The sequence below is a fragment of the Arvicola amphibius genome, chromosome 7, assembly GCF_903992535.2.
Source record: "Arvicola amphibius chromosome 7, mArvAmp1.2, whole genome shotgun sequence".
Classification (NCBI taxonomy): Eukaryota; Metazoa; Chordata; class Mammalia; order Rodentia; family Cricetidae; genus Arvicola; species Arvicola amphibius.
Window position 1 is genome coordinate 21379868 of NC_052053.1, and position 139060 is coordinate 21518927.

The window sequence follows — 139060 nt, forward strand, 5'->3', positions numbered from 1 at the left end:
AGCTGCTGCTCACATTGAGAAATTTCTTGGAGAGCATGATAGACGGAGAGAGGCAGTGCTCCAGCTGCATAGCTCTGGAACCTGAACGCTCGCCCTCCCGGCCCTGGGTTTTAAAGTCCTGTTTATCATAAACTAGGAATCCACAGACCCCTCACTAGACAGAAAGCACTTCAACCAGCAAATGCTTCTCAAAGGTTTGATTTACTTTTTTTTTTCCCTGGGAGAAGAGATTGGCCAATTGACACTATGCAGCAATCAGAAAAGGCTCACTTTTGATCTTGCTGCTTATGCAGCCGATGAAACGGCTCCTGCCATTGGTTAGCTGCTGACAGTAATTTAATTAGATAGACATTAATTAGGATAATCACCTGGCTCCTGGTCGCGACGATCATGGCAAATTGAAGGGGATGATTTTATTGTTGGCTTGGGGGGAGGGTGGGGAAAGTGTGTTGGTTTACGTGAGCTCTGTTATGTCACCTTTAAGCTTTGTGACCACTGCTTTAGGAAGATTCAAAGATGTGCAATTTACTAAACATTTCCTAACCCCCCCCCCCTTCTCTCTTTAGAGAGGAGGGGCGGAGGAGGGAATTCGATGATGCTAGGAGACTTTTCGGATCTGAATGAGCCAAATATTCAGTTGAACGTAACGATTTCAAGTGCAAAGTATACAAAGCGCGAGCCGGTGGCCTCTTCTCGCCCTGCAAAACTTCCAGAGTCTGTCTTTTCCAGTTAATACACAGACGCACACACACCTGAGTCTGCGCTTTGTGTGTAGGTGCTGCGTGTCCTTGAAGCCCCCTCCCCCCACCTTTAAACTGCACGACTAAATAAATAAATAAACAAACCTCCGGGCGCTGAAAGCTTCAGCCTTAAGCTGGAGAGAGGAGAAGTGGAGGCGAAGCAGCTCACCCACCCATCAACCCACCTCGGGAAGGTTCGGTTTCCGGCTGGGGTACAGAAACAGACAATCTATGATCTCCTTTTTTAAGTTTTGAAATAATCATAAGCCGTCGCACCGAAGTGCTTTAATGTATTTGCAGTCATGTTTACTGGGTCGTTACTAAATATTTTATCAGCCAACTTGGTTGCAGATCATCTGAAGAGCAGCTAGCTGGGGGCGGGCGCCATGTATCCTTTGAGTCCCACCGCACTTCCTCCTTTCGAAGGAGGCCCTGGCTTGGTGACAGGTTCATAAGCCTCGCCAGGAAAAAGAGAGGGTTGAATCCCCAGTGCAAATGGGTTCGCTAGAAGCGTTGATCTGGGGAGACAGAGTGGAAGTGGTGTCAACGCAGTGATCTTACTGAACTCGTGTGTGTGTGTGTGTGTGTGTGTGTGTGTGTGTGTGTGTAATGTTTACATAATCCAGAGGGAGAGAAAAAGAATCCATGCCAGTAATTTTGGATTAGAGAAAAGAACGGGTTTAAAGAGATTTTGCACAATAACACCACGAGGCCCCAAGCAACTCCGAGGTGTAGGGGAAAAAAGATCTCCCAGTACCTACTCCACAGGAGGCCAGCCTCAAGCCTAGAGCACCTGAGATCAACGACCCCAGACCTGCTGCGTGGGGCCAGGCAGGAATGCCGAGTCAACCCCGGGCTTAGAGCTCAGCTCGGGCCAGCAAGGTGGTCAAGAGGCGACGGGCTCCCGGAGACTTTGGGAGCGCCAGGCGACCATGTCAGGCTCGGACCACAGAGACTAAAACTCCACCCATAAGGCACACAGGTGGAGCATCTGTCTTCAATCCAACTGCCCGAGTATTCCCGGCCAGAACAGCTTTCAAGGCTAGAAACGTGGGGTGGGACTCGGGTATGGTCAGAAAAGAGTTAACAGATTCGGGATGTGGTGGAGTTTAGTAAACAGCGGCCAGTCGGCCAGTGCTGAGCCTGTGCTGAGCCTGTGCTGCGCTGCCACTGGCTGCAAGAAGGTACCAGTTTGGGCCTCCTAAGGGTACAGGAGCAAAGCCCAACACTGGTGGCCATAGGCCGGACAAGTTGATGATCAGATGTCTCAGAATCAAGAAGCAATTTTCTGGGAGAAAAATAACGCCAGACCCGTTTTCCCTTTGAAAGCAAACCTCAGCTCCTGGCCAGAAAGCTTCATAAACAGGCAGGATTTTAGCTGCTCAGGCATTGGAGCAAGGGGTTGGTGGCGGTGATGAAGAGCTGGGACGGTATTTGATGTTTTCTTCCCCCAATCTTTGCTGCCACTTTCGCCCCATTTAAGCTGCTTGTGTGTTCTCTCTGAATCCCTAGTTTCTGTCCCCAAGTGCCTCTCTCCCTCCTGATTCTTACATCATCTTCCCCCTGAGCATGACAGAGCCTTAAGTTCACATTAATGGGAGATATCACCTAAGCTTTGTGCCATCTTGGACACCTTAAAAAATACTGGTTCTTAAAAACATAAGGAATGCCAAAGTGACCAACAAAGTGTGAAGACTGAAAAGGTATGTGCCTTCCCTAGGAAATGAATTTGGAGGTGAACAGGAACTGTGACCCACTTTCAATAATCAGCCCAAAATTCAGTGGTTCCTCGCATATACGTTTTGCCTTGAACTTTGTGTATATTCACAAGGAAAATGGGGACTCTTGACGGAAGACCGGGTGGGACTTGGACTGTATATATGAGCTTCCTTAGCACTGGTCCAGGCAAATCAGTTTCAATAGTGTGCAGTTATATCTCTGCACTAATAACACGGGGGTTTGTTACTAGACCATCTTTAGCTCCTCATCACCTCTGTTGGGGGTAGGTATCTAGCTCATGTTTAACAAGTTGGTTCAATGCCTAATGTGCCTAGGGTATCAGGCTGCTGTTGAAATGGTTATATATTGCTAGACAAAGGTATTTGCTAAGTGTCTATTAGGACGACCTGATTTTGATCAACTTATTTTAAAAAGACATGATTACCAAATTAAAAGACTGTGCCAAGGTGCTGAAACTGAGTGTTTCCAACATAAAGCAGGCCGGAGGAAGTGGTCTGTGGCTCTCTGAAACCAAGGAAGTCCACAAGGTCAGATAAGAGCAAGGCAGGGAGGGCAATGCGAGCCTTCCTAGTCACAGCAGTTAGTAATGCAGGGTGTTCTCAGGAAACTCAACCTGAACGCTGAGTCCAGCCCTAGAAATACTGAAGCTCCCCCCCGCCCCCCGGGCGCGCGCGCGCGCGCGCGCACACACACACACACACACACATCCCTAGTTCTCCAGGATCTGTGAAAATTGTCATTGAACCTAATTATAGTGAAAACCCTGTATCTAAAAAAAAATCATGCCCTTAAGTGTGAATTAGTCAAGAGAAAATCCTACCCATTTATTTTAATTTTAAATAATTAGATGCAATCCCAATAACTTAATGTTGCAGTTAACAAAATAATGTATCTAAAAGAAACTATAAGACAAGAAATAACCAGAACATATCATTCTACACGAGAGACAGACAGATTCTTGAAAACTTATGACAATACTACTTTCGGTTTCTGATAGTCATCAGATGGTAAGCACATAAACACAACTGCTGAACTATCTGGTATTTGGGCACACTGCGCATGGCATGCATGATACCCCTAGCAGGTGAAGTCTAAAGTTAACCAGGAAGTACAACCCTCCTTTCACAAGTTAGAAAAATTTCACAAGGGTACACCTAGATCTAAATCTGTCTCCATACTGTTAGCTGCTACTTGGGGTATTCAGTAAATTGCTTTTCAGTATTTATTATATAAGGGGGTATGACTATGTGTTTTATGTGAGAATCTACGAGAACTGCCAATAATGCATACTATTATACCAAACACTGAGTACTTCGACGTTAATTCAGGAAACAACTATTGTTTATAAACTCATGACATTCAATTCACACCAGAATTTATTTATTTATTTATTTATTTATTTATTTATTTATTTATTTTTACTTTCTATGCCTAGGCTACATGAAAATCTAGTGGTGTTCCCAGCAGTCAACTTCTAGACAGTTTCAAAATTGTAGAATATACTCTTCAAATTGTGATAGTTTAAAATTGCCCACCTTTTAAATGAACTTTTCTGAAATCCTGAAAGTGTAATATGTTAAGATATGAATATATAATGCTGGCTTGAGAGAAAGGCTTTTTTTTTAAAAAAAAAAAACCAATATTTATCTGGGTTACTCACTAATGAGGAAGCCACTCACTAATGGCGATCACTAATTTGTGAAGTTTTGTTATCACAGTGATGCTTCATGTGTTATAAGATTTCAAAATGCGATGAGAAACATAGCTTTCTGTGAGATTTCCAAAGTACTGTCAAATGTTATTCTGTCACTTCCACCCAGTGCCAAAAAGACCTCGGGAGACATGGATTGTAAATGTATTTTATTTTGTAAGCAACAATCAAAATATATTTGTGCTACTGATTTTTTCAAATAGTAAATGGGGTCTTAACAAAATTTGTCCACTTTGATGTATTCCTGAACAACTTTGGAATCTGCAAAACCCTGACTAAATAACCAGAAGCAACTGCACAACTGAGACGGAAGTGGCACAGGTGACTTCCACGCCACCACATCACCTGCAGAGCTCCCTACACTGTGAGCATTAGGACAATGAAGGAAAATACACTGAGAGTGTCACTGACAGCTCTCTATGTTGCTTTATTTAAATACAACAGTATCCAACATTGCTGCCAAACACTGGACAATATTTGAAGTCATAAGCACATCCACATGTTCTTCCAAATGACGTTTGGGATCCTAAAAGAAAAAAGTAAAAGAAGAAAAAGATAGCTGTGTTACTGGTAAACTACTTTTTTTCCCAAGAGAAGATTAAATTAGTAATGAAGCCTAAATTTACACATATTTTACCATTCAGCTTTTCTAACACATTGTTACATTCTTGATTGAGGCTTCTAAATTTGTTAAACAGAAACTAAAAAAATTACCCAATGAAAGACAAATTTGTGTGATCAATGTTAGTTATAGATAAGTTCCACAGATTTTCATAAAGGGTAACAGGTAAAACTCACAATCACCTGATTTTTAAAAGGTACCTTTATGCATTTGTATATGCATGAGTACATTCTGTCATTAACATATTTTAATGTCTGATGAAGGTTTATTTAAGGTATAGGTAAGTAGGTAATATGAATAATATAAATTGTAAAAAATTGTAAATTCTGTAAATCTTAATATTTCAAGAGAATTATTCAGAAATATTCTTGGATCAAAAGCCACTGTAATTGAAAAATTTAAATATAATTTGGATTTATTCTAAAATATTAAGAATGCTTCATCCAGCTATTCTGGAAAATTGTATCACTGGAATTTAAACAGGCATGACTGAAACCTGATCAGATCCATTTTAAAACAATGTTAAAAATGAAACTTAAAATTGCACTATAATAAAACAAAAGAATTAAATGTTTACTATGTTTAAGGACAAATAAGTTATTTCAGCTAAATTTGAAAGCTTAAAATAGATATTACTAGCAATAAGAAATAATCTTAAAGAATTATTTTCTTTTATGTGTTTTAAAATACCTAAGATTTGTAACTTTATATAAGTCTTCTTCCCTGGCTTGTATAACTCTTAGCTCTGCTTCTTCATAATTTCAACACACCAATTTCTTACAACTGAAAGAACAAACGCTACAAGGGATTCAGTGATTAGACTACGGTACTATTAGGGCTGGCCCTGAACACACTCCAGAAGAAGGCACTGCAAAGGCCAGCAGGAGGACAGCAGGCAGTGACCTAGTTACCACTGTAAAACATGGGCACCTTGCTCAGGCCTTAATCCCACACTTGGGGAAGTAGAGGCGGGAGTATTTCTGAGACTCTTGATGCCAGCCTGATCTACATAGCAAATTCCAGGAAAGCCAGGGCTACACAGTGAGACCCTGCCTTAAAAAAACAAAACAAGCCACCAAAAACAAAACACCATGATTCTGATGATTTCTTTTGCTCTTGTTTTTTCTTTTTTGGTTGTTGTTTTTGTTTTTGAGACAGGGTTTCTCTGCTTAGCCCTGGATGTCTTGGAACTCTCTCTAAAGACCACGCTAGCCACAAACTCAGAGATCTGCCTGCCTCTGCCTCCAGGCGGGCACCACCAACACCTAGTGACCCTGATGATTTCTAAACCTCATCAATTATACATTTTCTAGTTTCAATTTTAATTTAGTCCTTTCATTTTCCTGTGGGCCATTAAAGAAAATACACAAGAAACCACAGCCTCAGAAAGTAATTTATTTAGTGAGTTCTAGAGAGGGTAATGTTCCAAACTGGCAATCTAACATATATTAGATGAAAATAAGCAGAAGAAAAGGAAAACAAGGCTGATACCCACAGACTGGAAAATAAGATGAACTTCATTTTATACTGATTTGAAAGTACTCATTTTTAAACAGTAATAATTAGGATGTACTCGTATTTGAGTACATATCACAAATCTATAATTTATAATAAAGTCAGACCTTTGCCCCTACTACTCTGCTGGACTAATTGGTTTTACAGTGAATCAGTAACTCATTTATCAGTTATCTACATTACTTGTGGCAGCTGGGTGATTCTTAGAGATTTTCCATCCAAGAATGGTCCTGGCCCAAACCTACATAGCTTGTGAGATGTGATGGGATCAGAGCATATGGTAGGATGGCTGAAAGCAAAGACAGCTTAGTGTCTTGCATCTGAAATATCAAGATTCTGCCAACATCAGCAATATGATAACCATGTTCCATGAAATGGGGAAAAATGTAATCAACATTCTTTAGAAAAACAGTCTAATTAATCTGTAGATTCTTTTAATTGCTGGGTATGTTCCCCCATCCTCTGATAACCAGGTTTAAATATATATTTCATCTTAGCAAGGGCAAAGGAATCACTATTTAAACCCTTTCTCACCAAGTAGTCAATAGAATTCTAAACTTTCTCAGGGTGTCAGCTATACAGTAAAATGTATCTTTAAAAATAGTTACATATGAAGTAAAATTATAGGAAAACTACCTACCTACTGATAAATATATCATTAATAAAATCATTATTAGTTAAATAAACCTACCATCCTTTTCATTTACCTCATTTACAGTAAAATTAACTCAGGACTCAAGTGTCTTTTAATTTATTTTTAGTATACCATTTTCACTAAGGATAGTGTGTCACAGGTAGAGATTTATGATTTATTCTCTACAGATAACAAAGAGAATCTGATATCTAATAAATATAGTAGCCTTTAAAATTTTACTATGTTTAAATGACAGAAGAAAGATGTAGTATAAATAGACAAGAAAAAATGATAGTCCCTAAAATAGTCTTAACGCTACAAGAGCATGTTAGCACATGACTGTATAACCTATTACAGTCTCCTCACCTGCTTGCCAACATTCTTTATTGCCAGCTGTTCAGGTGTCATCTTATCTTCTTCTTCTACAGCCTGTGAGTGAACACAAAGGAGAGATCTGAATTCTGTATTTACTTTTCCCACTGAAGAATAGCCACCAAAGCAAAGGTGATCATAATTTCCATTCAAAGCATCTTTTATTAAAACAATTTGTTGAATAAAGTAATTTTGTTAATCCAAAACAATCTTCAGGGTAATGAAAACTATTAATTCCAACATTTAGAAACACTTAAATATATAAACAATACCAGGAAATATCACACTGGAGCACTGAATGGTACCGGAGAGATGGGGAGCTGGGAGTATGGGGTAGCCTCTTTGCTACTAAATTCCTCTTTTTCTGCCCTCCTCCCCTATTTCCCCCTTCAAATTCCCATTTCTCCTTCATTTATTTTGCCAGTCTAGCCTGTGTGTATATATTTGGTTAACAGTAAGGATCAAAAGATCTGCTGAGTTTTGATCTAACATATGTCATCGTAAGTTAATCACTACACATCTTTAAATTTCTACAATACACATTAAGAAAAAAACTCACAATTCCACATGAAGTAACCATAAAGAAATAATTTCAAGTTTTTAGCATTAAATTAATTCCAGAAATTAAAAATCAGATTAACAGCACATGAAAACCATCTACTACTTCAGAGTTAACTACAAATTCTTTGTGAGTTACAATAAGCTTTCTAGTAAAAATCCCTCAAACTAATGAGAACATCTAGACCAGAACTGTAGCCTTGCCCTCTCGAAACCATCCCACAAGCCTCTCACAGAGAGTTTCAACCTGACCGAGTCTGCATTTGGATAGTGGGTATATTAGGCCTAAAGATAGAGCCTGTATCTGGTGAACTCATGGTCTATAATATATTCATGGCATTCGATAAAGAGAAGATGAAGAGACTTAAAGATCACCAACCTCCATAATGCTACCACAGCATTTACCACAAACGGTAGAAAAGGGGTAAAATAGTGGTGTCAGAAAGCAGGAAACCCAAATCCCAGTGAGGGTTAGATTTGGACACTCTAAACTTAATAATCTCACAGCTGCCAAATTTCTTCATGTGTGAACAATGAACATGTAGGAAATGCAATCATCAGACATTTCCCATAAACTGGGAAGTTTGGCTGTATTTCACACCTTCTTAATAGTTTTGTAAACAGAGAACTTGAAAATGAGCAAAGATGGCAAGTGTCTAATTTTATAAATGGACAAACTATCTAGAGAATTTTCACCAGTAGAACCTGCCTAAAGAGAAAAGATGGTGACTATCTCTTGTGTCTGCCGGTGACTAGAGGGTGCTTATTTATAACGTATTAGGAATTACATTCAAACCTGAAAGCAGGAAAAAAAATTCAAGGCACAAACACTCCAACTATAATTCCCCAGACAGAGAATATGTTCATTTTCCAAGTCAGATGTCACTCTGTTAGTCCCTGCTAGTTATGAAAGTATTTCTAACTAGGAATTGCTTTCCCTACTTTTCAATGTCTTATAAAAATTGACTGAAAGGCAATATAGTTTATCTTTCTAAATTACTTTCAAAATTGTGACAATGTACTTTGCTGCCTTGAAAACGTGTTAGATGAATGGATGATTCTCCTGAGTGTGTACTCCATACCCATTCAGCGTTAGCTGTTCCACACACATGGCAACAACAGTACTCACTGCAGTACTGGAAGGAGGCAAGAGTTTTGGAATTTGGCTCAAAATACCAATTCACATATAATCAATAGAGAATATTTTGGATTAATATAAGTATCAAAGATGGCAAATATACAAAGATAAAAGTCAAAAGCACTTAAGCCTTTTAATATTATTTGAAAGGAAAAATATGATAAAAAAAAAGCACCGATAAAATTTTAAAATCTTGTACAACATTTAACCACTTTAGCAATTAGTTTTTCCACCCCCAATAATTAAAGAGAGTTCACAAACTCTTTGAGAAGTGCAGATGGTAAAAAGTACTCCCAGCCATGGGTGCCATCTGGGAGAGGAGGAGCAGCTGCAGATTCAGGCATACACTAAGGTTGCAAACCCCCACGACAGGAGATGTACGCACATCCCTTCCAGTAGAAGAGAGACCTGGTCACGCCATCCAAGTCCTCAGCATTGTCTCCCTTACCTAAGTTACCTAGATCTATCTACCATCTGGGCAAACCCAGTCTGTCTTCACTCACAGTTCTAATCTGGCTAGTCCCCAGGAAAAATTAAGAAATGGTAGCAGCAGAAACAAATGAAATTCAGGCACAGGCAGTGTCCTCACTAGGGAACTTCTGTGTTTATGGCAACTTCTGTGATTTGGCTTCAAAATTTGCTTTTGCATTCGTGCTCTTCGGTTTACTCAACCAACAAAAAAGCACTGAAAATGTTTGTGGCTATTCACACTAGAAACGTTTTTAACAGTTTATCAACAAAGACCCCCAGATGGCTATCCCATCATGCACGGTCTGCACAGTTTTAAGAAATTCTTGGAATTTGGTCTGCTATGTGATCGTAATCCCCTCAAATGTACCCTCTATCTTAAAGAGACTTTTACTAAAACCATTAACACCATTCTCTTTTTTCCTACTAATGATCAAAATTTTCAAATGAACAATATCTCAAATTTCATCATTATTTATCTTTTAATATAGACTGGATCCTTGGCATGTCACTAGCATTCTTGACAGATAGCCACAGAGCAACTCTACTTTTCTGAACACCTGTACAATTAATTACTCCAACACCTGCTTTCTCTCCTGTCCCTTAACCACTGCTTTTTAGCATGTCTTTTCCACACATACCTCTGAAAAGCCCTTTTTTCTTTACTGACATTCTTTCTTCATTCTACAACATGTTAAAATTTCATTTAAGTACACGCTTTCAAACAGCATCAATAGAGCAATTTATTTTTCATGTAACAAAGGACAAAAAAGCTAGAATGGCATATATTTGTTTTTACCAGTAAACAATCTCTGTGTAACTGCTAAGTGTTTATTTCTTTTGTAATTTTAAATTTTATATCTCATAGTGAATATAACTAAAACTAATAATGATTAGAGAGGCAGAAAGTCTAAATAAAAGGCTTTTACAAGATATATTTGGAAAGCAAAAGTGAACAAACATGAAGCAATATGTAAACTTTCTAGGACAGAAGAAACATGACCAAAAAGGACAACAAAACTTTTGACAACTACCACCACTACATTGCAGCATATGTACGCATGCATAAGTGTGTCTATGTATATACGTATGTATGTTCTTGAGAAAGGGTGTCCTGAAACTCACTATGACCAGGCTGGCCTCAAATTCACAGATCCACCTGTCTCTGCCTCTGAGCGCTGGGATTAAAGGTGTGCGCCACCACTGCCCAGACTCACAGTAACATTTTTAAGGAGGAAACCTCATTTCTTTAGATGGTGCATCATGAATAGTAATAAAGTTAAATACATGATTTACCAGACAACCTCACACAGAACCTTTGCAAAAATCTTAACAGGGAATCCAATTTTAAAGCATAATAAAATCAAATAGGGGATATAAAATAAAGATCCCATGAGTATGTAAACATTTGCATATATAACAGCAATTTGTAACCCAGTCTTTTGAAAAACAAAAGGGGTTTTGGTAAGCTAGCATAGTGGCACACACCTCTGATCTCAGTACTCAGAAGGGAGAGGCAGGAGGATCTGAGAGTGAGGCCAGCTTGGTATAAATATTAAGTCCCAGCCAGGGTTCTGTGAGAGATTCTGTCAAAAGAGAAGAAAGGGAGGAAGAGAAGTCTGGTAGTATCTGCTAGCTGCCAACATCCATCTTCCTTTCTTTTTATTTTGTCTGATTTTCCTACAGGAATCAATGTTCTCAGCTATAAGACTACATTATATAGACTTTCTTGCTGCCAGGGGTGCTCACTGGGCCATGTTCTGCCAATAAGAGATAATCAGGCTTCTGGCTGGACTATACAAAGGCTCCTAAAAAGGATTCATCCCTTTGGTTTTCCTTTTCTCCAGTTGTAAACTTAGGCTTAGCAGCAGCACTGTACCTTATGATGATTAAGAGACGGATGTCAATACAGTGAAAGTAGAACAGAAAGACAGAAGGAATCAGAATCTGACTCTCAAGTTTCAAACTGGCCTTAAAGTGTAAGAGAGAACTTTAATTATATTTAAGCAATTGCTATTTTGAGTTAACATGACATTAGAAATTTAAAAAGCAGAAAGTCAGGACTTACATAAGTATAGAATTTTCTATCTCCTATCTTAAAGATGACAATGTTACTAAAACAATGTTGACTTATGACATATATTTAAAATAAATATCACTTTCAAGGGACTGGAAAGATGGCTCAGCTGTTAAATGCCCCTAGTATTCTTCCAGAGAATTCATTCAGTTCCTAGCACCCATATGGCAGTTCACAACCTTCTGTAACTCTAGTTCCAGAAGATCAAATGTCCTCTTCTGGCCTCTCTGGGTAACAGGCATGCATGTGGTAAACATATATACACACATACATACATACATACATCATGCATATTCACACACATAAAGTACAACCTGTAAAATATTACAGAATACTCCTACTGGCAGCACGTTTCATAAGCTTTTAATATTCAAAGTTTTGTCTACTTGTTTGTTTTTTTCTTTAATAAGGTAGAAACTTTTTCATGCTAAATACCATTTTTTCTAATTCTTTTGACCATTTGTTTTAAGAAGCATTCTAACCACCTATAACATTCCTGACATAACAGTTCTGAAAGGGGCTGGAGAAATGGCTCAGAGGTTAAGAGCATTGCCTGCTCTTCCAAAGGTCCTGAGTTCATTCAATTCCCAGCAACCACATGGTGGCTCACAACCAGCTGTAATGAGGTCTGGTGCCCTCTTCTGGCCTGCAGACACACACAGAGACAGAATATAGCATACATAATAAATAAATAAATAAATAAACAAACAAACGAATGAATGAATAAAAAGTTCTGAAAGTTATCTCCTTATTCACTTGGATTTGTTTCATTGCAAATAATCTATCACATTACATGCAAATAATAATTTGACCCATTTTCCTCAATATTTACATCATGTTTTTCTTATCTAAGTACATGAGCACAAAATTTTCTACCTAATAAATATACTTAGTTTATATGAATTAATATAAAATTATCTCATTTATCTAAAAAGTAAACTATCAGGCAAGATTTTTGTTTCTGTGGGGGTTTGTTTTGTTTTCCTTGAGACAGGGTTTCTTTGTATAACAGCTCTGGCTGTCCTGGAACTCTCTCAGTAGACCAGGTTGGCCTTGAACTCAGATAGCCACCTACCTCTTCTTTCTGTGATTAAAGGTGTATATCACCATGCCTGGCTTCTATGGTATTCTTGAAATGATCTTTTGTAATCCATCTTTTCCACTATACATTCATTTACAAATATGTAATGAAACATTAGCAGTTTTAAAATCTAGCAGCAGCATTTTAGTCTCCATGGATGAGGGTTTGGAACACAGTGCTGTGGGTGTTATAGCCCAGTCATTAGAAAAACCATGTGAGGTATTACAATAATAATCAAGCAGAACTCCTGTATGGAATTCAGACCAGAAGAATTTAATTATCTCCAAACTCATTTTACTTTAGGACCTGACTGGCATCTAACAATAATTACCTTAGTTTTTAAAACCCAGGCAATTAAAAAGAATGCCATGAAAAACTGGTAGTATGGGCCTTCCTTGTGTATTTTAAGTGTTACTATAAAAACTTCACCGTTTTCTTTCAATCACAGAGGGAATTACATCCCCAAATTTGGACTCTTCATATCACAGCTTACACACTGTTTTCATTTTTTAACTAAACCTTACAAGATTTTTAGTGCTACAGAGATTTTTAAAACTGTAATATAGGAAAAAAAACTTCTATGGATGGGCAGCAGTAACCATAAATAGGTTATTTCCTGGCAGAAGGAAATATGAATTTACTTAAATGTAATGTTACAGAGAAATAAAAATCATTCCTACAGTCTGCTGAATAACACTTGTTCTTTCTTTTTACAATAAAAGGTTAACTACTTTAAATGATAAACTACTACTTTCTCTCTTCATCATCCCCACAGCATGAAAGCTCCACTAGAAAAAGAACTCGCTTACCAGGGGGTTCCAGCTGAAATTATGCTCTAGGATACACTTGTCCAAACCTAACCTAACTGCATGTAGTTTTTTTTGGAGACCCCAATGGCTTTATGGCAAACCTTAGTTCTTCCAATGACCTGCTATTACATTTGGTGAATCTTATATACTGTTTCTTGTACAGTAATTTTTTTTTATATACTGTAGTATTTAAAAACAAAGTTTTACTTTCTGGTATAACAATAACCAGTCTTTTGTTTTGTTCTGGCTTTTTGAGACAGGGTTTCTCTGTGTAGCCTTAGCTGTCCTGGAACTCAGAGAGAGAGATCCCCTGCCTCTGTGCTTCCCAAGTGCTGAGATAAAAGGTGTACACCACCACTGACCAGGTTACAATAATCAGTCTTAACTACGACCCCTAAATCTTGAATTTCAGCCTTTACTATTTATTAATTTCTTTTCCTTTTTTTGTTTTTGTTTTTTGAGACAGTGTTTCTCTGTGCGGCCCTGGCTGTCCTGCCTGGAATTCATTATGTAGACCAGCCTGGCCTCAAACTCTGCCTCTGCCTCCTAAGTGCTAGGATTGAAGGCATGTACCACCACCACCCAGCATTATTAATTTTCAATTCCACATTTCGAACTGTTGAAGAAATGTAACTTTGGATATTTATATGTGTATCTTGGTAAAGGTCACAGAACTAGAAAGGGAGCAGTGAGAGGGGAAACAACAGGAAGTGGGGCAGGGAGGACAACAGAACACGTGACATCTAAGTGGAGAGGAAATAGGGAAGGAAGAATGGGGAGAATCAACCAAAACAGAGCATGTAAAAATACCACAAGGAGACCTGTTATTTTGAATGTCCAGTTTTTGAAAAATACCTTTCTTCATTCCTTTCTATCTACACTGAAAAGGTTACCGCTACCAACATCCTACTAGTCATGTAGGCAGGAAATGTTAAATTCGTCTTCGGTTTTCCTCTTTTCACAGAATTCAACCAGTGAGGCCTCCATCCCCACTGCCACTACACAACACAGCCAGTTAGTGTAACTCCTAAAGTCAGGCTCTGGGTGTGCTGTGCCTCCTATTCCACCTCACACACACTCCAGGCACACGCACCGTTTTCTCAGTATATCCCACACCTTTTCTTTTTCCCAACCTCTCCTATCACCAGCTTCAAAACTCTGAAAGCTATGATTTCATCCTGCCTACTCCTGAGTTTGGGCTTTTTAGGCTCCACATACTTGTTAGGAATTGTCTTTATGTGTCTAGTTTGTTCCACTTTGCCATGTCTTCCAGGTTTATCGTGTTGCAATGACAGGACTTCTTTCTTTTTAAAGACTTAACAGTATTATATTGTGAACACACACAAGGGGAGAGAGAGAGAGAGAACTCACATTCATTTGTTGCTGGACACTAGGAGACTCTGTGCCTTGGCAATTCTGAATACTGGTCAGCAAACCTGTCTTTACCTACACAACACTGTCCTCTGTGCAGCAACCTACGCTGCACTGTCCCCACACCAAGCTTCTCTGCATGGGCTGGGAATGCAACTCAGGCCTTTACAGACTGCACCATCTTCCCAACCCAAAACCTACACGTAAATATTTTCAGGGAGTGTGCATAATGATCTTTTCACGTGATTTTTAATGGCTCACATAAAGTCAGTCTTCCCTAGTCACTGCTCTTTTTCCACAGCACTAACTATGATATACTACGCTGTCCTCGTTTATGTTCTCTTATAGGAAGTAAGCTCTCTGGGCAACAGGGATTTTAATGTCTTACCTTTTTTTTTTTTTAAGCATGCCCCAGTGCCTGGCATATAGTAAGTTGCATATAGTAAGTTTTCAGTAAATACTGATTAAGTGAAAAATGTAAAAGGTCACAAAATAAATTAGATGTAGCAAAGAAAATTATTATTTAAATTTTTGGAGACAGGGTTTCTCTGTGTAGCCCTGGCTGTCATGGAACTCACCTGGTAGATGAGGCAGGCTGGCCGCAAATTCAGAGATCTGCCAACCTGTGCTTCCAGAATGCTGGGATTAAAATTAAAGGTGTACGCCACCATGCCTGGCTTATATTTTATTTATATGTACGTGTATTTACATGTGTATGCCATGTGCCAAATCCTCTGGAGCTGGAGTTAGAGGCAGTAGTCAGCTGCCTAACATGGGTGCTGGGAACCACCCACGTTCTGAGCTGAGTGCAGCAAGATGCTCTTGACTACTAAGACGTCTCTCTAGCCCCCCAGCTGCCCATCTGAAAAAACCCAGGTGCCTTTGTTCACATACTTTCTATAGCTACATTTGCAAAACGGTACAAGGTTTGGGGAAGAGTCTAGATTGCCTATACATCAAGTATTTATTTTCTAACCTACAAAATAGGTCTATTTTTCATTATTTATCTTATAAAACCACTCGGTACCTAATTATACACATTTTAACAGTTATGAAGAAAACAAATGATTTTTACCTTATTATAATTCTTGGCTAATTCCAACATCTCTTTTACCACTGATTCATTGTGTTTACAATGTTCACTGTAGTCCTCAAGTGTCAATCCTTCCATCCAACTCTTCTTATGCAAATTTAACAGCATCTAAACAAAAGAAAATTATTTTGTTGCCTTAAAAACATTTCCTTCCTTTCTCTGTCTTGAGAACAAAAAGATTTCACAAAAACTAATGAATTTAAACTTAATTTTATCCGATCAAATAAGCACCAATTGGAAATATCCTAAATTTATACCACTATACCCAGGTGCTCCAAATCTACGCCCATTGCCTCTGTACGGTTACTCCATCTCAAAGGATTTACATTCACTTGTCCTTTGCATAGCAGAGACAGATGCCTTTCCTAACTACACTAAGTGAAAAACACCGTCTCACATTATGTGAACAAAGGTATTTCTTCCCTTGTCTTACTATGTTAATTTTATAGTGTCTATGAACATTTTCTTCATTATTCAGTTAACATTTAATATCCTCAGGATCTAGCTAGACTCTTAAATCACACACAGGTTTGTTATAAAAACTTATTTACTTGTTGACAGGACTGAAAAATAAAACCAGGAAAACCATCACAGATATGTTTACTTTTCAAACACATCAATAAACTGGGATTAGGCTACCAGTTGAGAATCTAAACAACTTAGATCCTCAAAGTGGACTCAAGTTCAAAGACTTCATCAAGAATGCATTTGTGTGCACGTGCAGACTCTGGGGCAAGGGACGGGCAGACCACGCACTCTGGAGCCCAGAGTGGCTTCAGACTCACAAGCTCCCCAAAGGCTACAACCCCTCACCTGCCTTACAAATTGATGGTTTTCTTTTACTACGATTATTTTTGGGGGTGAGCACATGTGCCACACCATACATGTGAAAACCACATGGGTGCCAGGTACTACTCTGGTCATCATCATGTTTGGAACAAAGCACCTATGTCTGCTAGGCCATCTCACCTGCCTAAGTTCATGCTATTCTTTGTGTGTGTGCATGTTTCCCTGATTATCTTCCTAGAATGTTTCATAAGACTTACTACTTAAAAGAAAAAAATCTACATATATGTAAGTATGTGCATGTGCCCGGAGAGGCCAGAAGAGGGCACTGGATCCCCTGGAGCAACTTGATATGGCTGCTGGGAACCAAACTCCGGTCCTTTAAGAGCAGGACCACTGAGCATCTCTCTAGGCACATTTTTACAGTTTTAAGATTTTTCTTTAAAGTCATACTCTAGAATTTGCCTTCAATCAAGCATTACCACTGGATTTCAGGTTTTTCTTTTGCTAACTGACTGCATGATGAAATGTGAAGCAAGCATCACAACAACAGACTGCTTGATGCTGCTGTGCCCCTCCCACCACAGCAGCTCAGTTAGACTTCAGTGCGGAGGACTTGCCTAGTGTGCACAGACCCTGCCTTTAGTCCCTGACAGCAGACTGACAGACACCCCCAACAAACAAAGAAGAAATACCAGTGTACTTTAAATTGCTCAATCACAAAATTCTCAATATATAACTTCTGGAAATACTCGGGTTTGCTCTTTTGTTTGTTTTTTCATTATACTGCTTAGAGGTTTGCAGCTACTTATGATAGGTATTCCAGGAAAGTATTTACTGCTGGAAACAAGTCACATGTCAAAACCACTATGAGGCTTCTTCCTTTGGTCTCAGGGGCAAGAACAACATATGTTAAACAGAAAAAGAAAAAAAAAAAAAGAACAAAACAAACAAAAGAAAACAAAACCAACCAGGGAATATTATGCCCAAGTAATTCCTATTTCTTTGCTTACTTTCCATCTTCTCTATGTCCCAGCTTTGTACCAATGGCTGCAATCACCCATGCTCTACACTGGCCCATAACTGAATGCTGAGAATGGGATTTTACCAACATAGTCACTACAAGTGTCAAGACATCCCTACCATGCCTGGACAAGGATTCCACTGGAATGCTCAGAAAAGACTTGAGGTTGATTATCCAGGTTAGCTGGATAAGGGCTTTTGTTCTGACAGAGCAGATGAACTAAAGAATTAATAATATTAAGGGTTTGGAGAGATGGTTCTACAGCTAAGAGTATATGTTATTCTTGCAGAGGACTCAAGTTCAATTCCCAGCACACACATCTGGAGGCTCACAACCACAGGAGACTCCAGTTCCAGGGGATCCGACAACCTCTTCTGACCTCTGAGGGCACCAGGCATGCAAGTGGCACACAGATATACATGCAAGCAAATCTCATGAACATAATTATAAAAACTAATTTTCTTTAAAAAGATTTTTCACTGACTTACCTTCTGTTCCAGTTCATTTTTTCGATAATTAATAGTGATGGAGTAATAATGTCTGTTTAATCCATGAATTAATGCCTATAAAAACAATTTTAAATGATAAATTAATCTTTCACCTAATCTAATACAAATGTGTGAAACTGTTGACATATCTTAAGCATGACACACCCACCTCATCTTTATTTATTTTTAAGACAATGTACCTCTGTGTGGCCTGAAACTCACTATGTACACCAGGTTGACTTTGAACTCATAGAGATCTAACTGATTCTGCCTCAGAAATCTGGGATAAGGGTCTGAGTGTCCACCATGGTAAAAGCCCTTGCTACCAAGCCTGTCAAAGTTCCATCTCTGGAACCCACAGGGTAGGAGAGAACCAACACCTACAAGTCCCCTCCCCATAACACAAAATATGTAAAATGTAATACATTTTTAAATAAAATTAAAAGGGATCTTATTATAAATACAAAGTAAATTATTTTTCTCAGCTACAAGTTTAGAGGATTGGGAATTTAATTAATTAATTCTTCAAAGCAGTTTAGGTACTTCACAAATTCAAACTTTCCACAGCCTTGCACAGAGGCCAGAGCAAAAAAAAGTCTCAATTCATAAGCAGTTACAAACCAACTATCCATATTTTGTTGTCTGATTTTTATGGTGTTAGGAGGGAGTTTACTATTTCAGATGGAACGCGTCTCTCCATCCACATTAGTCTAGGGTTTCTCTTTTGGTTCACTCAATGTTCACTAATTCAAAGATTTATGTCCAGGCAAGTCTTCAAACCATCAATGAGGAAGCTAGGTAGGTGTGTGTACTAATTCAAATGTGTGCTCACATGTAGAGACCTACGGTCAATTCAGGAGTATTCTTTGATTGCTCTCCACCTCAATTTCTAAGACAAGGTCTATTCACTGAATTTGGAGCTTACAGATTATGCTCTGTTGGCTGGTGAATGGGCTTCTGGGATCTGCCCACCCTAGCTCAGTGCTGGGGTGGCCTTGACATGTCTGTCAAGGGTCAGCAACACCCACCCACCAGCTGAGCCAGCTGTTGCGACCCAGAAGCTTGTTCTTTACCATGTCCACCTCACTCGTGCTCTTAATTCAATGACAAGAAATCAAAACCTCAATAATCAGAATTTATTTTCATTGTAATCAATCTCTAAGATAAACAGGCCAATCACAACAAAAACTTAAGCTATTTTTTAAAAAAGTAACTATAGGGAGGAACCAAATACTATTGTTCTGAATGCACAACAAAATCATTCCTAAGAACGCTCTACTATATCCAAAGTTCAGTGCCTGAACTATCATCAAAAAAGGAACTAATGCCCACAACTGCACAAACGGACAAGGAGCAGAGAGTGACAACTTTGCAACACTCAGTCCTAAATGTCTCCTTGGTACTCTAGAAGCAATGTGTGTGGGAAGGCAAGAGGTTTGTAAAAGCTAGAGGGATGGGTGACACCAAGGAAGTAATGTCTTCCAGACACAACAGGACTGTGGGGCACACACAAGACAGACAGGGTCCCAGCACTGAGAGAAGCAAGTGTCACAGGCTCCCATTCTAACCCAGAAGCTATCTCCAGCTGACAACCACTTGCGAATGAAAATTAGTTTTCTCCAATGAAGGCTCACGGGGCATACGAATCACACATAAACAACGGCAGGCTCCATGCCCAGCAGTAGATAACAAACACAAATGAACTTGATGGCATTTTGTAGATTCTTTTGGTCTCAAATTGCTTGGTTTGGAAAATTTTTCTTTAAAATCTTATGTCTTTTGCTTGTACATCATGGTTTCCAATGTGTTCTGTTTGTGTGGATGTGTGGTTCTTATGCATTTTCTTTTCTAATTTTTTTTGTTGTTGTTATTTTACTTATTTTCTGTCTATTTTCTAGAGAGGACTTGGAGTTGGGAGAGGAAGTAGGGAGATCTGGAAGCAGATGGAAGAAGAGAAACAGTAATTAGAATATCCTCTAGGAGAAAGAAATGATTTTCAATTGAAAAAACTGAAAACTAACTATGTTCTATACTGCCTAACTAGCTCTCTAACAACATTACGTTCAACTGTGGTTCCTAACAGTATTCGAGAAACCAAAAACAACAACAAAGCCACCATTAGCCTCCAAAGACAAAAGAATTAGAATTTATAATTTTTCAACAATTGTAAAAACTAAAAACGACTTGGGAATATGGACAGAGCTAACCAATAACCACCACTTTCTAACTGGGGTTTCTGCAGTCTAAGTCTTAAGCGTTCTAAGACGGAGGAGAAGAGTGGGGAAGTGAGTATCTAATGACTGCCTAGCATGTGCTGTGCATCCCACACATTCTAACGCAAGAATCTAGTAGGTTCATCCTGTGGACATGACACTAACTCTTTTTTTTTTTTTTTTTTTTGGTTTTTTGAGACAGGGTTTCTCTGCAGCTTTGGAGCCTGTCCTGGAACTAGCTCTTGTAGACCAGGCTGGCCTCGAACTCACAGAGATCCGCCTGCCTCTGCCTCCCGGGTGCTGGGATTAAAGGCGTGCGCCACCACCGCCCAGCGACACTAACTCTTAATTTATCCTAATTACTAGCTAATAAAAGGTAGCACTGAGGATTCGAAGCCAGATCAATGACTATAAACAATCCATGTCCGTTCTGACGTACTGTGCTACAATGCAATCCCTGGTAAGATTAAGTCTACATATTTTTAAGAACAGTCTTAATTTGAAGATTTACTGACCAAAAAAAAAGGGGGGGGGGGAGACCACTGATGTCAGCCAATGACCTTTATGAGGTTGGACCAGGTTAGGGAATGACCGTTTTCGTACCTAGAGAAAACTGCCAGCCCACATAGGGGCTCACTCTCTCTTTCTGGTATTTGGTGGCACTGTCTGGCTTTCAATTTTATTACTCAGACAGACGCAGTAAAACACAAACACCGTGACACACGATCAAAGCCAGACAGCGGCAGTCTCCCAGCTTCGCCTGCTCACCCGCCACGCGCACATCCCCGGGGTATTCATCCCAACGATAACCTCATGCAGTAGGAGGACTAGATAGACCGGTGCTTCTCAACCTTCCGAATGCTGGGCCTTTAATCCTGTCCCTCATGTTGCAGTGACCCCTCCTACCATAAAATTATTTTCTGTGTTACTTCCTAACTGTAATTTTGCTACTATTATGAATCGTAATGTTAATATATGTGTTTTCGGATGGTCTTAGGTGACAGCTGTGAAGGGGCTGTTTGATGCTCAAAAAGTGGCGACCCACTATTTGAGAACCAGTAGATCCGTGTACTTATGGTAAACACAGCAGGTGTTTTATAAATCAGCTTGCTGGACATTACAGCACATACTTGTAATCCCAGCTCCCAGGTGATTAAAGCAGAATTCTGGATTTGAGGCTACCCTGGGCTACACGGAGCCAGGTCAGCCTGGACACACAGTAAGACTGTCTCAAAACAAACCAAAGCATCACACAGGCAACATATAAAATACGCCAAAAATTTATTTAATTAAATTCTCAACTATAATATAAAAGAATGAGACGATCTAGCAGTTCTTGCGAATTAACAGTAACTCAAGCAGCTCCATTTTCTGGGCCTCAGCTGCCTCATTTAGAAAATGTTTCAGGGCCATTATAATAGTTTCACTGCTGTTTTTTACAACTGTGTTTTATTATTTTCAATAATTATAAGTACTGAAATTATAAGTATTGAAAATACTTTCACTCTATTGCACAATGTAGGCGCACTCAGGGCTACACTTAGAGATTCAAAGCCCAGTGCATGCATTGGGGAACCAATGTTTACTAATGTCCAAAAGGATGACAACTCCAAAATTTAGTGTGATATTTAAGGATCTAAAATACCAAAAAGCCCAAGTTTTTAATGAAATCCTTAAAAAAAAATCATTAAAATAAATACTGCCACTTCTAAACATTGACAATAATAATCAAATGTTCCAGGTACAAAATAATATAGTTTTCTGTATTAATATAGAAGCCAATAGCACAGTTTTAGATATTACACTTTGTACTCCCTTAGAACAAAGGCTTCTCTGAAAGTGAAAATAAAGTTTACTTCAATATTGCCAATAGCACTTACAAACAGTATTTTCTTAAGGCTAAAGAGATGGCTCCAAGGTTAAGAGTATTTGTTGCTTTTGCAGAGGACAGGGTTCAATTCCCAGCATTCATATGGTGGTCTGCAACCATACAGAACTCTAGTTCCAAGGGATCTGATGCCCTCTTCCAATTTCCATGGGCACCATGTGGTGACAAACATACATGCAGGCAAAATACTCACATATAAAATTCGTAAAATATTATTTTGTAAAGATATTGTTTTACTGTAGAAAGTTTTAAAAATATGGATAAAGAAAATAAGGGGGAATCCCATTATTCTACTACCTAGAGATAATTAAATCCAACATCTTGGTATAAATACACAGGTTCTAAAACATGTACTTGCTAAATGGAGAACTTGTATATTCCGTTTAAACTTTCCTGTAACTGTTAACCAGTTTACAATGTGATCACAATATTCTCCCACATCTTTCAGTACAGTAGAGACACCAGTGCTAGAGAACACACTAGTGACTGCTGCCAGGCTTCTACCACTTACTTCTAAGTTGTCTGGGGAACAAGTTCCCTCTTAACACAGCTAACTTTCCCTTAAGATAAAGGGTGTGGTACTTCTGAAAGGTTTCTATCAGCAACCTAAAAATTTGACATACAGACATTTAAATTCTATTATAGACTTTCTATCTAGCTTGTCCTACAAAAGCAAATTATTTTAAAGGTGCGCCCCTCTTTGGCTTGATCCCAATGGAGTGTTTTAGTGTTGAAATTGTCTAAACTGTAAAGCATCCAAATAGATGCCATTCTGATGGGCACTACATAAACTGTGAAATAAACATATTTACAGATTCTAATTGGGAGACAAGACAAATTTAAAATGATAGGAAAATAATGCCACTTTTTAATAGGCTTGAAAACTGTTTCAAAAGGTCCATTTTTAATTCCAGGAAGAAGGCAGGGCTACACACTACCAAGTGGATTAGTACAGAAAAAACAGATTTTAGTATCAATTCTGCCTGTGAAGTTAAAAGGCAGCATTTTAATTTTAAAAAGGCAATATGCAACAGGTAACTCGTGACTTGCAGAAATCCACCACGTAGCGAACACAGGACTCTAGGTTGTGAGATGCTATTGAACCTTCTGTAGAAATAATGAAGCAGGATGATGCTAAGGGGGTGTGTGAGAAAGGTCATTATCATGGGCTAAACAGACCCAATAATATATTCTCTTGGAGCATGCAAGTATGGGCTTGTCTGTGCCCAATCAAAATCACTGGTAGCTTATTTCATACTCGTTATTCTCTGTAGTTTCCCCTAACTTATTAAAAAAAATTTTCAAAAGCAACATACCTCAGTTCTTAAAGACAAAACATTTCACTATAATGAACAACTAAAATAAATGACAACAGCGAAAATGCTTAAAACACAAAGTGGCCAAGGCTAAGCAAGGCTGGACCATGGTGAACTGTTAATACCACAACTCCCCAAAGACAACCTTAAGGCAAAACACGGTTTCGAGGGGGAATAGCAGTAGCAACTATAAACTCTGTCCTGAGTGTGCTATGTAATCAAACATGGTATTTTTGTCCTATTAATTAATCTTTAGAGAAATAATTACCTACAAAGACACAGACTGTGCATTTAAAAACACATTTACCATAATTTCTTACAGCACTAAAGACTTGTGTTTAAACAATGAGGCGTGTAAATGAAACAGAAGAGCACTATTCACTCAAAGGGTATTAAATGCTTGCACACCCACGAACTACTGCAACAGTGGTGGATATCACAATATGACAAAACATAAACTTACCAAAAGTAAATTTTATATGTGTTTTTATAAAATTTTAATCAAGGGTGGGGATAAAACAAAAAAAGGTAGAAAGATTTAAGTACTACCTAAGAACTGTTTCTTGAGACCTCCTAAAATACATTGCCTGATTTCCTCTTACTTTTTGGGTTTTGTTTGTTTTGCTTTGAAGACTGTTCAGAAACCAATATAGGTTCACTAACTGCTCCCACCTGAAACTTTTATTAGTCCTACTCTTAGATACTAACTAGATAGAAATGTAGAGGCTGACCTTGAACTCAGAGATCTGCCGGCCTCTGCCTCCTGCGTGCTAGAATTAAAGGTATACGCCACCATCACCTGGTTCATCTTACACACACACACACACACACACACACACACACACACACACACACACACGTTTTGTTCTGTTGCACAGACTGAGTTAAAACCTGTAGCCTCAAAAGAAGCTGGGAATCTCTTTTTAAACAACAATAATAAGACTGCTTATAAGAAAATTAAAATGATTAAAAATTGGATCTTATAATGATGACAGCATATTTAAACATTATAAAACAGAGTTTTAACACATTATCAAATACAGTCATTACCTGGATAGATGGCTTGTTTAAATGACCCAGATTTGAAGTTGTTTGTCTTGGTTCATGTCCTAAGACCATCATATTAGCATTGATCAATCTGAAGGCATCAATAACAACCTGTAAAACAAGGCGTCAAATCAATTCTTTTTAAAAACAAGTGACGGTGCCAAGCAACAGTGGACAAGGCAAGATCAACTTGCATCTGTTTCTGGCCTATTTCCAGAAAATCACTTAATTATAATATTAATAAAACAAACCTCCTGCTGATAGTGCCATCAGTGTACCACCCTCTATCTTGTAATGTAAGGTGACACCAATTATTGCAATTTCCATGAAGCAGCAAAATATGAACTTAGCGTTTTTATTATTAAAAATATGTCATTACTAAGAATACATCAAATAACCTTCATTGTTGTGCTTATTTGTTACCTAAAATTTTTTGCAGTCAAAACGAATGATGGGGAAAGTAAAACTGAAAGTGAGCACAAGCTAAGGGACTACATCTAAGACCCAGCCCTGTCACATCAATTATGCCACCACAGTACTTGACATGACAACAAAATTGCAGCCAGCACGTCACTTGCCCATGTGTTCTCTACTAGTCAGATACTCTTTACTTCTTCTGACTCTGAAAGACTTTATACCTTGTCTGATGGCTTTCAACATCTAAGCCACCAAGACTAGGAGACACAACAGAGAAAACCAAGGTCACCATGCTTTCAGATAGAAACAATATAACATGGTTACAAGGTCATAGAAAGAATATAAGATATATATACATACATACATATATATATATATCTTTTGTATATTGTAGATTTAATTCCTTCATAACCCAGCATCATGCTAATTGGCCCTTACATATCAAGAGATTAACAAGAATCCCCTATTGTCCACTATCATAATTGCTGACATGCTTATAGTCATTTGAATTTGAAAGAACATAAAGCTTTTAAAAACGTGTCACTTTAGGCAATACTAAGACAAACTGCCTCTTTCCAAGACAATCTTGAAACAAGACTTGAAAATTTCTTCATTATTCATTATTAACAAAGGAGATTATCAGGGTTTTAGAAGTCACTGCTATCTGCATTTGTTTTAGTTATACAACTTGTGTAAGTACACTGAAATATTAAAAATTATAATTTTCAAATTAGGCCAACTGTAATATAATTAGGTCTAAAAATATATCTTGAGGACTTCTTAGCCAAGCCTGATAGTGCACACCTTTAATCCCAACATTCTGAGGAGGCAGAGACAGGCAGATCTCTGTAAGGTTGAGGCCAGCCTGAGTTACATGGTGAGACCCTGTCTCACACAAATAAGTGTTTCTATACACTGAGGAGTCTAAAGGCTATAATTACAGCAAACATAAAATTACACCAAAACATTACAATACAGTCTGAGGTCTCTGTATACTTCAGTTGTCCTAATATTGATGATAATAATGTTTTCAATGTTGCTTTTAATTTTTGTGGTCTCAATTTTACCCCAAATTCCTCTTGCTTCAAAGCCAAGTATTTAATCGTAACCCTACACAATTGTTTTTAATTATTAATGGTAAATTAAGACAGCAAACGATTGGTTTTGTTTCAACTTCTTTATGATTCCATTCTTAGAGTTCAGTAAAAATCATTTCTACTACGGAAATTTCATATTACATCCCAATGAAGTGCTTACATACTTTTTTAATACCAACTGCTTTCAAACTAAAACATTAGACAGCGATTTTCATGCAAAACTGTTTCACTTCTATGATATTATAAGTGGGTGTCAAACATCGTAAAGAAAATGAAAATGTGGGTTAGGTCATAGTTAGGTGGATACCATGATCTATTTTAAACCCTGAAATTAATATAAAAAAGGTACTTTATCCAACAATGCTGTAAGATTTTAATATGTTGTTCAACTAGTAAACTATGACCTATATGAAAAGATATGTTCAGATCGATACTTCCTGAGCAATAATAGAAATGATTACACTAAGATTAAAGGAATTTTCTGGAATCGCTATAGCAACTGTCTTAAGGAAACTGACATGTTCAAAAACCTGCAGACCAAAATTAGATTTAGCATGCAATAAAAAAATGGCAATATATTCTACATTTTAATCTCTATACAATTTTATAATTGCCTTTTCTGCTGTGAGAATAAATGGATTTTTCCTTTAGAACAACCTATCAAAATAGACTCATTAATGTCCAGTACACTAATGAGCAATGGGTGAAGAAGGTGTTAATTATGCCACAGTAAGACTCAAGAAAAAGCCCCAGTGAGAACTTGGAGGCGTGTGTGAGCTCAGGGCGTTTCTTCATGTTTGTGTATTTACAGAATGATGCAACAGAAAGACAGCAAAGTGGTCACTCCCTAGTCAGGAAAACAAACCAGGATGCAACATACTAAACAAAGAACCTTCAAGAATTTAGGCACTGAAGGGACGAGGAGAAGAAAGAATAATCCATTCGTAAGCCATTCTGCTTTTTTTATGGCTCACTTTGAAATATGTATACATGAAACTAGTTTGTCTTGTGAACCTCAAAATTAAAAAAAAAAAAGAAACAAAGAGAGACAGCATCAAAATCACCTCCTCACAGTGACAATAACCTTCACACAGGAGCATGAAAAATAAAAAATCCTGTCCACGTTGAAGCCCTGTGAAGCCAATGAATCTCTATTTCCCAGCCTGACCAGTTAATTTCTTCTGGTACAAGTGCCTTGAGACTTTTCAGAGGTCACCGCAACAGTAGACAGCTTATAACAAAACCATTAGCAGTTTGGCTAGCTTAGGGAAACCTCTTACTTTCCTTTTTTTTTTTTGTTTATTATCACTGCATGAATCTGCAGCATATGATAGTTTATAATTTCTCAGGCTTGTTAAATTCATGTTAAAGGTCTGTTTTCTTGTTGAATAAATTTTGTTCATATAATGCTGCCTATTTCATACACTCAGTCTTTAATAGCACCTTTGGTCTATGCGCAACTCACAGATCAAAACAGAGGACTAAAATAGGGGTTGATGATGCTATTTACATGTGTGATTCCTGCTGTCTTCTTGTTAGTAGCTTTAATATAATAGAAGACCTTGTCTGTTTTGTAATTAACACATCTTTACTGGAGAGATATTTGGAAGTGATTGCTGTGAATATACTGGTTAGTAAAATAAACACAATCACACACCACTTTCTGTTATCAGACAAATTTGTGAATTGTACACATTATACTCCAGATCAACAAACTGTGATATAACAGCCAAGTAGAAGACACATATTTATATAACCCTTTATTTTTCTGAAAATATGTATTCACTCTGACCTTGCAAATATAATTAGCTGTGGGATGTGCAGACTTCAGTACCATGGTTGCTTTACTAATTGCAACTCTTGGAAATAGATACTAAATATTTGGAAGCTGCCAATACAAAATAAAAACTGCATCTTTCTTGTACATCTGTCTTAGCTTACAAAAGCAAAATAGTTTTGAAAACAATACTGAGCTCCATGTTTATTCTAAGCACATCCAAGGGTCAAGGACCTATCATTTCATTTTAATGATGAATCTGGCTTAGTATTTAAGCTCTAATTATTTTTCAAATTCATTTTAATCATATTTTTACTTCTTCCATGAGTATACTACAGTTCATCCAATATGCTATTTTTCAACCAATGTTTTCCTAGGTCACTAAAAGAGCAGACTAAATTTCTAAAGCATCAAACTGCAATCCCAATTTTTACATTCAAAGGAAGCTATTATGTTCACCGTAATTTATGAAAATAAAAAGCATTTTATTGCCTGTGTACTTCCAGCAGTGGTTCCTGCTCATGCCTCTCCTCACCCTCTCAGTGTAGCTTCCAGGGGCATTTCCAACTAACTCTGTTCTCACTGAAGTCAATGACCAAGGCAAGTGTTCCAAAACCACACAACAAAAGAACGAACTGATGCTAAAACTTATAATGGATTCACTTTCTTGAGCTAAAAGGGAGGATCAAGAATATTCCATACCTATATGGTAGGCCTAAGACCTATAGGTAGAAATTAATTAATTAATAGATAAATAAAAATTAAGACCCAAATCAAAGCTAAATACTTATAAAATAAAAAGGAGCTAGACAACACAGTGCCATATTTAAAAGCATATAAACCTAGTGACGTACAGGCCCCATCTCTAAATCACTATGAAAATGAGAGCATGAGAAGGCAGCACCACACCAAACACTGCAGCCTGGAAATGGCCTATTATCAACTTCTTAGTTTGCTTCTAGATTCTTTAAAAATTAAGAATGAGTGTGACCTGGGAAATACTGAAATACTGTGGAGGTTTGTGACCATTTCGTTACTTCTGCTGCTATGCACTGCCACACGTCTATAAGATAAAAACATTTTCTGTCTCTTGTAAGCCCAGAGCATAAAAAATTCAGAGATATCTTACTTTTTATGCCATTTCCAATGAAAAGCACTAAAAACTAAAACTGACTCATGCCAAATGCATATCACTGGATTGCTGTGATTTCTTGGTCTCAAGTTTGCAACGCGGAAATTATTTATAAAAAGTCAATTTTAGCTCTGGAAAAGAAATTCCTATGTGAATGTACAGTTTCTTTCTCCATCCTCAGAGAATTGCTTACTGTAGCTACAGATCTGTACTACGATTTCAATATACTGGGGAGAATAGGGATGGGGCAGAATAGCATAATGTACTTTTCTGACAAGTGAAGACATGCATCAAAATTCAAAGAGTTAAACCTACAAGTTTTGAGCATATAACCCTTAAGGAAAGAAAATCAATTTATAGAAACTAGTATGGTAAAGGTAATTAGACATTTCTAGATCCATGAAACTGTGAGAAAAAAAATATACTTAAGTCATAAAAAAAAAAAGTCTGGCAGAACTTTTTAGTGTACGCATTTAGTCAGGAGTCTGAGTGCCTACATGTGAATCAGAAGGTAAAATTCTACATCTATCACCTGCTAGTCAAGTGGCCTACGACAAGTTAATGTCTCAATCTCCTTGTTTACTCAAAAATGATACTTCACAGAGTTGGTGGTAAGATTAAATAATACATGTGTGCTTGTCATTACATCTCTTGTTAACTATGGTCCTCATAAAGCTGTTCCCTTCAGATCTGTCTCTTTTTACTAGAACCTGCTGTGGACAGCACAGCTGACTTCTAAACGCCAGCTGATGCACCTTTTAATCCATTGGGCAATCACACCAGGCAATGCATCCCCTGGGCTGCTCCCAGCCAAGGACTAAACATAACCACTGTACAAGAATCTAGCCATCACTGCCAAAATAAAGACACCTTTGAAAAGTAACTGTGACTCTTCAACTCTCATCAGCCTATGGTGAGGCTTTTCCCACCTCAGGCCAGCTTCCTCTTGTCCCATCCCATGGTCAAATTTAACATCTGTCTGGAAGTTCAAGCCTTTATCCATTATGAGTGTTTTCTCCAAATAAATCTGTCACATGTCTAATTTCAGTTTGGCATAAGATCCCCTGCAGCATCTAACCCGACACAGTTAATAAAATAGTACTGCGAGAGCAAGCAAGGTGAAAAATTGCTCTAAAATTCAAATAATCGATTTGTTGTCCTAAGACACTTGGTATATGAAAAAAAATGAGGAAATTAAGGAGATAAATTTTAAGGTTTTTTTCTTTAGAAAAAGTCTTGGTTAAAAATAGAAAATGTGGTTAAACAACGCTATGCTTTAAAAATGTTTTTATGATTATAATATAATTACATTGTCTGTTTTCCCTTTCCTCCCACCAAACCCTCCCATTAACACCCTAGGTCTTTTGCTCCCTTTCAAATGCATGGTCTTTTTCTTTAATTGTTGCTACACACACACACACACACACACACACACACACACACACACACAAACGTATGTAGGTGTATATATAACGAAAAATGTCTAGAATCTTTACCCATGCATGATAGATACTTTTCTACTCACGGGTGACAAACAGCACACTTAATACTGAGCTCCTTAGGGGACTTCTAATGAGCTTCAAGAGCCTATCACTTACAGGTTGCTGGTCTGAAATTAACTCAGAGTGCCAGGTGTCTCTGGTACCTACAGCCAGCCTACACAAAACAAACACATGATTTCAAATCCTGTTCTAGTGTACACGCTGTGGTAGTAACACTGAGTTCACATAAAGGATGCAAAGTCCCTACAAGTGTTAGCATGGCAGTGGGCAAGGGAGGACATACTTTGATTTTCTTTAAAGAGGATGGTGGTAGTGCAAGAAATATGTAGATACCTTCCTTGCCCACTGCCGAGCTAGCATTTCTCAAAAGATAAATGTATTTAGCATGAAAATATCAATTAAATTCCTATATATAACTTAACTTTTAAATTTTGCTTATTAATAGGTAGAAACAGTCTTTCCAAACCATCTCAATAATCAAGAAGTAAACTGTACTGGATAACAACCAAAATAAATCAGTTTATAAATAAGAAAACTAAGGTTTATACACAAATGAGACGTTATATGTGTAAGAGACAGAACTAGGATTTGTACTACATGGGCACTAAGACTAAGAGGCAGACCAAACTGGAGTCTCACAGAACACTGCTCCGTTCAAAAGGAAATCTGTACAATAAGTCTATGTAGGGTGTAAAACATGGCAATAAGCACCCAGTACTCTAATAACTAGTAGCCTAACTGAGGAACTCCGCCACCATGTCTTTGAAGAAAATTTAGCACTATTATAAATTCTTCTTAGGAAATTATGGTTAACACATTAAAACTCAAAACTAAGGCCTGGGTTTAGAAAAGTCCCCCTAAAACTGACGAAAGAGTTAATGTCAAATCACCTATAATATCACCTTAAAAACTAACATGTGATATTGCAGGAAAAGATTTCAGAGCCACTGTTCCCCACACAAAACTTTTACTAAGGGTCAGAGACAACTTTTCCTCTTTTCTGTGTCTCTAGTACATACCCAGTACACAGTGCGAATAGCTGGAGATAACTGGATGGCTAGGGAAGTAAAGCATTCAATAAACCAAAGCCAGTAATATTCTTACAGGCAACGGGACATTCATGGTTTTAAACTCTATTTTTTCTAAACTAATACAGCTGCATCAAATTAATTTTAAATATAATCATACCACTGGAAATGAATAGTAAGTACTAAAGCAAAATCAATTAGCTCAGTGATTGTATTATTAACACAGGAGCTTTAGCTTAAAATAAATGCTACCTCTACACATACATTTATTCCCTTACATGCCATTAAAATCTTGTTAAAAACTTTATTATCTGTATAAATGCTATGAATTTTATCTCTTTACATACTTGTTTTTTAAATGAGAAAAAGTAGAACTATTATTTGAGTAATTCAAAACTACCTTAAAATATGAAATGTGAACACAACATTTTCCCCAATCCCTAAACATGTGTTGGGGGCAGTAAGCCCTTAGAATATTCATTCTCTAATTCATTTTTCCTGTGCTTGTATTTATTTTCCATCGCTCCACGTTTAGTAGAAGATCCCTGTTTTAAACTCTAGTATCTGCAAAAGAATGAAGAGCATTCCTTCTTCAGTCTTCCCACACGGCAGAAGATCTTCTTTTAGTGATGTCTTCATCATCCGCCCTTCAATGCTTAGCCACAGTTGAACCTGCTTGCTCAGGGCATACTGTTTTCTGATTTACTCTGAACTTACCAAGTATGCTATCAAAGAATACTTTTATATAGTGGCAAATATGGGATTCCGATCTGCAGTCAGATAAATATCCCATTTTCAAAAGTTTATAGAATATTTCTCATTAGGTTAAATAAACATGATTGAAGACAGCCAGTCACTACTTAGGCTTAAATGGCCATTAGTTTCCCTTTAGTTGTCAGCAGAAAACAGGCACTACAATTACAGCATCTAGATACCCACTAACAGCAACCTAGTCATGCAAAGTCAAGCCTCTAAATCAATATGTTTTAAAGAAATAACACATAGGTAAATATGTGAGTTGCATAGTAGCTTTCAGATGCTGCTCAAAGCAGTAAGCCCGCAGTGAGCACATGGAAGACGTGTGGGATGTGACAGGCTGAGTCCACTCCTGAAGCTACTGTGCTGGATCAAGTCCCACTGCAGGCTGACTGCAAAGCAAACTAGGCCAGAGATGACCACTGTGCCGCTAGAAGCTCTGGGTATGTATGTATACTTTACAAATAAACCAAAAACAGAATCTTGGAACTACTTCACTAAATAGTTGGGTTCAAGAGCTCACTGGTAATCTCTATGCATTTACTCTCCATTTACATTATGAATTCATAGCAAAGATTTTCTCTCATATCATTTAAAACCATTTCACTGAGAGACATGAATTCATCTTATAGTGACTTTATTATTTGTGGTGGTCTTACTGCTTGGTCCCAGGGAATAAACCCATCTAATACAAATTAACAGAATATCCATCAAATGGGGAAAAAAATCAATTCATACATAGTACCTACTAAAAATGTTAGGAACTACTATTTAGAATTCAGAGGAATACTGAAGTTCTCTACCACGACTTAAACTACAGGAAGCTGAAGGAAGTGACAACCTTGTCACACTAACTTAAAAGGCTGTGCAATGACCTCTGGTGCTCACTTTCCACTCTGGTTATAAATAACACATAAAATTTAATATTAAAGAGCAAATAAAAAGCTTAAGGGCTATATAATTTTATAGAGTTGGATTTCTTTGTTTATTTTTACCAGCAATAATAATAACAACAGTAACAGAAGCAGAGCCTATCTCTAGGATTAAGTCCAAATGGTTATTACTCTAATATAGGTATTATTCAATAAAATACTTAAGTCACCCTAAATGAAAATTGAGCTTACTGGGAATGAATTAAGATGACAAGGAAACAAACCATAATCATCTAAATTGCTAAAAACATAGGTAATATTGGAATTCATAAAAATGAAAATATACAGAAAAAGGTTTTAAAAGTATGAACAGAGTTCCACTTTTATCTACAAACCGTCATCTTAACTCTTGATTTAATCACTGCTTTGCTAAATATTTTGACAGTTTTGATAAATCACACACCAAGTGAAGGGAAAGTACAATGCTATTCTTCATCTTTATAAATGAATATTCTTAAATTTTATGATTTAACTAAAATATTACGTCATAGATTTACTAGCATTTAGTTTGATTTATACTGTCAAAAGCTCTTGACTATTAAGAGCCTTAAGTTACAACCAAGCTAAGGTGTCAAAAAGGTGCACTATATTCTGACAAAACTTGATCATTTCAGCTAACATAAAGTAATTTTTCATATTTTATAAAATTAGACAGCACTGTCAAAACCTATGCTTTAGGTATAGTTTTAGCTGTAACTTTTATTGTAATATGAATTGCAACTGACCAGAACTAATGAGTATTCAGTATTACACAACACTTGAATTAAGTTTTGAATTTAAAACTGCTATTTAGAACTATACTTGATAAGCCCTAATTATTGTTTGTAAATTATTGTGGTGGGAGCTTCACAAGTTTTAACTCTGTATTTCTAGAATAAAAATTATTATTAAATTAAGTTGCTGAAGACACCTTAAACATCAGAAAATTATACTGTACTTTAAATCATAAAGTTAGTAAGTAATAAGGATTTTCAATTCCTTCGTCAGTATTAAGTTACACATTCTTAGTAAAAGAGAAGGCAAATAAATTGAAATACAGGGATACAGCAAACACTAGAAGTTAACTTAAATTGCTAGTCTATCAGTTGGTATTATTGTTTGGGGGACAGTTCTGTCGTTGAAATGCTACATTACATCTCATAGGATCATGTTTTAAAGAAGACCTCAATTTTTATGCATCCTAACAATGTGGTATCAAAAACCATTCAATTTCAAATTTGCAACACAAAGAATCTATGTTTTAACAATCACATTTAGTTTGTTTCAGCTGCTGAATAGATGTAAATGTAACCCATACCACTATCAAACTCTAGGTCTAATAGATATCAAGCTAATATTTATTTCTAAGTGCTTTAAAAATTATTCATAAAACCTGCATAAAAAGGATTCTATGAATGTATTGTGATTTTACTTTAACAATTATTCTGCACTACAATGGAAGTACATGCTCAAACAAGACACCTCAGCAGTATTTTAAAGCAGTAACCACCTAGCCAATTTCTGTATGTTCTGTAGTTTTTCTAATCCACTCTCCCTGTGGTTGAGCAAAATCGAATTGCCTCTCACATTTGCAGACAGCTCTGTGAAGGTGATAATAGAAGCTGCACCCTGCTGTCATGAGGCAGGAAATAGGAAAATGGCATATGGGGCTAGAAAGAAAGAAATAAGAGGAAAGAACGAAAGAACGAACAAAAAAAGAGAGAGAACTAAACAAGAACAAAAGAGATTTCAACAAAGAACAATATAACCCAATGTGTTCTGCAAGTTAACCTCTTTTCAGAATCAGTCAGCATATTTAATCATTCATCTGTGTCCTCACAGCAAATACATGAATGGCTGATTACCAAGTCTTTGGGCAAGTTTTCATTGTCTAAAGTATTTGGAAAATACAACTCCAGAATACATTTTGCATAATGTCTGAAAAAACAGAGCCCTTTAAATGAACATTTTTACAATGTTCTGATATTTATTAATACATTAACAGAATATATAAAGCAGCAAATATACATATTATATGTAAGCAATCTCATAATGTATAATGTATACATATATATAGGATGTATAAAATAAGAAAATGAGGTATAAAGCTTTCAGTATGGTTTAACATTCAAATTCATGAATTTTTTTTAAATTTAAGAATAAACATTCATTCATGACAATAGCAAACTTAAAATCCCTATATAATGTGTTAAATTGCTAATATCATGCCATATTTATGGACTTGCATACTTTTAAAAGACTCTACCTTTCCTTTCACACTCTGAATGGGATCCACAACCACTGCCACAGCTCTCTCCGACAAGGCTTCAAAGCTCTGCTGAGTGTTGATATCCACACCAGAAAGCCAACAGCCAAAGCCAGGGTGACTGTGATACCAACCAACAACCATCTCAGGCCTGAAACAAAGAGGGCATTCAGACACTTAGAACACAACAAGTAATACACTGATGATATGAAAAGAAATAACACACTAACAGGGTATAAATTAAGAAAAGATGAAAACACACAGGTGTGAAAAAGCACCATTAGAAACTCTGAAATCGGGCACCATATTACCCAGAAAACATGGCAGTGAGTAAGTGTGACAAAGGAGTTGCTATCATTAAGAGATGCACATTAGCAGTGGTAGATAAGGCTTTCAGCTTTTCACCTTGTTACCACACTTTCTCAGAGCCAGTTTTTAGCCTTTCAGCATTCAAGTAAATATCTACTCTTTAACTCCTTAGCTCTGGGAGCTGGGTTTTTCAAGCACAGAGTATATTTTTTAACAATGGACACCAGGATCCACTGTTGTGAAAGGATTAAATATCAATTAAACCAGCAGTAGAACTAGGAACTCAGTCAAAAACCAATTTGCACTGCTCTGCTCAGCTGCTGAGCCTTTTGCTAACATTAATTTTGAAGTTTTTTTCCACAGTAGAAGAATCTGAGCAAGAGAATGACAACCATTGGGAGACTTAGTCTGAGGGGGGAAATACTTGGATTATACTGTCGTATCAACAAACATCTCTTCAGAACTGCATTCGACAGCAATTCTCAAATATACAGACAGAACCTACCAGGTCTTTTGGTTACAAGTCAATACAAAGTAACTCTAGATGCTAAACAGAGGGACATTATAGCCCAAGCCTACCACATGACAGCTGAGACTCTTAATACAAGGCAGTTTTCTGGTCGGGAGATTTTCATTCAGGGTGTCAAGAGGCACCATACAGGCGGTCAACCACACTGATTACTCCCCTTGGAATGATGCTCATAAACACCCATTAACTTTAAGGTACATTTCCAAAAGTATTTTAATTTACAAAAAAATGCTAGTGTATAACACTTACCTTCCTGTTTGTTTCAGCATATCCAACATTTTGGCTTGGAACACTGGATCAACTGCTTCTACACTGACACCCTAAATTATGGGGGGGGAAAAGACAAAAAATTTTATAGGTTTTGATACATGTATTTGAAAGCTAATCAAATCATTGAACCCTAAGATTTAGACCAACAAAATTTCTAAATCTGTCAAGTATTGAATTGCTATTAGCTAATGATTAGACAACATTCAGGGTGTTAAAAGTTTATAGCTATTGCCATATATATTTCTGATTATATATGTATCATCAGAAGTACCAAATAGCTGACAAAGTATGAATTTTTTTTAGATATAACTACCTATGGCAAGCATACCTCCTAATACCATCCCAGTATCAGAATTTAAGTCTAATCTAGCTAAACAAGCCAATTTATCATAAGCACTTCCTCCAACCAAAGCAAAAAGCACACTGAATTCCAATAGAGAAGGCATACTGGAAAACAAAAATACGCACTCTGATGCTGGGCTAAGATTATCTTTCTGGGGTTTTGTTTTCATTATTATAAAGGGAAGAAGATGAAGAGAAGTAAAAGAAGGCAAGGATGGGGGATGAGAGAGGGAGATGAAATGACACAAGCCTCTACAGAAGAGTCTACTGACTCCTGAACCAATGAAATACTTTCTGACTCTTAACAGGGTGAATATAAGCATCAAAATCGCCTATCTTATACTGTCAGACAAACATTACATGGAAATGTGATAATAATACATTGAAATCATTTATTATCCTGATTATCTGCACAGGGACTATCTAAAACACTTCACTGTTATGTCTTTTAATATATCTTCATAGAAAAAGAAGACATAATAGTAGACTAAGATTTCAATGTAAATATAAATTGTGAGTAATAAGTGCTTCTGTATCCAAAAGAACAAAAAGTATAATTATTATCCAGAAAGATAAAAGAATTCTAAATAAAGTTACCAAAACAAGAAAAATTCCAACAACAAAAAACAAGATATAGTACAGATTTTCCTATTGTTTTGTATTATTTTCAAATCTTTTGCATACTATAACAACTAGTCTACAGAAATACTTGTTTCATGTGTGTATGTATGCATGGCATCATTTAAATGTATACAATTTGTTTCAAGTATATAAAGATCCTCAAACAGAGCAAGCATCTTCACCTAATAAGCCTTGCCAGCGTTAAGTAGAACACTGCCACAGCAGAGGGAAGCCTCCATCCAATACACAGAGAAAACACACAACTGAGACTGCTAAATGTCATGGTTTGAGAGTAGGCAGAACTAATACTGACAATTTTTGTCTCAGACAGTGTAATATAGGATGGAATGGCTTCAAAGTGAATATTCAAGACAAGAGTGATCCTGAATTCCTCATCTCCTTCTTTCACCTCTCCAGTGCTGGGATTCAGGGCATTAAGTCATTACATTGCCTTTTATTACTGGGTGTTATTTTTTTCATATTTTCTTTAAATCCAACAGGGCACAGAGGCACACACCTTTAATCTCAGCACTGCAATGCAGAGGCAGGAAGATCTCTGTCAGTTCAAGGATGGCCTACACTACATAAAGAATTCCAGGCTAGCAAGGACTATACGTTAAGACCCCTATTTCAAAACAAACAAAAACAGCCTAAATGCACCACTTTCTATAAAAATCGCCTTCAGTAAATAATAGGCAGAGCAAAATTACCTCTATAAAGAAAACATTTTAAATCGTGTAGATTGCTTTTAAAAAAAATCTATATTTTACTATTTAACATGTAAAAATCATTCACTTTCATATATAGCACACTAAAAAATAATCACAGACTTCAAAGCATTGGAAACCTCACAGGAGGATTAATTTACACACATTCAAGTTTTATACAATATTTTCTAAAAATTTTTGAGCAGATATTCAGAGTAATTAATAGAACACCCTACTCTTATAACAACTGACTTTAACCCCAGCTTGTCTGGCTCACTGGAGGAGAGAATAAGAAAGTTAGTACCAGCGTCTGAGCTTTTCAGAGCCCACGGTGCAGTGAAAAGACTGACTTAATTTCAACACAAGATAAAATTCATACTATTAAGTCTTATGATTGCTGTTTTCTACTGCAAAGAAAAAACATAGAGAAATGAAAGTCATTTTGAACTTAAAAAAAGAAAAGAAAAATGAAACAAGCAGCAGCCAACATAAAGAACTACTCACAGTTCCTGACTGCGGCATAGCAAACACATCAATCACTCGGACGGTGTAGTCATCAACAAATTCGCCAAGCATGAGACCCATAACTTCCATAGGAACTCCAGCACGGCCATGCTTTAGCATCTGTAAAGAGGAAGAGGTACAGACACAAAGCACATTTATTTGAGATCTTGACTCACAGACACTCATGTTGCCAAATAACCTAGTTTGCTTCTGTGAAAATAAAAGCCAATTTTATAGATGTGCCGTAAATAATACTGATACCTGGGGGAATTAAGGTGATAAATATGCCGAAGTAAAAAAGAGACTTCAAAAGAGGTTCTAAAGCAAGTAACTCTATTCCTTCCTTACCTTTAGCAATGCCAAGGAAGAGATATAGACTTGTTCTGCAGTGTCCACGGCAGGAGCATCTGTAGGTGGACCCTAGGAACAAGTTCATCAGTTACTATAACACACAGAATAGTGAAGTAAGAATTAAAGTTACATGTAAAATAAACTTGATTATTTTAATAAACATTCTAGAAAAAAATCAAGTATCTTTTTATTCAATTACAATACAAATAATCATGAAGACATTTACAATTATTAAGCATAAAGGTAACAGTCAAAACTCAGTACCCTGACTTTCCAATAGGCATAAAGTTTATTTCCACAATGCTCATCTACCTTGGCTATAAAATAATTATTGTCAATTACTGCAACATTTGTTACCACTATGTTACAATATAATATTAATATGAACAACACACTCTGCACGGGCCTATTGACGTTGTTCCTTTCCCCACACAAATTTAAAACAGCCACCTCAGGTGCGAACAAACCAGGTAAAGTCAGGTGGGTAGCAAGAAAATACCCCCAGTAACTAACCACTGCCTTTCATACTATAACAGGCTAATGAACCAAGTAAGCTTCTCACAAAAAGAAACAAATCTCTATAGGTTGTCACAATGAGACTCAAAGAGCAACTTGGGGTTTTTGCACTTAAGGTACCTTCACCCCAGCAGCCAGTAAATACAATTCTATGCCAAGCAGTACACATCATTTAAAAAAAAAAAAAAAAGTCTGCCTTTCTTTCTTTAATATTGGGATGTGTAGAAGACCTTCACCCGTCTACCATGTCAAAGTGCTAACTGCTCATCCTCTTTGTGTTTATGCTTTTACTTGCTGAAACTGAACAACTGCTTTACTCATACTCCACTAACAGTCTACGTGTTTCTATCGATTTCTATCGGGGGGCATTTAAAAATCTCACAATATCTGCTGGAACCACTAACTAGAACTATAGATGGTTCCCAAGTCAAACTCCATTTATCGTCACTGAATGCAGCTTTGCTGATTCTTTCAACTAGATTTTCAAAATGAAAACTAGCTGGTAAGCCAAAGCACTTTCTGCTGGAGTTATAAAAGTTTTAATAATTTAATTCCATTCACTTAGATAAGAAACTTAAGAAAGACTAAGAACTAGGGCTGGAGAGATGGCTCAGTGTTAAAAACACTACCTGCTCTTTCAGAGGACCCAGGCTTGAATTCCAGCAAGCCCCTGATAGCTCACTAATGAGAACATCATGTCTCCTCTGGCCTCCACAGGCCCTGTGTATGTGTGGTGCACATACATATATATATAGGCAAAACATCTCTATACATAAAATATAAATAAATAAAAAATTTAAAGGCATGAAGAAAAAGTGGAAGACTGTACATTTGTGGAAGTTAGCCTTAATATGATAAATACCATATTCAAGTTATTTCTTGGACATAGAACAACTTTAAAAATTGTATGTGTCCTTCTTTTAACCCAATTTGGTAATGTCAACAAACGTGGGGCGCTTTTTTTTTTAAAGTTTTCTTAGTTTTTATTTCATGTGCGTTGGTGTTTTGACATGGGTGTCAGGTCCCCCGGAGCTGGAGTTACAGACAGTTGTGAACTGCGATGTGGGTGCTGAGAATTGAACCCCGGTCCTCTGGAAGAGCCATCATTTCCCTGACTAACCCCTGAGCCATCTCTCCAGTTAAAATGGCCTTTTTCAACTTGCCAGAAAATAATTATTAAAAAGAAAAAAGTGACCACATTTTCACCTAAATATATTGCTGACAGAATCCAGAAACTATTTCGGTCATCAATGTAAGAAAGCTACCTTTGTTGTATGTTTTTGTTTGTATGTAGCAAAGTATCTGGCACACAGCAAGAATTCAGTAATACTTCCTGAAGAAATGAATCAATGAAAATGGTATAGAAAATCGATAGAACTGAAGACTTTACAGCAGTTATCTGAGAGGAAGCAAGCATATGCAAATGGAGAGTTTATTTTCTCTTACAACCTATTTTCTTAGGGTTCAGAATCACACTAACAGAAGTCCTGTGTTAGGAAAAACCACGGCCCTTTTGGTATGAGTGCTGTCTGTAGGACTGTCAGAGGTATCTACTGTTTGCTCTCTCATCTCCCTACCTCTCCAGAGCTCCTCCCTATCCCAACAGAATCTCTACCTGCCCCCCTTTCCCTCTTGCTTCCCTTCCTCCAAAGTCTTTCTAATTGATCCAGGTTGGTTTCAAAGGCTTCAGCCTCCTGACCTCTCTCTCAGGTGCGGGCCACCTATTTTATCTCTTAGTCATGTTAGCCAGAGAATAAAATTACTTGGCGTGGGTATGGGGTACTGGCAAGAAGTAGAGAGAGGTTGGTAGCAGTTAAACGTACAGTCAGACAGGAAAAGGAGAGGGAAGAGAAACGGGTAAATATGAGAGCAGTGAGCGTCTCACCTAGGCTGCAGCACACCTGTGCGTACGTCTACACTCACTTGTGCGGAATAAAACGCAGTGAGGCAGTGAGGGCGCAACCCCACTAACGACCCTGGGCAGAGTTCAGAGAGGGATGTAAAACCTTCAACAGCTAAACAACAAAGACTTAGCCTCAAGAGGGAAAAAAAAATGTGGAATTTTAGAAATCTACACATAGTGGTTTTTTGGTAAACAGTTCTGTAGACCAGCATACTGATAATTCCAAAAAAAAAAAAATTATCCAAAAATTGGAATAACAAACATTTTAAAAACCTCTGCCAGTAAATATGATTTTCTTTGTAATATAGTTTTGAAGAAAAGATTTAAGAAGTTACACAAGTGATCTACAAGAGCTAGTTCCAGGACAGGCTCTAGAAACTACAGGGAAACCCTGTCTCGAAAAACCAAAAAAAAAAAGAAAAAAAGAAAAAGAAGAAAAAGAAGTTACACAAGAAGGAATAGGGACAAAATAACATTATTGTGGGTTCCATACAGTGAATACAATATTATCTCTTATAAATGGAAAGGGATAGAGTTCAGTGGTGACTATTCTAGAAATTAACTGCTTAAAAGAGTAGAGTTTATGAGCATCTTACCAAGTCAGGAGGGTAAAGGGAGTGAACACACACTGGCTGTACAGGAATGGAAGAGCCAGGTGCTGGGGGCGTTCCAGCTTTGTGGACACTATCATGGGACGCCGTGGAGAGACTTGCTTTTTCTATTTTTACAAACAGGTTTGTTTAGAGCTACAAGAGTCAGTGTACTGGACAGGAAAAAGTTTTACCTGCAGCCACTCAATTTCAAGTCTTTTAACACACAGACAATCAAAAACCAAGAAAAATTTAAAAATACCAAATGATATAAGATGAAATAAACTGTTTATGAAGAAATACAAAGATGAACAATGTCTTGTGTTTAAAAAAAAACTGACTTAACTGAACAATTTAGGAGCAGACATGTTCAGATTTCAGAACATCTGCAGTCTAAACCAATTAAGCACCCAGGATTTAAAAGTCCAAATTGCTACAAATCTTTTCCTCCCTCCCTCCCTCCCTCCCTCTCTCTCTGGAATGCACTTTACTGTGAAAGCCACAGTGGCTACTATGGTTTGTGCTTCTTCACTGAAACAGAATAACACTGCGTAACAGTAAATCATCTTTGCACTTCTAAAATCAATTAAGTAGTTTGTATTTACATTTTGTTTTTCAGATTAAAAGTGATATTGGCCCATTCATCTTCATTAAGATTATTAGATTTTGATATCATTATAGGGAATTTATAAAATAATCTGGAAACTTTTATAAGTTTTCTAGTTACAAAGCTTTTTATATATCTGTTCTGTACGTACATTAAATTATCGAGCATTTAAAATTCAGTGAGTTCACTATTGAAACATTTGGCTCTGTAGCAACTTTTAGAGCTAGCTGCTGTAACTCTTTCAATCAATGTATTGATAAATCAGGTTATCTCCATCTTGAACCTAAATAGACTTCTATGCCATTTTGAACATTTCACTTCATTAGTTTTCCAAGTTGCCACCATAGAACTGAACATATTTTATTTTTCTTTTTATATTGCTTAATAGAAGCATTGGAAACTAAATTTGCTTCTCTATATCATGCTACAGTATTAACCAAGAGTATTAAAGAAAAGAGTATTAAAGAGTATTCTTAGAAAAGAAAAGGCATGGCAAAAGCTTTTTAAAACTTTTTTTTTATTTTATGTGCAACAGTGTTTGTTGTGCCTGCATGTATGTCTATGTAAGGGTGTCAGATCTTGCAGTCACAGACAGCTGTGAGCTGCCATGTGGGTGCTAGGGACTGAACACTGGTCCTCTGAAAGAGCAGTCAGTGCTCTTAACCACTGATCCATCTCTCCAACCCCTGCAAAAAAATTTTCTAATAATGTCTATATGAGCAGTAACATATCTGACAGGTAAAAAGCAATCGATGAAGGAATACATAATTTAAAATATAACCTAAGGCTACAGAGAAACCCTGTCTTGAAAAACCAAAAAAAAAAAAAAATCTAAAATTTCTGAATACTAAAAAGTTAAAAAGGAAAACAGTCTGAAGATTAGTTGCCTCCTTCTAGTTATGTCAAAAAAAGTCATTACAGAAACAAATTTTTAAAATTACTAAGCCCTCAGCAGAAACAGTCAAAGAATATAAAAGCTAATTATATAAGAAATACCAAAATGATATAAACATGAAAAGTGTTCAACCTCCTACCTGACCTTCTTTAATTAAAGCAATACCAATTAACACATTAAGACTTTTTTCCCAACAAGACAAGTTTTACAGTGTCCACTTTTGGAAAGGGTAATGAAGGAAACACTGAGCTGCACTGGTGTTGATATGAACTGGTGGAATCCATCAAAAGCAGCTGAACAATGTATAGCAACAGCATTAGGGTTGTACAAACTTTGTGACCTATTTCTTCACTCCTAGAAATTATTTGAGTAAATAAACAAAGATGTTTGCAGGAACTAGAATGTTCATAGCTGTCTTTAAATAATGCAAATAAACTTAAGAACTTAACCTACAATTAAATAACATAGTTGAAAGCCGTATCCTCTGATGACTATAGTCATCTTAAACAGCAATAAGCACGTACTTAAAGCAAGTATCTTAATCTGTGCTATAGGAACAGGGTTTCTCTATGTAGCTCTATCTGTCTTGGCACTCACTACATAGACCAGGCTAGCCTCACACTCACAGAGATCCCCCTGCCTCTGCCCCCGAGTGCTGTGGCTTAAAGGAATGTGACATCAAGTCCAACTATCGGAGATATTTTAATTAAGAATCCTGAAAGAAGCCTCCCTTAAAGTGGAAGGAAGAGAGGGAGGGAGAGAGGCAGGCAATAGGAGAAAAGGGTAATGCGTATGAAACTACCATGATTATGAGAATCACTCCACAAAATATAAGCATATCAAATCATAACACATAACTTAAAGCCATACAATTTTGTCAACTATAGCTCAATAAATATGAGGTAACAAAAAGGAAAGCCACAAGGAGTGTAGCCACCAAACACACTGGCATGAAGGCCGATTCTCCAGGGCTTTGATGGAAGGGAAAGCTAACTAGCCATCAATCCAGTCCACAAAGCGAACAGGTAGGCTTAAGTGTTTACTAGTGCAAAGTATTTTTAAGCACTAAAGGATGGAGATTTTTGGCCAGTTCTTGACTTTTAAGTAAGAGATTCCACAATTAAAAAATAATTTACTCTCAAAATTTACAGCATCACAGGACAGGAGCATGAGAAAAGTCATGACAAACTATGAAAACCGTGAGGACATTTGGTAAAAACAAAACACTCTTTGAATACCTGAAAAAAGTCCTGACAGAATACAACTGTTAGACTAATAGTTCTGAACACACAAACTCTGAACTGGTCCTGCCTGTATCACTTGGAAACTTGTCAACAACACACATTTCTTACACGGCCCAGAAATGAGGGTTCTAAGGAAGTTAAGTCCTGACGAAGCTTGAGGACCACTGACTTTAGACTACATGTGTACAGACCTGGAAGTCAATGGGAAAAATTATCCAAGCTAGTAGACTGGAGTTCACTATGAGAAAAATCTTGTGATAAAGCAAGATACATAGAAAATGGATTTTTTCTGTAACTAGAGTTAATCAAGTATGACTGTTCAGATTAAACATTTGATGGCTGAATAGATCAAACAATACAGTAAATTCTCTATTATTAGGGTAAATGCACACTAAACAACATACAATAATGAAAGGATCTTCTTTCTGGTGCTTCATCAACACAACTACAAAATTATCAGCTTCTACATTGTGCCAACTCTTCACGAGCACTCTAGGACAACTACTTTATCAGCCCATTCAGAATGCTAAGCACATTTTAGAAGTTAAACATCAACGTCAAGGTTCTTTAACAACTTCTGCAAAAACTGAAAGCAAAAGAATTTAGTAAAGTGATAATCTAAGCAAGCAAAAAGCTAAAAAATAAAAAAAAAAAAATCCAGCGCTAACAAAGACCAGCCTGTATTTCACACAATTCCACTCAAAATAAACACACACATATCTAGCAGGTCCGTAAAGTAAGAACATCTGAATGTTTTCTAAGGATAAATGTTAAAACTTAAAGGGATGCTCCTATCTAACACCAGAACCTGCCAAGCATGGCAGCACACACCTAGGGTCCCAGAGCTCAGGAAGCTGAGGCAGGAGGACTGATGCACATCTGAGGCCAACCTGGCTACACGGGAGGTACCATGGGATACATAGCAAGACCACGTCTTAAAACAAGACAAACAAATAAATTAGAATATGACTTACAGTTATATAATTCTGGAACTCCATGAATTAGATGTGTCTATACCTCACAAAGATCAGAAACTGAGAAGCTTTTGTTATTAAATCTGCAGTACTTAATTCCTCAAGGGCACTTTGAAATTACTTAAATCTGAGTGTTTAAAGTTTGTTTTAAAAGTGGGGATAAGAGATATACATCTTAAGCTGAAGAAATATATGCGTCAACAACCTAAACTGTAGAATAAATAACTGATCCACAGGCAACGGAGCTAGCCTCATTCAGACATCAGCAACTACCCACCAATGATGTAAAACAATGTACTCTACAACAGCACAAAGCTCACCTTTGTACAAGTAAAACAGAAACAGTCACACATGTCTACAAATATTAAATATATCTAAATTAAATGAAACATGGGTTTTCTGTTTTGTCTGGTGTTCTCCTCATTTAGAAGATTAAAAATCTGATCCAGCATAAAAAAAAAAAAAAGGGCTGTGACTTTTACTTGGGTAGCCCTTGTTGACTAAGTGCTAAAAAAATTTTTAAAAAGGCATTTGCCGTTATAACAGCATAAAAACCATAGCCTCAAAGTGTTACCTACTCAGGCCTTTTAACAAATTTGTTAACACTATTAGTTATATTACTCCACCTTTCTCTTAGTGTGAACTGGTATCAATTATTTAGCCAATTTTATTAAGTTATTAAAATACCTGCTGATTAATCATGAACCAAAGTGTCACATAAAAGAAATGTAAAATAAATAGTATCAGTGAATTGAAACATGCCCCAAATATCTAAGAATATAAATTTACTTTGGGAAATGACATAAAACATTTTTAGTATTAAAATGTTACAGACTTATGTTTTATTATAACTGTTTAAGGTGTATACTTGGTCTTGAATTTTAGAATTATCTTTAAATCTGTTAAAATGTATGTTTTTAAAAAAAGAGAGAAAGAAGACTTTATTAACAAATAAAGGTGATTGTATTTCAATACAAAAGAAATGTACAATATGCTAAGCAGTTGACAGAAAATATCCTTAAAATTTATAGGCTTCAATTTTATTATGAAATTCATAAATTTAGTAAAACTACCGCCATCGGTTTTGTCAATTAAACTGTCTTAAAAACAAAATTATAAATGGATGAATCAAAACCTATACAATTAACTACCACTGTATTGTTTATCTCTTCTTATCCAGCAAGGTAAGAGAGAACCTTTTACTACTTTAATCTTGCGTATTAAACAACGAGTGTGAAAACAAGCTGCATGGAAGCTACCTCTGCGGCCCAGCTCCACTGACTAGTGGAGCACCCTGATCTGGGAGGTGTTAATTGGCAATAGGAGAGCAAGTCAGAAGCCTGTTCCCCACCGTCCTAACCCAGCAAGGCTAGGTCATTAAAGTGGAAATGAATTCTTTCATGTGGACTTAACCCTTTCACTACATGGTTTCAGCTGCTTTCTCTCAATTAATTTTTAAAAAACTTGTTACTTTTTAGAGTTAAAATTGTTCCAAAAGAGGGGGGAGGAGTCCTTTGGCTGACAGGTCCAGTGACTGCATTATTCAGAAAAGAACACAGCAAGTTAATTGCAATGTAATACTGCAACTCTCTCCAGATAAACATACAAACTAATTGTATTTGCTTATTTTAACACCAGAACAAAAATCTAGCATACAGTGTTTAGAAATAGCTCAGAACCATTTTAGTCACAAGAAATTTCATTTAACATTTCAGGCTTAAGAATCCAACAACTATACAATTTATCACCTTAACATTAAGATAAACTGACAGCATTTTTTTTTTATTTTTAAAGTGCATACAAAATTCTCAATATAAAAATGCTTTGAAGCATAGGAGTTAATACACCTTTCTAATTATGTTTCATTATTCTGATAAGGTGCAGTCACAGCATATCCTGATGACTGGTTGCCAAAAAAAGCCAAAATTCCTTTTATGGCATGATCTCAGGTTTCCAGATGGCACATTAATTCTTTTTTTTTTTTAAAGAGAGAAACAAAAAAGGGAAGAAAATAAGAATGGAAATGTCAAAATAATGATGCATTGCTTTTCAAATGCCACATTTATAAATACTAATATTCCCTATATTTTACTTCAGGAATAAAGACTATATAGACAAGATACTAAATACTATAAAGATTAATGTACCTATGCTATATCTTGAATCTGAATAATCTTGAAAGCACTGATTTTAATGAAAACATTGTAAGTCTGAGAAGTAAACATTTGAAAACTTATACCTTATATCTGACACTAAATATTTGTGATAAATCGATAAATAATTACCAATATGATGATGGAGATATAATTTTACTCACTGTTGAAATACCTCTGGACTCCTGAGAAACTATACTAAAAATGTGCTTATTCATTAGAAGCTAAAAATGATAGAAAACGCAATGGCTCAAGGATGCACAAACTGGGGAATCCAGCATATTCCTATACAATATTCTTTTCTTCCTTTGCACCTCCTCTCAAGCCCTCTAATTATCTTACAAACTCAGTTCCACTTAGAAAACTTTCCCATCCTAAGCCTTTCCCATCTCCAACACAACAAACTAAGTGGCACCTTAAGAGCCAATAATTTAAAAATATAAAAATTTCAGTGGGAACAGGCACTGAGGTGAAAGTAATATGTTGGCAGGAGAGACACGGAGAAGACACCATTCCCCAGTAATAGAGATCTGATCAAAGTAGCCTAAGAACTGGTGGCCCGGAGTCTGGTGCACAGCTCTGACTTTTCTTTCCCTCTAAGACTACCCTTTGACAGTCACTTTAAAACAGTTTTCACCTACTTAAAAACATGTGTGTATGTGTGTAAAATGTCATGAATATCAGTCAGAATAGACATCTATAAACTCTATCCTACCAGAACAGACTGAATGCCCTTCATTCTGTGTAACTACTACTATCAGCCACATGACAGGAAAGAACCAGTACAATGACTGACTACTTTTAAAAGTTCAAACTTTTGAACCTAAAAATAACTGTAAGCATCTGGGAACAGCAAATTACACTGTCTTTTACAACTCAAATAGGGGATCAGGAAAGGCAGAATCTGGAATTCCCTACAACACAAATACTGAAAACATCAAACTGTTCCATAACAGACACTGCAACCAGTTAACAGGTCTCCACATTCACATTTAAATTTTTCTTTTCATTTGTGTGTGTGTGTGTGTGTGTGTGTGTGTGTGTGTGTGTGTGTGAATGAGCAAGCCTGCACATACAGAACGCAGAGGACAACTTTCAGTAATAAGTTCTCTTCTGCCACCATGGGCTTCAAGGATCAAATTCATAGTCAAGCTATGAGCTGAGCCATTTTGCTGGTTGGGCTCCATTTAAAAAATACTATTCAACTAGTACTGCTTATTTTAAGTGTTTCAATTACAAAATATAAACAAAATTAGTTGCAAATGATCATTTTGTGAAGCATTTAAAACTCATTATTTCAACTCCTAGTTACTCTTAGCGATCTGATCCCTTATGCACACATCTATATATGGACATACAGACTGCATGCTCTTATTATTCATTCAATAATCACAAGCTTAGGAAGCCTTCTGTCATGTGTGAGTATGAAAAGGTAGGCAATTCTACGCCTTTAAAAAGATTACAAAGTAGAAGGTACCCAAGAAAAATAAAATTAAAACTGCAGCACAGTAGAACAAGAACAAAAATAAAAGAGAGTACCTAAATCATAATAAGCAATTTGATACACCTTCCCCTGTACTAAGAACTGAATATGCAAGCTTTTCCCAAGTGGGGAAGGAACAGAAGGGAACAAAGCAAAAGCAAGCAATACACTAACAGGCACAGACACGTAAGAGCGACTATCCTATGCATTAGAGTTCAGAGAGTTCCAAACAACAGCATGAGCTGACTAAACTGCAGAAACTTAGATGTCAAACATAATTCTGCTTCAATCTGAATGGATATTTTTCTAAAGGACGTTTAAAAAGGGGAGACCCTTTGGGACTGGCAGTATGGCTCCGTCAACACAAATGTGCTCTGTGAACACAGGGCACAGAACTCTGTGATCCCCAACACCCATGTAAAAAGCTAGGCATGGTAGGGTATGGTGGAGAGTGTAATCCCAGCACCCAGGAAGCAGAGATAGAGGATCCTAGTGCTCACTGACCAGTCAGTAGAGCCAAATTGGTGAGCTCCAGACCAAGATGCAACACTATTTCAAAAAAGTGGTTGTCAATTCTGAGAACAACCAAGGTTACCCCCCCTGCCTTCACTCACACATGCACACACAGATAGACCTTTTGGGCTGGAGAGATGGCTGCGTAAGTACCTGAGCTTAGTCTCTGGAACATATATGGAGAAAAAAGAACCAACTCCTGCAAACCGTCCTTTGATCTCCATAAATGTGCCATGGTTCATGCATGCATGTGCATACACATACACACACATAAATAAAAAAGATAGAAATTAAGGTAAATGTACTTGTACATTGCATTTATGGGAAAAGTTAAAGTTATTAAGTTATTTATTAAGTTATTTCTTAATATAGATCAAATAATGTAAAATTGGTTGACACCCATGAAAGAAATAGTTTCTTACTCAAAGGATATGTTTTCCCATACAAAAACTATGTCTTAGAACATATTGTGAAATTAATGTGTATGGAATGTGTATAAAGATTACATCTGTTTTGTCTCAAGTCTGGGTTTTCCTTTAACATGCTATCCTCAGAAGTAATATTCTTACTACTATTCTTACATACTGTAAGAAGCTGATTATCAAACATCCAAGCAATGGGCACCAATGGAAGGGGAGGCAGAGTTCAAGACTGGATTAGTTGCATCACTGATCAAAGGAGCTGAAGGTTAAGAGGATGCTACTGTGATCAGCTGTTAGAAACAGCAGCCAGAAGAGCCAGGCCCTGAAGGTTTTTAAACAAATACTGAACCTTGACTGTCTGTGTGCAGTTTTTGCTTTCTATTTTAAAAAATGTTAACCTCATGTTTCTTTCTTTACAAATGTTATTTATCTCATCTAATGAAAGAAAAAGACAAAAGAACATGTAAGAAACAAGTGAATATATATATATATATATATATACACACACACACTTAGAAAACCTGTGTGATAGACAGTATGACAAGCACTAGATATGTATATGATAAACTAATTAGATGTAGTGCTAATTCTTAAAATGTAGTGTCTCCAAAACTACATATTATATTTATATACAAATATAAAAATGAATATATAACACAGGTTTGGGGCCAAAATGACAGGAAACATGGTAAGCTTTAGGAATAATAAAAGCAAAGCAAGGCCTGGTGTTCAAAGAGCCTCTCCAGAAACGAGTAATGAACACATGAGGGGTTCTGAGCCTGCTAGTATTTCAAAATTGCATGTCACTTAAAATAACTCTGACGCCTGGGCCCAGCCTGAAATTCTGATATAACTGCTCTCGGATGGGGTTCAGGCATTTTTTTTTTCCTTTTTCTGAGACAGGGTATGTAGCCCTGGTTGGCCTGGAACTTACTAAGTAGACCAGACCAACCTAGAATTCACATAGATCCATCTGCCTCTGTTTAGCAAGTGCTGAGGATATTTGCAAGTGCTGGGCTTAAAGGTTTGTACCACCACACCATACCCAGCAAGTTTTATTGTTGTTGTTGTTGTTTTAAAGACCCCAAGAGATTCCTGGTAAAAGACCACTGACCGAAACTTACAAAGCAAAGGACTACACTATCCAGTTAATAAAAACCAAGTTTGCAAGTTTGCCCAGGTAGCTGTCGTGAAATTTCAGAGGTTTAGAGCCAATTTTCAAACATTAAATTCTATATTGTTGCAGATTTATTGTAATTTTCACTCAGTGAGACATAGTTTACAGAATATCACAGAAGTACAAAGTAGGATGGATTACATGTGGCAATTCTTGCTGTGTATAAAATACTCCTAGGTCTCTCGGGCACACAAAGTATCAGACTCCTCTGACCTCTTGTGGTTAGTTGTAAACAAGTAACTGGCTTTAACCAACTGAAAGAGAAGCAGAAATGACCTGACCTGTATTGTGCTCAAAGAAAAACTTTCAAACAGTGATAATGCTGTTTGTTACCTGGCATCAGAATAATGAGGATACCAGAACAGAGAAATCAGCTGAACCATCACACACAGTGTGGCTCCAAAGAAAACGTTTTCATGCTGAGTCACTAAGATTTGGTTGTTTCTAACTCATGACCTGGCACACTGAAATAACAACTAACTTCTGGGGGAAGAGAAAAAAGGTTATTTTTTTAAAAAACTAGGAGAAAAATAAGGAGCAAATATTAATAATGAAAGCAAAAAAAAAAAAAAAAAGAAAAGAGAGAGTTTAGAAAGTATCTCACAGCTCACAGGCCAACAAGGGATGACCAAAATAGCATGGGGCACTAAAGTAATTTAAATAGTGTAGCATAAAATGGCTACTTTAAAATACAAGGCACTTGCAAAGAGAGCTCGAACTGTAAAAAAACATAAAATATCATGAGTCAAATAAGTAAACAGTCCTTTCCATCCTAGTATGCCTAGTTAAGGGAAAAGACCACTCGGCCTCACAGTGGCTGTTCACTCTTCATCATCTTATTAAGCCCCAAAAGGACTCTGGTCACACTCCTGACAACAAATGACTCCCACACCTTTCTCCATGCAGGAGAATCACTGTATCTTAGCCAGAGTGCTATTACTTTTATTCAACACTGAAGACAACAGACAACAGCAAAGACAAACAAGGTTTAAACACAACTAATGTTTAAACCTAGGAGAGAAGTCAGCTGCACACTGACTTAAAGGGTTCTTGCGTTTCTGATGGTAGGAGAGTTGCTGACGTAGACTGGTGGTGAGAACCACAGATAACAGCTAGCCCTCCAAATGAACAATGGCTGCACTAGGAAGAAGTGCAATCAAACAGTTTGAGCACACTGGAGGATTGCTTGTGTGGGACAAAAAAAATGGAGAGGTACAATATGGTTGCATGTGGGGACTGACCAGTTAGGAAATATCAAAATCTATTATGAAAAGCATGAAATACCTGTAGGCTGGACCTCAAAACTCAAGAATCTGAGCACTTGCCAAACATGCAACTCACTACAAACATATTCATGTAGACATGAAGCCCATTTTTCTCCCACGTATTTGTTCACGCTTTCCAGAAATTACCTAAGATCCCCAACTTGTGCTAAAATCTGACATTAACACAGCTTGTAACAGTAACATGGTATCTAATCTTCAAGAGGCTGTTTAGACCCTGACCAAAAAGAAATAATACAAGACAGTTCAAAAATATAAAAAGCAATCAATATTTCCTGAAAATTAAACATCATAGCATCTACTATAACAGAATGACCATATTAAAATGCATGATAATGAATTCCATTTTAATTTCTGATAAATATTTTTAATAAGTATACCCTATGCAGCAATTAGAACACACCAGTATTTAAACAAAGTTAGATGGAGAGTAACAATATACGCCTTTAGCCCCAGCACCTGGAGGAGAGGAGGAGGCAGAGGCAGGCAGATCTCTGAGTCAGAGGCCAGCCTAGTTTAACAGGGAGTTCCAGGACAAGGATAACACAGTGAGAGAGACCCTGTCTCAAATTAATTATTACTTGAAAAAAAATCACAGCTAACCAGGAACCTAATATTTTATTTGCTAAATTTAGCAAGTTTACCCCAAGTAACTCTAAGCACTTTGTTCTATTTGGCTCTCATTTGTTTCCCCTGGCTTAAGCCAGAGGCAACTTTATATTAGCATACATACCAACACCTTTCTCAAAATTTGTTAATTCTTTGTCTTGAAAGAAGAAACACACCTTTAATCTCAGCACTCTAGAGGCAAGTGGGTCTCTGTGAGTTCAAGGCCAGCCTGGTCTATGTAATGAGTTCCAGGACACTTGGGTTGTGTAGAGAGACTCTATCTCAAGGACAGACAGACAGACACAGATGGGAGGGGAGAGAGAGAGAGAGAGAGAGAGAGAGAGAGAGAGAGAGAGAGAGAGAGAGAGAGAGAGAGAGAGAGAGAGAGAGAGAGAGAGAGAAAGAGAGAGAGAGAGAGGGGGGAGAGAGAGGAAACAACAGCTTTAACATTAAAGCAACTTCACAAGGCTCAGGTTCACACCCATAATTCACATTAAATTTACATTTCACTGGTAAAATTTCCACTTGTTATAAATCAGTATTTACATTGAAATAGCATCTCTCCAAACATTAAAAATAAACAAACAAAAAAAATTCACTAACTACAAATATGTCTTCTATTTCAGAGCATGCCACCAATATAGCCTGCTGGGCTCTCAGACCCCAACTGTAGCTAGCTTTTGTACTTTAACTGTGCAAGGTTTCTTCCCCTTTCTACAATGTAGAAACACATCATGAATTCTCCATGACTCCAAACACTCTGCGCTCTGCACTCGCTCACCTGTAGCTTTACACAGAGCTGAGAGATGCTTTACATGCTCCAATTGATCAAGTTGACAGTTTCAGAGAAAGCTAGATAAACGGGAATTCCACACTGAAGGAAAATGAGTAAACACACACCTCAAATGATGTTCGTAAATAATTCTTTAAAGTCTGTGAATAAATACACTTTAATTTTGATGCACTATCTCATCCAAACATTCGGATGCTTTTGTGAGCCAGGCACACATGAAAAGACAATCCTTAGCATGTGTGCTCTCCATTAAGAATTTCAGGTCCACACAAAAGAATAAGTATATTCAAAAATAAGATAAATAAGAAACTAGAGAGAAAAGTACTACATAGCAAACCAAAGAGGCAGCAGACTGAACATGGGGTTATTTACCTAAGATAATGTGATCTTTCGTAGGCCCAAGTAGAAAGCCACCTCTAGGAAAGCAGCCAACAAGGTGGCAGTAGAAAGAGAGGGGGCTAAGTGGCAACATCCATCCTCACTGTGAACAACACACACATGCAGATTTAGCCAATTTCTTTCCTTTGTTTCTTGCAAAATTTATTATAAAATACAAGGAATTAAAAATATTACTTCTATAATAAATTATTATCCAGCTTACAAAATAAAAAAAAAATCACTACAGCATCTGTATTCTTCTCCCTTGACTATCAGCAGCCACTGCACACCCAGATGTAGCAATTATTCTAATTTGCTGATTAGTGAAGGTTAAAAAAAATTTGGGGGGGGGTTCCTTATTTTGTTTTGTTTAGCCATCCCCGACATGCCCAGGCTGGCCTCAAACTCTTTATCCTCCTACCTCAACTTCACAAGTGCTGGAATTACAGGCATGCCCCAATTTATCTGGCTTTATCATGTACTTCTTTATTGTATACAGGTGATACAGCATTAAAATTGTTTACTTCATCATTCATTTAGAATATACAATTTCTCAGCTTGTTTTTCCTTTATTATATCAGTATAAATTAATCACACTAATATGTGAAGATCATTCATGCATTTTTACTACACAGTATCCTACTGTTAAACACAACCATGTATACCTTCTGCTGCTGCTAAGACAATTATGTTCAGTTTGTTTATGTCTTTGTTTACTATGATTAAAAATGGCTCGGCAAACTACAAGCTGTGGGACAAATTAGCTATTTGATTTTCTCTTTCCTGTTCTCCCCTTCTCTACTACAGTTCACTGTTCAGCCCAGGTATGCTTCAAATTTGCTAGACACCTGTTTCGTTCTCCAGAGTACATAGATTATAGGTATGTGCCATCGGGGCCAGCTCCTGAATTTTTCATCATTTAAAAACGGTAAAAAACTTTCAGAAAGTAAAAACAAAAGCTTAGCTGTTAGGAAGGGTGGGAAGATTGGCTATTTGTTAAGATGGGCAACATCTGTGCATCTCAAAATGTTTCGTCCTTTAGGCAGAAAGAAAATGATGCAAGAGAAATATGGATCTTCACAAAGGAAAGAGCAACTAGAAGTGAAACTCCATGGACAGAATCTTTTCCTTCCTTAAATCTTTTCATGGGTAATGGACTACCGGGGAAAAATGACACAGTAGTTTTACAAAAGCAAGTCACTCACCTTTGATTACATTAAAAAAAAAACCTGAATATACAGACTCCAACAGGTATGTCTTCAATGTTCATAGCAGTGCTATCCACTCTAGCCAAGGGCAGATAGCCCAACTATCCACAGAAGACAAATGAATAAAGAGAAAGTAATAGTAATACACACATAATGTCAGAACACGGTCCAGGACTGGAGCCAAAGGAGAACGCGTAGTGTCTGTGAGAACACTCCAAGAAAACAAGAGTTTTGTGACCCTAGTTTCTTCAAGACACAGAACTGTTCCTAGAATGTGTTTTCATAGCAGGTGTAGCAGATAGGAGTGAGTTTTCTTCAGGTTGTTCATTACTGTTTGTTGGTGTTACTCAATTAAATGTTTAAACTATCCTTTTTATGCCTCTATGGAAAAACATGTTTTTGCCACATGTGGCTTGTCTTTGTGATTGTAGAAAGCTTCACTCACAGGAACTTTATTCGGGTGATCTTTCTTACCCCTCAGAGTATAAATTGTCTGAGGCTCTGAATAAAGTTGACTATTGCATGAGACAAGGCTGACTCATTTATCAGCTCAATTCTCCCAGGTTCTACCACCCCTAGCGTGGTGACAACATATAATGAATTATTATTCTGCCCTAAAAGGAAATGAAAATTCTGAAATCTACAATACACACAAGACATATGTCCCAGTCACATTCAGAACAGGAAGCACAATGGAAACTGACAGAGAGCAGAGGCAGACTGTTATATACAGTTTAAATGTAAAATGTCTCCCCCAGTTAGTCATTCTGTTTGAAAAGCTGTGGACCCCTTTGGACGTGGGGCTAAGCTGTCTGTCAGGCAAAGGGACATATGGCAGGGCTAGAGGATGATAGGTAGTCCTTATTCTCGTCCCAAGACTCAGTTTCCTGATCACATTAGATGTAACGAGCTTTGTTCTTATGTTTGCCACCAAGGTAGGAGCCACCATCACTATCAGCCTTCCCAAGCAAGAAACTGTGAACAGAAATAAATCCTCTTTCCCAAGTTGTTTCTGCTCAGGCATTTTTGCCCTAGCAAAAGAACTAATGCAGAAAAAGATAATCCTTGTTTAATGAGCACAGAGTTACAATTTAAGAAGATAAAAAGGGTCCAGAGAAGCTCCATGGTGATTAGCTGTGATGCAATTTGACTGAGCTGTCTAGTTTTATTCAACTTGGCACAAGCTAGAGTCATTAGCTGGCGGACGTGTGTCTATACTGACCTTTCCCTCCCTAGACAATATAGTATGACTACTTTCATAGCACTTTCATTGCAGCAGATGTCACACGTAATCTAGAAATAATGTAAATTACACAGGGGTCTATGCATAAATACTAGTAAAAATACTGTGACCTTTGATAAGGTACTTGTGCACCAGAGATTTTACCTGTGGGTGATTCTAATACTTGTCTCCCATGGATATCCAGGAAAACTGTACACACTTGTGAAAGATTCACAACAATCAAGATGCTGAACATCCATCATTCACGGTGCTTATGCTCCTCAGCAATCTACTTGTTGTGATCCTTTTATAGACAGACAACTTTCTGCTGTGCTGTCATCATACATTAGTTTTTTCCCCTATGGTGGTAATAAGGGAATCATACTGTGAATACCCTTTATTTGGCTTTTATTACTTTAAAGACGGTCCCTGACTTAGAGTGGCTCCACTGATATGATCAGATTGTGATAACATATAGAACTGTGCGTGTGTGTTGAACACATTCTCCTTCCTAGGCATATTTACCATATAGTACATTATTCACTATAGTCAAGAGAATACCAAACCTGTCTTCCAGACTGCTAACATTCCACATATTGATCCCCCTTTCCACTTACCGGATTCTGGGAACCACTATCATCTACTTTTATGAGATCAACTTTTTCACCTACATGTATATAAAATCACATGTTATTTTTGTTTCTGTGCCTGGCTTATTTCACATAGTAATGTTCTCTAGGTCTACCCTATTGTTTCAGCTTTTCCTACTGTTGAATGATGCTACATTATGTACATGCATCACATTTTTTAAAAATTGTTCAGCCACCGTTGAACAGTCATTTTGATTATATTGTGTTGTTGTCCCCCCCCATCTCCCGTCCCCGTCCCCTTGCTGTAACAAATACTTGAAGTTAGGAGGCTTATAAAGAAAACAGATGTATTTAACATAAGCTGTAGAGCTCTAAGCACAGGACACCAGCATCTGTTCTGGTTTGGTGAAGACCTTACAGTAAGTGGCATTTACATGATGGCAGGGTGTGCAGGAGCAGCCGACAAGCTAATGTGTGGGAGAATACACGCATTAAAGATGCTCAGAGGAGGTACCATGCTGGCTTATTTAAAACAACTCAGTTTGGTGGTTAACTAATCCACTCTCATGAGATTTAATTTATTCTCCAGAGACCCATACATGTCCCTGAAGAGTACTGATTATCCTTTGTTTTAAACACAGGAAATATTACTTCTTAGCCTTTTAACTAAATCAAATGCAAATATGAGGAAATAAAGGTAGACAAATAATTTGTATAAGCTACAGGTCTAGAGATACAAGACCAGGATGGCCTCAAACTCAGAGATCTTCCTGTCTTTGCCTCTCACGTGCTAAATGTGTGCACCCTACTATAACCAGCAAATTCACTCTGAAAAGCACATTACTGTGGTTCAAAGTCAATTGCAGTGGCATCTGTGAATGACAATGTACACTGCTAACCCGACCTAACACTCAGGTATAGTATAGAAGATGACACCACCTGGCAGCAATTTGAAAAATTTCTTCCCAAACTAAAATATCAACGAGATACCAATGGTTTAGAATCAGAAAGCCTACATCTGAGGTTGCATCTTTATTGCTTAAAACTAAGACTCACTTTTTTTGTGAATGGTGCTAATCATACCACATGGTACTGGTTAATGTAAGGATTAAATGGGATAACATATGGAATACATTTGGTATAGAGCCTGGCACATAAGTGCTATTCCTCCTACTACTTCTAACAATAAACCTTTAATACTTAAGATTACTGGTGTCTACCAAAAAATAGCAAATCTAATTTCAATATAACATGTACACTTAAGAAATATGTACTAAATTCAGACATAAAAGTTCGATACTTTGTTTTTCCCTGAACTGAGTTTAATACACAAATATGCTTTTTAGGTAGAGGCTTAAAAAGATAGGAAAACAAACAGAACACATTTCCCTCCTGCTCATACGAATACAGAGCACATCTGAAACTGATTCTTAATGTGGATCCTTGGAAAACTTTAGGTTACTGATTTCAAACAAACATTTCATTTAAAAATTTAATTTGAATACGCTCTAGCTCTTTATTTCTTCAAGCATATACACACGTCATGACATACATGTAGAGGTCAGAGGACAAATGTGGGAATAGGTTCTCTCTTATAATATGAATCTCAGTGACCAAACTCAGGTCAACAGACTTGGCAGCAAATGCCTTTATCTGATGAGTCACTCACCATCCTGAATAAGTTATTTCTAAAGTTTAAACATTCAAATGACAGTGCTAAACATTGACAAGATACTTTTAATATAAGCTCGCCTGTGACCAAGGCACTAAGTTATAAATTTAAATAAATATATATAATTTCTTTTTTTGGTTTTTCGAGACAGGATTTCTCTGTGTAACAGTCCTGGCTGTCCTGGAACTCACTCCATAGACCAGGCTGGCCTCAAACTCACTAATATCCACCTGCATCTGCTGCCTGGCTCAAATATAATTCTAAGGGTTTGTTTCAAATAAGCAAAAATCATTGTAAATACTAAAGAGACAAATTATATCCAAATTCATAGAAATTTTAGGACCTAAAACTGCTTAGTCTAAATATTATAAGCCTTTCCTTTCCTCCCCCACCCCCCAAAACAGGGCTGTCCTTGCACTCATAGACTGGCCTGCCTCTGCCCCGCAGAGTGCGCCAGCATAGCCAAAAACTTTTCCACTGCCTTGTGTTCTACTGATAAACCAAATGCTATTCAAATCCATTCAATTCTGTATCCAGACAGTGACTCTGCCTAAATTATCTGACTGACAAAGCATCACTGACAACATGAAATGCACAGTTTTGCCAGCTGATACACAAACTGCAACATGAGCATAATTTACAGGAGGCCACACGAAATTCAGGGAGCTCAAGTAAGTAAAGGGTGGAGTGACAGGCCATACATACAATCTAGTGAGTTAGCTAAACCTATCCCAAAGGTTCCAGCACATTCAACCTTCTCACAGGCCTCTGGGCTTGTTTTATGTTTCTGTTGTCAATAAAGTAACAGCAATGTTATCATTACCACCTCTCACTTGAACCTCTAGCTCCATGTGACAGATCCATTACATACAACTGTGGAGCAGATACTACTGCATCTGTGGTGATTTGAATGAGATGGCCCCATGTGGGGGGCACTTGAATATTTAGTATCCAGTTGGTGGCAGTATTTTGGGAGCTTGGGAGGTGTGACTGTGTTGCAGGAGTTATGGTCACTCTTTGAGTTTTCAAAGCCTGGTACCGTCCCCAGTTTGCTCTCTTTCCTTCCTGTTTGAGAGGCTCTGCTCCAGCTATCGTGTGTGCTATGCTGCTTATCCCTAGGACTCACAGGCACAAACAAAAACCTTCCTTTCATAAATTGCCTTGCTCATAGTGCCTTAACACAGCAACAGAAAAACAGCTAACAATACCTGTTATAAAAGAAGTTTAGACTCAAAGTTAGTTCATGTAAAGCCTGATCTCATATCCAAAGCCTGTACTATTTCTACCACACCACGCTAACCTATTCTGAGTAAATACAACCATCCATCCTAGAAATTTAGCTTCTGGAGGAATGCATGTGTACCTCAAAGAGAAGCTTATTACAAATCTGTCTGTAAACCATAGGATAGAAACACCTGAAATGTGATAGAAAACACGTGTTTACAAAGAGAGGGCTGGCTAAACACGTCACATTCCAAAAGAGCAAGGCTGAGTTAAAAACAAGCTTTAGAGCTGAAGACCTAGCTCTGGGTTAAGTGCGTGCCTAACATTCACAAAGCCCTGAGTCCATTCACCAGCATCAGGTAGGGACCTTTATAGAAAGAAAAAGAATGGAATAATCCTCAGAATTGACTATAAGTGTATAATACACTGTCCAATACAGTAGCCATTGTCTCAAGAAGCCATTTAAACATATTAAAGTTAAATAAACATTTAGTTTTTAGTCACTATCAGTTACACTTCAAAGACTTGCTAGCCATATGTGTTTCTACATATTTCTACCTTTTCCATTTCATACACCTGATGAAAACTCCATCAGACACAATTGACAGGCAGTATCTTTGAAGGTAACAACTATTTCTAGAGAAGGGAGCAGGTATGGTAGGGACATGCAGAATTCAAAAAATGTAACTTCTGCATTCTGCAAAATATCATATATTTAATATAGATATATTTAAAAGTTAATTATTTGCCTATATAAAAACACCTTGCTTGTTTCTCATACAACACAAACTTCCTGATTTATGCTAAGTAGAAGCACAAAAGGCTGAGAAGTTCTCAGACTTAACAGAAATTAAGAAACAAAAACCACCTTCTTGGTATTTCTAGAAATATTTTCAGCCATTACCTGCATATCCTTAAACATTCATTTATTCAAACTATTGCTTGGGATGTGATGAAACTATCACAGAGTTCCTACTTCTGAGGAGTGCAGAAGAAAATGCTTAGGAAGTACTGCAGTGACAGAGTTCAAAGGCACATGGCAACATCCTATCCGGCAAAGAAAATCACAGGTCACACAACTGCATCTAATTCTCGTCTCCTTTTCTATACTTTGATTTATTTACTACAGAAGTGCACAGAAAAGCAACACAGTCTTTCAGTTATAAACCATTTTCTCAAATGTACTATTTTTTCAAAGTTATACTAAAGTTACTTGTTTACAATGTCTTGATTTACTTACTAAGAAAAATCTACTAGTCAGTTAATGTTTATCTATTTAGTACTAAGCATTTTTTTTTTTTACAAAGGAGAAGAAATACCACCCAAACTTTCCAAAACAAAAAAGAAAACGCAACCCAAGACTCCATACTACAAGAGTTCATTGGTGCCACAGTGGCGCAATCGGTTAGCACGCAGTACTTATACAAGAGTTAATAATTTTTTCTCATGGGAACTGTCTACATGCAGGAGTTAAAGGCCTGGAGATGATGAATCTACTTTGGGAGAATAAAAAAAAATTAAACCCAAATCACCTATAAGCTCACACTACATTCTCCAGCTCTTGACTCTACAATGGATTTTAGTCCTTATTTAGATCTTGCCCAGCTCCAGAGACCTGTCAACTGTTCCCCCACATCAATATACTCTCTCTGCTGTGGCCATCTGTGTCAGCATGAGCAGAGAGGTGGGTCACGGATTTCTTTCCTACACAAACTAAAGACCAGAAAGCTTATTCAAAATCTAGAGATGTGACCTTCTGAGGAAAAGCGAAGCCTAGCAGCACAAGCCGCCCTCCACACAGGACTGTCACTCAGACTCTAATGTCTAAACATTTCACAGGCACCTAAAGAATCAACCCAAGGAAAGCACCTACAATACAGAAGGCCAAGTCATAAAGATACACAACAGTGAGAAAGGATTTTTTATTTATAGAAATTTATGTTTCTAAGTTATTGAACAAATTTTAAAATGTAAGTTACCAATAAATGATTTAAATCCTTACAAAATGTAAAGGACAAATGCCAAAGTCACTTCACACAAGTACTACATGAGAAATCGCAGCACTTATGTGGCCTTAGGCTACTATACACTTGTATAAAGGAGACATTTGAAAACGAGCTTTTATTGATGGGAAAGTACAAAGAAACTTGCCAGTGTGCCAGCTCCATGGCCAACAGGCAGTGAGCACTGCCTGACTGCGCCAGTCAGATCACCAACCACCATGACTGTGAAGGCCATGAAAGAAGCTGTTAGCACTGTGGTTTAAAAACAGCACAGGCCAGAGCAACAGATTAAGCAGAACTTTACATCGGTGGCAGGTCTCCCAAGTTCTCTGGATGCCACAGAATTCATAAGTGGGATCAGTATGTTCTAAAAAAACATGGTGCTGCAAAAGGAAAAAAGGTTCCACAGCACCAAGCCGTGTAATACTTGAAACCTCGTCATCAAGTGACAGTTTTCAAGTGCCATTTATGATGCCCTAGTCTGGAAACAGCCCAGCTAACCCATCTGATCAGCAGTTTCACAGATGGAAGCACTTGATGGCTAATTGGCAAGTCTATTATTCAAATAAACCAGCTCCCGGTGCCTCTTTTCCACTGTACAAGTCAAGGTATAACCTAACGGTCATTGTATTAACATGAGAGGCTTCTTTCCCAGAAGAATTTTTTAGGAAAACAACATAATTTGGCAATTAGTTTAATGCAATAACCCATTTGTGAGTAACAAAAAAATGGTTGTATAAGAGTCAGAAATGCAAACCTTATTATAGAAGTTGTACTATTTGAAACCTCAACTTGTATCAACAAGCCCAGATACACATGATCACAGGAAATAAAATAAAAAATATTCTCATTGCTTAAATATCCCCAATCATTGTTAAATGACGAACAACCTCTCTTTTCTATTCTTAGGGCTTATGTGCATTATTTTAGTTATGTGTATGTGTGAGGGTATGTACATGTGAGTCTAGTGCCCAGGAAGGTCAGAGGCAATGGAACCCCCCTAAACTGGAGTTACAGGTGGTTTCAAGCAATCTGATGTGGGTATGGGGAACTAAACTATAAGAGCACTTGCTCTTAACCACTGAGTCCTAGAACAACCCTTTCAAACTATCTTTTCTAAAAGTTATAAAAAAAAAACCAAGTATATCACTCTTCACCCACATTATGAGTGCTTTGATTTTATTAACTTTTGAAGCATATAGTAATAACAATATAGTTTATCTACCTGAGAAAACATTAACTATACAGGCTATGGCATCTGAAGGATCTCTAGATACATTTCCTATTAGTATATGACTCAAACCATAGTATGGGAATAATTATCCCTACCCTTGCAAGGTTGTTATGACGAATGAGTGGGAAGACTGAGCATATAAAAATCTCACATCAGAACACCTACTATCCCTGTACTCACCTGACCCACTTCTATTATGTACTAGATAGGAATCTTGACACAATGTTCAACATTTAAGCAGATTCTCTTTCAGGACCCACACATTTGCTATAAATTCCATGAGCAATGACTCCTAATTCCGAGTACCTGATAGTCTTCCTATGTGACTACCATTTTTATAGTAGATCAAACTGAGAGCCTCTAATTAGAGTTCTGCAGCAAAACAGCAATAAAATCGGTAAAAGGAAATATATACAGGAAGCAGAATCTGCAAGGACGAAAGTAATGACGATCAGAAATGGGCAAGAGGCTCATACTAAAGCAAAACCAACTCACAAGAGTGTCAGTTACATAACGGGAGCAGAAACAAGAAATTTGCTTGTTTTCAAATAGAAAGAGGCCCCTATCAGCAACTAGATTTTGTCACTTTACTATCTAGTCTTTCGGCAGTGCCAGTGGTCAAGCCCAAGGAACTCCGTTGTCTGGGGAGTGCTCCATCACTGAGCTATACCCTAACCCTACCATGCTTCTTTTCCTATATGAGCAAATTCACGCACTCTCAAGCGTATGCTCAGGTGAGCAAGAGGGCTAGAAGAGTGTGGGGTCCCTCGGAACAGGAGTCATTCATACCTGAGAAGAGTGCTGGTAAAACTGGGGTCCTCCTGAAGCAGGAAGAACCCTTACCACCAAACATTCTCTCCAATCTTCCATATTTCTTTTATATATGCATTTTCCTTTCAACTATTCAAGCTCTAATGCTTCCAATACATAAAGAACTAATTAACGGGGGGCCACCCTAGACAAGAATGTTCTTAGGGGTAAATATAAAGACAAGAATGAGAGAAAAGGAAGGTTATCATAACCATCCATTTACTCCATACTGTCCTTAGCTGCTCAGCTCATTCATTCTACAAGCATTCTCTCTCGTAGAAGGAAAAGCTTCTGAAATCATTGGTAGCATTTAACAATGTAATGCTTAAAGGAACCTGTGGAGACCACTCAATGGCATGCTTTTGAAGCACTCAACCTAGACGATATCCCACATGATCATGAAGGTGTGAGGTGAAGGACAATTCCAGTCCTGCATGTCCAACTTTTAGGTGGGTATGACGAACACAGAACTATCTTAATAATAAAAAGAAATAAAAACTTATAAATTCAATATGCTAATTTAAGATAGAAAGCCCAATGTGTGCCAGTAAGATGTTCAACAGCAAAACACATGGAAAAGCATGGTAGTAGGTGCCTGTAATCACAGCACTTAGAAGGTTTAGGTGGAGATTCTTTTACAGCCTACGCTACATGATAAGACCCATCTCAAACGAAAAATAAACATAAATAAAATAATATGGAAGAAGGGGAAAGAAACACAACTTGGATTTTTAAGATCATAACACCTCCCAAAAATGTGGACTATTAAGATTATACCACAATGTCTGAGATTCCTGTATCAAACATAGGTATCTTTTGTCTTCCATCTCATAAAAAGATAACCAGATATACAGATCCATCATTTCACTCTTCCTCATAATTATAATTTTATCTCATCAGAATCTGATACTCTTGAGGACAGTTTCAGTATAAATAAAAATATATCACCACTTCTCTTACATTCCAAAGAACTCAACAAATCGACTCTTATAACTTCATGTCAAAACTGAAATTTAGTATCCACAATTCAAAAACCTCACATCTAGAATGTTCATAAAAAAAAAAAAAAAAAAAAAAGCACAGATTGGCTGAGGGGTGGTGCACTTGGGAGGCAGAGGCAGGCGGATCTCTTTGAGTTCGAGGCCAGCCTGATCTACAAGACGGCCAGGACTGTTACACAGAGAATCCCTATCTTAAAAAAAAACTGAAACCAAAACAAACGAAACAAATTAACTACAATGCCTCCAACAGGAATTGTTTCTACTTATTTTTGAGTACCCTCAAGAGCAGCACATTTCCACAGTTTGGTGTCTTTTCAGATTCACACTGCAATAACTAGAAGGACAATGCTCCCAGAGTTCCCCTCTGACCCGACCTTTCTTCTCCTTCAACATACATCCAATCAGTGGAATGATTGGAAACTAGAGGAATTAGTTTTGAAAACAACAAAGGCATCACATATTTTTGCTTTGTTTCTGTAATAAAATCACTATTATTTGTAGTTAGGCAAAGAAGTAAAACTATCAAAATAGCTTGATGTTTCTCTACTTATCAGGCAGGAAAAAGTCAAGTTAATCTAACAGTATTTAGTAAGGCTCTTTTTAGTCTACAGCCATAAAATCCTGAATGTACCTAATCCGATAAAGTCCTTTGTAAGTGTATGGGGGAATCACATCAGAAACTAAAACCAAAAAGTTTTCAAAAAAGGTAAACAGAGGCCCTTATCTGGATGAAAACCTATCAATCAGTAGAAACAATATAAACAAAAGAAACTCATAGAAAGCCTTTTGAAATGTCTATTTATCTCACGATGCTACACTAGTTCTGAGAGCAGAATTAAAACTTTGGTTTCAAATGCGCCGGCTACAAACGTTAACCTCACTCAGTGAACCATGCGGCTCCTGCCACTGTGTCACAGCAGATCCAGCAGACCCGCAGGGCCTGCCTGCCTCTACTTCCACCCTTACTTACCTATACTCCATCTTCACAGTTCTTTCAGAACACCAACTCTAACCAGGCATCATACTTAGTTACATGGGAAGGCAGAGGCAGGGGCAGTTAGTTCTCAGAATTTGAGGCCACTCTAGTGTCTACATAATAAGTACCAAGCCAGACAGAGTCACATGGTGAGATCCTGCCTCAAAAATAAATAGATAGATAGATAGATAGATAGATAGATAGATAGATAGATAGATAGATAGATTTTAAAAGGAAATAAAAATGAGGCCATTTAATGTGATTTAACATTTTAGTATTGTTATATTTATTTTGTTTTAGTTTTTTTTTTTTTGGTATTTTCTCCCCCCAAAACAGGGTTTCTCTGTATAGCCTTAGCTGTTCTTGGTTGTCCCAGAACTTGTTTTATAAACTAGGCTAACATCAAACTCAGAAACCTATCTACCTCTGTCTCCCAGCTGCTAGGGATATTGTAGTTACTTTTTCTATTGCTGTGACAAAACACCACAACTCAAACAGTTTATAAAAGAAAACATTTAATTTGGAGGCTTATGACTCCAGAGGGTTAGTGTCCATGATCATCATGAATGTAGGCATGGAAGAGGCAGAATGGGCAATGGAGCAGTAACTGAGAGCTTACATGTTAAGACAACCACTAGGAGAGAAAGAAAGAGACAGACAGACAGAAAACAAGTGCTAACTAGAAATAGCATGGGTTTTTGAAACCTCAAAACCCATCCTCTGATGGAGGAGGGTCATCTGTCTATGTGTTACTTTCACTGGTTAATAAAGAAACTACCTTGGACCTTTAATAGGACAGAAAATTAGGTAGGCGGAGTAGACAGAACAGAACTGTGGGAGAAAGAAAGCAGAGTCAGGCAGACGCCTCAGGCAGTCGCCATGCCTCTCCTCTCCGAGACAGACGCAGGTTAAGATCTCTCCTGGTAAACCACCCCTTGTGGTGCTACACAGATTACTAAATATGGGTTAGTCAAGATGTGAGAGTTAGCCAATAAGAGGATGAAACTAATGGGCCAGGCAGTGTTTAAAAGAATACAGTTTCCGTGTATTATAAAGCTAGCCAGTGGCCGGGAGCCGGGTAGTGGGAAGCAGCCCACCACTCCCATTCTACAATCCTCTGTGGCACACCTCAAACAAGGCCACACCTCCTTATCTTCCCCATGCAGTTTCACCAACTGGGGACCAAGCATTCACTTATGAGCCTATGGGGGCCAGTCTCATTCAAACCACCACAGATGATGATATTTGATTGAAATCCCAGGACAAAAGACACAGAAACAGGAGGATAATGAGTTCCAGACCAACCTGAGTCACCGATTTCATTTAAGAAAACCACAAAACTAATATGGTTTTGTCATTTCTCTAATTTAGTAATGCTAAGTATCTTTTCATGTTCTTGTTGGCTATTACAAGCACCTCATTAAATGAGTTCTATTTCTCATTTGTTTGTCTTAATGATGTCATTCTGCTAAACATGCAGTACTTTTTTTCTTTTTCCTCTACTGCTAGACTTAAGTGTTAAGTCTGTCTTTCCCAAAAAGAAAGAGTAACAAGGCTGACGCTAGCACTGGTGGCACACACTTTTAGTCACAGCACACAGGAAGTAGAAGAGGCCTCCCTGGTCTATATTAAGTTCCAGGACAATCAATGATACACAGAGAAACCCTGCCTTAAAAATAAAAAAGTAAGTAAGTAAATAAATCAGGAATACTATCCTGAAGCAGTCAACTTGTAATCTTTTAAGTTGTGCTGCTCTATCCTAACAGTGTAAGGATACAAAACTTTCTTTAAAAACAAAATGGTCTTTTAGGCCTTGCTTCATCTAAAATGTGTTTAGCAGTCATGGTGGCACACATCTTTGATCCCAGTGCTCAGAAGGCAGAGGCAGGTGAATTTACATAAATCTGAGGCACAACTGGTCTACATAGCAAGAAGTTCCAGGTCAGTTCTAAGTATACTAACCTTATAGCATATGCCAGAAGTTCATTCCTTTCAGGCTGAATTAGATTCCATGGTGTAAATGAATATATACCACACCCCATTTACCCATTCAACTGTTAGAGGACATTTGGGTTGTTTCCATCTTTTGGTTGCTATATATATTTGCTTTAAACACTGATATTCAAATATGTTGTAGTCTTGCTGTCAATTCTTTGGTCCTACACTCAGAAATAGGACTGCTGTATCATAATGAAATTCTATCTTTAATCTTTCAAAAACTTACCACACTGCTTTCCATGACAGCTACACCATTTCATGTTCTCTGTCAAGGTGCAAATGTTCCAATTCCCCATGTCTAACAATGTCTACTTTGGTTTGGAATGATAATAGTCACCCAAAAGGTATATTGTCCAAAACTATAAATTTTGATTTCCTATGTAGATGATTCAACCTATCTGATAAATATTTTGTGCATACATAAGGATGGGATACAATTTTCATTTTCCCAAATACTGAAAGCCACTTAATTCAACAGCATTTAATGACTAGGCCTTCCGCTTCACCAGTAATGCCACCTATATTATAAACCAAGTTCTCATAATACATGGGTCTATTTCTGGGCAGCACCTTCAACAAATGGTGTAGGTCAAACTTGTTTATGCAGAAGAAAGAAAATAATCCATATCTCTCACCCTGCAAAAAAACTCCAAATAGATCAAGGACCTCAATATAACAACAATATTCCTGAAGCTGATTATGTTTAGAACAGAATGTGAGAAATAGTATTGAACTCATTGCCAGAGGAAAGAAACCAACAGCTCAGGAACTAAGACCAATAACTAATAAATGGGACCTCATGAAGCTGAGAAGCTTCTTCACAGCAAAGGACACCAACATTCAGGCAAAGCAGCAGCCTACAGAATGAGAAAAGATCTTCATCAATTCTATATCTGAAAAAGGGTTAGCATCTAGAATACATAAAGGAAAATGAACATCAAGAAAACAAATAACTCCGTTAAAAATAGAGTAGAGAACAGAAAATTCTCATACGATGAAACACAGACACTGAGAAACACTTTTTAAAATTCTCAATATCTTCAGCCATCAGGGAAATGCAAATTAAAACTACTTTGAGATTTCATCTAACTCCAGTTAAAATGGCCAAAATCAATAAAATAAATGACAGTACATGGTGGTGAGACCGCAGGGAAAGGGGAACACTTACTCATTGCTGATGGGAGTGCAAAGTTGTACAGCTAATATGGAAGTCAGTGTGGTAGCTCCTCAGGAAGCTGTGAATCAATATACCTTAAGATCCAGCTATACCCTATGGGCATACACCCAAAGGATTCTACATCCTATCACAGAGACACTTGCTCATCCATGTTCACTGCTGCTATAATAACCACAAATTGGAAGCAGCATAAACATTCAGCAACTAATGAACAGATAATGAAAATGAATTACAAAAGTTACACATAAATGGTTGCAGGTAGAAACAATCATCCTAAGTGAGGTAACCCAGACCCAAAAGGACAAATATTGAAGGTTTTCTCTTATATGTGGATGCTAACTTTCAACATTTCTATTACAGTCCTAATAACCACAGAGGTTATATATAAAGGACTAGTAGATTGTTATGCCAAGACAAAGGGAAAACTAGAATAGGAGGATTAAACAGGGAGGAGAATCTGAGAAACTCATGAGATATTGGGGAGGGGCAACTAATACTAAAGGCCATCTGAAACACCTACTACTGTAGAAGCTTACTCATATACACATATATGAGAAAAATCTAAATGGAGTCACCAAATAATAAGGGCAATAATGTCCCACCAAGACACTGTATGCAACTGAGTAAAACTCAGCGGGCCATGGGAAACCCCCAAACATCACAAGCTATTGTCAAGTCTACTGGTTGCTCTCTGCAATCTGAAGGTAAGGTCCTACTACAGACATACTTATACCAACTTGATGCCTAACCAGAAGCTTCAGCCCCACTTACTAGCATTCATGGTACTAGAGGGGAGTCTGTATACTACTGGAAGACAAAGGGAATCATCAATATCACCCAGGTACCAACTCTGCATTCTACAACAATGACTGTCCTGCAGGATATACTGGTGCAATAATGGCACAAATGTACAGGAATAACCAACCACTTATTGCTTGGACTTAAACCAGGTCATGAGACAGATTTCATAACTAACAATGCTAAACCTGAGTCAAGAACCTGAGACTAGATAAAGGTCATAAGCTTAGGTGGAAAAACCTAATAATACTTTGCTAAAGGAAAATAGCAATAAAATGACTCCTAGTGACATATTGCTACATGCATAAATCTATGCATTACTCAACCCACACCAGAGAAGCTTCTTGAAGTAGATGGGAATTAACACACACACACACAGAGAGGTTTTGAAGTACTCACTCCTAAATGGGATGTTTTCATCAAACCCCTCCCTCAAGGGTCAGGGAGTTATGTAGACAGGGAGTCAGAAAGACTTTAAGAGCCTGTGGTGTTTTGAAAGAAAATGGATCCCAAAAGGGAGAGGCACTTTTGAAGGTGTGGCTTTATAGAGTAGGTGTGGTCTTGTTGGAGAAAATGTATCACTGTGGAGGCTTTGAGGTCTCATATATACTCAAGCTACATCCAGTGAGAAAGATCACTTCCTATTGCCTGCGGGAGCAGGATCTAAGAACTCTTAGCTCCTTCCAGCACAATGTCTGCCTGCACACTGCCTTGCTTGCTGCCATGATGATAATGGACTAAATCTCTGACTGTGAGGAGTCGCCATAGGCGTCGTGTCTCTCCACAGCAATGGAAACCCTATCTAGAACACTAAGGGTGACACATTTTGATGAAGAGAAAGGAGCTGAAGATTAGGCTCAGTTTTGGTCAATGGCTTAATCAACCAGCACAGGTACTGAGATTTCAAAAAACAGCCTTTACTTTGGACCCACTGAAGCACATGGAGCTTCCTAGCTGATGAACAATGACTTGCAAAGCAGTAACATATGCTGATTACATAAGACACAGAAACCCTGCATTTTGTTGTCTTATTTTCTTCATCTGTACCCTTGACAACAAAACTCTAATAAGAACAGTAGACATTTATCAAAGCCGAGAGGGTCCAGAGGACCTGGAAACGTCTGCACTGCAGCCAGCCTCTAAAGTCATGAAACATGGTTAAGGGCAAAGCCCAGGACTTGTAATCTGATGGTAACTCCTGGTTTACTTTGAATTGTTCTGCAACATTCCCAAAAGGAAGTAAACAAGAGTAAAGTAAAATTTAACAGAGGAAAAAAAAGAACACCTAGTATTTGAAAAAAAGAGATACCACAAGAAGAATTCCTCCACATTATTCTTCTGAGAGCCTGTCCCCTAATCAGAGAGAGGAAATACATGAAATAGTAGGTTGCTAAGTAAGACATATTGAAGTTCCAACAAATTTACAAACTGAGGACCCTGAGGCTAGCTAATAACATCAGAAACAAGAGAGATCACAGAGCAAACACTGAGTTTCCCACATTCTACAAAGGTATACAGAGATGACTGTGAAACAATATTAACTCAATCTGTGGCCATTATTTCATGTATAGCAATTTTCAGAGAAGATTTATAATATGAATAAATATCTAATAATTAAGTAAAGTTATTTTCGTTTCCAGATATGACTCAACTTCAGTTAAGAATTCTGCTAAGGCAATGCCTTATAATTTGCACATAAATTTGTAGTATCTCCATGACAGAGAGTGAATTTACATAGATAAAGAAAATGAAGTCTCATAATGAAACTAGCTAACAATAAAGTATAAAAAATGTTCAAAACTAACAAAAACAAATGAAATTTTAGTTTGCTTCAGCATACAATAAGAGAATCTCAAAAAGGCACCTTTTAAAAGTATTTATCAATAACAAACCTGACAGGCCTAATCAAGATTATGTAAGGTGCTTTTAAAACACAAACACAAACACACACACACACACACACACACACACACACAAATCATTTATTAAGTCTCAAAACTGTGTTTCTTCCTCTTTATTTGAATGAAAGAAGACAAAAACTAATAGTAATATAGAAATGTGAGAAAACTGGGAACTAAAAGACTAAAGTTGCGAAAGAAAATGATATCTAATAACCTTTCATTAATTAAGGGAACAGATAACGAGAAATAAATCAGAACTTAGAGGGAAAGCGCTGGGCGGTGATGGGGGCAGAGCACTGGCTGCGCACATGTGAGGCCTGGGCTTTGAGCCTTGACGCAACAAAACAGAATACCTCTTTAGCTGGAGGCAAACAGAAGACCTTCTGACAGAGACCCTTCCGGAAACCAGCTACCCAGTATCCTCAACAAAATAAACGATACAAAAACAACTGAAAGAGCATTTAATTTTAATTAACAGTATAAAAGAAAGCATAAAAACATCAAAGGAAACACTAAAGGTAAAAAGTAGCTATTATCAGCTCACCCATGCATTTAACTACTAGCAGAAGTCAGTTAAGACTACAGACTGGGTCAATGGATTCATTTTCTGATCCACTAAAAAGTATGCCATGTTATGTTTTCATGTGTAACATTAAAAAATTTGTGCTATAAACTTAAAAATAATATGTTTTAAGCTTTTATTTTTTGAAAAGACAACTTTATAAGCTCACATATACCAACATTTTAAACCAAACAACTGAACAAGAACAAAATTCTTATTACCAGGAGAAAAGGATAAAAATGTTTCAAGTGCTACTTGGTGGTGCGATTCAGTCAAGGTGCTCTGTTGGACAACTACATAAAGGCTTGTTGCTTACACACTAAGAAACAGTCTTGCATACTAACCTGGCCCAGTCCAGGCATACCTCCTCCAAGTCTAAGAAGTCTGTCCATATTTCTAGAAAACAGAAACAAAGGAAAACGTTCCTAAGCACAAAAGTGTTTACTCAATTGCTATCTATATAATTCACCTTCAGTCACTCAGTATGTCAAAAATATTGGTGGTAATTACAACACAACATCAGACTTCCTGTTAATTAACACCACATATTAATTCAAGAAGCTGTCTTCCATGCTAATTAACAGACCTTATTTCACTGCTTTGGTTTTGGGTTATCCCCAGTTTTAAAGACAAGCAATCTTAGCATACTTTCAAAACTTTGCTATCCTTAAGTTAATTATATTTTCTTATTGTTATCTAATAAAGTACCTGGATGGGGGGGAAGTGCCTGGAATACTTATCATATGTATGATTGAATTTCCTTCAATTTGTTCGGAGTGTACAAATAAAAATCTACACTTTTAAATTAAATTTTAACATCCTCATTAGTAAGTGCTGTGCTAATTAACTTACAGCTTGTCAGTTATCATCAAAACTACATGTGAAAGACATTGTGAGTAGATTATGGATCTCTGAATTAGCATCAAAGGCTTTTTAAAAGTGAACTCATTATATTAAAAGAAAATACTAGAGAGTAAACATTAAATGCATTAAGACAGTGTTCTAGAACCCACATAGATACACTTATTTCAGATGTAGAAATACACATTCCTTCATGGCTGCTATTCTCAATCACAATTTCTGAGTTAATTATTACAACTTTGAGATATGAGTTTATCTTCAGCATCTGGAATAACTAAAGAAGATACTGATAAGCACAAGAAGCTCACAAAACAAAGAGGAAAGAAATAGTAGTTGTACTTACATGGCCTTGGATACAGAATAAAGAACCAAATTATTCAAGGATAGGAGGGCAACTAAGTCCAAAAATGAAAACAAAGCAACTGTATTTTTACTTAAAAACTACGACTGTGCCTTATATTCATCTTCTTACTAAGTGCATACTTAGATTATCACAAATTATAAGATAAACTAAGTGTTAAGAGATTAGTTTTTGTTCAAGCTTTATCAATTAGAACTATTGCAAACTAAGCCCCAATAACATACTTAAATCATCACAATTCTGCCCAATTGTGTTTGTTGAACCAGTTGGTAACAACTCAGTCCTGCTAATATTCAGCAATCATAACATCAAAAACTTGGTCAAGTCTGCACACAGAAAGGCACACAAATGACAAAGCCGGGACACTTCCCAAGCAAGGACACTGGCTGATGAAACCATCACCTCCATTAAAAGCCATGTGAAATGCCTCGGTAGCCCCATTCCAGTCTCTACCACTCCAAGCAAATGGGATTCTGGCTGCTAACGGTACAGAACAGTTCTGCTACTTTAAAATGGTATAAAAACAGAACCGCAGATTTTTTTGTCTGACTTTTTCTTTCACACATGTCTGTGAGATTCACAACAGATAAATTCATCTGTATAAATGAAAAGGCAAGAAAATTTGGTATTTCAGACAAAATCTAATCTTCACAACCATACTTATCTGCCTAATTATAATTACAAATATCATCTCTATCAAGTTCCTCAACTCAAATAGTGATTCAGTACAATCCCTTTTAAACAATCTTGTGTATCTTAAAATATTAAAGATACTTTCTCTACAATGTAATTCTAAAGAAAAAAATTTTGGAACATTTCAATCTCACAAAGCTAAAGAACCAATAGAGGTGACAACATACATTTCAGAGTACATACACATAGATTCATTCTAGGCCAGAGTCGATTCCCAGCTGTGTGGGTTTATCTACTTTCGCTGTGCTGTTTCTAATGATATTACACAGACTCCAGATGCTGTGAATATACATGAGCGATGTGGGGAGCAGAGGGAAAGAAAAATCTGGCAGGTCAAATTTGTGTTTTTCACAAAACTAGATGTCTCAGCAAACAAGAAAAGATATTTAACAAATTAAAACACTTAAGATGAACACATTTTACAAAAATACTAACATTTGGAAATGAAATATATTGATAAATATTCTAAATCGTACAACTTCCTAAAATCTGGTTATCACACATATTCATAATTTGATTTCTGTTAAAGATAATACATTTACACAGCATCTATCAGATCCTAAAACAACAGTTCAAGGTAAAATACACTCTTAAACCTTACCTGTTCAGTAACTATAACTCTTACAGTGTTGGGCTTCAATTTGTTGAATTTGGCAAATTCCTTATTAACTCCAATTCTTGCTAATTTTGGCAGGTATAATTTTTCACAAGTAGTTTTTTTTTTTCTCTCTCTCCCCTAAAAAAGAAAGGTACTGAATTGAGAACTGAGGCTATTTTTTATCTTCCCCAAAAGAATCTTTAAAATAAGCAAAGTTCTGCAAATGAAATAGAAGTCAACATTCCCCCAGTGCTAGGGACTGGACAGGGCCTCACCCATGCTAGACAAACACTCTTACATCACAGCTCTAACACTGATTTTTAACAATTATTTCTTGAGAGCACGGATATATTTACCACCCATGCAGTTGCTAGGCATAGAGATCACTCTGTTACATTGTGTGTATATATTTTATTTTTGCCACTGACTCTGAGGACTGGTATTTTATAGCTCTCAGTATTCCTTGAAGTCTCTCAAAAAATAATATTTACTTACGTTTTAAAAAGAGTAAGAATCACTTTATTATATAATCTGCATAGAGGTTCAATACAAATTTTGAAACTTGTACATAAAAGACCCTACTAGTATTATTTATCTTGAAAACAACCTCCACAATTCTTGTAATTAGTTCACCCATTAATTATTCACAACTATGAGAAAAATAAAAAAAATGTAAAGCACTAAGAACTGTATAAAATGCAGAGGAAAATAAATTATAGCAACAATATTATCCTTTAATTCCTACTATGTTGACCAAAGTATTGATTTTGCTTTCAAAAATATGCAGAAGACCCTGAGTTTGAAACCAGTCCAAGTTCCACAATAAGACCCTGTCAAAAACCACAAGAAAACAAAGGCCAGAAACACTAAATATGTCTTTACTTCCCTCTCTGAACACACTTCAAAATTTACAAGTTTACATTTTCCACCCACAATCATAAAGGGATAAACACTGAGAGAGAAAAGTTTCATTCTTTTTTGTTTTTGTTTGTTTGTTTGGTTGGTTGGTTTTCCAAAACCAGGTTTCTCTGTTACAGTCCTGGCTGTTCTGGAGGAACTCACTCTGTAGACCAGGCAGCCTTGACCTCACAGAGATCCACCTGCCTCTGCCTCCCCAGTGCTGGAATGAATTAAATGTGTGCGCCACCACTGCCTGGCAAAAGTTTCATTCTTTTTGCAGATCCCAAGTGAATGCAAAGCAGCAGGCACTCTTGTCTCTGATGACAGTAAAATTCAGTAAAAAATCAGAGTATCAACTTTGGTACTAATAACATCCAGAACCTTGAATTTTGCCGTGGGGGCTGTCTAATGTATTACAGAGTGTTAGAAATATCTTTGACCCCTACACACTATATGTTAGCAGAAATGACTAACATATTGACAATAAAAAAAAAGTCTCCAAACATTGTTAAGTGTCCCTCAGTAGGGCAAAATCACTCACAATTGAAAAGCACTGCTATAAACAAAATCTGAAGTTATAAATTTCGAGATAACACTATCCTAAGTAAATTTTTTCAAACTCAAAAACCAAGGAGTTCTGTAAACAATGTGGCAGTTGTTCAAAAATTAAACACAGAATTATTTACCATACAGCCCACCAATTCTATTCCTAGATATATACCACAAAAATTTAAAACACATCTTTAAAATAAGACATGTACATTCATGTGTATAGCATTACTATTCATGATACCCAAAATATGGCAGTAGTCCATATGCCCATCACACAGTGAATAAACAAATTCTATCATACAGACATACAACAGAATGCATGAAATACTACCTGGCTATTAAAAAAACAAAGTAATGATACATTTTACAACCTGGCTGAACCTGAAAACATGTAAGGACTGGAAATGTAGCCCAGCCACTGAGTGCTTGCCTTGGTGTAAAAGCTGCGCTCAATTCCTAGCACAAGAAGAAAGGAATGAAGGGGGAGAGGAGGAAGGGAGGAAGGAGGAAAGAGAGAAGGGAGGGAGGGAGGGAGGGAGGGAGGGAGGGAGGGAGGGAGGAAGGAAGGAAGGAAGGAAGGAAGGGGGAGGAGAAAAGGGAGAGAGGGAAGGAAGAAGAGAAGGAGGGTGGGTGGGTAGGAGGGTGGGTGGGTAGGAGGGTGGGTGGGTGGGGTGAACCAGGCCTAGCATGTGTGATGGTTTTAACTTCCAGGATGACATATAACCTAGAATGGCTCTGGGCTGAGAAGAGTCTCAATGAAAGATTATCTAGATCAGGTTGGCCTAAGGGCACATATTTTGGGGGGACTGTCTAGACTGTCTTAATTGCCTTAATTTATATGGAAAAACATAGCCAGAAACAGGGCAATACCATTCCCTGGTTTGGGGTCCCAGACTGGGCAAGAATAGAGAAAGCTAGCTGAGTACTAGGTACACACTCATTTCTGTTACTAACTGTTGACGTCATGAGACTACGTGCTTCAAACTCCAAACCTGACTTCTCCGAAGTGATCATGGACTACAATCTGAATTTGAAAGATAAAAATAATTCCTTTCTCCCCTAAATGTTTTTAACAGGGGAGGGGGATTATAACAGCAATAGGGACATCATGTGATTCCACTTATATGAAAAATACAGTAAGTCTATTAGAGGAAATCAAGAAAACTAAAACACAGCATTTCCATCATGCTTGACTTTGCTGGTTCCCCCACCCATCCCATCCCGCCTTTCCAGTCTCCAGCCCCTCCCTGCGGACACCATTCCCGTCCCAGCACTCCCTTCCCACCTTCACGTTCCATTTGTCCTACTGCCCTCCCCCTTCCTTTCTTAAAGCTCCATTTCCCCCATCGGATAGACTCCATCTACCTTCCTGCTCTTTATCCAATCTCCCACAAATACACATTTATAAAAATTTGACTAGGATCAACATATGAGAGAGAACACGTGGTATTTGTCTTTATGAACCTGGGTGAGTAACCTTATTTAATATCCTAATTTCCAGTTTCATTCATTTTCACGCAAATTTCACAATTTTTTTCTTTCCAATTTAATAAAATTCTACTGTACACCTTTCCATGGTCCATTCCCGTGCTGGTAGCAGTGAGACTAGTTCCATTTCCCTGCTGCTGTCAGCAGAGCTTCCTCTCGGGCATTCATCAGGGATTGCTATGGTTCTAATAGTCATTCAGCCTGAGATGAGATGGGATTTTAGAGTAGTTTTACTTCGTTGTTTCCCTGGTGGCTAAAATGCTGAAAACCTTTTAAAGTAGCTACTGCTCATTTGTGTTTATTCTTTTGAGAACTCTGTTCAACTCATTACTGATTGGCTGCTGTTTTCTTAACAAAGATTTATTTTGTGTGTATACAATGTTTGTGGGTATGGGATGGAGGGTGTAAAGTTTTGGAGTTTAATTTTTGTGGTTCTTTATATATTCTAGATATTAACCCCCTGTCAGAAGTATATCTGGCAAAGATGTTCTCCCATTCTGCAGGCTGTCTGTTCACTCTGCTGATAAGGTTTTTTTTTCTGTACAGCTTTTTAATTTCATGTAATTCCATTTGTCAATTCTAATTGGTATTTATAAATCTAAAAATAAAATGTTTTACAATTGAGGCAAATATGATGGCTCTCCTCCATTCAACAAAACCATTAGCTGTCAATGTTTTTAAAAGTATTACAAATGGGAAAATGAAAAGCTCTGGAAATGGTAGGTAGTGCTACAGTGATTCAACAAAGAGAATAAACTAAACGCTGCACAACTACACATCAAAAACAGTTAAATCACAATTTTACTGTGGCACACTCACAGTCCTACTAAACGTGTACTTACACTTTGGGATTTTTGGCAGCCCTAAGGATAGAGCTTTTTCCAAGCATTCTATGACTGAACTATACCTAGTTCCTATCAAACTCATCTTCACAGAGACAGACAGTCCAGGTTAGGTACACTCAAAGGATGCTGCCCATCTGAGCTACCTATACTTTCAAAATCAGAAAAATACAGAACAATCACTTATTTATCCACTAAATCACACCTTATTAATATAACATATAATCGAATATAATTTTTGCCATCCCTTTATTTTCTATCTTTAAGTTATTACCAAGATGATCTAAAAGTGCAAGAAATAAAACAGTCCACAGGATAAGATAAACGATGGCGACCTTTCTTAGTATATGGGGGTTGTGTGCTATCATCCTGCAGCTGTAGGGCCAGAAACGCAAACCGGTTCTAATACTCATTAGCAGTGCGTCCCTCAGTCAATTACCTCTCCTCTGCAATGTCCTCATCCACAAAAAGAGAACAACCGGTTCACAGAGCCGTTTAGAAGAAAGAAGTCAGTGCACACAGAAACACATTCAACACGATCGTAGGCATGTAATAAGCCAGGAACGCTACCTGCTACACAAAATGGCTTTAGTATCAGCACTCACCATCCTAGAGTAGCTTCTTTCTCACTCTGAAGCCACTTAACGGACCTCAGAACACCAAATGTGTCTCAGAAATGAATTCATCACATGGGAGACAGGAACATAATTTTCAGAATTCAGCAAAGAGGTTCAAAAGATAAACGGTGCACCATAACATAAAAAAGAACTCTTTTCTTTTGTTTTGTTTTGGGAGATGGGGTTTCTCTGTGTAGCCCCAACTGTTCTTGAACTCACACTGTAGACTGAGCTGGTCTCGAACTGACAGAGATCCACCAGTACCTGCCTCCCAACTGCTGGGATTAAAGGTGTGAGCCACCACCACACGTGGCTAAAAGAAAACACCTTCAATTCTCAGAAATAGAAGCAATGTAAAAGGTTTATAGATCTAAACTAAGCTTACACATGTCAAAAAACTGAGGATTTAAGAGCCCACTCATAAGAGAGTCACTTTGATATTTTCTTCAATTTACTTTATTTTTATGTGTGTGTTTTGCCTGAATGCATATATGTGCACCACATAAATGCCTGGTGCCCCAGATCCCCTAGAGCTAGAGTTACAAATGGCTGTGAGAGGCCATGTGGGAGCTGGGGCCAAACCTGACTCCTGTGCATGAACAAGTGCTGGTAAGCACTGAGGCCCTCTCCACTCCAAAAGGATAACTTTGCTCAGCACATTTATTACCACAACATGAAGTGTTTCGCATACATGTATAACACACATACACACAGTGACATCTAGAACCCTTATAGGAAAGTGTACAAAACAAGCATCCACTTGAAATGGGACTCCCTGCTCAAGCTCTCGGGCAGTGTCATGGCTAAAATGCAGTGATTTTAGAGCACGTACACGTTAACTTTAAGTCAGTTCTCAACTCTCCCAGGTGCTGCGTGAAACGACTCCGAGAACGCAGGACTTCACAGCTGTGTTAATGTGGAGTTTTCACCCTTTCGAACTTTTCCTAGGGATCCTAAAAACACATATCCTTCACACAAAATCACAGTGTTTAGTCATGCAGGCTTATCATCATCTCCCGCTTCACTTCTCATTCTTGTGTAAACAAACATTCTCAAACTAATAGTAAATCTTTTTGAGCTACTTCAGATTTGTGATCTCACTAGATTTCTACAGCTTCAATTCTCTATTCTCTAATCTGTGGAAGGTAGGAACTTCTTCCTTACTTTGTTCCAGTAGAATCAGAAGCAGAAAGAGTAAAAATTAAATTCTTTAAATAGAATTTTTCCACCTTTTGATTTTCAATTCAGGGTCTCAACAAGTGGCCCTGGCTGGCCTGAACCTTGCCACAGACCAAGCTGGTCGCACACCTGCAGCAATTCTACCTTCTGAGTATTCACTGGAACTACAAAACTTTAAAGGAAGATTGGGAACCAACAGCAAGGTGGCTATACAGGGAAGAGCTTGCTGCCTAGCCTGATTAGTCTGAGCACCAAACCCACATGGTGGTCTACAGTTGTGGGATTCTTGGCAGTCAGTGGACTGAATGCTGCAGGCTGTCCAGATTCTTTCTCCCCTCCTCCAACCCTGTCTGTCTGTCTCTTTTTTTCAGTGAACCAACATTTTAAAAGTTAGAAAACAAGAATCCACTCCAGCCCCCACTTAGAAGACTAAGAATTTAGTCTTAGAAGAAATATAGCTATCTACTGCAATGTCACAAATTATAACATTTAAATAAAACATTTGCAAAGTACTACCTTGTGTGCTCAAAATTTAAATATGCAATAGGAAAATACAGAGTTAAGAATGGCTCTAGAACCAATCAACTTATATCTGAATCCAGATTTCACCATCTACCTACTATATTATGTAGAACAAGTTACTTTCTTCTAGAATTAGACACTAAAGTTTATCTACAAAATATATAACCTTGGCCGGGCGGTGGTGGCGCACGCCTTTAATCCCAGCACTCGGGAGGCAGAGGCAGGCGGATCTCTGTGAGTTCGAGACCAGCCTGGTCTACAAGAGCTAGTTCCAGGACAGGCTCTAAAGCTGCAGAGAAACCTTGTATCGAAAAAGCAAAAAAACAAACAAACAAAAAAAAATATATAACCTTGTCAAGTCTGCTGTCACAATAGAGAGAAAGTGTCTATAACAGAGCTTGGAAGGAATATCCTGGGAACTCAATAAATGCTTTCACTGCTACAGCTCTCTCAAAACTGATAAAGATCATTCAACCCAATGCTTTCATCAGACAGATGAGGACACCAAGGTATCGCGGCAAGACTACGGAGAGCACATCACAAGCAGACATGGCGTGCGGACCTCATTACGCAGGCACGGCCTTCCCAGGCAGACCCTGAATATCAAAACACTGCTGGAATACGAAAACCAAAAAGGCACAATTGCTGCTTCTTACTCATTTTCAAATGAATGATTCTGAATCTATGTACTATACTAATGTAAGGTTTATATGGTAAGTCTAAAAAGACGATGAATCCAGACACTGTGGTCAAAATCCAGCTTTTTAACTAGAACAGCAATGCATTACTACCAAAGATCTCAGGAGGTGAGGCTGGGATGGACGTCACAATCCCAATAGGTGAGACTAAAATAAAAGATCATGACTTCAAAATTTTTTCTTTTGACAAGATTTAATTTTATTTTAGACAAATTCAAGACAACTTTCAGTTTTCACCAAGTATACCTAAACTATAGTTAATTATGAACCACTGTACATCTTAATATCTGTACATATACAAACTTTGCACTTTGTTTAAGCCAGATAATTTATTTGTATTATTTTTAATTCCGTCCGTGTAGGTGGGTGGGTATCTGCACATCTGTACAGATGTCTGGAGACACCTGCAGAGCTAGAGTTACAATCAGCTGTGAGCCACTGGATACGGTGCTGGGAACAGAACCTGGATCCTCTGCAATTGCATTAAGTGGTCTTTTTTGGGTTTTGTTTTGTTTTGTTGAGGCAAGGTTTCTCTGTGTAGCCTTGATTGTCTTGGAACTTGTTCTGTAGACCATTCTGGCCTCTAACTCAAGAGATCTGCCTGCCTCTGCTTCCTCCTGATCGTTGGGATTAAAGGTGTGCGCCGCTGAATACTCTTAACCACTGAGCTATCTCTCTAGGCTCCAAATTGTACAATTCAAACATTAAAAATGAACCACTTTGTGAGCTAACAGGCAAGAAGGCCACCCTTACAGTAATTATCTTCTCTGACTTTCCGTTTTCAACATAGGAAGCGCTTGTCTTGTTGATTTACTTACAATGTGCTTGCAGCAGTACAAGGGCTCAGTGTTGAGGCACAGTCCTACAATGTCAGCACTGGAGAGGCTGAGGCAGGGGGATCACAGCCGTTAGAGGTTAACCTGCGTTGTGTGGGGAGATGCCATCTCAAAAACAACAACAAAACACCACCACACACACACACACAAAAAAAACCACTACATAAGCTTTTTTTTTGTTGTTTTGTTTTGTTTTTTGAGACAGGGTTTCTCTGTGGCTTTGGAGCCTGTCCTGGAACTCACTCTTGTAGACTAGGCTGGTCTCGAACTCACAGAGATCCGTCTGTCTGCCTCTGCCTCCCGAGTGCTGGGATTAAAGGCGTGCGCCACCGCCGCCCAGCTACTACACATGCTTTTATCTGAAGTTACATAACAAGGTCTTTCCCTTTGTCCTGGACTGCCTATAACCACTTTCCCCAAACTTCCGGCTGTTCCCCCACCTTTTCCTCCAAGCGCTGGGGGTGATCACACTAGAACTGTATTTATTTGCTAATTTTAAAGCCTTTTATGGCAAATATTTATTAATGCTTGGGTTTTTATTTTTTTGTCCTGAGACAGGGCCTCACTGTGTAGCCAGCCCTGATGACCAGGAACTCAGTTTGTCCAAGCTGGCCTTGAACTCAAAAAGATAAACTTGCCTCTGCTTCCAGAGGGCTGGGATTAAAAGTGTTCACCACGAAATGGAACTTGGTTGTCATTTCAGTTCCAATCATTTTCACTCTGTGCTGAGGTGGGATTGCCAGCCTGTAATTGCAGCATTTGGGAAACTGAGGCAGGCCAGCATGGTGTACATAATTAGTTCTAGATCAAACAGAAATATAGAGACTTTGTCTCCAAATAAATTAATACAATTTCTTAAGACTTTTGAAATGTTGACGTTATTCTTTTGACAATGAGCTCGATTCACAGAAAAACAGAGTTCCAATAAACCACAGCAGCGGTAGTTGGTTTCTGCTCTACTCAAAAAAAAGAATTGTAACCAACCCACAGACCAACACCCAAATGGGGCAAATACTGCAAGCAATGGCACAGCAGGAATAACCAAACTTTATTTTAAAAATATTCAGGATTAAAAGCAATGCCTCTCTGAAGGTTTTTAAACCTAAAGTACAAACGATGAAGAAAACACGCACTCTCTTGAAACTAGCTCAGCCCACCCTCTCTCCTTTGCTTCCTCAGACGGTATACAAGTTTTTCAACACGGGAGGGCTGAAGACGAACACAAACAGGCCATAAACAGGGTTCTGCTACTTGATGGGGAAAAAGGCTCCCAAGCTAGAGGGACGCAGAAATGTTTGCAAGGAGATGACATCCAAACCGGACTCTGCCAGAGACCCATCAGGCCACGGACTCCACGAGCAACCTGGCCGGGCAACGTGACTCAGGAAAGCCCGGGGCTTGCGCGGCCTAGCGCGGTTGGCTCCCGGACCTTCCCGGGCCCGCCTCGGGGTTCGGCTGAGGCCGCCAGCAGGGAGGTCGCGGTCTGCACCTTACCTGGCCTTGCGGCAACCCGGCGGCGAGAGCAGCGCCTCACACTCAACAAGGACCTGGCTCCGAGAACCGGCGATGAATCAGCCCGATTCCATTCAAAAGAGTCGCCCAGGCCTCTGCCGACAAGTACTTCCGGGTTCCCGGCTCCCCTACGGCTTCCTTTCCCGCACCGCCAATTGGAGACCGCCGGGGAGTGGAGCGGGATGGGGGAGGGGAGCGCACGGCGCACGCGCGGGCCGCCGCTCGCCCAGGCCCCGGGAGGCGGAAGTCGGGCAGGCGGCTCCGCCCTCCTGTTTTTCTCTGGGCGCCAAGCTGACTTCATGCCTCTCTCTCTCCCGGGTTTGGAAACTTTGGTGGCTTTTGCTTCAAGGGGCTCTGCATCTCCTTGGTTCTGCTCTTTGCCGTTGTCTCCTTGGCACTGTCCTTCGCCATCGCGGCCCTCCTCAAAAAGTAAAAACTTGAATTAAACTTACAGTGGTCACTTCGAGAAGCCAAGGCTGCGATAAACAGGCTTTTTCCGTCTCAGTTTACCCCTTCTTGCCTTCACTGCCTAAAAAGGATTAGAGATCTCCAGGAAATTGACGTTTTCCCAGTGTTGCTGCTGTTTACAGTATTGAAAAAAATTACTATTTAACAATAAACGACCTTTTCATCTTTGCTCTGTGTTAGATACTCAAAAAGCAATGTTACCCAAGAGATAAAGAGATATTGACAGTTTCTAGCACATCTTCTCCATTTAGGTCTCTCACCGTGTATATGGACTGCTCTCACTTTCTCAAATATCCTGAGATTCATCTTTAAAGCATTTCTTAACAGCAGAAAAAAAAAAAAACCAAAAAAAAAAAAAAAACGCATTCGTAAAACAAATATCACAATGGAACTATTGGATGAAGGAAGAGAACAGATTACGGAATTGTGCCCCTTTAGTGAAACTCAAGAAAGAAAGACTAAGAATGAAGAGTTACTGGGCCTGGAGAGATAGCTCAGTGATTAACAGTTTGCACTACAGCTGAAGAGGAGCCAAGTTCGTTTTCTGGCACCCAGGATGGGCTGCCCATAACAGTTTGAAAGTCCAGCTCCAAAGACTTGACCTCTCTGACCTTTGAGTGTGCTACCCATGGGTACATATTCACATTCTCTCTCTCTCTCTCTCTCTCTCTCTCTCTCTCTCTCTCTCTCTCTCTCTCTCTCTCTCTCCCTCTCCCTCTCCTCCCTCTCCCTCTCCCTCTCACACACACACTTTAAAGTAAATCTAAAAACAAAAAAATTAAGACCTGGCCGACATAGAAAGCCCCTATCTGAAAATAATAGTTATTTCAGGGGCTGGAGAACTGGCTCAGCAGCTAAGATCCTAGTTCATGTTCCAGCATCCACAATGAGCCGCTCACACACAGCTGCTTGTAACTCCACCTCCAGAGGGTCCAGTGACCTCTTATATCCACCAGGGAACACTGTGCACACAGCATATACTGACATACATATAAAATGTTTAAACATTGTTGAAATATATTCACACGCCCAACTCATCCCCATCTCAAACTTTCCCCCTCTTCTGACCCAACTTGGAGCCACTCTTCCCCATCTAGTCTAGTTGGTGTTGTTCCAACTAGTCCTGGGATTGTGGCTGCACCTACAAGGATCATATAATTAAAGAGAATAAAGAGAACTGACTCTTCCCGCTCTCTCTGCAGCTATTAATAGCTTCTTAGCTAATGGTGGGATTTGGTACCTACCATCTCACCTCGATGCTGAATTCTGTGGGGCTTGAGCTTGCTTAGATCTTGTACATGCAGACTCAATCCTATGAGTTCATACGTGCAACTGCCCTGCTGTGTCAAGAAAATACTGTTTTCTTGATGTTATCCACTGCCTCTAGTTCATACATCTTCTGAAAAGATCCCTGAGCCTTGGAGGAAAGGGTGGGATATGAATGTTTGACTTTAGACTGAGCACTCAACAGTCTCCTATTCTCTGCACATTGACCCACTGAGAGACTTTTGTGTCAACTGGCATCTACACAAGAAGATTCTCTGGTGAAAGGTAAGATATGTTCTGATCTACTGATGTAGAAATGTTACTAGGAGTAATTTTAATACGATGTCCATTTAGCAAAATAACAGTGTTGAGTTCTTTCTTAAGGCCTATGGCCTATCTAGCCACAGATCTTGGCTCCTTTAACAGTGCTAGATACCGGTTCCATCTCATGGAGCAGACCTTAGATACAGTCAGAAGGTGTTGGTGACTCTCATGACATTTGTGCCCCTATTGCGTCAGTGGGCATGTCTTGTCGGGCCAATTGTATTTGTAGTTTGCAAGGTTTCAGAGCTGGGTGAGACAGACGATTATTTTTCTCCTCTGGTGTCATGCATTGCACCTCCCAGCACCATGAAAGTTAGCCAATAGGGATGGAGCTTCCAGGTGAGCACCAGCTTGGTTTCTCTGTGTTCTTTGAGTCAGCAATAGTATCAGACCATCAGGTTCTGGGGCATCGCCCAGAGTATCGGTAATAACCTATAAGCTTGGGGGTTGACTCTATTGGTCAACAACTCAAAATGAGGTAGCAAATTGCTGGATCTGGGTTTTTATTAACTAACGTGTCAAATTGGGTACTGCCCCGCCATTGTGGGGTAACTCCATTAAACTCCATACACACACACACACACACACACACACACACACACACACACACGCTTCTATAGTACTAGGGTAAAATTCTTAAATGTTTATTTTTATTATTTTTATTTATGTGTATGTAAGTATGTACATGGGAATTGTTGTGCCCGAAGTCTAGACCCCCAAAAGACCACCAAGAAACCTTTTTCTTTTTAAATTTATTTATTATGTATACAATATTCTGTCTGCGTGTATTCATGCAAGCCAGAAGAGGGCACCAGACTTAATTACAGATGGTTGTGAGCCACCATGTGGTTGCTGGGAATTGAACTCAGGACCTTTGGAAGAGCAGAAAATGCTCTTAACCACTGAGCCATCTCTCCAGCTCCCGACCACCAAGAAACCTTATCTGATGCAAAAACAAAGAGTCTTTAAAGTCTTTGTTGCGAGTTAACTTTGGCCTCTCTGTCTATCTGAAACAGCAGCTGAGCAGGAGAGACCTCAGGCAACAAGGGCTGAGGGCTGTTATTGTGGTAGACAAGGGGGGGGGCATTTGGGGGACTCTAAAACTGCATAGTTACAGACTTGAGATTGGCTCAAACCCTGGTTAGGAGTACTGGGACTGAGCTGATTGACTACCTTGGGTCTAGGGGAGCTGCAACATTTTATTCTCAACAGAAGGATGGCTGAAGTTGTTTGTCCATTTCTGATTGGCCTCTCCCTGTGGGGGGAGGTGCTTATGGTTCTTTCTGTAACTAGGGCTAAGGCCAGGGGCAAGGGAGGGAGCTGCATTGGGCTCAGTGAAAGAAACTGTGCTAGTGACCCTGGCACAAAACAGAATACGCCTTACTGATGGAGATTGAGTATGAAGTTCTATTAAAGGGGGTTGTAGAGGGAGGAAGGGAGGGGAGGAGAAAAGGGAGGAGAGGAGAGAGAGAGGAAAGGGAGGAGGGGAGGAGAGAGAGAGAGAGAGAGAGAGAGAGAGAGAGAGAGAGAGAGAGAGAGAGAGAGAGAGAGAGAGAGAGAAACCGAGAAAAAAGACAAGCTTTCCAGGAAAGGGAATGATTGGGAGTGGGAGGAGCTTGTCTCTTAAAGGGACAGGTACTGACAGGAAAGATAATCATAACACTCAGGTCTTTGTGCTATGGCTTCAGTTCTGCTGAGGTGTGGGTCTCTCATGAACAAATACCACTTCCGTGCAAGTTCTTTCAGAAAAAAAAAAAGGCATCAGATCCCATGAAGCTGTAGTTACAGACAGTTGTGAGCCAGCTGACATGGGTGCTGGGAACAGAACTCATCTTCTGGAAGAGCAACAAATGCTCTTAACTACCAAGCCACCTTTCCAGCCCCTGAAAATAACTTTTTCAAGTTTGTTCAAAAAAATTAATGGAACAATGTCTGAAGAACTGGAAGGAAGTAAGAGAGGAACGTTACACCAAAAATTAAAAAGAAATAACTAGCAGGGCTTGGTGTCACATGACTTTAAACCAAGCACTCAGGAGGCAGAGGAGGCAGATCTCTGTGAGTTAGGCCAGCCTGGACTACAGAGTGGGTTCCACGGCAGCCAAGGCTACACAGAGAAACCCTGCCTGATAATAACAAAGAAAGAAAGGGAGGGAGGGAGGGAGGGAGGGAGGGAGGGAGGGAGGGAGGGAGGGAGGGAGGGAGGGAGGGAGGGAGGGAGGGAGGGAGGGAAACAAACTAGCATGGTGGTGCACACCTTTAAGCAGATCTCTGATAGTGTCAAGCCAACCTAGTTAACACACTGAGTTCCAGGGCTACATGACGATACTCTGTCTAAAATAAAAAAGTGTTTTTAAAACAACTATTTTAAAAACAAATTTTGGAATTGAAAAACAAAACAGCTAAGGTGTGAACTTTATCTAGTGGGTCTTAACAGTAGGTTTAAGCAGTGGAATAAAAGAATCAGCAATTTGAACATGGGCCACTGATTTTAAAGAAAACCCATTAACATACACATTAAAAAACCTGTCATCCTGGCGTCCTCAGGCAGCTGTTTTTTGAGGGAGATGAGAAGGCAGGTGGCTAGGAGAAAAAAGATTGTTATTATTGGCCCTATGAATGGGGCTAGCCATGGGAAGTCATTAACTGCCAGAAAGAATGGGACAAAGAAGTGTCCTGGTTGTACAGGTGAGGCTTGGGTGTATAATTGGGACATAATAGCGGATAAAACCAGATTTTAGTTGGTAGGTGTCATTGATCAAGGACAGTTGGTACCAATGGTGAAGTCCCAGGAGCTGGTGCAGGTTGGCATTGTCTGGAGAATGTTTTGTAAGTTGGTCTTGGCCTAGACAGCAGGGGTAACCTGTAAAATATGTTTGAAAATAGGTGGGGTTAAAATAGGCTCTGGAGGTTCTTAGTTTTTGTTTTTTCCAGACCTGATTTTTGATACAGCAGCAGGACTTATGTACATTTTAGAAGACAATTAAAGGGAATTCGGAACTTTCGATTTTTTAAGATATACCTGAAACCTGTTAATCTTGAACCATGAAGCCTGTGAAAGAGGCACACCTGTCTGTATTTTTAGCAGGAAACTTAATAAATGAAGTAATGAGCTACCAGTACCTTAGGTTATCAAATGCCATTAGACAGTTCTGGAAGGGATAAATAAGCAAAACTGAGACAGCTTTTTTAGCTATGCAGGCAATCCTGAGTCTCTCCTTAGTTCTTGGAAACCATCAGCCTAGAAGCAGTGCTTGCCGTTAGCTGCTGAGTACAAGCGGCCCAAAGATTTTTCTGTGAAGGGGGGAAATTTAGTTTACCTGTCTTGGTAGAATGAGAAGATGAAGGGGTGAAAGACCGCTTTTTGTTGTGTGGGTGGCTTTGCCAAACCCAAAGGCAAGTCTGGAAGCAGAAGGCCTTTTACAACCATGCGTCTTCTTGGAGGAGCTATAGAATGTTGTGGGAGCTGGCATGTCTCTGTGTTAGAAGCTCTTTTGTTAAATGCCATACTCTCAGATCTGTAAAGGCACTTGAGAACTGGGTACCATTACCTGTTATTTTAAACTGGGTATATAAGCTAAATTTAGACATGTATTTTATCCAATTAGTTACAGTTTACCAATGCTAGTAAATATAAGAAGATTAAAAGGAATAATTTAATAAGTCAAAGAATACTAGTACATAGAATACTTAGCACAAAGAATACTTACCCAAGATATTGGAGAGGTCAAAATGGAGGTTATCCATGTGTCTGTGCTTTCCTGGCATACATTTAGAAACCACAGGCTTTTGGAGTCTTGTTTGCTTGTACTTTAGGTATTAGATAGTCTTAATTTAAAATTAGTTTTGTAAAAGGCCGCCCAAGAGCATTTGAGGAATCAGCTTTGAATTGCAAGAACCCATTTAAAAGTCTATGCCCAATTGTGGGACTCATGTCTGTCACAGTGCATCCACTGGGTCAACTCTTGAGTCAAAATGGGGTCGTAAAAAATGAGTGACAGATGTCTCTGGTCATGCAATTTTCACCTCAGCTAAGCCCGACTTAGCTGCGTGAGTCAGACTTTCATGGCATGATCACAACTTTAGGAAAGCCCAAAAAATCAACAAAAATAAACATGAATGGTTCTATAGCCCTATGGACATAATGCAAAAAAAAGGGAACTCTCTGTGACAAAAGCCAGTCTTTGCCTGGTGGAGAGTGTGCAAGAAGGGCATTTTCCAGCACGTGGTAAAGGGCCCATGGAAAAAGCAGACTCCCTCAGTGGAGACCTCCATATATTAGGAATAATTCTTAAGACAAGGCTCTCCACTGACACAAATAATTCCAATCAGACCAAATCAGACTCACTGGAGGGAATTCCAGTGAGTACTGAAATTTGCCCATGTTTAATTTTCAATTGTTTTAAATATCCCTGATCCCAAAAGGTAGGAGTAAGACAAAAAACTGCATACTGAATACAAGGAAAGAAGGGCAGAGTCAAGAGAGACACCAGCAGCCTTGGAGGAAACAAGAGGCTGTGGATTTGTTTCAGGTTAAGATGGACCAGCTTTGTTCAAGGGAGATGTTCTAGAACTTGACAGGTGATATCTATCAACAAAAGTTACCACTGGTCCTCCAAGAACTTGGTCATTATCTAAATATTTTATCAGGGACCCTAAAGATGCTTCATCCACAACCAACAGAAAGCAGTTTGGAAAAAAACAGTGTCTACATCCCCAAGAGTTGAGGGGTATGGATGATCTTGGTTATTTGGTGGGTTATGGATGTTTGTTAGATTTAGGTAAATATAAGAATATAGGATAAAAAGACAATTATTAGTCTCAGATATTTTGCATTGGCATGGATTTTGGTATAATGATGTAAATTTAAAGTTAATTTTGTTGTACTGTATGTATGTTACTATTCTTGTTTAAAGGATTTTTGTATATTGATACAAATTTAAGGTAATAACAATAGTCCTTATACTGCACATCTATTTCTATTTTTGCTTAAAGTATTACCTACACAGCTCATAACTATACAGCTTGCTTAATTATGCAATATGAAGTTTTAGTCCTTAAAAGTTATTTAAGATAAATGAAGAAATACAGACTAATAGTCATCCATATCTATCAAACTTATAGTCATGTTAGTTAGGTTTTCAAGGTAATACAGACCTATATTTTAGATAGGTAACCTTCAAGTGTTTCAAAAACCTACAGAATATGGAATTTAAAATATTTTAATAACTTAGGCTTTTCTCAGCATAAATTTGATATATCTACTAAATTATATATTGATAATATATAATAGTATATATTGTCTTAGTTGGGGTTTCTATTGCTGTAAAGAGACAACTTTTTTTTGGTTTTTTTGAGACAGTTTCTCTGTGTCACTTTGTTGCCTGTCCTGAAACTAGCTCTTGTAGACCAGGCTGGCCTTGAACTCACAGAGATCCTCCTGCCTCTACCTCCCGAGTGCTGGGATTAAAGGCGTGCGCCACCACCACCCAGCTGACCACGGCAACTCTTATAAAAGAAAACGTTTAATTGGGGCTGGTTTACAGTTTCAGAGGTTTAGTGCATTATCATCATGATGGGAAGCATGGAAGCGCACAGGCAGACATGGTTCTGGAGAAGGAGATGAGAGTTTTATATCTTGATCCACAGGCAACAGGAGGAAAAACTGAGCCACTAGGCCTGGCTTAAGCTTCTGAGACCTCAAAACCCTGCTTTCAGTGACATATTTCCTCCAATAAGGCCATGACTACCTCAACAATGCCATATCTCCTAATAGTGCCAATGCCTATAGGTCTATGAGGGCCATTTTTATTCAGACCACCACAGATATATGTACATATATGTTGGGCCAAAATTATCTCAGGGCCTGTACTTCGAGGCCTGTAGGACAGAGAAAAACCTGGCTTGAGTTTGAAGGATAGTCTCAAAGCTACCAAGTGTGGATGAGACAGCAAAATCTAAGTAGACGCCCCTCCAGCCAGAGGGAGGGCTTGGCTGTCTCTCATTGGCTGGAGGTACCCCACATCACACGATGTCACTTAACCTATATAAGCTGACACTCACAGTAATAAACTGAGTTCCTGCTTTGACTTGACTCCCTATCACGTGTGATTGTCCTGCATTGTGGGGCTGTGGAATGGACAGATAGCACACTCGCCTTTCCCTGGAGAATAAGGCTAAGGAGGTCTGGCACATATATATGTATTATATTATATGTATAATATAATGTTTATATGATATTATATATTTATAAATGTGCACTTATATAATAAATATTAATATATTTCCGTGTTTGTAATATATCTATACATGTATAATAAATAAATATTAACATTTATAATAATAAAATTCATATTACATATATTACAATCTATCAGTTTTACTTGTAGGTATATTCATAAGCCCTTTTGATGAGATGCAAAAGAGGACACTTGGAGCATTCACAGAAGCTCATAGTAGCAAGTAATAGAAAATTATTCAAATATCCATCAACTGAAAAATAGATAGCGATTGAGTCATAAAACAATAAAAATTCCATTCCTGGAGTTTATATATACACAGACAACAGAAACTTGCATGTACATGTAGCTAATACCCTACTCCCCAAAGAAACTTTCCATAGAGTCCTAGAGGATGAGAAAAGACAGGGGAAAAGGATGACAGGGGAAGAAGGCACAGATAATGTTTGCTTTAATAATTACCTAATACCAGGTGCCTAATGCTGCTTCAAGTAGGTTAAGTGTTATTTTCTGTGTAATCTGTAACACCTTTTTCAATAAAAATCTTTTTATAAATTGGAAAATTATTTTGTAATATAATCACCACTTTTAAAAACTAATCTTTAGACTATCCTGGGTTCCTCCATGTAAGGCAAGTAAATATGAATCATTTGAGTTACTCTGTACATTCTGCTTGTTTTCCTAGAACACAAGAAATAAAGTTCCAGAGGCTCTTGCAAGCAGAGAAAGTCTTACTCACTGGTAACTTGAATTGTCACCTATAGAATGTCTTTTTTCTTAGAAGATGTTAAGACAATTCTTTATTGAATTATTTGCTCAAACAGTTGAAGAGAACTGAAAAAAAATTACTTGGAAAGATTAAATTTAATTGACATCAAGAACACTTATACCACATCATCAAAAATCGTGGCAATATCAGTAAGTGCCTTTTAAAGTAAATGACAAATTGGAAGTGTTTAACAACATATGGTCGCTTTTCCTTGACATATATGATTAAGAATATATCTTTTTATCAAAATGTAAAATACCATCTGGCAAAAGTAACAATTATTCTATTGGCTTTGTACATTAAATTAATTCACTGTACTTTAAAATGTAAATATTTTCCTATTTTTTCTTTTCCTTGTGCTGGATCTATATTTATTTATAATACAAACTGCATAACTAAAAACCTATAATTAGGTATAACAATTAAAACCAATTTTGAATTTTGAACAGAAAGTATTCCTTAAATTATTCACAAACAGTTCTTAAAAATTAAATGGCAGCAGTCCTTTTTTAACATTCCCAATTGTAAAGCTGAGTTAATGAAAATTTTACTATTATAACTTATTAGGCACAGCATCAGACCTTGTATCTGATAGCAGCTGTCTGTTGAGCTCCTTAGAAAGAGGAAAGGGATTTATTATGAAGGCAGTGTGCCACTGCATTTGAAGGCTTTGAACATGTGTGTAGGGCTGGTAATAACCCATTCATGCATCCAGTTACTAGACTGACCGAGTTCAGAGAATAGCAAATGAGCAGAAAAGTTCCTTTCCACCAAGACACAGTGTACACTACACAATGAGTGATGTGAGCTGTTGGCAACTTATAAGTTTTAGGAAGCATATTAAATATAATTCTTTATGCAACAGTGTTCTTAAAACCACATTGGGTGTAACCTGAAAGATGATAGTGCTGGTGTGGAGTATTCCTATTGGATATGTAGCAATCCAGGTTTTGCTGTTTGCTTTTAAAGAGTTTATTATTTCAGTGAAATTTTTTCTTGGTTTTAAGTGTTCTGAATCTTCTCAAGTCTTCTTTGTGGTAGGATGGATGGAGGAGTCAGATAAATATATTTTGTATTTGATGTTAAATTTTAGTTTCTGCTGTGTTCAGGGCATATTTTCTGCTTTGTGAAAACTTAAAAGTTTCAATGAAATGCAGATAAGTAAACCAAGGTTTATCAATAAGGTTGTAGGATAGGATCACACAATTGGTATTGACAGGTCCCTCCCCACTCCAATATGTAGGGTGCAGTGTGGGGGTAGAAATGAGAGGGAGGCCTGGCAGTGGTGGCGCACGCCTTTAATCCCAGCACTTGGAAGGCAGAGACAGGTGGGTTCGAGGACAGCCTGGTCTACAAGAGCTAGTTCCAGGACAGGTTCCAAAAGCCACAGAGAAACCCTGTCTCGAAAAAGTAGAGAGAGGGGGGGGAGGGAGGGAGGGAGGGAGGGAGAGAGAGAGAGAGCAAGAGACAAGAAGACTTATATGTTTGAAGATCCTAAAAGCATTAAAAACAAACATGATTTAAGTAAGCTGAACCCATTTTGAGTGTACCGTATGATGAATCTTGACAAAACACTACCACAATAAATATATAGAACACCAATAACAACTCAAAAAATTCTGCTATGCTTCTGCATAGTGAATTGTACTTAAGTTCACAATGAACCACCAAGGCAATGATCTTCCATCAGTGAAATATATGTGAACATGTATGTGTGCATGTGTGATTTGTTTTAGAGTTTAAAGTGGTGTTGTATAGCATGTACTCCTCACTGCAATGTTTTTAAAATCTGTCTTGTTACATATAATTTTCTTTTCATTGGCCTTGAACTCATGACCCTCTTGCCTCTGCCTCTTGAGTATTGGGATATGCTTGCCATCCTGGCAAATAATCATCTTTTAAGGTTTTTATTTTTTTTCACAAGGCAAATGTGGTAACATATAATTGCAATCTCAGTGTTCAGGAGCTGAAGCCAGAAGATTCTGAGCTTGAGGCCAGTCTGCACTGCACAGTAAGTTCAAGGCCAGCCTAGACTATGTGGTGAGACCCTCTCTAACTAAGAAAAAGAAAGAAAGAAAAAGGGCTAAAAGAACTTTGAGTGTGTGTGTGTGTGTGTGTGTGTGTGTGTGCGCGTGTGTGCGTGTGTGTGTGTGCCATGACATGTGTGTAGAAGTCAGAGGACAATTTTTGGAAGCTGGCCCACTCCCCGCACCTTGCATATTCAGAAGACTGAACTCAAGTTATCAGGTCTGCATGGCCAGTGCTTTAACCACTGAATCATTTTTGCTGCCCATGAACTGGTTTCTACTCCAGGATACAAAAAAAAATATGTGATTGACATTTCTTTCTGTCTTTTGCTAATTTTTGATTTCCATATGAAACTTGTGTGAAACAATGGGTTTTGTTGTGATCTTTTTATACATGTGCACAGCATGCTTTAATATTATTCAACCCCATTTCTCTTTTGTGTCCCTTTTCTGTTTCCATATGAATAGAACTGTTCACTTAGACTTTACCTTCTTTTTTTATTTTTTAATTTTTTTTTTCGAGACAAGGTTTCTCTGTGGCTTTGGAGCCTGTCCTAGAACTAGCTCTTGTAGACCAGGCTGGCTTCAAACTCACAGAGATCTGCCAGTCTCTGCCTCCCGGAGTGCTGGGATTAAAGGCGTGTGCCACCACCGCCCAGCAGACCTTACTGCCACGGACCGTCTCTCTTGGAGACCACTGACCACGGGAGAACAGGGGTGAAGGCTAGGAGAAATCAGGAATTGGCGAGGAAATGACAGACAGACACACTCAATAAGATTGAATATGCTGCTGCAATTTTACTGAATTCATGTTTTCATTATATAGTATTCAAACAAAGAACAAATCAGAAGGTCATGTGTCATCAGTTGGCACAGTATGAGAACTTCTCTTAGTCACATTATCAGGGGCAGGTGTTAGACACAAAACATCCTTGGAAAAAGAAATATTGTCCTTGGGAACTTAAGCTTCAGACAAGGGGGGCACTCTATGGTGCTTTTCAGACCTTGAGTCTCTAAGATTAGCACTCAGTGTTTCAACTAACTTTGAGTTATGTCTCACGGTTAAAACTTCAAGGCCCTGAGAGAATGAAGAGGCCTGAAATGTCACGATTCTACTCCAAGGCCCCGTGGGAAAGAAGAGGCCTGATATGTCACGATTTTACTTCATCATTTACTCATCTTCTCCTATCATGAGCTCTTTCTGTTTTAGGGTATCCATAAGTTCCCCCAGAGAGCGAGTCAGAGTCCAATATGTCCTCAGTAGTTTGATTATTATTGGTAATGTCTTAAAACATCTTAATCTGCTGGCAAGATAAAAGAACTACACAGAATACAGAAACAAAGACCAGAAAGCTCAATACAGCGCCAGGGCTAGCGAAGGCGAGTTTGCTGATCCGGAATCATGACTGAGGCTGATTGCCAGGGAACCGCCTGGGGCTCAGCTCCTGGGAGCGCAGACCCCAACCCTTCAGCGTCGTTCCACCTTAGCGGCATTTATCTGCTACACAGGCGTGACAGCCGTGGGCGTAGCACCTTACCTTCTTAACAACTGCAATAGAAATGTCCTTTTCTTAATTTCACAAAATTCTCAAACTGAAACTTAGTTCCTATTTGAAGTAAAAACCACTAATGTTTCATTAAGCAAGACTTCCATAAATCTCAGAACTTTTATAAGACAACCTCGATCTACTTATTGTGTGGAATATTCATTTATGCTGTGTGAAGATGTGTCACTGTGATTGGTTTAATAAAGAGCTGAATGGCCAATAGCTAGGCAGAAGAGAATAGGCAGGATTTCTGTAGAGAGGGAGGAACTCAGAATGAATCTAGAAGCTTGAGAGATGACAGCAAGACACTGAAGAAGTCAGACATGTGGTACAAAGGAGACGTAATCACATGGCAGAATGTAGATTGATAAAAACAGGTTAATTTAAGTTATAAGAGCTAGCTGGGGAAAAGTCTAAACTAAGGCCAAGCTTTCATAATTAATAATATGTCTCCTTGTTATTATTTCCCACAAAGGAAAGTTTGATTACAACTTATCAGCATGAGGGTTAAGTACCAATGTGCTAAGTGTCCGAAATCGGTGCTCTAGCAAAACTCCAAAAGTGTTCTTAGCCTCTAACGAGGTGTTTTAAACAAAATTGCCTTTGTCAGGTGATATTAATTGGGTCTAAAAAATGAGCACAGTTGCTTCTACTTCTTTGGTATTTAGACTAGCTCATCATAAATCTTTTCTAACCTTCCTATTAGTTTCCTCTATTTGTGTTTTTAAATATAATTGTCGTGAATTTAATAAACAAGGCAGTAACCTAAACTATAAGGGGACATTGTCTTGCCAGCCAGCTCCCAAATAATGATGTGGAGTCTTAGTATTAATTATAAAATCTCTGCCTTTGCTTAGGCTTTCCCCACCAGCTCTTATACCTTAAATTAACCTGTTTCTATTAATCTACATTTTACTATGTCACTTTTTACCTTTCTTTTATTCTGTATGTCTGACTTCCTACATGTCTCATTGATGTCTAACTAGCATAATTCCAGCACCTAAATTCTTATCTTTCTCCTTCTGCCTGGAAGTCCTGCCTATCACTCTTGCCTAGCTATTGGCCATTAAATTTTTTATTGAACCATTCACACGCAGCAACACATCTTCATACAGTGTACCAACATTCTGTAACACTTAACACATTAAAATATTGGTGTCATATATAGATGTCCTAAGAGTTGTGGGAAAGTGGGCCTATTTCTGGAGAGAAGTTAATGTTTGCTCACAGAAATGACAAAAAATCCATTGCAGATCTATGGTGAATCTTAAAATAAATGCCAGTAATTTACTGAAAAGGTTTGACAATAGTAATTCTGGGACTACAAAAGCAACAACAACAACAACAACAACAAAAAACCTCAATGAAGGGAAGGTAACTTTTTCTTATAGATAACTTTATATTTTATGTTTCAAAGCATAATTAGGTCATTAATGCTAAATAAGAGCAATTATGTTTTTATCATTCTAATTAAAATGCTTTAAGATAGTGTTAATATACAACTCAGAATGAAACATGCGTATTTGCATGAAATAATTTTTCTATTTGATTTTTGAGTCAGAGTTTCTTTGTATAGCCCTGGCTGTTCTAGAACTTCCTCTGTAGACCAGGCTAGCTTCCAGTGCAGGGATTGATCTGTCTCTACCTTCCCGACTTCTGGCATTAAAGGTGTGCACCACCATGCCTGGCTGTGAAATAAGTTTATGAGATGAGAATGCAAAGGTCTTGCTGGTGTTTTGCTAGTTATGCTATATATATGCTATGTAATTGCTTCTCTGGTGACACCGTATGAAAAGAGACTTTGAAATTTAGATGGAACCAATGTATTGTGTTAAAGTCTATAAAAATAAAATCTCTGCTACAACATTATGAAACAAGGAGTCTTCAAGGACACCGTTGAGGTCATTTACTTTGGCCGTCTGCGGATGGGTGTGTGTCCCACCCTTGAGAAGTTTGTTTCCCCAGTGAGACTTTCTTGGAGGAAACTGAATTTTTATTTGCAGTGGCCATCCACTGGAGATAGCTTCTGTGTTTAGGATGGGGGCAATGTGTCCACTTCTCCTTTCACCTCTCAGACCCCATGCAGACCTGTGCAGGCTCTGTAGCAACTTCTTCATCTCCTTTTTATATTTACATGTTTTTTATCCTTTTTTCCCTCTTTTTTAAAAATTATTTTATTAAGCTATACATTTTTCTCTGCTCCCCTTTCTCCCACTCCCCTCCCCTCCCCTTCAACCCTCTCCCATGGTCCCCATGCTCCCAATTTGCTCAGGAGATCTTGTCTTTTTCTACTTCCCATGTAGATTAGATCCATGTATGTCTCTCTTAGGGTCCCCATTGTTGTTTAGGTTCTCTGGGATTGTGATTTGTAGGCTGGTTTTCTTTGCTTTATTTCTAAAAGCCACTTATGAGTGAGTACATATAATACTTGTCTTTCTGGGTCTGGCTTACCTCACTCAATATGATGTTTTCTAGATCTATTCATTTGCCTGCAAATTTCAAGATGTCATTACTTTTTCTGCTATGTAGTACTCCATTGTGTAAATATACCACATTTTCCTTATCTATTCTCCGGTAGAGGGGCATTTAGGTTGTTTCCAGGTTCTGGCTATGACAAACAATGCTACTATGAACATAGTTGCGCACATGTCCTTGTGGTACTGTCCTTTGGATATATACCAAAGAGTGGTATTGCTGGGTCTTAAGAAAAGTTGTTTCATAATTTTCTGAGAAATCACCATAATGATTTCCAAAGGGGCTCTACCAGTTTGCACTCCCACCAACAATGCAGGAGTGTTCCTTTTACCCCACATCCTCTCCAGCATAAGTTGTCATCAGTGTTTTTGATCTTGGCCAATCTTACAGGTATAAGAAAAATTCCCTCAGAGAAATGGATAAAAAGACAAACAAAAAATTGGAAGACAACAACAAATCTGTTAAAGAAAACCAAGAAAAAGCAATCAAATATATGAAAGAAACTATTTAAGACTTGAAAACTGAAATAAAGAAAACAGAAACCAAGGGAATTACAGAAAAGAAATTGTGAGAAAATAATCAGGAACCACAAATGCAAGCATAAATAACAGAATCAAGAGATGGAAGATGTATCCCAAGTGCTGAAGATACAATAGAGGAAATACACTCATCAGTCAAAGAAAACATTAAATCTAACAAAAGCTTAACACAAAATATCCAGGAAATATGGGACACCATGAAAAGAGCAAACCTAAGAATAATAGGTATAGAAGGAGAAGAAGTCCAATTAAAAAGCACAGGAAATTTATTTTTAAAAATCATAGAAGAAAATTTTCCCAACCTAAAGAAAGATATGTCTATGAAGATCAAGAAAATAAAGACCCCTAGCCACATAAGAATCAAAACACTAAACATAAAGAATAAAGAGAGAATATTAAGAGCTGCAAAGGAAAAAGGCCAAATAACATATAAAGGCAGATCTATCAGAATTACACCTGACTTTTCAATGGAAACAATGAAAACCAGAAGTTCCTGGTCAAGTGCTATGCAGACATTGAGAGACCACAGATGCCAGCCCAGACTACTATACCCAGCAAAACTTTCAATCACCATAGTTGAACAAAACAAGATATTCCATGACAGAACAAGGTTTAACGAATACCTAGCCACAAACCCAGCCCTACATAAAGTACTAGAAGGAAAACTCCAACCCAAGGAATTTGGCTACATCAACAAAGACAAGAAAATAGATGATCTCAAAGCAGCAAATCCCAAAAAGGGAAAAACACATAAAATAATATCACCAACAACAAAAACTAAAATAACAGGAGAGAGCAATCACTGGTCATTAATATCCCTTAATACAAATGGACTCACCTATAAAGAGACACAGGCCAACAGATTGGATACGAAAACAGAATCTATCCTTCTGATGTATACAAGAAACATACCTCAACCTCAAAGACAGACATCGCCTCAGAGTAAAGTGTTGGAAAAAAATTCCAATCAAATGGACCTAAGAAACAAGCTGATGTAGCTATCCTAATATCTAACAAAACAGACTTCAAACTAAAATCAAAAGATGGTATGAGATGTCCTTCTGTCTGTGTGTTGCTTTTATTGGTTAATGAATAAAGAACTGCTTTGAGCCTATGGTAGGAAAGAACAGAACTAGGTGGGAAAAGCTAGGCTGTATGCTGGAAGAAAGACGGTAGAGTCAGAGAGAAGCCATGGAGCCTCTAGAGACAGATGTGCTGAAACTTTGCTGGTAGGCCATGACCTCATAGTGATGCACAGATCACTTGAAATGGATTAAATTAAGATGTAAGAGTTAGCCAATGAGAAGTTAGAGCAAATGGGCCAAACAGTGTTTTAATTAATACAGTTTCTGTGTGATTATTTCGGGTCTAAGCTAACCGGGTGGCTGGGAACCAACAAACAGTTCTCTCCCACTACAAAAAGAGACAAAGAAGGGCATTTAATATTAGTCACAGGAAAATCTATCAAGAAGAAATCTCAATACTGAACATCTATGCCCTGAATACAAGGGCACCCTCATATGTAAAAGAGACATTTCTAAAGCTTAAATCACACATTAAACCCCACACACTAATAATAGGAGGCTTCAACACCCCACTCTCACCACTGGACAGGTCTGTGAGACAAAAATTAACAGAGAAATAAGGGCTAACAGATGTTATGACTCAAATAGACTTAACAGACATCTATAGAACATTCTATCTAAACATAAAAGAATCAGCCTTCTTCTCAGCACCTCCAGGAGCCTTCTCAAAAATTGACCACATACTAGGTAACAAAACAACTTTCAACAAATACAAAAAAAATTGAAGTAACCCCAGTATCTTTTTTTTGACAAGTTTTCTCTGTAGCTTTGGTGCCTGTTCTGGAACTAGCTCTTGTAGACCAGACTGGCCTCAAACTCACAGAGATCCACCTGCCTCTGCCTCCCGAGTGCTGGGATTAAAGGCATGTGCCACCATCTCCCGGTAACCCCACGTATTTTATAGGATCATTATTGCTTAAAATTAGAATTCAACAGCAACACTAATTCCAGAAAGCCCACAAACACATGGAAATTAAACAATGTTCTCCTGTTTTCATCCTTCTAATTATAAATTTTAAATTCTTTAAAACCCAAGCTTCTTTTTAAAAATCTTTCATTTGAATTTTATGTGTAGGGGTGTTTTACTTATAGTGCCCACAGAGGCCTGAAGAGAGTGGTGTATCTTCTGAAACTGAAGTCATAGCCAGTTGTAAATTGTCATGTGGGTGCTGGGAGCTGAACCCAGGGTCTCTGGAAGAGCAGCCAGTGCTGTTAATCACTGAGTCATCTCTCCAGCCCCCTAACATTCTTAATTTTACCATAACTATCTTTTGTTTACTGATTTTCTCTTTGGTTTTTAATCCTACATTTATGCAAGCACCATTTCTTTATGGCGTCTGCTCCACTTTACTTGTGTAAATATACATGGTTCAGAAGGGATTGCAATTCAGATTCACTTTTTAAAGTCATGGCTGCTATACTTCCTGCTCCTGTCTTTGGAGGAGTTTGGTTCAGGTCTTTTATTTCCACAAGGGAATTAGAACTCTCATTTCCTATCCTATTTTGGTTTACCTTTTAGCCTTGGCATCTGTACTAATTTCTCACTTCTGCATTAACAAATTTCCACAAACAGTGACTAAAAGCTCCAAACATTTCTTCTCTTATTAAGAGTGATAGAATCTAAAATGAATTCTTTGGGCTAAGATCAAGGTATTGGAAGGATTAATTCTCTCTTGATGCCCCAAGAGACAGTCTATTCCTTCACTGCTTCATCCCCTGACATGGTCAGCCATTTTTGGCTATGGCTATATCACTCCCATATGCTTCTTTGTCAAACTGCACTCTCTCCAGTCTCCTTCCTCTGACATAATCCAGGATATTATTAGGTCAAGAACTCAAACTCAGTCAAGTCTGGAAAGTCCCATTTGCAATAAGAGGTAATTTGTTCAGATTCTTGGGATCAGGACAAGGACTTCTTTTGGAAGGGAGGAACTCTTTGACCGTGCATTCTTACCACAATGGCTACGAGTTCCCTCTTTTCTTCTAGCATCTCACGATTTTCTCCATCTTCCTCATTGAGCACAGCTTTGTATTACATCTAATTTTTAATTAGAAACTTTTATGATTTTACATTATAGGTGAGGAGAGAGGCAAAGGGAAGGTTTTTATTTATTTTAATGACATGTCATCAGCATAATAGTTTTATAAAAACTATAGTAAAAATAGTTATAAAAAGGCCTAGAGTGCCAGCTATGAGGAGTGGAAACAAGAGGATCATTTGAGTACAGCAGTTTGAGGCCATCTTTTCAACATGGGTAAATCTTGTTTCAAGAAAATAAAAGCTATAAATAAATTTATTTTCATTTAAATACAGCAATTTCTAACACTTCAGAGTTGTGAAAAGTAAAATATATAATTTTGTATAAGTAATATGCCTATTCTTATTTGTTTAGGATAGCTTCCTTTCTTATAAAATTCTTCCTAGAACTCTGAATATGGGCCTTGTATCAATTAAAATCCTAGCAGGAAACACACATATTCAAAAGATGCCATTAGAAGACAGTTTAATGATGACTTTGTTAAGATGTGTGGGCAAACTTCAGGGAATTCACCAAGATAAGAAACAGCTCCCTGCTAACAGGAAGCCTTCTAGTTAGAAAAATCTTATACAAAATAGGGTTTTCTCTTCTGTTTTGTTATTTTCCTATGTCTAGGGCCATATTCAGGTATAATGACTAATGAATTGGGAGATTTGTATCATTTTATATAGAAATTTTAACTAGAAGAAATGAGTGGAGTGAAGGAAAACACTGTGAATAAATGTTGAACCATGTGTCTAAAAAGAAAAAAAAAAGATCTTTAGATTTCCCTTCCAGCTCTCTGGTCATGACAGACATGAAGAACTTTAGCCTTTAACTTTTGTTTTCTTCCCAGGAAAGACTCACATCACGATGTTTACAGAGTCAGGCTGATGACAAATGAAGGTAGGAAACTAACCTACCTGGGTAGTTTTTTTCCCCTCACCAAAATTCTGTGGTTCCCTATTTGTCCATCATAAAATACATCTTCTAGAGATAGTTTCTCACATAACCTTAATGCCATTCTCGTGTTCTTTTTATTTCTTCCTCTCTACCTTGACTTCTACATCAATATTGCATGTTAACTCCAGTTCCGTGCTCCTCGCTTGGTGAGGAGCCTTGCTTTCTCTGTCATCTTGTATCTGTCACTCTCCTTTTCTGATCCTGCTCAGAACATCTTAGGTCCTCTGTTGTCTAATCGTATCCCATCTAAGATATTTGCCTCCAGGGCTGACTTTTTTTTTTGACTGGCCTTTTTTATTTGAGCTGGTGAAGGGGTCAATGAATGAAGAAACTATAGCTGAGTGAACATCTACTACAGCCATGCCGTGTGTGTGTGTGTGTGTGTGTGTGTGTGTGTGTGTGTGTGTGGTTTCACACCGCTGACATTGTGTGTTCTTTATAGTACACGAGGTTGCGGCCCAGAGACTTTGCAGATTCTCTCCAAACTAAACGTTGGCAGCTGCACGGTGGTGGTGCACACCTTTAATCCCAGCATTTGGGAGGCAGAGGCAGGAGGCTCTCTGTGAGTTTGAGGCCAACCTGAGCTACAGAGGGAGCTCCAGGACAGCCAGGCCTGTTACACAGAGAAACCCTCTCTCAAGAAAACCAAAACCAACTAACCAACCAAACAAACAAACAGAACCAGCAACAACAACAAAAAAACCTAAAAGTTGACAAAAGTAGGCTTTAACCAAAGTCCACCCGTGTGCTCCCTAACTCATGTACTGCCTCTTCATCCACAATGATGGCTGATGCAAGAAAAATTCCTATTTAACTCTGGAAAAATATGTATTTATGTTTGAGTCAGGAGTGCCAGAAATTGAATAAAATATACACCAGTTGTAGATATATGTGAATATTTAAAGATGTTTGCTTTTTAGTAAGATGGCACAAAGCAGGAAACCTTTTTTTGATTGAGTTTTGATGAAGCAGTGACTATAGGTGTAAGAAGCCTTATAAATTATCACCTTTTCTACTTCGTAACTGTTATTTGCTGTTACAAATCACTCAGAATGTTTAAAAAAGATGATTTTTTTCCTTTCAACCCATTAAATTCCTGGAAGACGTACTTAACAAATACTTTTAGTTAACTGCAGTTGATCAGAAAAATTATTTTGCCCCACTAAGGATTAACTTTTGGATATGTAGTGTCTCATGAATTAGGACTGGGGATAGATGTCTAACACTTGGGATATGGAAGCAGGGGGATCAGAAATACAAGATCAAGGCCTTGGCCACCAAGTTTGAGGCCAGTGTGGGCTACCTATTGAGCTTCAGGCCGGTCAAAGCTGCAGTAAAGGATCTTATCTGGAAAACAAAGTTAGAATTTCCACTCAGCAATAGGGTGCTTGCCTAGCATGTGCGAGGTCTTGGTTTGAGCACACATGTGTGTACACATGTGCGTGCACACACACACAATCCAATATTGCCTCATGTAACTGCCCTTATCAGAGAATTCCATCCCATATTAATAAAATGTAAAGAAAAGTGATAAAATTTGAGAAAGTTGGTCCCCATAAATTATCTATATTTAACAAACAATGTGTTTATGATTCAGCTCTTCCTTAAACTAGACTGCACTGCTAATTTTCACTTTGCATGTCTCGCATTATGAATATGTTAGCAGTACTGTTATCATCTTCAACGTCTTTGTCATTTTCCTTGTTCTGTATTTTCAGTGTAACTGAACGATCTTCAGAGTAGGCTGTGCAGTTAAAGCTTTTAGCCTCCTTCCTTATCGTCCTAGTCTAGATGATAAAACAGTTACCTGGGTATCAACATATGGTTCCTACTTAGTAACCTAATCCATTCTTGAGTTAAACTGTATGGGAGAATCCTTGTCTTCCTTTGAGGCAAACCTGACTGGAGTTTCTCTAAAAGTAAGAACTGGCCAGGTAGTGGTAGCGCACACATTTAATCCCAGCATTTAGGAGGCTGAGACAGGCAGATCTCTGTGGGTTCAAGGCCAGCCTTATCTACAGAGTGAGTTCCAGGACAACCGAGACTACACAGAGAAACCCTGTCTTGGGGTGGGGGTGGGGACGATGACAAAAGTAAGCACTGAGGCTGGTGAGATGGTTCAGCAGTTAAGAGTGTGGTGTAGGAGGTTCTTCCGTTTGAGTGTTGCTTTCATTGGTTGAATAAAGACACTGCCTTGGCCTTTTGATAGGGCAGCCCTTAGATAGGCAGAGTAGACAGAACAGAATGCTGGGAAGAAGGGCAGTGTGGCTGACGCCATGAATCTCCGGCCTGAGACGGACATAGGTTAGAATCTTGCCAGTAAGCCACAGTCACGTGGTGATACACAGATTTAATAGAAATGGGCTAATCAAGATGTGAGAGTTAGCCAATAAGAGGCTAGAGCTAATGGGCCAGGCAGTAATTTGAATTAATACAATTTCTTTGTGGTTATTTCAGGTGTAAGCTAGCTGGGCGGCTGGGACGAAAAGCAGGCCCGCTCCTCATACTACAAGAGTACTGCTTTTTTGGAGGACTGGGATTTGTCTCCAGAACCCACATGCGGCAGCTCACTACCTGTGACTCCAGCTCCAGGCACCAATGCCTCTGAACTCCTCAGACATCTGTACACTTAGGTTCACACACGCCCCACCCCTATAGACACAATCAAATAGAGAAACTTAGAGTTACTAGTTCTTTAAGCTCTTTGCAAAATTGGCTATATGTTTCTCCTTCTTAAACCAGGCAGATGAATCTCTGTATTTTAAAGAAACAGTCCAACAGAATTTTAAACCTTTTACTTTTGAATTTTTAGCTGGCAATAAAAAGGAAATTCTCAACTGGATGGAGTAGAGTTGAGTGCATTTGCTTGATTTCAGCATTAAAGTATGTTACATAACCATAGTTTACAAGAGAAAGTGTAGTGTTCCACATCAAAGGTCCCTCCAAAGTAGAGCAATACTTAAAGTACCATTTAATATTTATTTTCTCAATAAATAATGTGTTGGGGAATCTCTTCATAGACCAAGTCATATGATCTGAGGATGACAAGCTAAAATTGCTTCAGATTGTCATTTATGAGTAAGGTTTTCTAATATACAATTAGAAAAATTAATTAATATCAAGGTAGCTATGGTAGGCAGGTTTTTTTTTTTTTTACACCAATCCTTTGGCAAAATGCTGACTCTTTCTAAACATCGACTTTTGCCCTCCGTACTTGGTAGTAACACTTTCCCAAGCCTTTTAAGTGACCCTGTTTTGAACAGTGCTAACACTTCAGGGAAACCTGCAGATGTGCGCTGAGCGTCTTTTATTTCACTTTAATAGTAACAAAAAAGAGGCTCCTTTTTACCCTCACTTGTTCACCAATGTCCATTTTTTGGCCCTGTGTTTATGCGGTGCATTCATTAGTGGTTTTTACTTGTCTAGTCTTTGGGGCCATAAAACTAGAGTTTATTATTCTCCAGGTGATGAATTTTCTTATTTACAAATTACTTGCAGATCCTGTGTGGGCAGCATGATTGCTGATCCTGCCTAACGAATACATTTAGTGTTTAATTTTTTTTCTGTTGCTATTTCTAATTTGAAGTGGGTAGACCAAAACCAATTAATTCTATTCCAGTTTTCCAGTACTTTGCTGCATGTCTCTTCTGTCACTACAGATGCTTATGAGTCTTAATATATGGCTTTAAATAACATCGATATTAGAAACGCACTGATACTAAGTTACCCACTCCTGATAACTGTATCTTTCAGGTAAACCAGAGCTGCTAATTACCTTAAAGAAATTTAGGTCACGTATTCATAAACTGAATCAATTTATCTTCAACACAACTGTTTATAGCCAGATTGCTTTAAAGATAATCATAACCAGAGAATTAGAAATCTTTAAGAACTTCTGAAAACATAGCCCCAAAGATTGTAATGCCTAGTATAATGCAACTTCACCAGAGAAAAGCGGAGTTTTTCTATCTACTTATGAATTATGAAATAGGCACACGGGCTAATTTAGATGTCAGTGTTTATAGTTTTTCCTTCCCTTTGGCGACTAGTCAGTCAAAAGATGTGAGTGGAGTGGAAGAAACTTGGGTTTGTAAAAATAATTTATCCAGGCTATCCGAAAGAGTCTAGAATTCTTGTTCTGTTTGTAGATTGGGATTGAGCATTTAGCAATAGATTGAGTGGTAATGGAATGAACAGGTAAATATCTATGCAAATCCATCTTGGCTTAGCTAAAGCCCTGTCACCACAGGACTCTAGTATGTGACAGAAGTATCATCATTTTTCCTTCATTTAAGAAGTCGTGGTTTGCCGGGCGGTGGTGGCGCACGCCTTTAATCCCAGCACTCGGGAGGCAGAGGCAGGCAGATCTCTGTGAGTTCGAGACCAGCCTGGTCTACAAGAGCTAGCTCCAGGACAGGCTCTAAAGCCGCAGAGAAACCCTGTCTCGAAAAAACAAAAAAAAACAAAAAAAAAAAGAAGTCGTGGTTTGGTTCTTCGTGATGCTATTAGAACAAGGACACTTTAGCCACCCCAACTTTAACTTCGTGACAACGAAGACCCAAAAATCCTGTGACATGAAGTGGGGCTAGATACTTAAGCAAGAATATGATGCAAGTGGATTTAAATATAACAATTTTGAGTGCTCTTTATTTTTCTAGCACCCTGCTAGGTGTGTTTATATAGGTCAATCCATTTAACCCCCAGTCTTATAAGTCTTTCACAGATAAAGAAGCAGTAATTTATCCCTGGCTTATTAGTTTTCTTATTCCTAACGCTATATGATCTAGCCATAACCACAGGGACTATTGACTTTGAGGATGCATAGCTTCTTAAAGGCATTCAGGCATCATATGGGAGCTTGAACACAGAACTCATTTAGTTCTGATAATTCCTAACTTTATGCAGCACTGCTGTGACAGATCCTGGAGAGCCTTAGGACTCATGCGGATGGGACACAAAGCCAGTCGCAGCCGAGATGACAATGTGAGGAAACTATGTCCAGATGAGACGGATAGGCCACACCCATGGCACTCTGTAGAGCAAGATGTGGATCCGAGCATGAGCATAAAATGAGTTGTATATCCTTACTGTTCTACAGTGCCTGTATCATAGTAGAACAACCACCCAGTAACTAAAACATGATACAGAGCTGACTTTCCCAGTTTTTTTTCTTCAGTCAGTTTAATATTCTCACCTACAGAATGAGCAGAGGTTAGAACATTCTGATTCTATTTCTCTGTAGGACACCAAAAATAGAATCAGCTTGCATTGAAATAGTTCTGTGACTAAGCCTAGCCTCCCTGTTGCATGTTTCTAATTGCATGCATTTCAAGGTTGGGTTTTTTTTTTTTTTTAGAAAGCTATTAAAAAGTGGGAAAGTAGGCCCCAAAGTATGACTTAGAGTTTACTTTTAAAAATTCAACTGCTTAAAATTCATTAGTGCTGAAGACAGTGTTATTTTCACTTCTTTCTCAGTCCCATCTTTACCAACACTCATGCTCACGCGTGTGTACTTCAAACCATGTAACCTGGGGAAAAGATGTTTGGTGGGGGAGAGAGAGAGGGGGGGGGAAAGATTGGGGTCGGGAAAAGAACATTTAATTGATTATATCTGACTTTAATATTGTCTTTTGTGACTTCCTTTGATAATTGGTACTTGGATGAATCCCAGTGGCAAGTAACAACCGAAGTATTTGTTCCAATGAACTGGAGAAAATGCCCTGTTTTCCTGCTTGCTCAGCCACACATACTTGCACCCTTTCTGTGCTAAATGTGCTTTCTTTGTGGGGTTAAGTAACGTCTTATATCAGGTCCCAGATTTCTTATTTAAACTAATCTTTATTTTTATGGTGGTAAAATATACACCGCTTACAAGATTTATTGTTTTAGCCATTTTCACTATTGTCTATTCTCCATGGCCATCCAATTGTAGAACTTTTGAGACATCCCTCGCTGTTAGGGATGTAGAACTGGGCCGTTGCTGCAACTTTTCAGACTTCCACAGAGCTTTAGTCTCAGTACTCAGAAGGCAGAGGCAGGCTGACCTTTAGTGAGTTCAAGACCAGCCTGGTCCACATAGCACATTCCAGGTCAGCTAGGGCTACATGATAAGACCCTACCGAAAATAACAAGTAAAATAAAATAAAAAAATAATGCCTCTGCTGTACTTTTCTTAGGTGCTTTCCAGAAAAAAAAAGTCAAAGGCCTTTGAGTTTCAAAAGACCAACTTTATATTTATTTTTTACCAGCAGAAGAAACATAGGAAGAAGTAGTTAAGAAAAGTGATGAAGTTAGGAAACAGATAAGCAAAGAAAATTCTAGGATTTATTAGGATGTCTGTAGACTCACGGACATTCCAAATCATCTGTAAAGTTATGAGAAAGATTTGATGAACAACCTCTAAAACTAAAAGCCAGTGCTTACAGCCATGAATTCCTGAAACCTCAAGGTTGTTCAAGAGAACATGAAATTCAGCATGGAAGATGCATTTAGATGGTACTGGGGCTGAAACTTGTGAAAATGTCAATTCTTTGTACATTAACTATTTGTATAACCAAACATTACCAGTAGATAATGAGTTTCTTAAACGGCATTCATACGTCTGTTCTCATAACATATGTGTAAAGTAAAGCCAAACTTCTCTTTCAGGAAATCGATTCAGTCTTTAATTTACTTTCCAATTGCGCCTGAGTATATCTCAGGTGAAAATGAGAAGACCTGGATCTGTCAGTATTGATGTCCATGTAGGTGGCTTCCTTTATTATAATTTGTGAAGTTCTCATGAGCTGTCTTGGCAAGAGATCTCACATGGGAAGAGAGAATCAAGACGCAAGGTGGCCAAGACCACCAGGTTGTGTGGGTTCGTGAAGCGATCAAGTATAGTACATGTTTAAACAAACAAAGGAGATTGTGAGCCTGTTCAAAAGTGAGGCGCTCAAGTGTAGCATTTTTGTGCAAATTACTTGATATCTTAAAGCTATTCCTTGTTATTTCTTTTCAGTCTAAAGTGACTGACAACACTTCTGAATCACCTGTTTCAGGTTGAGTGGCATTTCATTAAAACATTCCAAGCTAAGAGCTCTTATTCTTTTTATTAAGTTTACATAAAAACTGTCTGCGACCATGACCACAGCATGATTGTATTTATGCCTTTACATTAACTGCTCTTCAACTGTATTGAGAAAATCACTTTTATTTTTCAATTACTTATTCAATTCTAAGAGAAACAGTTGTCAGGAATAGGTTTACAGCGGAGAATGGCTGTTTCAATAGGTGTAAAATCAATTTGTAACTTTTATTTAAGAAAAGAGAACTGCCAAACTACCCACTGTTCCTTTAGATACTGACTTTTGGAATCAATGTTATACTTAACTCCAAAGGGAAATTTTTGTTCTTAAAAAAAGCATGACAATGTCATTTACCACCATGTCAAACATATTGTACCATGTTGACATTTTTTTTTTTTTTTTTTTTTAGAAAATATTCCTTTAAACTTCTTTCTTTAGTTCTTAAACTTTCTCCCTGAAATGATTTGGTCATCCTTCCAACATAGCATAAGTCAACTTCAGGATCAAAGTTCAGAGGTCAATGATCAAGTTTATTTAGTGTTAAGATTGAGAAATAGCAAAAGCTACTCAGGAAGCAGATGGGCCAACTAGGCAACTACATACTGTGAGAAAATAAAGCTTATGGTTTGGTTTTTTTAATCCTTTGCATTTCTCTTGTGGTCAAGTTCTGCACTTCAAAATCAACACTGAAACAGCATAAGCAAGAACTGTGTTGGGTAGATAGGCGGTTATGTTTGTGCCAACACTCTGGGAGCAAAAGAACCAACCGCTGGTAACTAACAAGATTTTTTTTTAAAAAAAATTTAAAAATGAGGTGTTTATGTTCTTGATTAAACATCAAACATCGGGATGAGTTTACAACATGGCCGATTTTGATGTCAATGATAATCAGAGAGGTACAGGGCTGGAGGGTACTCAGAACATCACTTAAAGCTACCAAACTCACAGTACTAATGCCCTGCCTTTGAAAACAAAACTGTTGCGTTGAAGAGTAGCCAACTAGTCAAAAACACATGGTTCCTGGGACCCCGTGAAATGGTTACGTTACTTTGGGTCTACCTGAGGAGGGACCAAGACGAGAGAGCCATTTAAGAGCAGTTCTGCTTTCTGCGTCTTTTGTTCTTGCCAGGGTGCCCATTTTTTAAGTATTCAAACAAAGAACCACAAACCGCCAGTCACACCATAATACCAGCTTGTGTTTACATTTTCAGCTCTCCGGATCGTGATCCTATTGAGTGCACACAGAGCGAGTGCTCGTGTACACGCGCCCGTCCGCCATCAGGAGGACTGCAACTGTAAACACAAGCTGGTATTTTGGTGTGATCACGCTAATATGGCGGATTGTGAGGTCAAGGGGTGGAAGGTGAATTATGGATCCAGAATTTCCTTGCTTTTGTCAGTTTAAGTCAGGCTGCTTACGCAGTAGCTGCTTTTCAAACTCGAATAACGGCTATTTTAAAGAAATGAAGATCCATCTTAAATAATTAGGAGGGCTAGAGGAGAGAACTGTCTTTCTGGAATGAAGTAGAAGCACCTGCCCTCACAACCTTAAAAATCTGATCATGAAAGACACGTAATATACTAATTTAGAACATAGCCATGAGTTGGTCACAATAAAAAGTCATGCACAAAATAATTCACAGTCTTTAAAGGACATCTCATCTTGAAGGGAACCCACTTTAGTGCCTTGTTTATATTACATTTAACCAAAAAAATTGACCATCATACCCTAAAGGAAGAAAAGTAGGCCAAGGCTCAGATGAAACACGGAATGTCTTCTCCTTTGCTGTTTTTTTTAAAAGATAGTCTGCATCATTTAATCACGGGTTGATAATATATCCTTAACTAAGTTGTGCTTGATGAAGCCATCAAGACATGTAATGTGAATTTTGAAGCACAATGAGGAGTATCTTTAGTGAAAACAATGCCAGAAATCATGCCACAACCCATCCACCAAACACAAGAATTGGATCACTGGAATAGATTTATTGGGGATCAATTCCTGCAAAAAAAAAAAAAAAAAAAAAACCGAAAAACTGCTATCAAATATAGATAACTGATTTCATAGTCTCAGCTCTCCATTTAGATAAGTGCTAATAAATGCCATTCTTTTATTCTTTTCATTTAAAAAAAAAGGTATGCTATTTTTTAAATCATCAACTTTAGAAAGACAAATGGAGGTGTCTGATATGGGGGTACATTTAATATCTTTGTCTCATGAAGGCAATGCCTCTTGTGACAACATGAAGTCCAGGTGTCCTAAAAAGTTCAGGTGGCCTTTTAGTCTGTTCTAATCTGAAAGTTATCTCTAGGCATGGAATTTTCAGCCATATACGTCCTCTGCCATCTCTACTTAGGTTATGGTCAGCAGCTAGCCAAGTCCTCCCAATCATGTACTCAAGCTCTTAGGTAATAATATAATAGAAACATACCCATCCACACAGCAAAGAAACCTACAAATAAACACCAAGGGAACTAAATAATCCATATTAGCTTATTTTAGGGGAAGTCGTCTCAAAGATTTCTTGCCTCTCTGGTGTTTGAAATTCTTAACTACGTTTACATGAAATTGTGGTTCTCCCATCATTGCTCCCCTGGCTGGCACTTGGTAAAGATGAGCATGAGGTGGTGAGATGAGACCTCAAACAGAAAGCACAGAACTATGTTCCCAAGGGTTATTAAGACCAAAGTCAGAATGTTCAAATTTTTATATAATGAAATCTTTACTTGGTTTGCAACAATGTCTCTGTTTTCCATTGACTACTGAAATGTATCTCCTTTCTTTTCTTTTCTTTTCTTTTTTTTTTTTAGAATAAAAAGGGAATTAAGTTTAAAGCATAAACAGAGTAACCTGAATGAGCAAACACCAACCAACCTAGGGCTGGGGAGATGACTCACCAGTTAAGATTGCTCGCTGCTCTTGCAGAGGACTCCCCTTCCTTTCCCATATGGTACCTCCCAGCCATCACTATTTCCAGTTGCATTGGATCCGGTGTCTTCTTTTGACCTCTGCCAGCACCAGACATAAACATTGTGCATATACATACATGCAGGCTAACATATGCATAAAATTAAATTTAAAGACCTTTAAAAACTCCTTACACAATTCTGGTACTTTTCTGCTTTGAGATTTTGGTTCTACCTAGTATTTTCCTTGGATTTTTTTTATACATAAACGTGTGAAATCTGGTTTTATTTTCTACATGTTTTATTACAAAGTATCTCTTTAAATAAAAAAAATAACGTGTGTGAATGGGTGTTTCGCCTGCCATGTGTGTCTGTGCTTCATGTGTGTGAACTGCCCAAGGAGGCCAGAAGAGGGCGGCAGATCCCCTGGGACTGGAATTAAGGGTGGCTGTGAGCCACCAAGTGAAGCAATTGAGTGTCTCAGCCCAAACACAGGTCCTCTGTGGGTCCAGCCAGGGCTCTTAGCCACTGACCTATTTCTCAAAGGTCCCCAAATGTCTTTTTCATTAAGAAGAAGATTTGGTCTGGAGAGCTAGATCAGTGGTTAGTAGCCCTGACTGCTCTTACAGAGACTCAACGTTCCTTTCCCAGTACCCACCAACTGCAGCTCACAAGTGTTTCTCACTCCAGCTCTAAGGAATTCAATGCTTTCTTCTGGTTTACACACACACACACACACACACACACACACACACACACACACACACACACACAGAGAGAGAGAGAGAGAGAGAGAGAGAGAGAGAGATTTTTAAAAATTTTTCAAAAAAAAGAATACTTGAACCTGACATGGTGGTGCACATCTTTAATCCCAGCACTTAGAAGGCAGTCAGACAGATCGCTGTGACTTTGAGGCCAGCCTGTTTCAGGACAGCCAGAGCTATGTAGAGAGACCATTTGAGATCAGAGAGAAGAAAGAGGAAAGGAGGAGAGGGGAGGGGAGGAGAGGAGAAGGAGAAAGGAGAGGAAAGCAGGTGCCTGGGAAGATCAGATGAGGGTGTTATGAGTCGCAGGCAGCTGCGAGCCATCTGATGTGGACAGTGGGACCTGAATGCGGGTCCCCTGCACTATCAAGAACTCCTCTCAACCACTAAACCTTTCCTCCAGCCTCACAAAACTTTTCTGTGGGGAAAATGAAGAACTGTTTTTGAGTTTGAATAACTAGAACTGTCATTAGGTTTTATTCCACATGACTAGTTACACTTTTTATTTACATCACAGCAAATTGCTTTATGAATTGATTAATTGCTTCTTCTATTGAGAACATCATTTCGGGTGGCAGCTGTATGGTACAGGTGATGCCTAGCTTTTCTTCGTTGTAGTCTTCATTAGAAGTCAGCTAAGGGAGTTGAAGATTGAGCTCAGTGGAAGGGTCAGTGCCCTGGGTTTTGTCCTCGGACCGCCCCCAAAACAAAACAATAAAAAAATAGAAATCAGCTTAAAATGGTCTTAAAAATATATAGTTAGTATGTATACATATATATAGTGAGTGTATATATAAAGGTGTGTGTATATAGTGTGTATGTATATATATAGTGTCTGTGTACATACATACATACATATGTGTATGTGTTGAGGGGGATGTGCCCATGCACATGCCCATGCATGCAAGAGTCGGGGTACAAGTATGGTTACCTGAGAATGACTTGTGGAAGTCAGTTCTCTCCTTTCTGGTGAGGCTTCTGCAAGTCTTCACGTTTGGCAGTTAGGCAGTCTTCCTCTCAGCCGTTTCTGGCCTCAAAAAGTATACACTAGTTGTACAGATGATACATCACTTTATACATGTACACAGTACACTCCAATCACATTCAACCACCATGGCTCACTCTAGTCCCCAACTGGCCGTCTCCAACTGCCAAGTTTCCAACCCCCCTTTTCAAATCTTTTGAAACAGCCTTAAGTAAAGCCCCTCACTTAGTCATATTAAATACTCAACAACTTGAACAGAATAACCCTCTCTTCAAGGAAGATATTAGGAGTAAGTTGTTAAGATGTTAAGAGTAAGCGCTTCAGAGCAAACTGTGGTGGACTTGATCTTGGTTCTTCAGAATGTCGGCAGTGGAGATCAAAGCCGCACCTGACATACAATGAGGATTTACAAGGAACAAGCAGGTTTAAGCCTGTGCAGCACTGTAACGGTTTTCTTTGTTTGGAAGGCAATTTCTCTTGACATGCTGTTGTTTCTTCTTCGTAATTGAAAGAGTTTCTCATGACAAAATACAGGTAGGAAATAATATAGCTAAGTTGTATTTCGTAGACAAGTATACGTGAGAGCTGAGCGTAGGAAGAGGCAGGTGGTCCCACTTGCAGTTCTCATACTAGAATTCAAAATACGAACGAGATTTAGTCTCAGTAATAAACATCTTCTGTGAAGTAAGCAGATACCAAAGGAGAAACTGGACCAGGTTTGGTGGTGCACTCTTTGATCCCGGCAATCAGGAGGCAAGAAGTAGGTGGATCTCTTGTGAGTTCAAGGCCAGTCTAGTTTGCAGTCTTAATGACAGAGTCTCACCCAGCAACCCAGCATGCATGAGGTTCTGGGTATGATCCCCAACACGGAAGGAGGAGGAGAAGAAGGAGGAGGGAAGAAAAGGAGAATAGGAGGAGCCTGAACTTACATTTATTAAAATCTCCTGAGATTTGTATGCACATATTGACTCAGTTATATATTTTTCAACATAGAACAATTGGACAAAATGCTGACAAATGTGGAATCTATCAGAAGTCTTTAAAGCCGCGAAGGCCACTTCCTCAGGTAGAGATGAGTAAAGTGTGTGGGGGGGAATTGGGGGAAGATTCGGGGGGGGGGGAGCTACAGCTACCTTTCTTCAGCAGATGTGGAACCTGAGCAAAGAGCACGCGAGGCTTAAGAAAGTTACTTTTAAACAAATCCTGACAGGATTGATTAATCGATCTGTTAACTATCTACAGTACACTGCTTCCTTAAACAGAAGTTACCTGGTAGACTAGGAGCTGGGAAAAGTCTAATTTTGGTGAGCTTGCCACATATATACATACATTTTACTGAACCGGAGGCAGGTCATTAAATAAGAACAAAGCCACGTTGCTTTATTCTTCATTTCTACCAAAACAGTACAAACTCATCAATGTGTTGACCCATTATGTTATATCTTAGAAAAATAGATATTAGTTCTTAAACCCCTGCCCTTCCCACACACCTTAGCTTTTAAAATTGAATAATGCAAATCTGATTAACTTGTTTCAGGGCTCTAAATTAGATATTTTTAGTTACTTATTTTATTCTTTGAACTATCACCAATTTTTCTCATCCTTTAAAGATGTAAACAAGAAATAAGTTTCAAATGAATATGTAAGTAATACATGAAAAAAGAAGTAACCACTCCTTGCCTATTTAAGGTTAGTCACAAAATAATAAAAACGCTTTGTTTTAAGAATACATTGACTGCTTGATAGACCCCCTGGTACTCCTGGCCCCCGTTCCTCTCCTCCTTCTAGGTCTTTGGAGTTGAAATCGTATCCCCGTTTCATCGCCTCCAACACTGAGATTACAGGCCCATGATGACACCTGCACCTCTTCCTCAAGCCACTTTTGTTGTTGTTGTTGTTGTTTTATTTGTTTTTGTTTTGCAAGACAGTGCTTTTCTGTGCAGCCCTGGCTGTCCTGCCTCGAACTCGCAGAGATCCACATGCATCTGCCTCCCGAGCCTTGGGATTAAAGACACAGTCACTTGCCTGGCCTAAGCCATTCTTTTGATGATCCCTCAGATCATTTTCTTGTGTTCCTTTCGCTTCTGCATTCTTGTGCATCCCACACAGATGTTCCTCAGCCTATAATAGGGTTCCGTCTCAGTGTTCCCACTGTGAGATGATGACAGAGCAAGAGGAAAGGACATCAGGACATCTAGCCACCAGACACGGCTTACCCCAACCCGGCACACTAGAATTTCAGTTCGCTTGCTTCATGATCACGTGACTAACAGGAGCCGCAGCTTGCAGCTGCTGCCCAACACTGTAAGCAGCAATTATGCTACATCTAGCCAGCCAGGAAAAAAAAAAAGCATTAAAATTCAACATTCAAAGGAGGTTCTACCGAACGTGTAAATAAAAACTGCAGGTGAAGCCACTATGAACTGAAGACCATCTGTATGCCATTGGGTAACTTCATCTGTATAGCTGCCACTCTGGCAAGCCCCGCTTTTATGTTATTATACTAGTCTATGTCTAGGACATTAACCTCTCTGACTAAGTTTGTACAGTTTGAAAATTAATATAGCAAACCTTTCACCGTTGTGAATTCGCAGAATGCACTTGATTATTTATTATGGTTTCTAAGAGTCCCTCTTCAGCCTACTCACAGAAGGCTGGGGACCAAGCTACTCAGCAGTCTGAGGGAATGACTAGATGGTGCTTTCCTCAGTTGATACAGAGATGTATACGTGCTATATAATAAAGCCGGGTTTATTACATACTCAAAAGTCATCTGGAGGGAAATGGCAGTGAATAGTTAGGAGAGTTGTCTATACAGGGATGGGGTGGGAGTGAATCTGCTTTTTCTCATAGGAATGTGGCTTTGTTAGGAAGCAGGAATATATTTTTAAATTACTAAAGGCCAAGTGCAATGCGTTTGACATTTGTTATCCATGATGCTGAAATTCCGCTGTCATCTCATTTTGACACAGAGGATGCTGGGGTTTGGAAAACATAACTAGCTCAGTGTGGTAGACAGGGCTCTCTGCTTAGTTCTCTGTTCTAAGTCCTTGTTATGTCTTCTGTGGGGTGTGCGTGTGTGTGTGCGTGTGTGTGTGCGTGTGTGTGTGCGTGCGTGTGTGCGTATGTGTGTGTGTGTGTGTGTGTCTTAGTTAGGGTTTTGATTGTTGTGATGAAATACCATGGCCAAAAATGAAGTTGGGGAGGAAAGGGTTTCTTTGGTTTAAACTTCCAGATTAGTCCATCTTTGGAGAAGTCAGACAAGGAGCTCAAGCAGGGCTGGAACCCGGAAGCAGGAACTGATGCAAAGGTCATGGCAGAGTGTGGAGGCCATGGCAGAGTGCTGCTTACTGGCTTGGTCCCCATGACCTGCTCAGCCTGTTTTCTTATAGGATCCAGGACCACCAGCCCAGGGGTGGTCCCATGCACAACAAGCTGACCTCCTCCCTCCGCACCCCCGCGCTACCAATAACTAATTAAGAAAATGCCTTCCAGCTAGATCTTATGGAGGCATTTTCTCAGTTAAGGTTCCCTCCTTTCAGATGACTCTAGCTTGTGCCACATTGACACAAGGCCAGACAGCACAGGGCAGTATTTCCCATTCTCATTCATTTAGGGTTGATCCCTTGAGCTTCTCAGACCAGCATAATGTGGAAGCAAGGAATATGTTTTCAGTTGATCTTAAGAAGTGCCTTCCTTCTCAAGGAAGGGAGAGAAGGTGATGAAAACTTCGAAGAAACTGCTTTGGGGCACTAGGAAGATTTCCGTGAGTCCCCGAGTAGCCTGGGCTACAATGTAAGATCACACACACACACACATATATGAAGAGAAAGAGCGAGGGAAAGAGAAGGAGGAGAGGAAGGAGGAAGGGAGGATGGGAGAAGAAGGATATAGACAGATTCAAGTCTCTCCCATCCTGGCATCTGACAGAAGATACCGGGAGTGGCCATCAGCCTGAGAAAAGAGGCACAGGAGTCCTAAGACTGACCAGGAGCTGACAGAGAAGTCCTGTTTTTCTACCAGAGCCCTGAAGTCTCTCAGCTGACCCAGAAACACATACCACGGCAATAACTGTTGGCTGCAGCGAGCTGATGCAATCTCGGGAGTTTTTGTTTAGCAGTTTCGTTGCCGTGAGACTTTAACAAAGCAGCAGAGTCATGTGACTGGACCAGATATGAGACAGGAGATGAAAACCAGGGAGCCGAGGATAGCACAGCCAAAAGCTTAGCAGCGAAAATGGGGAGTGTTCAGAAATGATGCGGGAATTTTAACCAGCAAATCGAGGGAGGTGGGAGTCTCTAACTTAGACTTCAGAAGAGAAATCTAAATAGATTAAAGGCATGATGAAAAATGTAACAGCATAAATATACTTAGAATAAAATAAAGGAATTTTTCCAAGTAATCTCCCTTTAGAAATGCCTTTCTGAAGATGGTATAAAGGGCATTAAACATAGATATGGCTTATAAACTTGATTTACATAAAAACTTTGTATAATAAAACAGGTATAGCAAGGCATAAAGGCTAAAGACATGCTGAAAGTACACGTCACAAACAAAACTGACCTTTTTTTTCCTTTTGAAGAGCACATAATTGTAGGCTAATAACAAAATTTATACTCCAAAGGAATCAGTAGAGTGAGACGGAATTAACTGCTTCCCAAATGTGGAAAGCCATGGGGGTCTTGATGTGCACACTGGTAAACTTTATTAGTCATCAACTCCTAGAAATTAAAAGAGTAATAAAATATCATTTCTCACTTAAGACATAAAAGAATTTTAAAATATGTTCCCAACTGTAGGACATCCTAGAGAATAAAATTACTATGATTTTCAAAAATTGTATTACATTTATGTATTTTAGGGTGTGTGATGATGAGGGGGTGCAGTGGGTGCATGTGTTACCATGGTCTGTGTGTGGAGAGCGAAGACAGTTGTGGGAACTGGCTCTGTTGTTCCATAAAACTCAGGTCTCAAAGCTTGGTGCAGGGACCTTAACGTACCTATTGAGTCATTTCACTGGTCCTATGATCTTTTTTGATAAGAGTTGGAAATAATACATATTTTAATTACAAGACAGAGTAGCATTTCTCTTTCTTTCCCTGCACTGTTCCTCCATCTTTCCTTATCCTCTCTTTCTTTTTCCTTTCTTCCTTTCTTCTTTTTTTCTTTGTGTGTATTATGAAACATAGTCATGCTGTGTGGTCCAGGAGAATACTGAATTCCTGACCCTCCTATTTCAGCCTTCTGAGTGCTAGGATTAGAGGTGTGCACCATCTTAGTCCACGATTGAGATTATAGGCATCCTCTACCACAGTACATAGCAATTTAATTTCTTAAGGAAGTAATCACGGACCACGTGTAAAAATATTATAAATATGATATTCATTGTAAGTATAATATTCACTGTAAACATAATACTTATTGTAAAACTTGGAAATAACTTAAGTGTTAATCAACAGAAGAGTGATCAGCTGGTGAGGTGACAGACACTTGAACTTCCAGTATTTGGGAGGCTGATGTAGGAGCACATCCAAGTTGAGAGCAGACTTGACTACACATTGAGGACCTGGACCTGGCCAGTTTAGGCTACAGCAAGATCTTGTTTCAAAATAAGACAATGGCGACAACAAAGGAAAAAAATCAACAAAAAAACCAGAAGATTAATCAATAAATTATAGAACATCCATAAAACAAAACAAAAAGTCACATTTTAGTGCTAGCCATAAAGAATTATGAAGATTATGGCTGTTAAGTGAAAATCCTATTTTTTTCAGGGAATAGGGTAGGTTACCTTCCTACAAGTAGTTGATTGGGGGAAGCACTCAGTTAGGGTTTCTATTGCTGTGATGAGATGCCATGGCCAAGGGAATTTATAAAAGAAAGCGTTTGAGGCTTCCCTTCCAGAGGGTTAGAGTGTATGACCCATCATGACAGGGACTGCAGCAGCAAGCAGGCAAACATGGTGCTGAAGTAGAGAGAGCTTATATCTCCATCTTCCAGCAGGAGCTGACTGGAAATGGCATGGCCCTTTGAAACGTCAAAGCCTGTTTCCAATGACGCACCTCTTCCAACAAGGTCACCCTTCCTAAATTCTTCCCAAACAGTTTCACCAAATGGGGACAAAGTATTCAAATATATGACCCTCTAGGGTCCATTCTCATTCAAACCACACCCTCTAAACAAGAAGGGACTTGCGAGGGTGTTGCCCGCTAGAACTAAATGATAAGACTCTATTGCTGAAGACAGTACATACTATGATATGTCCATCAAATTTCCATTTAAATAATTACGTTCATGCCCATAGATTAATGCTACTATCAGTTTTGGTCAGAAAAAGCTGCTTGGGCAGTGGACAGCAATAACTGTGGAGACCCATAATTGCTTAGTGCTGAAAACAAGGAACTATTGAATGTGGAAATAAGTGGAAATTCTTTATCACTCTCTCAGAGGTTCAAGGAACAGTGCAGAAGACAAGGTAGCAAGAATGTAAGTCTGAAGGAAGGAGAGGAGTAAGGTTAGAACTCTGTCTTTGAAACACAACATTGCTGCATTCTTAATCTCACTGTTGTGAGTACTGGCACAAGACCTGTGCAGAATTGGACTTGTCGATATCTTGTCAGGAGAATAACACACACACACACACACACACACCCTCCAAGGACTATGGGCAGATAATGGTGGAAGGGGCTCATATGGCTTCACCCCTCCATGATAAACTATAGGCAGTTAATGGTCATTGAAGGGAGGGAGAGACGTCGGTTTCAGGGTTTTCTTAGTTAAGGTTTCTATTACTGTAAAAAGATACTAGGGCCACAACAACTCTTATAAAGGAAGACATTTAGTTGGTGCTAGCTTAAAGTTCAAATGTCCAATCTGTTTTCATCACGACAAGGAGAATAGCAGTGTGCAGGCAGACAAAGCGCTGGCAAAGTAGCTGAGAGTTATACTTCTTGCAGGCAACAGGAAACCATCTCAGTGTCAACAAAGGAGATGTCAAAACCCATCCTCCCAAAGTGGCCCACATTGCCATGCAGACGTGGTGCACACCTTTAATCCCAGCACTTGGGAGGCAGAGGCAGGCTGATCTCTGTAGGTTCGCGGCCAGCCTAGTCTACAGAGCAAGTGCCAAGACAGGCTCCAAAGCTACAGAAAATCCCTGTCTCAACAAAACAAACGAACAAAAAACCCAAAGGGACATACTTCTGCTAACAAGGCCAAACCTTCCTCAACAAAGCCATACCTCCCAATAGTGCCATTACCATTGAGGGCCATTGTCTTTCAGACCACCCCAGGGTGTAACCACTGCTAAAGAGGAAGCCCTTGTTCCCTTAAACAGATTCCTCACCCAGGACCCAGTATGGTATCGATCTTCATGAAATCCACAGGGTCATCAAAAGCAAAAGGCAAGAAAAGGGGAAGAGAGAGAAAGAGAGAGAGAAAGAGAGAGAGACAGAGACAGAGACAGAGAGGAAGATAGGTGAGAGAAGAAGACAGACTAGAGGTAGGACGAAGAAGGGGGATCAGTGGGTGCAGGAGGGAATATGATCAAAATGCATTTCACACACCCATGAAGATACCATAATAAAATCCAGTGCCAGAGAGAAAGGGATTATGAAGGTCTTTATCTGTAGACACTGAAAGATTAAGGGTAATTTATATACCAAGAGATAAAGGAATCTACAAAACTCTATATTGTGCAGTTTCATTTTTACAAGTATATGAAATATATATTAATAGTTTTGTTAATTTATTGTGTGTGGGGGGGTGTTTTGCTTCTATGTGTGTCTGTACATCACTTGTGTGCTGGTGCCTGCTGATCCCCTGCTACTGGAGTTACACACAGTTGTGAACTGCTGTATGGGTGCTGGGAATTGAACCCAGGTCCTCTGGTCCACCCTCCACCCTCTGAACCATTTCTCTGGCCCCTCTAATTAATTCTTGAAAGATAGGCCATGTGTCACCTGTAATGGTTTGTTGTTATTTACAGTACAAAGAAAAAGTTGCATGACTGATAGTCATGTAAAAACACATAGCGGTCTTATCTAGAACTCGGGAGGATGAGGAAGAACAGTGAGAAGTTCAGACCACATAGTTAGGCATTTCCCTAAAAAAAGGAAAGAAAGAAAAAGTTATTTGCTTCTCAACACCCTCATGGAGGTTCATAACTATCTGTAACTCCAGTCCCCTGGTCTCTTCTACCCTACACAGGCACTGAACACATGTGGTAATACAAATAGATATACATACAGGCAAAATACCCATACTCATAAAGGTTAAAAAACATTTGAAGGCTTTTTGTGATTAGGACATATTTATAATTAGAGATGATAGCAATAAAATCCTTGCTTTTAAAAATAATAATTATATAAAAAATAGCATCCACAAATATGAGAAAAGTCTGCAGGCTTCAAAATAGGTCATATCTGTTATTTTCTTTTCTAGGTTCCCTTAAATTATTCATTGGATCTCATATATACTAATTTTTTATCCAGTTCTTCTTTTAGAGAATAATGTATTATTTCTTCACCCAGAATATTCCTTGTAATAACTATTTTCTCAAGCTACGTTTCCATGACTAAAAGTTTACATCTAAAAAAAGTTATAGTAACTAAACTTGGAATATTTCTATATAAATAAATCATTTTACCCCAAACAAACTGAATGATTACTTTCAGATTGTTTTTAAAAATTAAAGTTCGAAACATTTAAACATAAACAGATTACTTAAAATATTTAGAGATTAAGAAATGATAAAATTGCTTTTTCATTTAGCAAGTTAACTCACAAAGGATTATATATTATATGTCTTCTATTTCTATATATCAAGCTGTAGCTGCAGATACAGACTTCAGAGAAAAAACAGTGAACTACAGAACGTGTATAGGATCTACATGAAGAAAGCCTTATAGCTTTACTTAAGACCACACCCTTTTTTTAAATAAATATTTTTCAAAACAATTTTACTTGTTTATGTGTGTGGATGTTTTGTCTGCATGTAAGTCTGTGTGCCACCTGTATGTAGTGCCCATGGAAGCCAGAAGAGGGCATTAAAACCCAGGGACTGGAAGTAGAGCTGTCTATGGTGTGGTGCTGGGGAATCGAATCCAGATCCCCTGGAAGAGCAGCCAGTGTCTTTAACTGCTGAGCTATCTCTCCAGCCCCCAAGACCACACACACACACACACACACACACACACACATGCACGCACACACACGTTTGTGTTGTATTGTGCTGTATGACACATGCATGTGAGTATGTAAGGGAATATGTCCGTGCCAGCACATGTGGACACCAGAAAGGACACATGATGTATGTTCTTTGCTTTACCACTTTAAGGCGGTTGTCTCTTGCTAAAATGGAAACTCTCTGGCTGACGCTGGTGGTTGGCGACTTCTCAGGATCCACCTGTCCTGTCCCCACTAGTACTGGGTTTATAGGCATGCATAGCCATGTTCAGATTTTACGTGGGTGATGGAGATCCGATTCCGGGTCCTCATGTCTGCTCTGTAAGCCTTCTTAACTACTGAGCCACCCCCCCAATCTCAAGACATGAAATGAATTTATTATGAAGATAATACAGATTTCTTATGAAAAATTCAGGCCATGAGGAAAGTAAATGAGAAACATAATCCTAACCTATACCCTACATCTTCAGTCCATCTCCTCCCCAGAGAGATATGTAATTAGAGATATGTAATTAATTGTGGTAAAATTATGTGGGTTTATCACTCTAGTGATTTTAATTATACAGTTTCAGTGGTATTTACACTGCATTTCCAGAACTTTTTCATTTTGTATAACTGAGACTTGGCACCTACTGGACAAAGCCCTCCAGTCTCCTCTCACCCCACCCCCGATCCCAAGAAACTGGCTTATTCTAGATTACTCGTATGAATCATAGTGTGCAGTATTTATCCTTTTGTGTAGCCAGTGTCTCATGTGCCCCAGGCTGGCTTCAAACTCCGTGTGGTGAAGGACAACCTTAAATGTCAGCTCCTTCTGCCTCCGTGTGCTAAGCGTTGGGATCACGTGTGTGTGCCACTATGCTGGCTTTACACAGTTCTGGGGATTGAGCCCAAGGCTTCCTGTACTCAAAGGAAGCGTTTTACCAACAAAGCTACATTCTTAACCCTGGATTGGTTATTTGTTTGTTTTTGAGGCAGAGTCTCACTATGTAGCCCTGACTGCCCTGGAACTGGCTATGTAGACCAGGCTGACCTCAAACCCAAACTGATGCACCTGCCTCTGCTTTTGTTGGGATTAAAAGCATACACCACCGTCCCTGGTGCTCAGCTCCAGCTAATTTTCTTCTTTTGGATTTTAGAGACAAGGTTTCTCTGTGTAGCTCTAGCTGTCCTGGAATTCTCTGGGTAAACCACACTGACCTCAAACTCAGAAATATGCCCTGCTTTCCCAAGTGCTGGCCCTTAAAGGCGTGTTTCCCAGCAAACTCCAGTTTTTAAAATATGCATTAAAACTTGTAAAAATTAATGCCTTATCATGGCAGAAAATTAAAAATGTGTAAAGATAATTTATAATAAAAAGCAAAAGTTCCTCTTCTCCATACCATATTCTTTCCCACTGACCACAGGTAAACATTGCTAATAATATTTTTGTTCATTTCCCAAACACTTGTATAGGCATCCATGAGGCACACACTCACACGCACACGGACACGAACACGCTCTGCTTTTTGTGCCTCTTTTTACATTATGAGAGATGATGTTATACATACTGTTCTTCACTTAATATATCTTGGGCATTTTTCCATACCAAAGCATATGTTCTCCAGTGAATCTTTTTAACTTAGTCAAGTAATTCTGCAATGCATGAAGGAATAGTCAAGAGTGACAAATTTTGAAAAGCTGCTTAAGAAGGGCTCTTAATATTAGATGGAAGAGTGGGTCATGAAAAGATTGTGACAGATGTGGAAGGATGTAGAGAACTTAGTGGGACAGAAATTAATCTCAGGAGTAGACCCTGCGCCACAAAGCTTTCGGTTGGATTGCGAAGTATTTTTAAATCATTTGGAGAGTAATGTGCCATTCAAAAACCATGCAGAAATTATCAATTAACAACTGAAAAGGGAATCAAACTCTCACTTCATGTAATAAACCAAAATTAGCATCATATTTGTTAAAACATCACTACTACCAAATGAATATATAGAGAGATACAGATAGATAAAGGAAGGGGGGAGAAAGAGAAAATATAAAGCGAATAACCTTTCACGAGGACATTTTCTGAGTTTAGAAGCCAGGGAGAAATGAAAACAATTGAGAAATTGACATTTTAAAAATGAAAGGGTTAATAGCAAAAATATTATAAGACTTAGCTTTGAAAATGCATTTTACTACATTGAATAATGCATAGTATTATGTGGTGTTCTTACTGTTCTCATAGAGAGTTCTTATAATTAAAAATAATAACACCCCAGTAGAAAAAAATGGATGACATACAGTGATAATTAAGACACAGAACAGGGAAGGAAACGGTCAAGGCACTGGAAGCACTTGGTTTTTTCTTTGTTTCACATAAAGTAGCACAGTGCAAAAGGCCATTCTTTTTTCAGCTATCAGTTTGTAGAAGGCTAACCCTGATGACATCCAGTGCTGTTGAAGCTATGAATACATGGGCAGGCCCCTAGGCCTCTGTTTTCAGAAGCCTCTTTGGTTTGTGTACTGAGACCGGTAAAATAGAAAAACAAGTTAAACTTTGAAACTCCAATTTTAGAAAATTGTATGAAACGGATAAATTACAGATGTCTCTAAATATTTGTTTATGAAACAGCTTATCATAGCACTGTTTACAGAGTGGAAACATTAGATGGGCCGCGTGTGTATAACGGTGACGGCAGCCTCTTGCCTAGCATGTTCAGGTCCTAGGTCAGTCCTCAAAACACGCACACATGCACACATGGACAGAGATATAACATGCAAGATGGGCGATCTCTAGTAACCATAGTTTTAAAAATATAATGTGTGATTATTATTTTATTTATTTCTTTATTTTTAAATTTTTAACATATGTAAATAAATATTGTACATATTTATGAGGTATCAAGTAAAATGTTTGGGTATATTTTATAACTTTTGTTATTTCTATAATTTCCACGATGAATATGTATTGCTTTTATAAAAATTAAAAAAATTAAACCATGTGGCATAGACATTGAGATGTATGTTTTATCCCTCCAGTGGCTGGTTGCTTTGCCGTGTGCTGGTGAAGTCTCAGCTCAGCAGTTAGGCACTTTATTTTAAAAACGAAACAAAATAAAACATCAGATTAAAAACTATATGTTGATTTTACAAAAAATTAGCAATATTCGGTTTGAAAAAGTTAACATAAAATAAAAGATATTTCCATTTAAGAAATGGTACAGATGACTGTTAAAATGAAAACAATTCAATTAGCTTTATATGCCTTTAAATAAATTAGTTATCCCATACCAGGTTATGAATATAATCTAGTTTCATTTTAAACAGAACCCACAAACAAGTACAATTTTACAAATTAACATTGGATAACAGATTGTTTACTTATTTATGTAATCTTTTGCCACAGTGGCTCACGTAGCCCAGGTTGGGCTTGAACCTGCTGTGTAGCAGGGATGACTCTGGACTCCGGACCTTTCTGCTTCCACCCCCAAGTGCTAGGGTGAGTACAGATAAGGGCTACTGTGCCAGATTTTGTTTCCTTAAAACAAAAAAAAAATCTATCTTCTTACATTATTATTGCTAGTGGTAGGAAACAAAGTGCTTGGTAAAGAACGACAAATGATCTTCTAGGAAATGTCTCATATGTTATTTCTAGAAAATACTGACTTGTTTAAAACATATATACATGTTAAATATAATACAATGATCGAGTCGGTAAACATAATAAAACACTGAAGCTGTCAAATGTGAAACCTCTAGTAAACATTAGTCACTCTTGGTTATACATCTTCTTTCGTTTCCCACTTAAATTAACAAAATCAATTTTACACAGTTCTCACGTGATTAATTAATAGCTTTAAAAGTCTCGTAAATAGTAAATATTGTACAGGATCTCCTATCGGAGCGTGGTCTTAAACACAAATGGTTTGGCTGGCGGTGTCGTGTCAGCAAAAACTTCCATAACATGTAAACAGGAGGGTAAACCCCAAACAGCCTGACCGACAAGGGCAACTCATCCATCTCCCACAGCCCGCCTCTCTAATCACTTGAAAAGCCGCCTCCAAGACCAGGTGCTGTTCCCAGAGGAGAAAACACTGCCCTCCAGTGGCCTCCAGTGGGGAGATGGCGAGAGTCAGGTACCACGAAGGCAGCATTTGTGTGAAATGTGGTGTGTTTATCTAGTCTCACTTCCGGCTATAGTTCTTGTCTACAACCAAGCAGAAGGACAGACTCTCCTAACTCCATTCTAACAGATACGTAGGTCCTCCAGTCGGGTGGCTGTATTAACTACCGTTAAGAAGAATCATCACAGGCTTTTTGACCCCCCAATATCTGACTATCACTATTAGATTGTGCTAGCCCCCAATAGTTTCTCACTTTCCGGCTAAGTAAGAAGAGATTTCATCTCGATGTTTCCCTTGTTGGCCAATTTTTTAGCTAAAAGACATTTAAAATTGTACAGCAGGCAGAACCCCAGGGGACAGGACAGTGTTCCAACATCCTTAAAGGCTTCCCGTCACTTGAAAAACCAAATTCTTCCTCCTGTTTCTTCAACTAACCAAAGTAGGCAAAAGCAATCGTAAAAGTCTTTGTGTCTAGCATTGGAGCTTTCTCATATTTCACACCATTATATAAATGTCACTCTAACCTATATGTATCACAAATGCTACGCTAAATTAGGGCCAAATTTGCAACCTAGTTTAACTGGGTTTCCTCTTTTTGCAAATGCAGTTTTTGTGTCTGCATTTAGCAATGCATACAAAACTGTCCGCGTAGCTAACTGCTTCGAATTGCTAAATTTGAGGATGGATGTGTAGATCGCTCGTCTTCATGCATGTGCCAAAGCAACGCTGTTTCTAGTCATAGGAATATTTCCTAATCAGACGGACCTTGACTGGGGCGCAAAATTCACGGACCGGGAAAAGAGTTTTCAAATCTCCCCCATCCTCTGCTCTTCAGTGACCACCGTGGAACTGCAGCCCATGATAAAGTCATGGTCTCTGGAGTCTCAGGGGCTCATTCCTCGCTAGTCATGTGATTTTAACTTGGCTTCCCCCCCCCCCCCCCCCGAACAACGAAGCAAAGGTAATAATGCCAGTCTCCTAAGGTGACTACTGAAACGGAATCAGGGAATGTAGGTGAAGTGTCTACCACAGAGAAAGACTTTAACCAAGACGTTATTTTTGGTCTTTTACGGTCAACTCTTAGAATAATAGCCTGCTATTAAGTTTCCCAGGGGTATGATTTCTCTAAGCTAATCCTCGTTTATCATTAACGAACGGATCTTCATTTACTGTCTAGAAGTGTCATGAACCCTGCAGATATATTCTTTAAAAACAAATGCCTTATGCAGAAGAAAACATTTTTAACACCATATTGTTCACCTATAGCACCTTTAGATAGGAATCAGTCCCCCCCCCCCACACACATACTCACACTCATACAGAAGGCCGCATCTATTTTACATTCACCTGCATTCCCAGAGCCCTTCAGAGGTTCGGAGAGGACAACAGAAGTCTAACTGTTGTGAAGGCAGTCTAATCATTAGACATATTTGGTACAGCGTCGTGAGTTATAGCGTTTCTGCGCTTGAGGGTACGGAACGCCAACGCCACACCTGTTCTGGTTAGTTCTACTTACAGAATATACGTATTTCAGAAAGGAAGCTGGCGTGTTGCAGGAGATTAACTCACTATCCCCTGAGATGATGAAGAACTTGGACAGTTTTTAAAGGGACATCTTCTTTCCACTAGCCGTGCCCGCCATGCCTGTTTACTGAGCCGCGGTCTCGTACTAGTACCTCCTCCCTCTTCAGCATCAGAAAGCGATGGCATCTTTCTTTTTTTGATAAATTCACTGAGTGTTGCCTTCACACTTGACAGTTCATCAATACTTGAATTTACACAGCGTAGATTCCTTGACTACTCATAATGACCTAATTTTTGGAGGCAGGGCCTCCCTGTGTAGCCCAGCCTGGCCTGGAACCTTGGTTCCTCTGTCTCTCCAGTACTGATATCATGGATGTGTGAAGCTGTATCCACCCCTAAACAAGCTTTGGTCATTAACAGCAATTAACTGAGACAGACAGGTGAATTGAGAAAGCAATAGTGATCTGGATTCTTTCAGCTGGAAAAGTCTAAGTAGTATTTGAGGACAAAGCAATGGAAGAACAAGTAGATATTGCTACGCCGAAGTCTATGTATAAATATTGTCTATATATTTGTAAATATGAAAGACACTGGGGATATATCTCAATGGCAGGCATATAGTAAGTGTGAAGCCACGGGTTCAATCCTCAGCACCCGGAAAATGGAGGAGAGGAATAACTTTGCGATGGCTAATCTAAATTACTGCCAAAAAAATTTGATAATTAAACCTATGCATTTATGATAAACATTCCGAATTTTAAAAAGTATATCATAATGTCAACAGTATCAAAACAATCTAAAGTCAGACACTTTCACTGTATATAATTATAGTATTATAATTCTCTACCTTGACAGATGACAATTTTAGAACATTCTAAATACAACTTCTAGTATATGCACTAAAATAAAATGTAACAGATAGACAACTCACCATAATATAAGTAACACATTCAAATTTAGTAATTTATTTTCCAGGTGGAAACCAGGCTTCTTGGAAGACTTCACACTATGCCAAATGGTCTGATTTCACCATAGAGGTAGGCACAAGGGGACTAAATTTACCTCTGTGTAATTTCTGTTAGCTACATTTTACATGCAAATGTATATACAGCCATGCTAATGAAGTTAGAGAGAAAGTTGGCAATCCCATTTTTCTGTTTTATTCAAAAGCAACTTTTCAATGACTTTCTCGCTTTTTAAACCTTTCTTCATTTAATCGCAAGAAAACTGAAAAGCCTAACAATGCCTTCAAATTGGATCACAAGTTAAGAAAAACAATACTTATGCATAAAATTTAAGCTCAGCAAGATCATTTTCTTCCTATACATTTTAGTCTTCTGGGCATAGACTGCTTCAGCTGAGATCAGAGAAAGGTAATCACATCTTAAACACGGCAATGGACTGATCCACACACGGTTTCTTCAGAGGGAATAAAAGGTCAATGTCCCACATTGCCTTGAATGCTAAATTCATCATCATCATTCCAAATATTTTTCTAGGAAATGTAAACAGATACATTTAAATTTTACATGAGTATTTCCCGTTAAGATGTTAGCATTTAAGCTCAAAGCCTATATTAGCAAAAGTGTGCAGTATCCTTTCGATTGGAACATTAATAACCTCAAATTTGTCTCAGACTAGAAGTGCCCATAGAATGCAAGAAGGAAAGTGAAAGCTAAAGACACAGTTCATGAGCAATAATATAGAGTGGAGATGCACAACACTCATAGGGGAAAGCTAAAGACACAGTTCATGAGCAATAATATAGAGTGGAGATGCACGGCACTCATAGGGGAGTGGAGATGCACAGCACTCATAGGGGAGTGGAGATGCACAGCACTCATAGGGGAGTGGAGATACACAGCACTCATAGGGGAGTGGAGATGCACAGCACTCATAGGGGAGTGGAGATGCACGGCACTCATAGGGGAAAGAGAATCAAAGGCTTCAAGTCTGCTTTGCATGTCATAGTCAAGTGAGGACACAGCCTCATCTCTTAACAGCCAGAAAAATAAAGACAAAACTTTCTCTCCTTTCAGTGCTAAGGGCAATCAGGATTTTGATGTGAGTTCCAAACTCCTAGAACTTGGAAATGCCAAAGACCCAGAACACCCCCAGAAATAGAGACCTTCAGCCGTGGAAATGTTAGAATCCACAAGATATGGATGGTGTGGTTCTGGGGTACAGGACTTGGTTCACGTACCTGAGACCCTGGGTTCAACTGCTGGCAGTGGGGGTAAAATTCATAGAAGCATTTGTTGGTCACTCCACTCTCACAGTAGGAGAGAGACTCAGGATGAAGAAAGGACTCTAAGTGTTGGAGGGAAAGCCTGCTGTGAGGAGTGGCAGGCCCTCTTGAGGGGCTTAGGTTGCAGACCTACTTAGAGTCACAACTACTGTATCATTTTGTCAGGGAAAACAACGTATTGTGTGTTGTGTGTAGTGCGTGTGTGTGTGTGTGTGTGTGTGTGAGAGAGAGAGAGAGAGAGAGAGAGAGAGAGAGAGAGAGAGAGAAAGAGAGAGAGAGAGAGAGAGAGAGAATTGCATCGGGGTGGGGTGGGGGAACAGGGGTGATACAAAATTTAACAAACTGGTTTTTAAGGAAACATTGAGTGTTGTGTTTACGCATGCTGGGCAACATAACCCATAAACCTTGCTGGATTGCTGCAAACTGCCGTGAGAAGCACACAAATGGCACTGCTGTCAATGGGGGGGGGGGGGGGAGACGAGACAGACAGGAATCAAGGGAGGCAAGCAGCACCCCAGGATGTGAAGTTTGTTCCCACTACAAGCTGTAGTGGAAGAAGCTAACACCAGAAACAAAATGTCACTCCCCAAGGATGCGAAAGCCCTTGCTTTGTGGTGGCTGCCCATGGGAAGAATGATCCACGGGACAGACTGCATGTCCCTCCTTTCCTGGAATCAAATGTATAAAGTCTTTTTAAAAAGTTATTTTTAAACTTCTTGTTTTAGAGCCCATTGTGTTCCATGAAGCGGGCAAAACTCGGAGAGATAACAAAGACTTGATCTACAGAAGAGAAGGCAATAAAGAGCCAGCCCTCTCCAGAGGGTAATTAATCCTTCCTCATTCATCTTAGAAGTCCCAGTTACAGGGAAGGTTAATGTGCAGGTAACTCTCTCTATTTTCTTTAAAATTTTTTTAAACATTTTTTTTTGCAGAATGTTATACTATTAATTGCCAATTTGCATATGTGTGCAGCTGCTGTTTTGGCTCTGAACTCAATCCGATAAGCTGGCTGGAGGTATCACAGAACACTTGGCAGCTTTCCTATTTGAAAAGAAAGCCTCTCCCACCACAGAACAGCTGATCGTCTATCAGCGATAGACCCTGATGGCGTGAATTACAATTACACTACTTTTCACACTAAATCTGGGTGATAGCTACTTGGAAAGAAGTTTCATCATTTTTTACCACAAACTGGAAAAAGAATTACATGGTCATGCTGTGCTTTTAAAGGCAGTTTGGTTCACTTTTGTCTATTTAACACCTAATTCCAAGAAGTCCATAGGCATCCAGAGATCTGAATGGCGCGTAATGAATTCACTGTTTAGATGGAAGATTTTTTAAAATCTACCTCAAATTACATTTATTAACAAGGCGACCAGGAAGTGTTAAAGTTGTTAGACGCTTCATTTATTAAATAATTTGTGGGTATTTTCAGTTGTCATATCTAGAGTCATGGGGTTTGCTTACTTTTTTTTTTAATTAGCAATCCAAAACAATGCTTGTGCGATTTAACAATTCATCACATAATCGTGGGCTCATCAGTTCAGCTGTTAGTATTAGATAATTCGGATAGTTATTTTGATCTGTTTATAAATGATTTGGGTTGCATTGTGCCGCGAGGAGCACTGTGGCAGCCCAGGCAGGTCCTGAGGTTGCCTGTCTTGCCAAGGATACGCTGAGCGCCTCCCAGGAAATGCTTTGCAGGACTGAGTTTGGTGAACCAGGGAGAGGGGCAGGGACCCAATAACTTGATTTCACTTTGTTTGGTTTACTTCATTATCAGTGTACATTTCCTTTCTCTTTGGAAAGCTGTGGGAGGCTCTCGCTTTAAGAGTGTATGTTATTAGACCCTGACATCTCTCTCATTTTCTGAGACTTTAGGAAAGAACTGAATTTTCCTGCTGCAAGAACCCACCAACCTCAGATAGCATGGAGGGCTCTTTCCTTACTCTCCCCCTAGGTTCTCCTCCCTCCTATCTTGACATTGAAATCCATTAAAAGTTAAAGCCACCCTGAGCGGCGGGAGAGGAGCGCACTAATCCTGACGTAGCTAATCTAAGAGAAAAATAGATCTGGTTTTTCTTTTTTTAGTCGCTAGCTTTATTAGATTTCTCACTCTCACAGATTATCCGAAGACTACCCATTGATTGATCGCCCGTAGAGCTGCATTTGGTGGAAAGAAAAAAAAAATCACAGCTTTATTGGCTCCCAGGAGACAAAACAAACAGAACAAGATATTCATATTAATGCAAACAATGCAACAAATGAGGAGAAGAATGGCCGTGTAGAAGCCAGGCAGCGGCCGGGCTGCAAGGGCCCGGGCACCTCAACACTTGCCCAGATCTTTGGCCTCTGAGCTTCGCGGCAGGCCTAGAGGTGGCCTTCAGCTCAGGCCTCAGGAAGGCCTACACTGTCCTCAGTCCTGCTGTAACAAACTGGATAGGACCTTGGGCCTCCTTCTTGGCTTCCTGCGTTTGTTCTTCACAGACCCAGTTCCTCGGCTTTCCAGCTGGGTCAGAATGAGAGTCAAGAAGGCTTGGGTGTCTCTCCCAACCACCTGAGGCAGCAGGAGAGAGACAAGAAAGATGCTTGCTAAGAATATTGGGGTACACCCTTCTCTTAGATTGTCTTCCTGTGGAGGAGATTATTTAAGCTCTCATGGAAACAACACAGAACTTTGTGTAGTCAAAAGCGAGAGGAATAGTGGGCACAGCACATCTGATTCTGAGAGGTTCAGGGTGTGCACACCAGTCTGCATCCCAGAGGCCCTGGCTGTCTGGTGAATGGGAGGCAAAAATCAAAATTCCAGATTGCACATCTATTTCCCTAGACCCTTAGGGAAGACGCTCTTAAGACCCAGTTGTGATGTTAAAAATAGAGTTGCCAAATAGTGTGGGGCTTACTTGTCCTAAAAAGATTATATCTCAAGTTTCATTGAGCATCCTGTATTTTCATTGGTTACATCTGCACAGCTCCTTTACTGATGATGCCGTACTGGTAGGCATCGAGGATCATTCTCTGATGCAGTCCTGACACCACATACACTTTTACCAGGTCTTTCCTTTGAAAACCAGTCGCCTCTATGACATTGTTTTCCAAGGACGACTTGTGAGGCCGGGGGACTCTGATGGGCAGCTTGGAGAAGGCAGAGTCATTGTTGCCTCTTTACAAAGACAGGGGATAGGATTTCTTCCCTGTGGTTGCCTTCGGTTCACACCACATCTCTGGCCATCACAACAGAGCCCTGTCAGCCCTGTATGCAATTGTCTAACCCTTCCTATGGAGCAGTATTGCTCTCTTAGTGTTCACTGGGAAAGAAAACCAAGCTGGGCCTTGGGAACTTTGAAAGCCGAAGGGCAGAAGGAAACCCACTTTGAAAGTTCTCCACGGTTCTCCTCTAGAAATAAATCGCATTTATTCTGTCTTCTAGATGCCTAAGGAAAGGCTTTCAAAATGTCCGTAGGAAAGTCTCATGGAAAAGGAGACCAAACAGTAGTGAGGCTGTGTTTGTGTGTGCACGTGAGTGTGTATGTATGTACGTGTGTGTGCGTGTGTGTGTGTGTGCATGTGTGTGTTGCTTTAGGAAGAAAGGGAGGAAGCCCTATGTTTGCTGCTTACATTTCTTTCCCAGCCTGGGTTAGACAGAGCTTTCTCAAGCAAGCTTTGTCACCCTCTGGCTTCTCTGGATTCCCAGTGAGCTAGCCTGCCGCCTTTTAAGCCAATTGCTTGAAGTTGGATGAATACACCCACACAGGATGCCCCTTTCTCTCTGACACTTAGTGCTATTTAACAACTGCAAATGGAGAAACTATTTGTCTAATGAGATCTGTTGTCAGAGTTGATTCGCCAACACCGGGGGAAGATAATGGAAGGCTAAGACCTCCCCCTGAGCTGCAGGGCCATCAAAGACAAGGAAGGCCAACAGGAGCCAAGTGCAACCTGTAGCTACAGAATGCGTTTGGTTTCAGGATGTGCTTACTTCTGGGCTCACACCGCTTTGCTTTCCTGTTCTTCTCTAGAGGACTCCAACCCCTGTTTCAGAATTCAGATTATCAGAAGTGAGCATTGTGGTTTGGGGGGTTATGGTGTGGGTTACCTGAGCATTGCAGAGGCATAAATCCTTTGTACATTCTGTCCTTCCTGAAGCATCCCAAATGACAAAAATTCATTCCAATACTTTCTTTATTCTCATCTGAGCCAGCCCGAGAAATGCTCAACACCCAGAATGGAGAAGCGCCTCTTCTTCCAATAGCCATGAACTGAGGTCCTTGTGGAGTGCTGGCTAACTCAGTACCTGAACAGCAAACCTCACTCTGGGGCCAGGCTCCCCACCCTCCTCATTACACTTACCTTAACTGTCAGTGTCTTCGAATCAAAAGTCCTTGAGATGGGCAGGGCAAAATTCTACTTTGTGTATATTGGTGTGTGCATGTAAAAGGGATTGTATGGGGGAAAGGATGGATAGCTTGGAGGTCCAGAGAGCCTTAGTTGGGTTCTAGCTAATTTAAGTGCTTCTGAAAGACTCATTTATTCTCTCTGGGTCTAGTGTTGCTCCTCCCCCACCCTCAACCACCAAGAAAACTGAATCGGGCCATATTTTAGGCACTGTTGATATGAAAACAACTATTCATTGAGCTAAGTGGTAACATCTTTTATATATGCTTCCCAAACAAATATCTGTGTATCAGTAAGCTAGCTTTTCAGCATCTTCATTATAGAGTCCTCAGTAAGAAAGGACACACTCTACAGATTATCCGGCCTTTCTAGATGGCAAAGGGATGTGTGTATATTTGTGTGTGTGTGTGTGTGTGTGTGTGTGTGTGCCCATGCATGCGCGTGTGGCACTGGTTACCTGTGAAGGGATTCCTTAGTGAGGTGCCGAGTCTCCGGGAGAGGCGTGAGTGACCAAAGACTTCCACCTTTCACAGGTAGACATGCCCCAGATCGTACCTGCGGCCCATGGAAGGAGACTGTAATGAACCAGAGCTAACGGTAAATAGGCATGGCGCCATCGTTCTGAACATTTGGGCACTTGGTGCACTTTGAAATGTATGAATTCATCTGAGGGGCGTTCTGAGGCTGGAGGAAGTAGGGAGTACTGTTGGTCGCAAGCAGTCACAGATGTGAGCTGGCCAGCCCTTGCACGGTTATCGGTGGTGGGTGATAGGTGAGATCTCTTTTGATCCCAGGCCTTCTTGAACCATAGTCTCCAACAGTCTCTCCCTAAACAGACTTCATTCACATTCTGAATCTGGTTTTTGTCTCACACATACTAAATTTTACAAAACAGAAAGAAACAATAGAGCTTATTAGGAAAAACTTGTCTTGAATAGTAAATTAAGCATAATGGAAAGAGGCACATGTTTTAGCACAGTTCCCCCCTTTCTTACCAATTGAACATTTACATCTTTTCCAGGGCTGTGATTTTCCCCTAAAGTCTTAAGCTGGCGCCACACACTTGCAGCGAATGAGACTTACATCATTTGTGTCTACAGAGAGAGAAATCTTTGTAAGACTGTATCCCAAGTGCAGGGCCTTCCAAAAAGAGTTTTCGGCGCTCACCCCTATCCTGCATTAGTCATCCTGGTGGTGGCATCCTAAGAACCTACAGAACTAACTCATTTCTGAAGACTGGAAATCAGCTGTCAGTGATAGCTGGCTTTAAAGTACGTCTTGCTCACCAAGACCTGTAAATTCGGAGATACACCTGACTACATGCTTTGTTATTAAAAGATATGCCCCAGGTGGAGGCATCTTCGAAACCAATATATTTTCCTTAT

General features: G+C 38.7%; 2 protein-coding genes across 2 annotated transcripts in view; both read right to left on the reverse strand.

Moving 5' to 3' along the window:
- Nucleotides 1-70, reverse strand: part of Tbr1 (T-box brain transcription factor 1) — a 7803-nt gene extending 7733 nt beyond the window's left edge. The window contains exon 1 of the mRNA XM_038337977.1: nt 1-70. This exon is cut by the window's left edge and continues 622 nt beyond it. Coding sequence (XP_038193905.1) covers nt 1-70 — 70 coding nt within the window.
- A 4253-nt stretch (nt 71-4323) lies between these two features.
- Nucleotides 4324-84926, reverse strand: Psmd14 (proteasome 26S subunit, non-ATPase 14). Its single transcript, XM_038336890.1, has 12 exons — nt 84768-84926; nt 75643-75777; nt 73471-73522; nt 39208-39279; nt 38860-38979; nt 36665-36735; nt 35578-35728; nt 24695-24802; nt 18228-18302; nt 15912-16037; nt 7329-7391; nt 4324-4717 (listed from the first exon to the last, which is right to left on the reverse strand). The coding sequence occupies exons 3-12, from the start codon at nt 73516-73518 to the stop codon at nt 4619-4621; spliced, it is 933 nt and encodes a 310-aa protein (XP_038192818.1). The 5' UTR covers nt 73519-73522; nt 75643-75777; nt 84768-84926; the 3' UTR covers nt 4324-4618.
- Between the last annotated feature and the right edge of the window lie 54134 nt (nt 84927-139060).

Bases quoted from the DNA above. Each gene is read 5' to 3' on its own strand.
- Psmd14 (XM_038336890.1), bottom strand. From the start codon at position 73,518: ATGGACAGACTTCTTAGACTTGGAGGAGGTATGCCTGGACTGGGCCAG. The intron at 35,729-36,664 runs GTAAGTGTTATA...TCTTTGTTTCAG, and splicing joins ATGCTGAAACAAACAGGAAG to GCCTGAGATGGTTGTTGGTT. The intron at 7,392-15,911 runs GTAAAAATCATT...GTTCACTCACAG, and splicing joins TAGCCAAGAATTATAATAAG to GCTGTAGAAGAAGAAGATAA.